General features: G+C 32.7%; 2 protein-coding genes across 3 annotated transcripts; one reads left to right on the top strand and one right to left on the bottom strand.

Moving 5' to 3' along the window:
* Positions 1-26395: 26395 nt before the first annotated feature.
* LOC147065652 (COMM domain-containing protein 4) lies at positions 26396-104329 on the bottom strand. Of its 2 annotated transcripts, XM_085956555.1 has the most exons (8): positions 104196-104329; positions 99203-99234; positions 88118-88169; positions 41277-41319; positions 39770-39907; positions 39226-39265; positions 30649-30852; positions 26396-28801 (listed from the first exon to the last, which is right to left on the bottom strand). In XM_085956555.1, the coding sequence occupies exons 4-8, from the start codon at positions 41277-41279 to the stop codon at positions 28617-28619; spliced, it is 570 nt and encodes a 189-aa protein (XP_085812681.1). In that variant the 5' UTR covers positions 41280-41319; positions 88118-88169; positions 99203-99234; positions 104196-104329; the 3' UTR covers positions 26396-28616. The 2 variants fall into 2 exon arrangements, with proteins under 2 accessions (XP_085812681.1, XP_085812682.1); XM_085956556.1 differs by lacking the exon at positions 88118-88169 and having other exon boundaries at positions 104196-104326.
* Positions 104330-120462: 16133 nt separating this feature from the next.
* Positions 120463-121137, top strand: Teh1 (tipE homolog 1 phospholipid transfer protein). Its single transcript, XM_085957032.1, has one exon. The coding sequence runs from the start codon at positions 120463-120465 to the stop codon at positions 121135-121137; it is 675 nt and encodes a 224-aa protein (XP_085813158.1).
* The last annotated feature ends 23042 nt before the right edge of the window (positions 121138-144179 follow it).

The following is a 144179-nucleotide window of genomic DNA, read 5'->3' as shown; positions in this document are numbered from 1 at the left end:
CTATCCGATTTTCGAAGTTGTATTTTATCATTTACATACCGTAATTAAAAGCATATTAATTTCATTCGGTAAACATAGTATGCCTAATGCTTTTCTTAATCTTCTGTACAAAATTAATTTAACCATGTCAAATTATATTTATTGTTAGATATGGTTTCAATGCCGAGCAAGATTTTTATTTCAAAAAAATCTTTGCCAGTTTTACAAGTTTTTGAGGTATGAACAATATTTTAATATTTTCGTTCTATAATCAAATTGATTGGATTCTTAGGCACATATGAAATTCCTTGAGAATTGTAATAATATTATATAATGTCATATTTTCCTTGCTTCACTCCACACCTTTCGGCACTTTTCATGATAACCCTCCAGCACGTAGATCGCTTTGATACTCGTAGCATTGCTACAGGGAGAAGGAACATCATCCTTCTTACCGGATACTTTTCACATGAAGTGTGAAAAAAATAAAGTGATGCCCCGAAGAGGTAGGCAGATCATACATTGCATAGGGGCGGCGGATGAAGGAACGGATACAAATATTACAACTTTTAAGAGCAGTGGTGGTCTTCAATGAAGCAGACAATTCAGTCGCTTCATTAGAAAGTATTAATATATTAGTTTAAAAATGATGGAACCATTATAAATCCTGACAATGTCACTATTATTGTTGTATTGTAATACCCATTGTAATGGTGGTTTATCCCACAGGGAAAATTTTTACAAGCGTGTCTCCAAACCTGTCTGCGCCACGGACCTCCGCACAACTAAAATCACCACTGTTTAAGAGTAGGTTATATTGAAATCATCTAATTCTTAGTAGATGTTGTGTATGTGAATTTAAAGATTTTTGGTCTAGCATCTATTTAAAATAGCCGAAATTAAATAAGTAATAAAATAAGTAAGTTGGGACAACTCTAATTAGTCTAATTAAGGGTGGCACTTTACTTAGGGTCGTCACTGAACACATATCGTGTGTATTATATTATAGTATTATCAACAGGTTTTACTAGGTTAAGTTAACGCTTAAAAAGTATTTTTATTACATAAAATAGTATTCTTTTAAACCTCTCGCTCTAATGTTTTAGAATTTAGTCATATTTCGGTACATGCATGTGCAGTGGTGTTAATATTTTTTAGATTTATTAATTTTTAAAGGCATTTACAAAACCATTAGTAAAATTAATGTTAACATTATAGTGACATATTTACGATAAAAAATTATTATAAATTATATAAAAGTATAAAAATAAAAGTAAAAAAGTATAAAAAAAATATAAAAATATCATAAAAGATTATCTAAAACGTTTAAGGAATGTCCAGGGTTATGCTCTGAATATACCATAAAAGCTCCATTTTGACCTACGCTGAGCACGTGGGCCGTTAAAGGATGATCCTTAATTTTATTTTTAAATTTGATTTTAATTGTTCAAAATTAAATATTTAACAAGATACTAGTATACAATAATAATAGTGTTTTTTATTTAACCATTATCGCTTTCCACAAAGATTAATAATGTAGAAAATTAATCATATTAATATTACATTGCTTTTAGATGATGAAGTTATGGATTACCTTAATTCTCATGACAATATCGATGGTGTTCTCTCAGAAGCTTAGAAGTCTCAGCAAAGAACCTCTGACGTGTGCAAATTGTTATGTTGAGTCCAATTACCCGTGCCAACTGTATTACGAGAGAAACAATATAGCACCAAGCTTACGTGGCACAAAGAACTATCTTTTGTATAAAGAGAAATGTAAGGCGTGTCGGTGGGCATGCTGGATTGGTAACAGGCCCACTGTACGCACTACAACAACGCCTAAGCCATATATGTGTGAATTGTAACAGTTTAATTGAGTCGTCGAGTCACAAAACCCAGAAAATGGTTTTCACTCATACTCACTACGTCAATATATCCAGGGGTCAAAATGGACCAGAGTGGACCGGAGCGCCGTTCCTGTTCGTGAAATCGGTAAAGTTATCGCTCCATCTCGTGGAAAAAAAAATTGTGCCTGTCGTGTGGTTTAAGATATATAATAGTCAGTATAGATATATAAAAGTCAAATACGAATATTTTAGAACCATTTTCGTTATTTATTATAATGTCATTTAAGTCACCGGGAACCGACATGTGCTCGGAATGTAGGTAGGTATATCATCAAAAGAACGCGTGAAGGAACCGTCATCGACATGAATTATTTTAAGATTCTAATAATTCTATATTATTTACTCATAGTGATGATGATAATGTTGTGATTTAAGGTATATTTCATTTATAATATATACGTAATTATTTTGTAATAAAATTATAGTACCTTGAAGTTGATTTTTCATTTTGCTTCCAAAAATAGTTATTTGTTACATTACAGTTCCAAAAGTCGCTATATGACCAATACTGTTCCAAAGTCCGTCTCTTCATTCATTTATTGCTTAAAGTATTTAGAGTACATATGAATTTTGTTTTTAATTAAGTAGGTTCTATATTGTTTTATACAATGAAGTCTTTAACTAACTATTTCAGCGATAAAAAAACAGTCAAAATCGTTTTTCGCGGTTTTCTCAAAAAGAGCAAAATGCAACAAGACGGATTTTGAAACTGGACACCTCAAATATATCTCTCTTTCATTTTCAGCAATGACCAAAATGAAGCCTAATGGTGCGATAAAATAATATGAAGAAAAAAAGGCTTTGAGCTTCCTCTCCGTCTCATACAGCGTTGGCATGTCTACTGAAATTTCAGTAGATCTACTGATATTTTTGGCAATATACTGAATCTACTGATATTTTCTGAAATCTACTGATATTTCTTCATTTCACAAAATTCCCACCTATGAAAATTTGGGAACCTGCGGCCCGCGGCGAAATATTTTTTCTAAAAAAAACAAGCCGACTATGAAAAATTGGGAATCTGTGGCCCGCGGCGAAATATTTTTCCTAAAAAAAACAAGCCGACTATGAAAAATTAGGAACCTGCGGCCCGCGGCGAAATTTTTTTCCTAAAACAGAAATCTACTGATATTTTGTCGAATCTACTGAATTTTTTTTACACATTCTACTGAAATTAAAAATTTTGACTTGGCAACACTGGTCTCATATATGAAAAATGAGAGAGAAAAAAATATTTTATATTTCCGTCAAATTCTAAATTGACCCAAGCGTGTTGAGACGAGAAGTTGGACGTTGAGTGTGAGACTTGTGTGTATTGTAACTACATATACGTACATAATATACATTAGCGTGCATCTAACGTTGACGCTTTAGCCTAGCCGATAGGTAATAATAATTACTAGCTGATCTTCGCCAGTCTGTCTCGCTAGTAATAATTATAATTGACATTGCATAGATATTTTTGGAGGGTCAATGACCATTTGACCAAAAGGGCCAGCCGCTATTGATTTTATTACATTTTTTTACAATAATTGTAAGTTTATCCTTGATTTAAAAAAAAAGTTCATTTTAATGTTTTCAGATACATATTTATTAATTAATACAGTTGAAATTGTAAATTATCAAAAAATGTCTCAAATTGCAAGCTCCGTATTTTTCCGCTTGGTGCCTCTGCTGGCATGCCTCTCCCACTTAACAGCCTACCTCCACCCTTCGCCGCTGGTATCTAAATAGGTTTATAATATACATACAACTTGGTTCACAATGAAATGCTCCATGAATAACTCGTCATTTGATCTCGATGCTATATGGCTATCTGTTTCTGGTACAACAGCTCACGGCATATACGATTTTCCAGACACGATTGAAAATTACTTCCATTCGATAAACATAGCATGACTAATGCTTTTCTTAATCCTCTATACATAATTAAATTATCCATATCAAATTATATTTATTGCTACTGTTTCAATACTAGACAAGATTTTCATTTAAAAAAAATCTTTGCAGGTTTCACAAGATTTTCGAGGTATGCACAATATTTTCCTATTATACTTAGACAAATTAATTGTATCCTTATGTACTGAAAGAATTCCATATGAATTATAATATATTATTATATTTTCACACCATAATGCTCCAAACTTCAGATTGCAAGACCATGACATTTCTCTTGCTTTAGTCCACATCGTGCTCCTCTTTCCATGATAGTCCACCAGCACGTCGATTGCTCTGATGGCATTGCCGTACAGATAGAAAGGGAACGTCTTCCCTCTTACTGAATATAACAGTAGATTCTATAGAGTTCAGCCATAAACACGTGAAGTGTGAAACACATTATGTGTATTATTAATATAGTATTACAGAGAGAATGTTTATTTTACTAGGTTAGGTTAGATAGGTACTTACTTAGAAATAGATTTATGCCAACTAAATTAAACTAATTATTAAGGGGGGACATGCTCGTCGAAGGTCAAAATTGAGTTTTTATTGTATTTTCAAACCATGATCCTCGTCACTCCTTAAACGTTGTAGATAATCTATTTATATAATTTTGAAGCCTTATTATCCTTTATAGTTATTTTAAACATTTGATGACTGCATAAAGTATTTTTGTTACATAAAATAGTATTCTTTTAAACCTCTCGCTCTAATGTTTTAGAATATAGTCATATTTCGGTACATAACTGTGCAGTGGTTTTAAGATTTTTTACATTTATTATTTTTTAAACGCATTTATAAAACTATTAGCATAATTTATTAAGAGATAATTTTTGTAAAATATTCACGATAAAAAATTATTTTGATAATCTCTGTGAACCCAAATTTGACAAGAATTAGGCATTTTATTATTCAAAAAATCGGCAAGATTAACACATTTGAAGATGATTCTAAAGATATTTATTATAAGCTATGTCTTTGAGCATTCAAGTGTGATAAACATCTTATGAATAATGATTGCTTTATAATAATTATTGACCTAAGAATAAGGTAGTGTTTTTTTGAAATACGCCATTCCTTTTGTCATTCCCCAGTGGTTAAGCTACAACATACGGCCGTAGCCATAAATTGACAAACTATAATTAAAGTAGGGAGTAAAATGATATTGACGCGCGTGTTTGAACATGTACCGTTTAAAAAAAAAATTAAAAAAATTCGGTTAGGTATATGTTCAAACACGCGCGTTAACATAATTTTACTCCCTACTTTAATTATAATTTGTCAATTTCACTAGGGAATGACAAAAGAAATGGCGTATTTCAATAAAACACTACCTTATTCTTAGGTCAATAATTATTATAAAGCAATCATTATTCATAAGATGTTTATCACACTAGAATGGTCAAAGACATAGCTTATAATAAGTATCTTTAGAATCATCTTCAAATGTGTTAATCTTGCCGATTTTTTGTATAATAAAATGCCTAATTCTTGTCAAATTTGGGATCACAGAGATTATCAAAATAATTTTTTATCGTGAATATTTTACAAAAATTATCTCGTAATAAATTATACTAATGGTTTTATAAATGCGTTTAAAAATTAATAAAAGTAAAAAATCTTAACACCACTGCACAGTTATGTACCGAAATATGACTATATTCTAAAACATTAGAGCGAGAGGTTTAAAAGAATACTATTTTATGTAACAAAAATTCCATATGCAGTCATCAAATGTTTAAAATAACTATAAAGGATAATAAGGCTTCAAAATTATATAAATAGATTATCTACAACGTTTAAGGAGTGTCCAGGATCATGGTTTGAAAATACAATAAAAACTCAATTTTGACCTACGACGAGCATGTCCCCCCTTAAGACTTCATTTGCCAAAATTTATTTTTAACTTTTTTATTTTAAATCAGTTGAAAACGTACAAAAATGGTTACCTAATAATATTTCACGTAAAAGTATAAAATAATAATTGTTTTAAACTATTTCTTTTTTTCAATGAATAATTCACAAGATTTGAGAATGTAACTTTCTTTATATTGCATATACATAATTTGAAACACCACAGATACCTACCTACTAGAAAAATCTTTTTTGAAAAAATACAACGTTCCACAGGACTTGAACCTGTAACCACTGGATTCGTGCTAATGTGATTTATCAACTAAGCTAAGGGCGTTCTACTTAATTACCGCGAATTTAACTAGTAGTTCTTACATGAAATGCTGATCAAATTTTGTTAGTAATAAAGGAATTAATTGATACCATGATTAATTTAATATACAAAAACTGGTAGTCAACGTTGTAACAGTCAATAATTCTATAAATTATTCAACGTATCTTGCACTCGCTAATAATTTAAAAAACTAAATATTTCTTTTATCCAATGAATAATTCACAAGATTTGAGAATGTTACATTTTTTATATTGAATATAAGTACATAATTTAAAAACACTTTATCCTGATTTAAAACACAAGAACCAATTAAAATTTTATAAGCATTTCATGTAAAACTACTATATAGTTAAATTCGTCGAACGTCATATTTTTTCAAAAATGATTTTATCTGGTGGGTACGAGGGTTGTCCAAGAATTAAAGATCTTTGTTATTTTAAAAATCAGGAAAATTTTATTTTTAAAAAAAAAAGTGTATGAAATTTTAGGTACATATCCCCACTATTTTTCGACATCGTCGACATTTCGTCCCCGTTACGATCGATGCAGTTTGTGAGCCGTGGCAGTAGGTCCTTGATTCCCTTGTCGTAGAACTCTGGCGCCGCTGTCCTAAAAAATGTTCTCACTTCTGGCTCCACGTCCTCGTCGGTGTCGGCGTTTTCCGGCCAAATGTGGCTTCAGGTGAAGAAAAAGATGGAAATAACTCGGCGCCAGGTCGGGGCTATGAGCAGGATGACAGAGGACATCCCATTTGAAGGAGTCCAGCGCTTTTCACACGATTTTGTTTGTGAACTTCCATCAGCATTTTGGACACCCAACGAGCACACCTTTGCATACCCCAATTTTCCCCTCAAAATCGTATGTATGGTAGACTTACTGACGTCTGGGATTAAAATTGCGAACTCTCGGACTGTCAGACGGTGATCTTCACAAACTTTATCATTGATTTTCTTCAACAAAACGTCACCAATTGAGGACCTCCTTCCTCTCCCCTCCTCATCTTGAGCACTCGTTCTACCATTTGAAAACTCAGCACCACTTCCTGACACTTCGCTGGTTCATAACATTACCATAGTTGGATGTGAGACGACGATGGATTTCAACAGGGTGGACTCCCTATTGGTTGAGAAACCGAATGAATGAATGCACCTCGCAGATGGCGGGATTCGACAGCGGAGCGTCCATCTCAAACGGACTCAAAGGTCATACTGGAGCAGCTACCGAGCCAGCTCACCGTTCGTTCTGGAGAGGGAAGTCTACGCTACACGCCAGTACTGCCATCTTTTGAGAAATAACATCCGCGTCGCCAAAAATGAATAAAGGTCTTTATTTCTCGGACAACCCTCGTATATATCTGAGGTGTTTTCAAATTATGTATATTCAATAATTATTTTGTTCATTGAACCATTAAGGCTTTCCATCAATTAATAGGAGTATAGAAAAATAATAATATTAATATTATATTGCTTTTAGATGATGAAATTATGGATTGCCTTAATTCTTATGACAATATCGGTGGTGTTCTCTCAGAAAAGATTCACAAATTTCAGCGATGAACCACTGACGTGTGCAAACTGTTTCGTTGAGTCCAAATACCCGTGTCGAGTGTATTATGAGAGAAATTATATACCGCAATACTTACGTGGCACAAAGAGCCACATTATTTATAGAGGAAAATGTAAATTGTGTCGCGATCACACCGAAGTTTATACCGGGTATGCATGCTGGATCGGTAACAGGCCCACCGACCACACTAGCACAACTCCTAAACCTTATATGTGTGAATTGTAACAATGTCAATAAATTATGAACACCCAGTTGCTCTATTATATAATCTATATTATACTTGAATAAAATATACTATATATTAAAATTGATTAGACAGTATTTTTTATAAATCATAATTAAACTAGGGGACAAGTGCTATATAAGCAATGGCGGCTCGTGGATAAGATATTTGGGGGTACTGCGGTTGATTAAAAATAACAATAAATGTTTATTTGGATTATATTTTACTATTAACATGAAAATATAAATAATTAAATATGTTAATAATTAAAATAAAGAACTTTGCATAAATTGCTTGCAGAAATAAATTTGAACAATGTTAATAAATTATCATAGCTATATTTCTTTCCTCGCTGTGGCAGAAACGGAGAATACTGAAATTGGACTGTCTGCCCGGCAGTACGAAGCTGCGAACACCACTGCCCGCGCCCCTCCGTCGCCCAATCGAGAATATTATATTGAAATCGGTACTGTGCAAAATCAAGTACCTACCGCTGTGTATGATAATATTATTATTGGACATTGGATGTGTCCATGTGCGGGTGAGCTGATTACACGCTTAATAATATTGATATTTTCATATAATATCAAGGCCTGAACAAAAACGATGCATAAGAGCGAGTGAGAAAGTATTCGGCACCCTTATAATCTCTGCGACACGCGCTAGAGTAAGATATAAGGTTTACAGATGTGTAAAAGATTTTGCTGTGCGCGTAGCCGCCAAATCTTCGTTTTTTGCTGAACTAAGCATCGATGACCTGCGAGCGCGTGTTGCTGTGATTAGGTTAGCTACAGGTCAATCGCACAATTTTTCCAGCAAGGCAGAACTCAGACATAAATACTTACGACTTTTCAATCTGAATCTTTTATAATAACATTTTTGTTTGAAAACTTTAGTAAGTAGGTACCTACATCAAACTTTTTTTTTCAATAAAAAGTTATAAAGAATATTATTCATTATGGGAAAATCGATGATGGATATACTTTTACCTTTATTAGTATAAAAAGGTTATTTTTTAGAAATGGAATTCCACCAAATAAATGTCAACTCAAATATTTTTTTTTTTTTTTAGATGGTGAAATTATGGTTTTTGTCTATTCTACTGATGATATGCGTGGCGCTATCTATGGCCAAGATAACAACTAATGAAGCCAGAACCACACATCAATGTACAAACTGCTACGTTAGGTCCAATTACCCGTGCAATGAGTACTACATAAGAAATAAAATACCAGATAGGGAACGCGCCCAAGGTGGCCATATTATAGTCAATAAGAATCAGTGGCGATGTTGGATTGGTGTCAGACGCTCTACCAATAAAGTCAAACCCACTGTCACTACAGTCCGACCTTCCGGACCGCCAAAGCCTTATATTATATGTGAATTGTAATTGGTCAATTGTGCTATAAATGCCAAGTCGTTCAATAAATATATTATCATCTATTAAAAAATAGTCAATGGTACTATATCTTATTTTTTACTGTTATTTCTTTGTGGAAAGACAAAATATTGACAGAAGATTAGCAATATGAGAATGTCTTAACACAATATTATAAAACTATTTTTTATTCAAATGAATAATACCTACACAAGATTTAACCATTTAAGGTGAATCCTTTACCCGAGACATTTTTTTGATAATTTACAATTTAAACTGTATTAATTAATAAATATGCATCTGAAAACATTAAAAAGAAAAATATTTTTCAAATAAAAAGGATTTCAAGTTATACACATTAAAAATTTATGTTTTTTAAAATGGATATAAAAATATTAAAACTGACTTAATAAACTGGCTGATTAAATATGACTATAAAATAGCATGTAATAATAATGTGGGACCCTGCACCAAATTCACATTTTATAACATTTTTTAAAATTGTAGGTTTATCTTTGACTTAAAATAAAAAAATATTTTTCTTTATAATGTTTTCAAATGCATATGTATTAATTAAATACAGTTTAAATTGTAAATTATCAAAAAAATGTCACAAATTGCAAGCTTCGTATTTTTCCGCTAGGTGCCTCTTTTAGAAAGGCTGAATAAAAGGTTCACCTTAACTATCGTAAATACGTTTACGCGCCTTAAGTGTATGTTATTTACACCAATTAACAAAATGCGGCACAGAAAGGATTAAGAATGTACAATTCTCAACAGTATATTTATATTACATTATATCACCATGTTCAATTCTAAGAGGATCTATAATAATTATAATGTTTGAGGCTTTCACTGTTGTTTTTTATCATAGTAGATTTTTGGGTTTTCACTGTGTGTCCTTCTTCCTTCTTTCCTCGACGTTTAGGGCTCGTTGTAGAGGCCATTATCATGGCCATCATCTCTTGATAATGGCCTCTGCAATGAGCCCGAAACGTTGAGGAAAGAAGGAAGAAGGACACACGTGGAAACCCAAAAATCTACTACGATCTAAGAGGATCATTTGGGCTTCGACAGGGTGAAGGTTGTATTAACAAATTTCTGTTTTTACCCATGACATTATAAGCCGATACGTTACCGCTCAGCCATCGTGATAAATCCAGGCTGATCATGATAATGATGAAATGAATAGATCTCAAATTTGGTTAAAACTAGTATTTCGTAGGACCGAGATGAATGAAATTAGCTTGGAGAGCCCTTCATCTGGTAGTAAATTAACTCAAGCTAATGATGACATAAATAGGTATATTATAACATCACCCATTTTAAATATTTTAAAGTAATATTAGATTATTTCTAAAAAGGTTATTTAATTTTGTAAGAGGTGAACAGTAAATTAGCAAAACGCATAAAGTGTGTAAGGAAGTATCGATTTTAAGCAAGGCATATTATCTCTAAAATTATCAAATAGTTTTCAAATGTATCAAATTCAAATAGAACACATTTAAACTATCAAAAAATCAACAAACTAGGCGTTTAGATAAAAAATATTATATTATCCAAGAGATTTATGAATAATAATATTATGTAATGTAATTATTTAGAAAATAATTGCTACCTATCTAAAAGATTTCGGATTTAATTTCAATTTAACCTTAGGTATTTAATTCTTTAAATTTTACAAAAAAAAAAACACATTTGACATAATAATATTATCATATGTTTCGAGTGCAATTTAAAAAAAAAATGATTTTTTTTAAATATCAGAAACGTTGATTTTGACTCATTTATTTGATTGGAATTGAAAATTCACACAAAGAAAGATATTATCGTACTGACAATGCATAGGATCTAAAATTAAGGTATTAAGTTCAATATTTATAAATTCATGCCTTTATAAAAGATGCACAATATTTCGCTATATCGCTGTACTATTATCAAATCTAATCCAGTAATGCTGTATAAGATTTGATTCTGTGTCCAACATAATTTAACTGTTTGTATTTTAAAACCTAGCCAACACCATCTGCAATTTATGTTCGAAGTTCAATGAAAACAAATAAGTAACAAATAATGACTAACCAAGTGTACACTATTTATGTCCGACTCAGACCCCACAACTGTCTATGTATAAAAACTGAAAATCAGTCAAATCAAAGGTAATTATAAAAATTGTGATTCTGGCCTGCCTAAACCAAACTTTAATAGATAAAAAATATTATTCTATGTATAAAATATTCAAAGTCATGTATAATTTAATTGCATAATTTTATAGACGAGTATTTTTTGAGTATTATCTAGTATTAGCTCAGTTTCGCAGGGTTTAATTGAATTTTAAAAACTCCATCTGTAAATTGTAGTCTTATTTTAATAAAAACAAATATTTATGACTGACAAAGTTTAATGTGTACTATTTACGGCGGACCTTAACAGCCTATCTCCATCTTTCGCCACTGGTATCTAAATACGTTAATAATATACGTACAACTTGCTTCACAATGAAATGCTCAACGAACAACTCATTTGATCTCGATGCGATATGGCCTTCTGTTTATGGTAAAACAGCTCACGGTATATGCAATTTTCCAGACACAATTGAAAATAAACTCCATTCGATTAACATAGCATGACTAATGCTTTTCTTAATCCTCTATACATAATTAAATTAACCATATCAAATTATATTTATTGCTACTGTTTCAATACTAGGCAAGATTTTCATTTAAAAAAAATCTTTGCAGGTGTCACAAGATTTTCGAGGTATGCACAATATTTTCCTATTATACTTAGACAAATTAATTGTATCCTTATGTACTGAAAGAATTCCATATGAATTATAATATATTATATTTTCACACCATGATGCTCCAAACTTCAGATTGCAAGACCATGACATTTCTCTTGCTTTTGTCCACATCGTGCTCCTCTTTCCATGACAGTCCACCACCACGTCGATTGCTCTGATGGCATTGCCGTACAGATAGAAAGGAAACGTCTTCCCTCTTACTGAATGGTCACTGGTCAACTGGTCAGTAGATTCTATAGAGTTCGGCCATAAACACGTGAAGTGTGAAACATATTATGTGTATTATTAATATAATATTACGAAGAGAATGTTTATTTTACTAGGTTAGGTAGTTATTTAGAGACAGATTTTTACTATTAAGGCTTCATTTGCCGAAATTTATTTTTAACCTTTTTATTTTAAATCAGTTGAAAACGTACAAAAATGATACCCTAATAATTGTTCACTATAAGTGAGGGGCTCATTATCAAACATGGCCAAGTCATGTTCACTTTTTTTTTCAGGAGAGGCGAAAGTTTGTTTAACTACCTTTTCATGACATTTTATGTTTTTATGCAATTTATACAGCTTCCTATACTCCCAATAAGACAATGGAAAAGATAAAATTTTATTATTATCTTAGTTTTGTCAGAAAATCAACTTGAATACTAATACCGGGAAGAAGGACTCACATGTGTGGGCTGGTAGAAGCCTTCATCAGCATTACTTCGGTTAGAGGTTATGTATGACATCATGACAGACAGGATAAATTACAACACAATTTTTTTTTTAATTTGACAGTTCCACGCGGAACTATTTTCTTTTATTTACACTAGATCATACAGGTTTGGAATACATGGGTTCAGCATGACTGAAATAAAGTGACGTTATCATAGAACGCGTGTTTGATACTAGAAAGCGTTCAAATTGGCGTGGGCGATATGGACTTATTATTTAACAACATGCAACTATCGATTGGTAACGTGGCTGCATTCGCACATTGTTTATTAAGTTTCACGGGCACTTTGTTATTTATTACAATATTTATTGATAATTAAAAATTGATTTAATAATTGGCTAGGAGCACGATTGATTATGCGATTACACGGCTCACGCCGCACGCCGGCGTGACACTTATTTTATGTTATCCCTTCATTGTGGGTAGGTTTTAACTGTCCTTATTTCAAAGGGCATGTTTCTATTTGGCGGGACCTATTCTGCTGAGGAGAGGGACAAGGGGTGCAGGTTACTCGAGAGATTTTTAATTCTCCCTGAGCACCGGTCGGTGTTCAAGGTTGCCTGAAATTTCCTGGAAGGCGTTCAGGTACTTGGCCCTGTTTGCGGCTGCCGAAATGCGTGTTGCAATAATATTATTTCGTAAATCAGGGGAGGTAAACCATAAGTTAGAGTGTTGCCTTGATATGGAGTTTTGATGCGTGATTTGGGGCATATTTTGGGGGGGGGAGGATGTATTTGATGACAATACATGACTAGGCCGTGTTTGATACTAAGGTGTTGACTTGGCCGCTTTTGAAACTAAAATGAGTTGAAATGTCAATGGGAGAATGTAACATGTTTTATATTGAATACAAGTACATAATTTAAAAACACCTTATCCTGATTTAAAACACAAAAACCGATTGCCAACATTAATGCAATTTTATGAATATTTTATGTAAAACTAGTAGTTAACACATTCGCAGACACATATTAGCTAATACATGTTAGTGATATGACACATTGAAATTATTGTATTAAGAATGTTTTACTTACTTTTTTTTTATCTTTTCAATTTAGATACATTATGATCGAATGAAGATACGACATTATTTACTGGTAATATGTTCATACTGTGATACTAGTAGACAGGGAACATATTGTTTTAATCCAAAATACGACTTCTATAAACGTCATGTCGTATTCCGTTCCACAGTAGAGGACGTCAATAGACGTCTTGTCATATTATCACATCTCACAGAATACGACATTTATAGACGTCGTGTCCGCGAATGTGTTAAATTTGTCGGACATCATATTTCTTCAAAAATGATTTTATGGTGTTTTCAAATTATGTATATACAATAATTATTTAACCATTAAGGCTTTCCATCAATAAATAACAGTATAGAAAACTAATCATATTAATATTACATTGGTTTTAGATGATGAAATTATGGATTGCCTTAATTCTTATAAAAATATCGGTGGTGTTCTCTCAGAAAAGATTCACAAATTTCAGCGATGAACCACTGACGTGTGCAAACTGTTTCGTCGAGTCCAAATACCCGTGTCGAGTGTATTATGAGAGAAATTATATACCGCAATACTTACGTGGCACAAAGAACTACATTATGTATAGAGGAAAATGTAAATCGTGTCGCGATCGCACCAAACATTATACCGGGTATGCATGCTGGATCGGTAATAGGCCCACCGTCCGCACTCGCCCTCGCAAAACTCCTAAACCTTATATGTGTGAATTGTAACAATGTTGTTGAACAGTTGCTAATTATATGATCTATATGAATAAATATATTTTATATTAAAATTGAGTGGAAGTATTTTTTATAAGTAAATCATAATTAAACCAGGGGACAAATGCTATATAAGTAAAAAAAATGTTAAGAACAGACTCAAAGGCGGATCCAAGGGGTTTCCATGCCAACTTTTTGGATGAAGGGCTACATTAGGAATTGAAAATGAACAGCGGGCCGCAAGTAAAATACTATTTTTAGTCATAGGTATATTACTTATTATCATGAAAAGGAATTTCAACCTAATAGCCAACAATTTAATGAGAAGAATGAGACATTTTTTTAATTTCCGTTGTTAATTTTATAGTTGAGATTCTTAAAACTGCTTTTAAACGTTTATTGGCGATGCTTGATCGTAAAGAGTTTTTATTGATATTCATAATTGAAAATGTTTGTTCACATGTGAGGTTGATCCAAAAATAACTAACATTTTTCGAGCAGAATCTTTAAGTTGATCGAATTTGTTCGAATAAAGAGTGTTGTAAAAATTTCAGATTCCTTCTCGACGGTGAATATTATTTTTAAAAAGGCGTTCAAATGTAAACATTTTTCAGAAATACAATTAAAGCTTACGGGCCCCACAGAAATATTTGGCGAGCCTTAGTCTGCCCAGGGCTGCCTTAGATGAAAGTATTATTGACAAATAAAAGATTGTTATCAGAAAAATATCTATTACATCTCTGTCTTTTATTGATTTTGGGAAATTGACATTAACACAGTCAGTGCTCAAAACACACCTGGTGTGTGGCTATTAGATACATTATACATTCACTGCTGACCAGTTAATTACCCCATTTAATTATTGTGCTAATTGCTACACGCCAGGCGTGTCTTCAGCACTGACCGAATTGTGATAATTAACTAATCTAAACTTCATTAAAATTTTGTCGATATTTTGAACTGATGATTTGGTAAACGTTTCCTTACATTATTAACAATTTTCTGGTAACGGTTATGCCTTGAATCTAGTAATTAGTAATAGTTTTGGCCACTTTTATTATAATCATAACTTTCTATAATAAAAATGTCGCTAGCAGGGAACTGGCTTATCCTACTGGGTGTGGTATAAGAGGCTACGGATGTTGAGTGTGGAAAAATATGATATAAACTTAGACACATCGTCGCTATAGGATTTGTTTCCCGAATATCCATTTTTGTCGAAATCGACATTTTAATGCAGTTCAATTTCTTTTATCGAACTCTACCGAAATCATTTATAAAAACAATATATTTTTATCTAGGAACAGAGATATTTTTTTAAAAAACCCGAATACGCCATGTTAAGTTACAATTACTCCGTAGTGTTCTCCCGAATGTCCAACTATTCGTACCTGAATATCCAAGTTAATTTCGGTCGAAATAAATCTCTGGCTGAGTTTTTATTTCCCGAATATGACTTTTAGCCAATAAAACCGCGCTGACGCCGTGCATCTCGCTCCCACATTCACGCTGTTTAGCACTAAAACAATCACGCCCACTTTCATATTTTTTGGCCGTCCGGAGTCCTCTTTCAAATTTTGTCTTATTGATATTGTTTTTAAAGTTTCTATTGTTTTAATAGTGAAGTCATCAAATTTGAAGAGATCATTTATAGCTGATACATCACCAGTTCGCCCTGAACTTATAGTAAAGTTATGGAAGTGAGTATTTTAACCTAAATGACTGCATTTTGTTTTGATAAATGACACAAAATCCCAACGGTTATATGAATTCTACAGTATGACCCGGCAACTACTATGACGTAAAAAATAATTATTATTTCAGATTATTATTAATCAAACATTGTTTGTCTTTATTTTACTTTTAATCTAGGTATTTCTATGAAAATAAAGGCGATGCTATTATTTATTTTTGAATGCGCTGATAGCTAATTTAATTTAATATGTATGTTAGTAACTATTTATTTAGTGAATATTATATACTTAGGATATTGGTACTTACCTAATATTAGCAGCCAATGGTAATTAATTTATAGATGCTACTCGTATTATTTTGTGTTGTCATTCCAATAGTAAATATATAATATTTATTTGGTGGTTTGTAATAAGTTTAATTATATCTATAGATATAATAATATACATAATTTTTTTTTTTTTGGAAAAAGTATTAATATAAAATTGTTAGCAAGTATGAGTAAGTACCATCATAGAATATTGGAGAAAACCGTGACGTCTTTTAGTAATTGAAGTAGTAGATACCTACTTTTATTTAATAAACAAAAACCGATCGCCGATAGTCGCTTGATTTTGAAGAATACTGACGAGCAGATATTAAAAGGCCAATAGTTAAAGTTTGTCGTCATAAGTATGTCACCTCGTAGCATAGTGGATAATTCGTGGACTAGGTCGTAAACCCAGGAGATGCAGGGACGATTCCTGCCGGGTGTCTTACTTTTTTCAAAAAGATTTTTTCTATTAATTATAATATATTTTCTCAGAAGTGATTTTAAAAATTATGTATGTTCAATTATTAGAATGGTACATTCTTAAATCTTCTGAATTATTCGTTCAATAAAAAAATAGTTAATTACTTAAAAACTATTTTATTAGGTACTTAATCCGAAAAAAACCGAAAAAGCGATTGCCGCATGTTATTATTACATACGAACTTCGGTGATTACGATCATTAAGTTTTTGAATAACAGAAGTAATTATTAACAATTATCGTGTAAATAAATATAACATTTGAGGCGCGTACTTTTTGACCACTCAGTAATCCGTGGGCCGTGCAGCAATACGCTCCGGTCTTAAATCCCGAACGTCCTTGTTTTTTCCCGAATATCCATTATTCTGAGAGAACGCTAAAAATTTCCTGAATATCCACAGTGAGTACTTGTAAATAAAACGTATTTTCTGTGCATTTAATGATTTATACCAGTATATTATTCTTGGAATCTATTCTTAGATAATGTTGCAATCATACAGTGTAGAAAGGATGATTGATACATCTACTGATATTTAAATATACGACAATGAAATTTGTTTTTCGTCTCCTGTAAAATTGACATTTGGTCTATTCGGGAAACAAATCCTATAGCGACGACATGTTAAAGAATGTTATTTTCAATAGTTACGTCTGTATGATAATATTGTGCATTAAAATTTGTTTTATGACCTGACTGTAATAAAATACCTTGCTTCAAAAACAAGAACCAGGGCGATGGCTTTTACATTTCTATTTTATTAATCTGTTCTGTGGTCATTAGTTTTTTTAGTAAAGATGGACGTTAATATTAATGGGATTTGAAATAATACCTCAGGTGCTATTGTTAGGAACTTTTAAAGTGATTAGTGATTGCATCGATAACTTTCTTGATAAAGCACAATGATTTTGAGTTGAAATCTCAGTCAATACATATTTTTTTGTAATTAGTGTATTCCTAAAAATTTCCAAATTATGTATCATTTAAGAACCAGATCTCATTAACAGAATGTTGACACCGTTGTATAGAATGTATAATCGCATAATATTTAACTTTGAAGTCGATCTACTCAACTCAGTTACCTACCTATGCACTTGTATCCCTTATAATATTCTATAGTAATGTACATATTATATCCCGTCATAGTGAATGTACATACCCATATACACACTACCAAGTTTTAAAATAAAAAAATATTTGAGTTTGGAGATATTGTCGTCATTGAAATCAAAAATGCATTATTATTACCATCGATACTATAGTCCAGTGTGGGTCTTGGCTGTCTCTATAGAACTTCTCTACTCCCTGCCTGACACAAGCTGCCTCCGATGTGCCTTAACCTAAGAAATAATGTGGCTCTTCTACACAGTCTAACCACGTCTTCCGCCCTTCCCTTTCCCTTTTAGAGTATTGAAGAAGAGCATCTTAGGTGGTTGGGTGTCTTCAATTTTTTGCCCAATGCAGTTGCTAATAAATCAAGTTAAATAAAGTCAAAATAAAGGTAATAAATCATATATACATAATAATATGGTCCATTAAAAATAATATCATAACAAAGGAAAGAATTTTTTAATTAACTGATATCCAAAAAATGTTATGAATGACAGCGAACGGCTACTAATAATGTTCTTATCTATAAGTATGAGTACAAAAGTAAATGCAAAGCCTTAAACAATATTTTCTTTTTAAGACAATAATTACCTTTTAACGAAAGCTCCTGTATGTATATACATATATATATATATTATGATTTCAGTCTGAATATAATAATAAAATATGAATTATTGAAGTGAGCGACATTAATAATTGGTAATTTACGATTTTTATTTATGTATAGACCATGAATTGAATAACGAACTTCTTACGTTGGCGTTAGTTAAACTTCAAACATTTTACTGTGACTGAAGTTGCAAAGACAGTCTGCACTTCTGGACCATGTTTATGAATATCTTCAATTAGCGATTTGCTACAGCGTTCCATGCCATCTCGGATAGCGGATTTTTAAATATATTTTAGATATTTTTAAATAACAGAAACGATGATTTTAACTCATTTGATTGGAATTGAAAATTCACACAAAGATATTATCGTACTGAAAATGCATAGGATCTAAAATTAAGGCATTAAGTTTGATATCTACAAATGAAATTTTTAGCAATGTCGCTGGACTATTATCAAATCTATTCCAGTAATGCTGTATTAGATTTGCTTCCGTGTCTAACATAATTTAAAGTCGAACTGATCAATTTTTGTATGGAAAATATTAATTTATTTATTGCTGTGAATTTAAGAGTACATAAATAATATAAATTGCAAACAATATAGGTATACAAACAAAGAAGCAATAGGTAGGTACATAACTGCAGCAAAATCTATGTAATTTTTGAGGTATGGTAATTTTTTTATCATAATAATATTCAGTGTTTTTGAGGCCACAAGATATTCAAGTTTTGATTAAATATTCAGTCATGGTTACCAATTCAAACGCACTAAAATGTTGTATAATAATTTCCATCAACTCGTATACTCGCCTGCAGACAATGTTTTTGGTTTTAGTCAAATGAGAACCCAAGTTTTAAACTACCTTTTCTCTTACATTATGTAAAATTATTGCATTATTTTGACATAATATTGGAGAAAAGGTAGTTTAAAACTTGGGTTCTCATGTCACCAAAGCTAAAAACACTGTCTTTTTACTTAGGAGAGCAGTAAAACATACAGTAAAGCCACGATCTTACGTTTTTAAAATGACTGACAAAAAGACAACGTAATTTTTCAATTCTTCCCATATTGAAAAATTACAAGAATGTTTTTAGAAGAAGGTTTTCGAAGTTTTTAAAAATAGATAGCGTAAATTAAGTGTTTTGTTTAATCCTTAATTTTCAAGATGGAGATGTTATGGATTGTTCTTTTTGAAGTGATGATGTATGGAACATTAGCGCTGGCTACCCTATATGATAATATTTATCCAAATCAGACGGATGATTTAATGGCTTCATACGACGATGGATGGAAATATGGTTATACCTGGAGAGATAGGCGGACATGCAAACATTGCTATATTAAAACTTATCACCCGTGCCCTGTCTATTTTGATCATATGGAAAAGCTGAAGACAGATCCGAACCACAAACTACCGGCATTTAAGACCGTTTGTAACAGTTGCTGGATTAAATGCTGGATTTACACTGAACCTAAGCCACCACCGAGGAAGCAGTGGCCCCAAAATACCACACCCAAGACGACCACTCCGAGACCGACAGTTCCACCAGAACCATATGTTTGTCATCTTTAAAAGTGTATTAAATTATGGCTCGGCTTACGAAATAGATTACTGACTCCGCATAACACATTCATATTCTGAGATAGAAACCTTATTTTACGTCGCATTTTTCTTACTCCATACGATTTTATTAATTACAACTATAGTTATAACGCTCTTTTACGGAAAAATTGACATTGCGCAATATTTAACTCGAAATAGTACAGCGTGTCTATAAAATCTTAACAAGGGATATAGGGACATATTGATATATATATATTTTTATACGGAGTTTTTATAATTTAAATGTATTTAAGTATGACTTTTTATGTTTTTTTGCAAATTATTATTGATATTTTTATAAATAATCAGAATATGTACATTACAAAATAATAAACATTCAAGAAAAATGTTTATAATGGAATAATAAAGAAGTTATGAGGAAATTAGTACATAACACTACTTACTACACCATCAATAAAATATCTATTTTTTATACCTACTTCGTAACAAATTTTTCATTAAAAATATAGAATAGATAGAAAAAAACAATGTAATGTTAATGGTCATGTATATCGCTAGAACAATTTTAATTTAATTAATATTCAGTACAATTATCGAAACCAGAGAGATAATATATTTCATTAAATAAATCATTATAAGTTCGTTAATGGTTTACATAAAGGATATACTGAGTGAATTAAATTAGTAATTATCACTTTAGAACACACATAATTATTATTGTTCAATACAAAAATATTAAATAACTAGTGGAATATAATATTATACATAACAATTTGGCACAAATGTACCTACCAAAACATCGAAATGTTGGAAAAAATATATTTAAGTAGGTTTATTAGTTTCAAAAATTTTAATACTAATAAACCTAAAGAAAGTGTTATTTATAACCTAATAATTATTATTTAAAGACAGCTGAATTCACTTTCGTTATCAAATGAGATAGCATTATTAAAATGTTCATCAGCAGAAGTTAAATTCATATAAAATTTATACTAGGCTTGTATTACATACACATTCTATAATCACGATTAGGTAATTACCTATCTAAAATAACATTGATACAACATTATGTAGTTCTGCTGTAGCAAGAGTGATAACCTTTTCAGTACCTACCTTCTATTCACTTTTTTCAATTCAATTTTTGCAACATAATATCTTTCTGTAATTGATCTTGTAAAATTGTAATTAAAAGCTTATAAATACTGATACAGTGATCATATTAACTTTCGTTTTGTTTTTATAATGTTTATTGTTGATATGAGTTTAATTATCGATTATTAAACATAGTTGAATTTTATTTAATTGTCAACATAAATCATGAAACATCAGTATAAGTACGTCTTAATTGAACTCAGTTATGTTAATTAATACGAGGTGTCATGATTGCAATAATTTATTTGGAAAGATAAAATAAATATGTACCTCCCCAACATTGTAATATTTAGTTTAAAATTTAAATAATCGTGGTACGAATCTGCATTTTTCTAAACGGTTGGCTTTTAACTAGTATTTTCTTTAAATGATACATTATATTGTTATCTAATCTAATAAATTACGTAGAGTTTTATTAAATACTTTCTCAAAAAAACATAGTTTAATATCAATTATCATTCATAGCACTTTATTTAACTTACTATTTTGATCGATCTATATAACTCCGACCGATTTAACTTAGATAAAAAATAGTAATTACTATTTATGCTAGTTTTAATATTTTAAAACAATCATATTCAATAAATTAATACGAGGTATGTATATATGAGAGTAGGTACTAGATTTTTCAAAACCAATTGATATTTTGTTTGATATTATACCTACCGGGGATACCACAATAAGTTAATCCCATCTCATACATATTATTTACCTAGATTCTAGACAACAATAAATGATTCATAAACTGACTATTATACACGTTTTTCGGTAAAATTCTATTGAAAATAATAGATAAAATAAGTTTTCAAAAAACCCGGCTAATCTTTTCTTTTAGGTGACCGACATGTAATAATAATTTATAATCCACAGAGCTCGTTTTCGAGAAACATTCAATGTACAAAGTAATAATAATATATACCCTTTTATATTATTGCAAACATAAAATTAACACGTCGGACGTATTTAAGTTTTACAATGAGCTTAAGTTGGTCCCAATGTGTACAAATCAATTAGTAAGCCTTTAGGAAATTCTCACCATTTGAAAGAGTAATAAAAATGATTTTTTTCACTTTCTTAAGTCATAAATATTATTCCGTAATTAGTAAGAATTTTACTAAGAGAATAATAAAATAAACTCTCTTGTATTTGCTAGCTAGATAAGTCCTTCCTTTTAAATAATAAAATATTTTGTAATTTAAGCATGAAAATACTGCCTAGTTGTTATTATCGATGTACAAGACTAATTTAATCAAAATGTGTCATACTGTACCGAAAATAAAATAATGTTTTGAAGTTAAAACATAATATTATAGGTATAAGCATCGGCCTATAACATCGTGGGTTCCGAGTTTGAATCATGGGTCTGAAAAATAGATACAAATTGTTTTTCAATTTGTGGTCGGAGTCAGAGTACGTACCTAATAGGTTGAGCAAGTGGCTGACATCCATTTCTCGTAAAAACAAAACCTGTTCTCCAATCTGTGGGGGGCCTCATTATGATCGGACATGATCGGATATTTTAGGTGGGTACATTTTTAATTGCAAAACAATTTGTTTTCTAGTGATAGGTAATAATATTTAATTAAAATATGTCGTTTTCTGCTGGGTATTTATTTAAATTAAGTTTATTTATAATTACATACTTTTTTTACTCATCTAAATAATTGAAACAGTGAATTATTATAATGATATATCCATATCGTTTTCTATTGGATATTTGTTTAATATCAAATAATATAACAATTTCAAACTTAAACATTACCTACAACATTGTTTTTTGGGTATCTAAGTAGAAGAGTAATTAACCGAAAATAGTCGAAGAAAGCTTGTGGAGGTCTTTATTTTGCGGTGGATTGAAATTGGCTGATGAATCAATATAATGAATAATCAATATTTAAACATTATTACTGTGTCCTAGTATAGTAAAAGTACCTACCTATATTAGTACAAAATAATTCTTTTCTATTTTGTTTGTTTTATATTCAATAATATAATATTTTGATAATAAAACACTAGTACTAGTGACTAGTGAGTAGCTTTTTAACTAAAACTGCATTTACTTACTGCAAATTCCAATATTTTCCGAAGATAAACCAATATATTTTTCAAAACTAATGTGATACGTCAATATAAACCATGCTGTATATTAGGATCTCCGTTAAAGACTGTTATTGCAAGTATAACAACCTTCTTACTCGTAAAATAAAACGCAGTACACTTTTTTTATTGATATATGACTATACTCCTCGGATATTTATGTGAACACAAATTTGGTCGATGCGATATGTAGATATAGAGCACCATTGTCGAAAACCTAACTTTGTCAATTTTTATGCTAGAGACCTGAAATTTTTACAGGACATGCACAAAAAATATGATATTATAAAAAGCTAATAAAACTTAAAACGCTATTTTCAGACTTATCATGGTTTTTCTAGGGCACGTCGATAGGATGATTTATTTTCAAAATTTCATTTAATAAATTAAATTTTCTTATTCAAAATTTGTGTTTCTTTATTTTTTAATATTTTGATCTTTATTTTGTTATACACACCACATTCTTATATACAGATTTTATTAAAGGGCAAGTAAATTTATTAATAGTTAGATAAACACGTTTAAAATAGTATGTAATGTACTTTTATATTTCATTCTTTTTTTAATAAAAATACTTCGATCACCAATCACTGACTGGTGATGAAAAGCGCGAACTCATATATCCTTGTAATCAAGTTTTTTTTAATCTACCAATTGAGCTAACCAAATCTTTCTTATCTAAACAAAAAATGTTTACTTAATTTATGTACTACACCTTTGTTTCAATATATCTTCTTGCAATTTTAACCATGTAGCAGATTGTAGATTGATACATTAGAATATCTCTCATAAACTTTATCTTTTACACTTTAAACTCTTATTACCTATTCAATCTCTTTTACTTTAACTTTCGCTAATTTTATGTTTTTATTATTTCCATTTTAAAAAATTACACGGCATTGTATAGATATTAAGCCCTATTGACATATTTATTGATTTTGTGATGAAAAATGAATGGGATATTCTAGCTTCAATTGAAAAAAAAATATTGTAAAAGATTATTGTCAGAATTATCTTCAAAATATTTGCTTGGCAATAAATACAAAAAAAGATTGAATCAATCTTTCATAGATGAAAATATAATATATCATAATATACTTAATATGAAGAAATATTTCTATCACCGAAAGAAATAATATTTATAATAAAGCTTACCACTGACACTTAACGGAAAAATACGAAGCTTGCAATTTGAAACAATTTATTGATAATTTTGTTTTAATTAATCAATACCAGTAGAGAAGAGTACAGAGAGGTTGGCTGTGGAGATGCGACATATCCTCAATTGTTAAGTATGGCACGCATATAGATTTTTTCTAATAGGTATATATCTGAGGTGTAATAAGTGAAGTGAATAAACTACACAAAATCAAAGTAATAAATGAGGCTACCAGTGCATACACAGAAGAAGCTACAAATTTTATAACAGTCTAGCAGAAATCATAAAAAAATGAGGATTACCTGCCACAACAAATTTTTAATGTGGACGAAACTGGGCTTATTGGAAAAAAATGCCAGATCGGTCTAATATTATATATCCTAACTAGAAAGCCAGGTTTTAAAGTTTTTAAAGATAGGCTAACCCTTTTACTTGGTGGAAATGCTGCTAGGGATTGCAAAATCATACCACTTCATCAATCAATAATGTTTTCTTAAATGTACATAATATGTATGTAGGTCCATTTTATTTTCACTTATCCTTTAAAACTAACACATATTATTTAAAAAATTGCATGATTTATTCGACTTACATGAAAATCTTCGGAACGAATTAATCACGTAAGTCGAGGACTTACTGTATATTACAATTTGATTTAGGCATGGTTTAATTATAATTAAAAAACTAACCAAAATAAATAAGTAACAAATGACTAACAAAGTGTGCATTATTTATGTTGGACTCGGACCCCACAGCTGTCAACGTATCTAAACTGAAAATCAGTCAAATCAGAAATAATTATAGAAAATTGATATTTTGGCCACCATCTTTGCCAATTGTATAATGTCAAGTTTAACTTCTGGTAAGTAATTAGCACCATAAAATATAATTATGCCTAAGACGTTGATTATAAAAAACTTATTATTTCTCTGCAATTTAGGGACTTCTGGGTAAATTTTGAAGGGGCTCGATATCTTAAAAAAATACCATTATAATTATTCATCATGCCAAAGTATACAAAAGTGGACAAACTTTTTAGCTATGCCGATGGTATATTACCAAATCTAATCTAAAAACACCGTATTAGATTTGCTTCCGTGTCTAACGAAATTTAAAGTTGTACTAACTAATTGTTGTATGGAAAATATTAATTTATTTACGCCTGTTAATTTAATAGTACATAAATAATTTTAAATGACTAACAATGGAGGAATACAAACATATTAGCAATATGTACATACCTGCACCAAAATCTTATAATATTTTAAATATATATATTAAATATTTTTTAGTTATGGCAGTTTTTTTTACTAAAATGATATTCTAAAGAAAGTTTTTTTTTGTAGTAAATTACATTGAGTTTAAATATTATTCTGTCATGACAATCAAATCAACCACATTGTGTAATCGTCTTCAAGTAAGTTCTGGAACATAGTCCAAACTCATCAATTTGCCTTTTATCTCAACGTTGCTTGATCTCTATAGGAAGCTATAAGGATATTAGTTTCAAAATAGGTTACCTCCACTTTTTTGGTTACATGTAAATTTTACAGAAAACATTTCACCGTGGCACAGTTCGCCGTAAGTAGAGTTGGGTATTTCCCGAGAAAATCTCAATCTCGAGATTCGGGATTTCACGAAATGATGAAATTTTGAATTCTCGAGATTCGGGATTTCCAGAAAAGATTTCTCGAGAATTCTCGAGATATCGGGATATTTAAAAAAACCTGTAAAGAATCCTAAAATCAGTGTGAAATCAGACAAGTTCCAAAAAAATATGATTTTTTTTTATTTATGTAAGAAGACAAATAGAAGTAGGAAAACAAAAATAATTCAAAACATTACTTATTAAAATAGGATTTCAAAAAACACACACTGTCAATCACTGCGGCTGATAATCGCGTACACTTTTGAGACTCAAAATTCTTTGATGTTGAAAAATTGCGATCATTTTGAGTCGAATTGTGTTAAATTCCCCGATCAGTCTTTGAACGTTTTATGTTTTCTGCCCACTTCTTTCATATAGAAAAAACGTTTTTTCAATTAATATTCGATAATAAAGAAATCCCGAATATCGAGAAAAGATTCTCGAGATCCGGTATTTCCTGAAATGTTAAAAATTTCAATTCTCGAGATTCGGGATGGAAAATCTCGAAAATTTCTCGAGAATTCCCGAACCCTAACTCTGGCCGTGAGCTTTCTTATCGGAAACAGATGACCGTATACTATACGGTCTCTAATCTTATTAGATTCAATATGAACATTAATTCAATTTTCAAAACTGATTTTGGTAAAAATTCATGAATTCAAGAATTAAAACTTAACCTAACCTAACCTAACCTAACAAATAATCCAGTATATCGGCTATTTTCAAAATTTGTTTGCTGCTGGCTTCCTGTAAAGTGTAAACCGACAAGAACCGTGTTTTATTTAGACATGAATTTTATGTCAGTAGGTACTATACGACCCAAAGAAGTTGGACGGTCTTTAATATACAGCCATTTATTTCCGATACAATATTTCACTGTGAAGTGTGATACGGCAAACTGCATACGTACAAGTTTCCGGACACGCACTTTTTTATGCGTACCTACAAGACAATTTATAAATTCTACCAGAGACACTCTGAGCGACCATGCAAGGCACAGAATAGGCAACATTTTAATCGTACGTTGTAATAACACATATCTTTCCGTACTAAAAAATGTACGCTGCCAGCAGACAAGTATCTCGTATGGGTTGAAAGAATTTATTTGCTTACAATTATTTTGTGTGGTGCGGCCGGTTATGCGTGTTTTGGTCGGCACACCACTGGTATGCATGTGTGTTTTATAAAGTTTTTGAAAATAGATAATAATCAAATGATTTGTTTATTTAATGTTTAGTTTTCAAGATGGAGATGCTATGGATTGTTCTTTTTGAAGTGATGTTATGTGGAACATTAGTGGCGCCTATGCCATATAATAAAATTTATTCAAATCTGTCGACTGATGTATTACCGTCATACTATGGCGATGGATGGAAATACGGTTACACTTGGAGAGATAGACAGACATGCAAACATTGCTATGTTAAAACTTATCACCCGTGCCCTGTCTATTTTGATCATATGGAGAAGCTGAAGACAGATCCGAACCACAAACTACCGGCATTTAAGACGGTTTGCAACAGTTGCTGGATTAAATGCTGGATTTATACTGAACCCAAACCGCTGCCGAGGAAACAGCGGCCTCAAAATACTACACCCACAACGACTACTCCAAGACCAAGAGTTACACCGAAACCATACATTTGTGAACTTTGACAGTGTATTAAATTATGGCATGGCTTACAATAAAAACTCAATGTTAGGGTACATACCTATTTTATATCTTTGTCTGTTTTTCAGTATGTTTATTAATACATATTATATAGAAATTGTCAAAGTACTTATTGATACCTTTTGTACATATTTACACAATAATTAATGCACCAATATTATACTTTTTATTTTATAGATATCATTTCTTCTTTTGAATAGATTACTGTACAATAAAGTTAATAACATAAAAAAGAGAAGCCATGATGTAGAATACTAATCATGCATGTTTAAAGTGGTTTTATAATATTATGGTTAGATCCATTGAGTAGATTATCTGTTTAAAGGCAGTATGTAATGCAGCAGTTGCGAAGGGAGGAGGTAGGCTGTTAAAATCCGACATAGATAGTTCATACTAAACTCTATCTGTCATACTTATTTGTTTTTATTGAACTAAGACTGCAATTTGAAGATAGTGTTGGTTAGTTTTTAAAATTCAATTAAACCTGCCTATACCAAGCCATAATGGTTTTGGTCATCAGTATGTGCCTTTTGGTAATATTATTAAAGTAGGCGTCAATTCAAATAGTCAAAGAATACTATGAATCCACGTAAAAATTGCAATTTGGTGTTCTGGCAGGCCTTGAATATACATGTAAAATAAATTAGAAGAAGAATCTCTTAAATGTTTTTAATAAATCTCATTGCATTGCATTCTTGGCTTTCTTTAATTCAATTATTAATTCTTTTAAATCTTCCTGTTGAAGGAGTATTTTGTGATCCATGGTAGATTTTCTGCACGAGTCTTCGATGCACATGTTTAATTCCACGCAGTCGATAGATCCTTCTGGAGCCGGTTGAAGGCTGACGGAATTTAATTTGGATACTGAAATAAGAAAAAAATGGATGTATTCACAAAAATATCTACTTAGATATATCGTGGGTTTGCTGCCAAAGGTTGGTAAGTCGATGATTTAGGTATTTAGAGTGAATAACGGATTATATAAACATGTATGCTAGAAAAAAAATTCAAGGACATCCAACGTATAGAACATAAGCACAAAGAAATTAGCATTATGCCTGATTTTAGAGGGCATGTCAAACTTCAAATTGCAATTACTCCATAACATAATTTCGAGATTTACCAACTTTTGGCAGTTTGGTCTATAAAAAATGAGTGCATGTAACGAGCACAAACAAACTTTCTGTTTTGATCCATTTTCACGATCTGCAATACTGTAATCATAGACATATGGCAGCTGTACATGGAATTCCCAACTTAACTTCCACTAAAGCAGCGGTCCCCAACCAGTGGTCCGTGAGAGAATTTTGGTGGTCCACAGAGTAATTTGAATTTATTTCCAATTTTCATATTTATTAAAAAGTTTCAGTATATTCTTATAACATTTTTTTTGAATTTTTGGTCATTGGAACCAAGAATCCAACAGCTTATTTCAAACAAGCAGCAACAAAGGTCATCCTGATTATCTTTCGGTTACCTGTAATTAATCTTTTATGCACCTCTATGTCGACGTAGAAGTCATATTAATTTAATAATTGTATTGATTTTTTTTTAATAAAATGAAATTTAAAATGTTTTTTTTGCATTTTTCGTATTGAATATCTGTGTTAATAAGTTTATTTATTATAATTCTTTTATCGTTATATCGACATATCGAATTTCTAACAAATGTGGAAAAAATACGTGGTAGTGGTCCGCGGGATTCGATATTTTGAGTTTAGTGGTCCGCGAGGTCTAAAAGGTTGGGGTCCGCTGCACTAAAGCTCTCTGCATTCTCAGAAAGCTACTCATCAGTTATATTGTGTCCGGAAACTTGTACGTATGCAGTTCGCCGTATCACACTTCACCGTGAAATGTTGTATCGGAAATATATGGCCGTATATTAAAGACTGTCCAACCACTTTGGGTTGTATAGTACTGAGATAAAATTCATGTCTAAATAAAACACGGTTCTTTTCCGTTTACAGGAAGCCAACAGCAAACAAATTTTGAAAATAACCGATGTACTGGATTATTTGTTAGGTTGGGTTAGGTTTTCATTCTTGAATTCACGAATTTTGCCAAAATCAGTATGAAAATTGATTTAATGTTCATATTGAATCTAATAAAATTGGAGATACATATAATGTACTAAGTGTTCGTAAATATGTAAATGAATCCCAGCTGACAGGTGATGGAACAATATGATGTATGACATTTCAGAGTGGTAAGTCTCGATACATTCTAACAAAATAAACGTCATATTTTAATATATTGCAAAATTACCTACATAGGAAATGTGATTACATAGTACTTCATTGATTATTTCTGAGTATGCACTGCATCTACAGCATCTATGGACCACACGTGACTGGTATTATCATAATACTATTATATCTTGTCTTTGTAATACAAAATGAATTTAAGTGTCAAGAGGTGATATCTGTTTTATTATTGTCGAAATTTCATTACTCACGCGAACGGTTGAGCAATCTACGTGGCTGGTCAGCCAACTCAAGATCAAAGGAATTTCTAAAATTTTCAGATTTGCTAGGCCTCAATGGTGCAATTAGTAGCGCACTCAACTGTCAACTGAAAAGTTAGTAGTTCGAGCCAACTGTGGGCGCATTTATTGTTTTTCAAGTTTGAAATTGACTGTGACGGTCGTTCGTTATATATGAATCAGATACACTCTACCGGTGAAATTACTGTACATCAAATTAATAGCATACATCTTAATGATTTTTTCCGAAGAACTGCTTCAATCTCTGCACCATGCTGATCGAAAGCTACCCTCAAAGCCCTGGTCACCTCCCATGCGACTCCAGCGCTTCTGAGGCCATTGTCCAGTTGTAAACCATCGGCTCCCCATCGAGCTGTGCTGGTCAGTGTGAACATCAGGCACGATATCACCATTTTTAAATCGTCTGGAGAATCTGAAATAGTAGATTATCAAAAATAAATGATACATCATAACCAATGGCGTACGATAACTTTTGCTTGTAGGGATGCTATTTAAAAAAGTGCTTATATAAGTACCTACTAATTATCTACTTGAGGTTTTGTAAACAATTGAATGTTGGCAGGCGGCGAATGAAGAAGAATGGTGTGTGATATTACTGAGTAGTAGCTCTATGATATTCTTTAAACATTTTAGATAAGAAAAATTGGTACTGTTCGGTTATACCGGAGGCAGCGGAAAACGCATTTTGAAAATAGCCGATAAACTGGATTATTTGTTAGGTTAACTTAACCAAACCTAACCTAATGTCACCACCTACCTGTAGGTAGGTGCCTTCGCACAATAAATTGATTAGTAATAAGCCGACATGTAAACCTGATCTCTAACTATACGGCTTAGTAAAACGCCTAAAAACGCTTCCTTGTCGAATCACATATAAATTGTTTATCTGTTCACAGGTTTTTACGCTACCCGTTCGGTATGTAAACGTATCGAACGGGGCATCGATTGCTACGAGCAGGGTAATGCAGTGTGAAAGAATGATGGATGTAAAATTGCCTTGTTCTGTACAATAAAAAAACCTGTGACGATGTTATTATAAAGTGTTAGATATAAATGTATTATGTAACTGTATATTAGTATAAAAGGGGAAGAATGATTGTTAAATATAAAGAGACGAATGCAGTAGCGAGAGATTATTATAAGAGTGTAACATATTTAATATATTTTGTAATAGTATGAAAGAAGAAGAATAACTGTTAACATAAAGAAGAAGAACGCGGTAGCGAGTGATTAGTATTAAAAGTGTATATAATTAATTAATATGTCATGTGGAACACACTAATCGAATAGTATTTCGATTCGTAAACTCATTAATAGCAAACTAATAATTATAGAATCAATTATCCGCGAGTGGCAACACTTAAAATTATAACGCAGCAACACCTACCAACGCGTTGGTATGGGTGTGCCTCTGTGCGTGTATACGAAAATGTTACCGGCTAAAAAGTATCCGGCGCACAGATTAACTCAGAAAATAACGCCTTAAAGTCTCTAGAATTCAACTTTTCGGAAATATTATTTCATTATTGTGTTCCTAATTAGGGTATTTATCGTCTGTAATATAAAGCATGAGGAAATTCGCATATTTAAGAAAGAGTAAATTCTTGATAGCAACAGACGGGAGCTTCGCCGATTTCTAATAAAATAAATTAAAATCACGACCTTTATGCAGCTGTGCGGTGTAAAGACAGCGGCTAAAAATAAGGCAATGCGGGGGAAATATCGCCGATCGATATACTCTTCGACATTGAATTGCGAATTACCTCTGTGAAGAAGTAGTATTTTGCTATCTTTCGGAAATAGTAAAATATTATTTCGTATTACTATATAAGACGTAGTTTTAAGATTAAACTGTTATTATTATAAATGTAACATTGTAAAAGGTAAAGGCAACAGACAGGTTTTACGTCGTAAAATCACAAATGTTTATGTGAAGGTCGATGGATAATGATTACAGGGCCTATTATTATGTCAATAGGTACCTAGTAAGTAGTTGTAAATGCATGTAGTTTAAACGCTAATCAAATCGTGTGTTTACTCCTGGCATAAGACTAACACCGCGAGTTTATGCCGGAGATAGCTATTTAAATGCTCTAAATAAATTCATATAAAATCCATAGAATTAGATAGACGATATTTTATAACGTCAATATATCCATCCACGTGCACAGAATATATTATCTCTTGATACTTGGTCCTTCTGACAATCCAGTAAATTCTTATTAAATAAACAAGAGATATTACGCAGTACGAAATTAACGGACATAGTAGAATCTTTGGTCACCCCTTCTCAAACTCTTTGGACCAATTAGAATAAGGGAGGCTGCTATAAAAGAGGGCGCATCCGAGAGATTTTTATCAGTCTACCGGATCCTCCCTCGGGAACAAGTCTCATCTCTACTAGCAGCCTCTCTTCAAACACTCTGGACCAGTTTCACCAGTTTTCGCCGCGCATCTCTTCGCTTCTTGAACGCCGAAGTACTCCCCGGGGAGAGTTTCACATCCCGTTTACCTACGGGTGGGAAACATCTCTCGCGTTCGCAGTCATCGGTCGTCACGTATTCCTGTCTGCCGCCTTCACCTACATTTGGCCTGTAAAATTATTTACTAGACGCTACATACAAGGAAATAAAACCAAGTCATTACCGACTTTTTCAAAAGGAAACATCGTTATTATTAATAACCCCTCCACCGACTGAGCTAGGAAAATACATCAACGAAGTGCGCAGTGGCGTATCGTTGAGGGGGTGTTGTTAATTTGGCGCCAAACGTTTACGGGCTCAGAAAAAGCTTCTTTTTCTCGAATCCACGACCGGACGACAGACACGAGGAATATATATATATATATTTCATATATATATTATATGTATGAGAACTAAATCGCAGACAAAGGACACACACACACCTAGCGAAGAGATGGCGGACCCTCCACTGGTGGAGCCGATCCAGAGGAATGAGGAGATGGAAGAAGGTATGCAAATACCTGAGCGCAGTATACCAGCATCCGAAAACATGGATCCATGTACCAGACAAGGACAGATTCCACACGTGACGATGCTGAACACCACAGGAGGCGGTCGGCTGGTAATCTTCCAATACCAGGCGCACGCACCGTGCACGTGCCAGGAGCATGGTCACGGACGCCCTGAGCCAAGAGAGAGCGGTGAGGAGACGAGACTGGACGAGGACTATGAAGAGGCCACCTGCCTGCATTGGCGAGGAGTCACCATCAGGAGGTGCTGAGGATGAAAAGGGGACGATGCCGAGATCCTGCAGTACTGCCTCGGAGGACCTCGGCTGATGAAGAAGAGGGCTGATCCAGTGGGTGATGTGTTGGAACGATCTTCTGTCGTCCATAAATAAATAGTGTGTAACTCTCTTCAAGAACCACAACAGTTTTATGTATTAATCGTTATTAATTATAAATGCATCCACCGTAAAGCAAGGTTGATCCGCTTGTAATGCACCGGCGAACAGAAAAAGCGAGGAGGTAAATATAACGGTTACGCAAAACGAGACGTTACGTAAATTGCATAACGGCCAGTGGCGTAGATAAATTTATAGCGCGCGACAGCGGCTAATTAATAAATTATCTTGCCGGGCATATTAAGTGAAAGCGATCAACTTTGCTCAACGGTGTGATTAGAATTTAGAATAAATGGTTGTATAACAGATGATGAATGTGTGAAAAATGGTTCAGCGGCAGAGAACTCCGTAGATGCTGGAAAAACTGTAAGTACCTATTTAACCGACTCTGGTAAATAATTATTTAACCAAAAAAAAAATTAGCCTTTTAAAATAAGGAAGAATTTTAAATATTGTAAATAATAACATTCCTTAAGAAGGTTAAGATTTTTTAATATTTTTAAAGGTTTGATATTTAATTAAATCTTTTAGATATTGAAATAGATAAATAAATAGTATGTATTTAATAATAGGAAAAGAAGGCGATGCTGCCAACGTCCGCGATTAAATTAACTACTTCTTAAATATAAATAATGATAATAATAAAAAGGGCTCGTGGACATGCACGCCCCTGCAAATAAGAATGCAAAACATCAGTGTTGCCGTGTCTACATAAAATTCAGGAAGTCTACTGAATTTCCGTGTCGGAAGCTACCTACTGAGATTTTAAATTTTGACTTGGCAACGCTGCATAACATAACTGACCTGCTCGATGGTGAAGGTTATTCAAAACGTAAACAATGTAAATGCTAGCCGTCCGAAGATTATGCGGTCTGGAATAATAAGTTTTAAAATAATCGGGTAGTTTAATAACTTATAATATAAATTGACCGGATGGAGTGACCATATTGCGACGTATAAAAATATACTATCTCGTCACTTATCATGGTCAATTATAATAATAAATAAATAGTAATATAAAACTGTGTCAATTATATAGTTAAATATTAGTGTATATATAGATAAAATAAAAGAAGTGAATAATAGCGTAATAAAAGTGTGATATATTGAATTATAATAGGTACCAAGTGTGACTAATAATGAGATATGTGGAATTATAATAGTTACCAAGTGTGATTAATAGCGATAAATATATCAATGTAACAATAAAACAAATTCGGTAAATAACACATTGCGGGTTAGAATCGTGTATTAAAATATTTTTTATAAGCTAAATAAACACAAAATAATCCGGGGAAAAGACTCAAACAGAATCTCTTGGGACGTGATGGCCGGGTGGGCGGACCACTTCCTGTACGAGAAGCCCACTTCTTGGACCACAAGACCGTAGGAAGGCAACATTTGACCTTCTGCCGATCGCTCTTAAACCCTGAGGGGGTTGACTCGGAAGGGTTGAGGTTATGCCCTCGCTTGAACTACCCCAGGAGAGGAAGACGAGTACTAGCGCGAAAAGCACATAGTAAACATAATTATGATAGTGATGCAACAGCGCAAATGGAGACTTTACTCGAGAACCTGATACTCTGAGTGACAACCTGGACGGCTCGCGATGCCTGAAGATGTGGAATTGGTATGTGCAACGCCAAACCACGTTAACACGTCGTGAGTAATCCAGGGACAGCACATCTTGAATCATCGGGGAAAACGAGGAAGGGTGCTCCGGAAACATAACCGCAAGGAAGGAAGAAATAGCAAAAATGGAACAAAAGGATATACACTCTAAGAGTGATATCTAGTATTTGTGAAGAGGCGATGCCGTTGACTAGCTAGAGCCGAGCTCAGATCATCAGCATACGACCTACTCACCAACAGGGGAACGGATGTGGCCACACCTATCCCTATGGACATCCCTGGATAACAAACATGCGGCCCCGCGATGGTCGATCGAAAGTTATACCAGTGGAAAGTCAAGCTATAGAAGAGTAATCGTCAGAACAAAGAGGATCGGACGTCTTTGGGCGTACCACCTCACGAAACTGGCTAGCGAAGAAGTCGGCGATTCAAGCAACGCGACATTCTATCGACTAGCACAGTAAAATAAAAGGACGAAGGCGGAATAAATAAAAAAAAGGAAGAAAAATCATAAACATGTGCTTAGTAGCTGGGGTAAAGATTTGTCAAAACGAAAATGTATACGGACCCGGATAGGACGACAAAACAATTGCCGTCTATCTGGAAGACATGGAACGAAAACCACCCATAAAATTAAGTTAATTACGTAGTTATAAATATTAAAAAAAATACCATAAATAGTAGTGTTATAGCGTAAACGTTTCTGAAATGTAGCATGATGTGTACGAAGCTAGCCGCTCGATACGGCGAATAACGCTTCCATATCAAACGCCCAGAAACGGATATAAGCAATCCGAGGCTGGAAAATTAAACTAAAAAAAACAAATATTATATGTGTATGATGGTTAAACAAGGAAGGTATAGGCGGCCGATGAGGTCAGGCTGTACATGTCAGCTTTCATCGGAGGGGGCGAATTGTCACCACCTACCTGTAGGTAGGTGCCTTCGCACAATAAATTGATTAGTAATAAGCCGACATGTAAACCTGATCTCTAACTATACGGCTTAGTAAAACGCCTAAAAACGCTTCCTTGTCGAATCACATATAAATTGTTTATCTGTTCACAGGTTTTTACGCTACCCGTTCGGTATGTAAACGTATCGAACGGGGCATCGATTGCTACGAGCAGGGTAATGCAGTGTGAAAGAATGATGGATGTAAAATTGCCTTGTTCTGTACAATAAAAAAACCTGTGACGATGTTATTATAAAGTGTTAGATATAAATGTATTATGTAACTGTATATTAGTATAAAAGGGGAAGAATGATTGTTAAATATAAAGAGACGAATGCAGTAGCGAGAGATTATTATAAGAGTGTAACATATTTAATATATTTTGTAATAGTATGAAAGAAGAAGAATAACTGTTAACATAAAGAAGAAGAACGCGGTAGCGAGTGATTAGTATTAAAAGTGTATATAATTAATTAATATGTCATGTGGAACACACTAATCGAATAGTATTTCGATTCGTAAACTCATTAATAGCAAACTAATAATTATAGAATCAATTATCCGCGAGTGGCAACACTTAAAATTATAACGCAGCAACACCTACCAACGCGTTGGTATGGGTGTGCCTCTGTGCGTGTATACGAAAATGTTACCGGCTAAAAAGTATCCGGCGCACAGATTAACTCAGAAAATAACGCCTTAAAGTCTCTAGAATTCAACTTTTCGGAAATATTATTTCATTATTGTGTTCCTAATTAGGGTATTTATCGTCTGTAATATAAAGCATGAGGAAATTCGCATATTTAAGAAAGAGTAAATTCTTGATAGCAACAGACGGGAGCTTCGCCGATTTCTAATAAAATAAATTAAAATCACGACCTTTATGCAGCTGTGCGGTGTAAAGACAGCGGCTAAAAATAAGGCAATGCGGGGGAAATATCGCCGATCGATATACTCTTCGACATTGAATTGCGAATTACCTCTGTGAAGAAGTAGTATTTTGCTATCTTTCGGAAATAGTAAAATATTATTTCGTATTACTATATAAGACGTAGTTTTAAGATTAAACTGTTATTATTATAAATGTAACATTGTAAAAGGTAAAGGCAACAGACAGGTTTTACGTCGTAAAATCACAAATGTTTATGTGAAGGTCGATGGATAATGATTACAGGGCCTATTATTATGTCAATAGGTACCTAGTAAGTAGTTGTAAATGCATGTAGTTTAAACGCTAATCAAATCGTGTGTTTACTCCTGGCATAAGACTAACACCGCGAGTTTATGCCGGAGATAGCTATTTAAATGCTCTAAATAAATTCATATAAAATCCATAGAATTAGATAGACGATATTTTATAACGTCAATATATCCATCCACGTGCACAGAATATATTATCTCTTGATACTTGGTCCTTCTGACAATCCAGTAAATTCTTATTAAATAAACAAGAGATATTACGCAGTACGAAATTAACGGACATAGTAGAATCTTTGGTCACCCCTTCTCAAACTCTTTGGACCAATTAGAATAAGGGAGGCTGCTATAAAAGAGGGCGCATCCGAGAGATTTTTATCAGTCTACCGGATCCTCCCTCGGGAACAAGTCTCATCTCTACTAGCAGCCTCTCTTCAAACACTCTGGACCAGTTTCACCAGTTTTCGCCGCGCATCTCTTCGCTTCTTGAACGCCGAAGTACTCCCCGGGGAGAGTTTCACATCCCGTTTACCTACGGGTGGGAAACATCTCTCGCGTTCGCAGTCATCGGTCGTCACGTATTCCTGTCTGCCGCCTTCACCTACATTTGGCCTGTAAAATTATTTACTAGACGCTACATACAAGGAAATAAAACCAAGTCATTACCGACTTTTTCAAAAGGAAACATCGTTATTATTAATAACCCCTCCACCGACTGAGCTAGGAAAATACATCAACGAAGTGCGCAGTGGCGTATCGTTGAGGGGGTGTTGTTACTAACCTAACCTAACCTAACCCAACCTAACCGAACCTAAACTAACCCAAACTAACAAATAATCCAGTTTATCGACTATTTTCAAAATGCGTTTTCCGCTGCCTCCGGTATAACCGAACAGTACCGAAAAATTTACCATACGTTTGAACAAAGAATACATAACATTATTATTATAGTACCATATCGATTATTTTTGGGATGTTTCACATTTACAGCATCTATGGTCCACACACCATTGTACATAACGTAAAATTATTACAAATAGGTGGGCAGTAACGTCCCGTGGGGGTAGACAGATTGAGCGTCGCTTGGAGGCGGCAGTTACTCGAAGGGCGACAAATCGAGGAGAATAATTTGGAATATATAGAAATAGCTATCTAAACTTAGTAATAATGAAAATATCTTTCCATTAAAAAAATCAGCTCACTGGTGTTATCTAGTTTACTTCCGTTGCCCTTCGACGTCCTTGGTGACCAGAAACGAGACGTGCAGATTTGCGAATAATTAGTCTGATATGTTGTTCGTTATCCATACAACACATTTCTTAGACATAGGACTCATGAAAGGATAATAAAAATACTGTATAAAAAAATGAGGCGGCATTTTGGCACTGGCTAGGGGCGGCATTTTATCTAGGGACGTCATTGTAGGTGGGTTTTCACGGCAGGTGAGTCAAAGTCAGACCCTTTTCATATCACTTATTATGAGTCCAAATCTTGACGAAAGCAAACGGAACTCGGATACGGATACTAAAGGTGTCTCTAATAGATTATTATGTAGGTTTGCCAATTTCTGATAAGAAAAAAGATGATTTATATAAGAAATAGATAATTTATGTAAATATATGATTTTTAACTCACCTAGTTTGACATCCGATAAAATACTTTTAATTTTCTGCTCCTGAAAATTGATAAAACAATTCAACGTGTAATACAAACATACCTATTATAATGTTATAAGAAAGTTTTTTATACAACTTTCAAAAATTTCCAAAAAAATGTAAATTTAAAATTTCTTACTTTTTTACATTCCACTATCTACAAAGTAATTTTTAAATACACCATTTTTTTCTAAATATGACCTCTGAACCTGATTGTAAAATAAATTTAAAAATTCTGAAGCACAACATGGTATGGAATGGTGAAAGTTGGGCATAACGAGAAAAAACCCAAAAAGACAAAAGTAAAAGTACGAGGTGTGATAGAGTTCACACTTAGCTGAGGAGATAGCAATGGGCTGGACATTGCTTAACGAATGTACAACTGCTGAACAAATGCCGTCATATAGTGGTATCCAAGGGGTATTAAATGATCACAAGGACGGCTGAAAACCTGCTTGATAGATGAACTCATTAAGTTCGAAGATGTAGACGGCAACGAAGAACCTGATTAATGTTGATATAACCTGCAACGGTTCCCCGGTAAGGTGTTCAGCTATCGCAAGACAGAGGGCTCTGGCTTTCGGTGCATTCAGTTGACCAATCGCGTGAAGACCGCTTAGGACCCACTCCGGACACTCTCCATCTCCAAAGCATTTCAGCTTCTGTAATCATTATAAGATATATTATTCCTTCGCACATATTGTTTAGCAATTATTTATCTATATCACCGAAAGAAATAATATTTATAACAAACCAAAAAGGTCGACGTACTGTGTAAAGGTCAAAAATTAAATATTTTGGATATCTTTGAACTGAACAATCTGTCGAGTTTGTAGGAAAGATGTCTTAGCCAAGTGATGGCGAACCGATGGCGCACATGCCACTAGTGGCACGTGAGATGATTTTGCATGGTAGGCGAAGAGAAAAAAATACGTACCTAATATTAATTTAAAATATATTTTTTATTACAAAAAAGATCACTCATTGAGAAAAAAGAGGTCGAACAAAAATAATTTATTGATCGGCCAATTAAAAATAAAAATATTCAATCAACAAACCTAAGAAAATTCATCTGCAGTGATTCAAATATTATAATACCTGCTTGTTATTTTGCCTCAAACATAATTGCTAAAAATGAAAAATCGTTCAGTGATAGGGAATATATTAAATGAAAGAAGTGTGGTTAAAATGCTCCCACGATCTCTTAGATTTTTTTTTTAAATATGGAAAAAAATATTCCAAAAATAAAAAATATGACTTTGGCTAGAAACACAATGAAAGATTGAATTTCAAGAACTCAATTGTCATTTTTAAACTTTTTTAATAGAATATTTCTTAAAAACTATTATATCCCCATGAAAAACTGCTCGCCACGTCAGGCAGACGAAATTGGGAAATTTTGGCATTCGTACGACAAAAGGTGCGTCATTCCTGTCTTAGTCGATAGATTGTTCCAACTATGCTCTCAAGATAGATATCCAAAATTATTAATTTCCGACTTTTACGCGGCGCGTCGGTCCTTAAAATGATTGATTCGATTAAATCTGTTATCATTATTTTGGTTTGTGAGAATAACACTGTTAATAAACTATATTTTTATTCAACGAATAATTAACGAGATTTGAGAGTTTAACATTATTTTATTGAACATACATAATATCAAAGGTATTTTCAAATAATGTGCGTTCAATAAAAGAATGTTACATTCTTAAATTTTATTAAAAAAAATATTCGTTAAATAATTTTTTTTAATTGTTAGCAAGTGCATACGTTAAATAGGTATAACGAAAAATTTGAGAAATTTTGACGTTGTTTAGTCATAATTATTGTATTGATTCAGCCACACAATTCGATTGCCAAAAATTAAAGCAATGTAAAAACCACTAGTTAATTTCGTTGTAACATATTGTGTCAATCATGATCCTCTTCCCACAACAATTGTCTTCAAATTGGGAAACGCTGATTTACATTAGGGTACCTATAATAATTAAAATTAGTTTTAGTATGTATGTAAAGTATATTCATTATTACCATAATGGTAACCAGTAGTAGCTGTACCAAAGTTGATGCTGATCTGAAAATAAAGAGAAACGTGAGATTAGACAAGAACGAATTTAAGACAATTCTACTTCTTTCTACACAATGATTTAATACCTGAAAAATAGTGTTTTAAGGCCAAATGCATAGCCATACTACAAGTGTTCGGCAAATTAGTGGAATGGAGTAAAACAAGCAACGCGTCATTATTTTCACTAGAACGTCTTAGTTCAGTCTGCAATTGGCAATTAAAATAGTATTAGTAAACCAATTCACACTATTTAAATATACGAATATATTATATTATATGTATTATGAATAGGGAATCTAATCCCGAGCCAAAATTCTGATCCCGGGATTTCGGGATTACAATTTGACAATCCCGGGACTGGTCCCGGGATTGGCATTTTTTTCCATTGTTAATATATTTTTTTTATATTTACACATAACATTGATAAAACCGGTCAAAAATAAATCTAGTATAATTTATACTATTTAAGATATTTATTGTTAATATTGTATATCTACGTTCAATCTTGGAAATACATAAGTTTAATGGAGTAAATAATATTAAATATATATATATATATATATATATATAAATAATAATGTGAATTTGATATGAGATTGCTGTTTCTGATAGTAAAGACTTATGAATGGATTAGCGAGATTTAAAATAGTAAAGCAAATAATCATGGCGTACTTATGGCCTTTCCGCTTTATAAATCTAATTAGTCAGCCAAATATGAAACTGCCGTAAAACGTATGAGGTCATGGTGGAATTACTTTGTTAAAAGTGCGAAGCATTGTTTTTTTCCAATCTTTCTCATTTTTAATAATTTATGTGGAAAAATAAAATGAATCGGCAACTTACACATGGGTATAAATCAAATTTCGTTAATTTTTTTAAATTTCTTTCATTCAAACTCAGTTTATTTCTAATGTAGTTATTATGTTTCATAAAAATTGATAAAAAAAATCAATCCCGAAATCCAGGGATTATGTTTATCAATCCCGGGATTCATAGGTATAGAAAATAGCTTGGGATCCCGGGATTAGAATCCCTAATTATGAACAATAATAAATCGAAGGGGGAGATTGTCTGTTAAACGAAAGAAATAAACAACAATACGTAAAAAAATGCACACGCTTGGGCCATATGGCAACATATTTTGTGAATCTTTTTTTATTTTTTTTGTAGTATGGCGTTAGGTGTTTTTATATATTTATGAATTCCTGGAAAATAATTTCATGCAATCAACTTATTACCGATGCAAAACTATGTATATATATATATTGTGTGCTAGTTTGTTGAGTTGGTTCATTTGTCGCAATGCTATTATGTTTAACGAATTTTCATTATGTTTATATGTGGCAAGACAAACATTAATTAATCGCTTGGTACCGATTCTTTGCCACAAACTGCAACATAGATAGAAAGGCTGGGATAGCCTCTTCAACCTGCAGTAGATTGTATATTTATGTATATACCTACTTATGAATTATTTTATGAAATGTACAAGAATAATTAATTCTTCCAAAGCCAACTTCACTTCATACCACGAGATTCGCGATACATACATTATTACTATGATTGCAGACTGCAAATCTTATTACAGTGAAAATGTGCACTTGAAACTTAAATCGCAGCTTTCATAAAAGCTCCCACTACAAGAAGTATTAAAACTAATAGCACAACTTTCGAAAGTCTTCATCATGGGATGTTGTATTATTTTTAAACAAATACGGCAATTACGTTGCATTAACAAAAACCGCTATTATATTATATTATATTTTACACTAATGAAATCGCGTGATTTCAATTTGAATTTATACATATCACTGAGCTTGTTTGTGATTTCTTAATTTTTTTCGATACTCGAGATGGGTATATTGAAAGTATGGTATTATGTGAATATATTTTCTCTTCCAAAGTAGGTATATTTTAGATATATTTGTAATTTAATCATGCAGGAATTTTATAAATTCCATTCAGACTTAAAGTAAATAAATATCCACGAATTAAACAATTTCCGCCCAGAATCGAGACTTCTTTTATTTGTATTATTTTAGAATCTCATTTTTTCTATGTTCCTATTATTGATGATTTTTCGAGAAATGAAAATGTCGAAATTTCTGAAAAAATCTCGAGAAATGAGAATCAACTTATCTCATTAATCTTTGAGAATTCTCAATTACATTCCCTGATGATAGGCAGACATTTAGCCCAGTTAGTTCGAGAAATCAACAACATGCTTTAGATTTTTTAATGAACATAATATTATTATAAGGTAAATAATGCATACACTAAACACAATAACAAATACGGCAAGACAAATGAGGACCATATCGAGTCAGGTAAACATTGTTTTTGACCATGTCTGATCCTAAGATCATAATATGACTCTCTAGCTACAGAGTTACGGTTTGTATTAACAGATTTTTTATTTTTACGCAAAATACTCTAAGCTGATTACATTCATGTTGGTCCTATGAATCAGGTCCCTACTACTTTTAACCAAATTTGATATATCATATACCTACTTATTCACTTTATAATTATCATCATCAGCCTGGATCAATTACGAAGGCTGAGCGGTAACGTCCCAGCTTATAATGTCGTGGGTAAAAACAGAAATCTGTTAATACAACTTCCACCCCGTGGAGGCCCATTTGATCTAGGATCGAACGTGGTGATGTAATATAATATATATTCAATTAAGAATGAATTCATTCTTAAATCGTGTGTATTATTCGTTTGAATAAATAATTATGTTAAATATATAGTCATGCATTTGGCATCCACAGGGGGTTGTAATAAAAAAATTCCATACTCCATACTCTGGTTCCAAACACACATTGAAAACCAATATGTGTATTCGCCAAATCCAGGATTCACCTGGAACCCATGACATTATAAGCCGATGCGTTAGTCGCTCGGTCATCGTGGGCGGAATACCACTTGAATAAAAATTGAAAAATGACTTGAATAATGGATAGGTAAATCATATCTGTAAATAAGAAACAGGACTAGTCGGATCAATTGGTCTAAATTAGTATGTTTCGTACAGAAAAATAGAAGTTCATTCATCAATATTCAATCTTCTTTTAGACCTAAACTAGTGATTTTAGATGCATCTCCCTTTTTTGTACTTACATAAAAAAACAGTGTCTTAAAACTCCCTATACAATGTGTGGAATACATCGATATCCAAAGCAATTTGGTTGAACATGGCACACACATGTGTGTGTGGTCAGTGATGTGGAGTATTATCTATCTATATGACATTATTACTTAAATAATTCTAGTAGGTACACGTACACAATGTTGACAGAAACACTTAAGGGGGGACTCGTCGTAGGTCAAAATTGAGTTTTTATTGTATTTTAAAACCATGACCCTAGACACTCCTTAAACGTTGTAGATAATCTATTTATATAATTTTGAAGCCTTATTATCCTTTATATTTATTTTAAACATTTGATGACTGCATAAAGTATTTTTGTTACATAAAATAGTATTCTTTTAAACCTCTCGCTCCAATGTTTTAGAATATAGTCATATTTCGGTACATGAATGTGCAGTGGTGTTAAGATTTTGTAAGAATTGTCGGAGAAAAAATATGTACCTATAGTCGCTTAGGAAAAAAAACATTTTTTTAACTAAACACAAAAAAAATAAGTTAAAAGGTATCAATTTTCAATTTTTTGAGACGGTTTTTGTTTGCCCCTGAAAATTTTAATTAATTGACTTCCGCGGTGTTGTTTCTTAAGCGACGCTATGTACTTAATTTTTGGGGATGAAATTTAAAAAAATGTACTTATTGAGATCTAATGAATATTTGAAATATTTGTAATTGTGATGTAAATATCACAATTACAAAATAAAAGAAAGAAACTTGTGCGGTGTTGATGCTAGCACGCGACACTCGAGGCGGTATAGACGGGGATGGACAAACGGGCGTGGGTTTCGTGCCTTCTATTTTGGTGAAACCCAGCCCTAAAGAGCTGGATTCCCGAGACACAAGGTCTCGGAAGGTCACTGCAATATATAACATCATATAATATAATTAAATGGGGCGCCATCAAAGTTTGCTTATTAAAGAAACCCTGAAAAAGAAATATGCCAATTGTGCCGCAGATGCCGTCATGAGCTTGTATATTTTTTTTTTACGAAAACAGTTTATTCTGCGTAGACAATAATTATAATAAATACCTTTCTCTGTCGGCGCATCGGCTTTTCGATCGAATAATTGTTAATTTAAAATTTGAAATTTTCATACACTGTAATGCATCATTATCACAAACTAAGATTATATTAGGTAATATTAGGGTTTTTTTATCCTAGATGCATTTATAGATACCTCGCATTTACTATCGAGGTTTCTTAAGGACTTTGGCACGCAAACTACTCTACTTGATGCTAGTCAAATGAAAATTGTGCCGGCTGAGAGAATATGCCTTATTGAAAACTATTCTTCTACCCGCATCGGGTATTGCTGATTTGAATTCGGCCAGGGCCTATGAAACCGCCTTGCAAAATCCCTAGAAAATTCTTTGTAGCATAAGGCGGTGATGATTCTGACGAATATTTTGTCGTATTCATTGGGAACTGAGGACTGCGATTTGTAGTCGAGTTTTTTCCCGTGGTAAAAGAAATGTCGCATAGAACTGATATTCTGAGCATATACCTACTTATCCTATCTTATATGATTGCAGTCACTGGATCTGAAGGTAATATTAGGTTGGGGTAGGTTAGGTTAGGTTATGTTAGGTTTGGTTTGGTCTAAAAAGAAAGTTATAAAATCTCATGACGGCATCTGCGGCACATTTACCAGAAACATAATAAAATGGTAGCAGTCAAGAAAATAAAAAAACTCATACTTCTTGGAACTCACTGTATATTCAACAAATCAAACAAAAGATATTTTATAAACAGTGAGTAGACTTAGACTAATAACTAATAACAATAATAGTAATTCTATAATGAACTTACGTTCGTCTGTGTACAGTTAATCGGAAGTTATATACGACAGCTACCCCGCCATTACGGATAGGCTATGGCTCCACGGCGGAATGATCCCTCCTGGGATCATCTTCAAAAGACGTCCAACTGATTCGAAGGTCTTTACTCTGTAGATAAGAGACCGACTCCACAGAAAATATTCAGGAAGTCACAAATATGACGCTAGCGCGCGATTGGTCGACCCCCCCTACTCCCGAATTAATTCAAATAAACACAGCTCATAACTTCAGGTTGCATACAGCAAACCTGCTATCTATTCTATACACAAGACTGCTTTCGGCCGATATCTAGGGTAGGAAAGTATCCAAGTATTAGCACTTATTGTAACAATTACAATAATTTAGTTGTAATTGTTACAATGAGTACTATGTTTTAACAGCACCTCTCTTGGCTGTGCTAAATTTAGTGAAATTAGTAAAATAGAGTGTGATAGACAGTTTTGACAGTTCAGACGGCTAACTTATTGAAATTGTTACAATAAGTGTTAATATTTCGATACTTTCCTACGCTAGTGAGCTGCCGTAAAGGCTGAAAGCAGTCTTGTGTATAGAATAGATATAGTATAGCTGTACCAGAATAGCCAACTAAATAATAAACTATTGCCAGTGCAATAATTTCAAAACTAATTTATTATGAACTTCAAACCTCCATGGAACTGGAGCGCTCGATAATTTTATGAAAATATTAACGTTGTTATCTAACTGAACATTTATTTTATAAAAATAAGTCTGTTAGATTTTTTTATTATATGACATATCTAGCTCAGGCGGTCAAATTAATATTTCCACGAGACGGAGCGATAATTTTAGAGATTTTATGAACCGGAAGCGCGCTCCGGTGCGTTCCGGTCCATTTCGAGCCCTGAACAGTATATACATTTTATAATATATAATAGTACTTAATATTAAATCAACGACATATTTAATTATTTAAATATACGTATTTATTATTTATTTTGATTTACATGGTACCAGACGACTCAGAGTTATCATTCCGAAACTGTAAAAGTTTGGCGAAAGCTTCTCACGTGTCTCACAAAAAAGCTCTTTAAATATAGTAGTATGATAATGGCATTATTCTATTTGACCCGCCTTCGCTCGCGTGGACAATGGCCAAAGCTTGCGCTGCCCGTGAATATTTATACTAATCAGCCCCTTCCAATGCCAATTGGATCAAGGAGTACCAATTTGACTCGGTTGAGGTCTTTCTCTGTGGCAAATTTCGTCTGATACGTCTCGCATTCGACAGTTGAATAATGTTTCTCAAACAGTGTTTTATTTTGACGGAATAATGTACGACTGTGACACTTTCCATGATAATGTTTTGTAAGGGAATGAAACACGTGTCTGATTAGACCAGGCATCCCCAACCCGCGGCCCAAGTGAAGATGTTTTGCAGCGCACGGCCCAATTGAAGTTTTCAGCTTTTTATATTTTGCATTTTGGTTTTCATACAATACAAAAAAAATCTCGTAAATTTACCACATTTATATTATATTTTGTGAAATTATAACTTTCTTGTTGTGCTACGTGCTAGTGCCTGTTTTTATGCTTATGTTGGCTCCACACACTCCGTACTTAATAGTAAAGACCGTAAAGATTTTTTTTTAATATTCTAATGAAGTCACAAAATCAATTAAAGAATTCGATACAAGATTTGTATTTATGCAAAAGTATGAGGAAATGTTCAAAATATTCTGAACTCCATTTAACGTCGAGGTGGGATCAGCGCCTCCAAATTTACAAATGGAGCTAATAGCTAATAGAACTGCAATCAAGCATAGAGTTAAAGTCCATGTTCGAAGAGAATAAGCTTGAAATTTATCAGAAATATATCCTCGAAGATAAATTTCCACAATTAAAACGACTGGCAAGTGCATTACAACAGCATTTGGGACTACATATCGCTGCGAATCTTTCTTTTCAAAATTAAATGTACCTAGCAAAAACGAAGTATTGCAGCAGGTTGCTCGATGGAAACACGAACAATCAACTGTAATGGCTAAAATTACCAGTCGATATGAAAAAGATATCAAACAATATACAAAAACAAATGTCACATTAATTAAGGTAATAAAATATTTTGAATAATACGAGGGTGGGTCAATAATTCCTTAGAAAAAAGCATTAAAACAGTTTTTATTTTTGTATTTTTTTTTATTTCTCAACATAATCTCCTTGGAGCTCAATACACTTGGTTAGACGTTTCTCAATTTTTTTTAAACCGTCAGAAAAATAAGTTTTCGGAAGGTCCTCAAAATAAGCATTTGTCCGATCGATGACTTCTTCATTTGAAAAAAAACGTTGTCCACTTAGCCATTTTTTTAAGTTTGGGAAAAGGAAAAAGTCACTGGGGGCTAAATCTGGCGAATACGGTGGGTGGTCGACCAATTCGAACTTCAATTCTTCAATTTTAGCCATTGATCGTAAACATGTGTGACCACGGGCATTGTCCTGATGAAAGAGGATTTTTTTCCTGTTTAAATGAGGCCGGATTTCTTCAATTTTGTTTTTTAGCTGGTCCAATAAAGATGCATAATAATCCCCTGTTATTGTTTTTCCTTTTTCCAAATAGTCAACGAAAATAATTTCACGTGCATCCCAAAATACAGTAGCCATAACTTTACCAGCTGATTTTACGGTTTTCGCCTTCTTTGGACATGGTTTGCCTTCGCAATCCACTGCTTTGACTGTTCTTTCGTCTCGGGAGTATAGTGGTGTATCCATGTTTCATCTACAGTCACAAAGCGACGAAAAAATTCATCCGGATTGCGTTGCATGAGTGACAACAGGGCTTTAGAGGCCACCACCCTATTGCGTTTATTGTCGACTGTAAGCAAACGCGGCACCCATCTTGCAGAAATATTTTTCATGCCCAATTTGTCATGTAAAATAGAAATGACGCTACCTTTTGAGATCCCTGTAACCTCAATTATCTCACTCAACTTTAATCTTCGGTCACTTAACACCATATCGTGGATTTTATTGATCATTTCTGGTGTAGTCACCTCTACAGGACGTCCTGAGCGTGGTTCATCCTTTGTTGATGTACGACCACGTTTAAATTCATTTAACCAGTTATAAATAGTTGCAAGTGAAGGAGCAGATATGCCGTGAACTAAATCCAACTCATTTTTTATTTCCTTTGCTGTTAACCCTTTTATATTAAAATGTTGAATAACAGCTCTAAACTCAATTTTCTCCATTTTCCATTTTTCCATTTTCCACAAGCAAATTTTTTTTTTAAATGTACGAGAAACACACAACAACCCGACCAATCTGATTGAAACTTCGCAGCATACTAAATCGGTAGTGCCGCTGCATGAAAACAAACCGCTTACAGTACTAGTCGCGCCACCTGTCGGCTTTTCTAAGGACTTATTGACCCACCCTCGTATGTTCTTTTTTATTTTTTTATATATGTAGCCCACCTAAGCTCAGTAATATTTTTTTTTGGCACACCAAACGATTTGGGTTGGGTACCCCTGGATTAGACAGTGGTGATAAGAAAGTCGTAAAAAACTGTTGATTCAAAATGAAGAAATTATTAATGTACAAAGCGTTATAATATATTAATTATTCTAGTTAGTCATAGGTTACGTGTTAATATTATATCTGTACCTCAGAGCCAATGTGTCTTAAGTCTGTCGAAAATGAGTTAAGTAAGTACAGATTTTATTCCCAAAATATTAAATATATAATTTTCATCAACTTACTATGTATTCATAATACACCTTCTCCTGATATTTCTAAATCCACAAAGCCGTACGTCCATTCATTAACGGCCCACATGCACAGGTTTAAAAGTTTAATACTTTATGCAGTCGTCAAATGTTTAAAATAAATATAAAGGATAATAAGGCTTCAAAAATATGTAAATAGATTATCTACAACGTTTAAGGAATGTCCAGAATCATGCTTTGAAAATAGCATAAAAGCTCAATGTTGACGTACGCTGAGCATGTACCCCCTTAAGCGCAAGATGAATCTTAAATTGCGTCTTGCCGAAAGTGTCATTTTTGAACTTAAGATACACTGACTTTCAGGAAAAGATGAACTACATTATTCTCAATGCTATTTAAAGCAAATCATATCGAAAAAAATTATTATCTGTTTAGGTACATCCATAAAAAATCTTAATATGCTGGAGTGCAACAAAGGTGAATGACAGATCGCTGAAAGAGAAAGATCCAGCGCAAACAATAGATGATTCAACCCAAGTGGACCAATTGTCGTGTATTACATAGTGCAACTATGGATTGTATACTTTGTACAAGAATAAGACGATTGGACGACTTCGGTAGGCAGGACACGCGCAACTGATGGATAACAACTATATAGACAAGTGTACGCGAATCTAAATCGATACGATATTGCATCGGGTTCTCTTAATATTGTGGTGATCTCCGTTCCGAAAAGTAAAATCCCTACCAGACGTTTCGGTACCTTCTGGCTAAAAAGTATCATTATACGTACTTATTGTATCAGAAGTAAAGTTTCGATATATATATACACTTGTATCTACATATTATTATGACAGTAGAATTGTAGTACCTATTGTCCGACAACAAGAAATCGGCGATTACAGGAAGTCGCTGTAATCGCATGTCAAAGACCGAATGCTAGAGGCGAGCATAATGTATCGGCTATCCTATTAGATGCTACTCTTTAGTGTACGTCCTGAGTGGCAGCGTTCGGCGCAGCGTTGAGCGTTTTGCGAAACTCAAACGTATAACCGTGTGTGAAAATGTTCGTAGACAATGTCTTTTTTTGGTTATACATTTATACGGTTATACGTTTGAGTTGCGCAAAACGCTCAACGCTGCGCCGAACGCTGGCACTGAGGCCTCACACTTATCTTCTTCGCAATAAACCAAAAGTTTACTAATAATAATTCTAACGTAACTCCTGCTCGTTTTAAACATAGTTTTATTATAAAAAGATTCAAGTTACGTAAATTGACAGATTCGTACACCCCGGGAGCGTAAATTAAAATGATAAATTTGGGAGCGTTCCTCATTTGAAAACGGAAGTGTGATTAGCTGCACTAGAGGGGATTGTTAGGTCACAGTTTTAACACGTTAACAAGAAGTTCTTGTTCGACAGTAATAATACCATTTAATGATTTTTTAGTGCAAAAGAAAAAGCCTAGCTCAAACTCACAAACACTGCCCGCAAACAAATAAACAATATATAAAAAATATAATTTATATTTACGACGTATGATTTTTAAAAAAAGCACCTATATAAAAGTCCGAGTTTTTTTATGTTCAAATGGACTGACAAACACGCAAGTGTGGACATGTTTGCGTATCAAACAAATGTTTGTGCATATGAATTTATGTAGGGACAATAGTTTACAAACACCTGTATAATTCGTTTGCGAGAAGTGTATGCAGGTATGTAAGTACTGATTAATAATAATTCTAATTATTCAAATGAAATAATAACAGTAGGTAAATATTTAATTTACATAAAAACATTCAATTACACATAGGTACCTTATAGTATGGTGATTTAAAAGTTTGAGAATAATGTGCATGCGAAAGTGTAAAAAATGAGATTGTTTTCCCTTTGAAGATGGTAAGCAAGTAATAGAACCATAGTGCCAATGTTATTAGATAAATACACATTTCTTGCAAAACAGAGCTGTATTTAGATATTAAAATGTTTAGATAATATGGGATATTTATGGTTTATTAAATGGTGTGATGTTATATTATTATGATTCTTTATATAAAATTTAGCACCACATTAGGAAAATCGCGACACACTGGTTGAAAATGCTCGCTTACTGATTGCCCTGTATTTACAAAGACTATAATTGTGTAAATCTTATTTTAAAAATATAATTATTATGTCAGCTGTTATTAAATATATTTTCTTTCAATTGTGCATGCGCCGTTTATAAATAAATACATTATTCAGAGGGGAATATTACGAAGAAGCTGTAAGAGTATTATTATTGATGCGATATTTACGGAGGTAGCCTACATAATACAAGAACCGCCCAGTAAGCATGTCCGGCGTTCGTAACAATATATGGACATACCCGTATGATTATAATTAAGTTTTTTTTATATATTTTTGATTATTTTATAAATAATATAAATACCAAATAATTTTCGTGGAAACCTTATTTAGACTTAATATCTTTTACCTACTGCAATATTGCCAATATCGTACGGTTGATAACTTAAGGTGACATCACCGGAACTGGCAGAATTTATTAGCACCATAAAGGGAGGGTTAAAAGTGATTTACTCACATACATTGGAATTGTGTAATAGTAAAAGACAATATACCTAACAATTACTGTTTACAACTGTTTACTTGCAAAGCAACAACAAAGGCATTTTAGTAGCGTAAAATTTGTAAAGATATAGCTTTTTCAACACTAAAAATTAATAAATCAAAAATCGTGTTACATTTTACAATAGTCAGGTACTTTTTTTTAGAATTATTAATAACTATGTCCTTGCTTTTTCGTGCAATGTGGTTGTTGGTAATTTTTGAACAATCACAAACATCCAGGCTTTGAGAAAAACACATAAATATTATGTCCTCACCGGGAATCGAACCCAGAACTCTCGGGTGGAAGGCCAGCGCTTTACGCACTGCACTACAAGAGCCGCCCAATAGTTAGGTACTTATAGCCTGAACAAAATTAGACATGATTTCATTTATGGGATCCTGGGATCCAGATCGAGAATTGTAATCATGAAATTCCGGGGATGAATAATATGTCCGAGATTGAAATCCATATCCGTAGTCACGACTACAAAACGATCAATACGAATGTGTATTGATTGATTATAAATAAAAAATTCTTAAATATACTTAAATAAAATGCCTTAGTTCTGGTCTGATTTCCTGGTAAGTTCTTTAGTAACGCTAACACTACCCCCGCAATACGAATGTCTAAAAGAAAGTCCATTTGCCAGCAGTGAGTGGATACGGAGTCAAATATGATAAAGGGATTTGGCCTTTGTCAGCCACCCTTTCGGTGAAACAGGATTGTTAGAATCCTCTCAATCGAAATCGTGAATGAGTAATTATAACAGAATCGGCAGATTTCAAATTTATTATATAAATACAAAATAACTTCAAGTTATTATTTTTGGAGTAGCAAATCCAAAAGTAATTATTTTCGTATATTTATATATATCACAAAGGATAAGCTTTAATAAAATGTCAATATATCAATATTGTAGAGGAAGGACGACGAAATTACTTTGGAACGGTGTAATTGTCATTTAAAAGTAAGGATACCAACAACAAATGAGTTGCCTGCACTGCCAGAAAAATCTGACACCATTCTACTTCATATCTTTTAAGTACCTACCACCAATAGGAAAGACTGGCGGACGAGAGGGATTTTTGGAGGCATCGCGTGCTGTCCATATGCCTCACCTAAGGCGTTGTTCATGGATTAGGAATAACTATACATTTTTAGTGAAAAGTCATAACGTAGGTATATCAAATTAAATGAGACACTATCGTTGGCATTCGTAAAGTTCAGTAAGTATCGATAGAAACATAGTTTTGAGATAACAACAAGGTACTTTTTGAAAGTTTAAAGTCGTACGAAATAATATGAGCTTTTTTACATGTTTGCTCTCTGATTCATTCGATTTAGCATTTTATCATATTTTGTGACAGAGTAGGTACATGCGATCTACCTACTATAGGTAAAATGCAGAGATATCATGTTAAGTTAGCCTAATTAGAGAGTACTTATTATAAACACATCGATCGTTTTCCTCAGTCACAAAGTGAAGATTTCGACAGCGGATTAACGGCCTTCAGTGGTTTACAAACTTTATCATTTTACGTTGCCTTTAGTTAGATGTCGAGAGCTTTTTTCCCATTTTTTCTGGCGCTATCAGCTTTCCTCTCCGAAATGAAAATTTAATAGTTTTAGTAGTAATAGTCCAGAGCCGTTGAAAAGGTTGCGACATTTTTGAAAAAACAGCTTCGCTTATGACCAATTAAGCATTTAAGTAAGTACATAATTAAAATATGACTAAGCACTTGGCCATAAAAACGTGATGCAGAACCATATTTAGGCGCGTAAGTCCCTAAGATACGCGCGTAACTTTAATATACCTACACATTTCGAGGACCTAGTTCAGTGAGAAAAAATATTACTATCTATTATTATTAAAACGTCTAAGTAGAAGAGAAGAAGAACAGTTGCTTAATGTCGACAACTTTGCATTATGCTCTATGAGTCAAAGAGCATAATCAATTTTTCCGTAGACCAATTATATTAAAATTGCCGAACTATCTGATTCGTTTTATATAAATTAAGAAATCAAGAAACATAAGAAAATCAAGTTATAACATGCTATTACGATTAAAGAGTTGTTTAGTATTACAATACCTACTTAATCCCATATAAAGATTATTTCCCGAATATAAAAAAAAAACACTAAATATTTGAATATTTGGCCTCTCTATTAACTCGGCCACAGTGAATGTTTAATAACATACGTATAGAATAATGCATAATATTTTTCCTCAATTCGTGGCATGATAATTATGTTTAACACAATGTCGCGATTATTTTAGTTTTTACACAACAATGTAATTAATATCACATAATCATACTCTACGTCACTGCTACCTGTCTATTAACGACATTCAAGCTATAAATAATTATTGAAAACAATACACAACCCACGTAAAGAACAAAAAGTATGTATGAAAAATGTTCAAGTTCATAAATAATTAACGTGTCTGACGTCGCCATCATAATATTATTGCAATGGATTTTCGATTAAAAATGTATCATAATTCTTCGACCGGAAGAGCGAAATGCTCGCATCTGAATTAAATTTACCGATTTGACGAACTCAATTGAACGACACACGTGCTATAAATGCCCTGATTATTTTTTTTATTATAACATGTCCAGAATGTTTCAGAAATGCACTGTAATATTGATATTTTCATTTTACTTTTTATTTTACCTAGTCATATCACGCTATAACAGGGATTCCCAATCCTGTGCCCGCGAACGAAGTTGGAGCTCTTTTGCGTGCGCACACTAATGACATTAATATGGACGAAGCATCTAGAAAATAAAATGACACTCACTTTGTGTCGGGTCTGCCGGATGGCGAAATTCATATTTTAATATCGGTATCCTACGCTCAAATGAACATTCTGCATGCAAGCGGTCTGGCGACACCGCTGGGTCTGCCCATACAAAATTTCTGACTGTCAGGTTTCGACTCCACCGTCATTATTGTGTTACAAAATGCCAATGTGCCTAGTTAAAAATTGTAAAAAAAATCTACTAAACACTCCAATAAAGATGGGATATCACTTTTCATGTGTTAGTATTATTTATTATTTATAAAATCCCATTTTAAGATAATGTTTATTCAATGCAATTGAATGACAGAAACCATTGGACAGTCGCCTGTGATGCGCCCGGCTCACTTGCGTCTAATCTCCGAGAAGTCGTAAGTAACCGAGAATCTGTTTCTAACGCAATGCGTCATGACACTAATACGCCATTACAATAAAGGTTATATTACTATAAATTCTCGAAGCTTGTATCGCATAATAGAAATGGATACGTCATAATATGGTCACGTGACATCTACCTGTACATCTGTGAATGATTTCATGCACAATTTCTCGTGCGCGCCGGTATGAAGTGAGTTGTCCATTTAATATGTCATTGGCGCACACAGAATCAAATAGGTACGCGTTATTTTCAACAATGAGCATAATACAATTGAAATACAGATCGCGACTCACAGATGCAAATTTAAATTACCGTTTAAGAATAGGAATTCACATAAAATCATTCCTAACTACATATTCCACATCGATTTAAAAAATATTGACAAATTATTGATTGTCAAAGATCCCACTAATTAAAATGGCATTCTTGTTTTACATTTTTTTTGCATTAGACGGTCATATAAATAACAATGTTTTAAATATAACTAATATAATATATTTATTTGTCAAAAATATTCGTTGTATTCTATTTCTGGCCATAAATATGTGCTCCTGATGAAAATAAGGTTTTGAACCTCTGCGCTACAGCATTGGAGAACATGAGGAGCACAAGACCGCATCAGGTCCACCGCCTTTCCGTATCAAATACATGTATCAACCATCGGTTATTAGAAGAACCCATTTATGATCACATCAATTTTTATTACCATACCACACTCATACATACATGTACTATACGGATATTGTTTTAAACTAATTCCCATTGAGTTTTAAAATCTTTGTAAAAAAATATTGATGATTTATCGGGTGTTGTGGTTTTGATATACCTAGTATTTATGAATATTTAATTAGCTCTAAAATTCTACTTACAATAATTTTTGTGAAAAATAATAAATGTACCTATACAAGCAATAGAATAATTATACATTTGTTTAAATAAGTGATTTTTCGATTGAATCAAACTTTTGGAGCGTTCTGTATTCACACGCCAACAATGCGTCAAATGCTGTTGAATGGCTTGAAAGAAATTAAGTAGGTACCTCAGCAACATACGAGGTGCAATTAATGCAAACAAACATGTCTGACTATAAAAAAATGGCATAAGTCTGTTTACTGGAAACGGGCGGGTACAGCGGCAATTTTAATCTAACCTAACCTAACCTAACAAATAATCCAGTACGATATCGGCTATTTTCAAAATTTGTTTGCCGCTGACTTCCCCTAAACAGACAAGAATCAAGAAAAAATAATGATTACTATGGATTCTTTCCACTGTAATAATTATCAGTTGCTTATATTGAAAATACATATGTTGCAAATACTTCAGATATATGTATACCTACTAGAAAACGGGACACGAAACTGTATTCACTGGATTCGCGTCAATGTGTTTTACCAAGAAGCTACGGGCGTCCTATCTAATTACTACGAAATTAACTTGTAGTTTTTGAATGAAATGCAAATATCAAATTGCGTTAATTTTTCGCATCGCATTTAAAAAAAGATTTTTTAGTAGGTATGTACATCTGAAATGTTAGTAAGTCAAATTATGTACTTTATGTTCAATATAAATAATTTTACATTCTCAAATCTTCGTAAATCAATTATGAAACAATATTATTTTAGTATTACTGTATTGCATCGATTATAAAATGCACCCTTATTTCGAAATACCAATAACAATAAAACATAATACAATAAATCATCATTAAAACTTAATAACGTAGTTGAAAATCAAACAATGGCAATAAAATGGTACCTATATTAATTATGTATTTCCTTATGAAATTTCTTCAAATTCAGTTTTCGTCGTTATTGTACAAAAAAACTTTTATTTTTTTATTCAAACTTAATTTGACATCATATTCATACCCATTGAGTCATCGAGTATAAAACATATTTTTACTTTACTTAAAACTTAACTCTAAAATATTTTTGACCAAATCCAAAAACTGTTATGGCTATTGACCGTCGTTTTTAAAAAGATACTTGAGTTATAAATAATAAAAATAAGCATACAAAAGTATAATTTATCAAGTATTTTGAAAATCCAGTAGCTAAAAGCAACAGACAGAAAATTATAAGATACATGAATACGCCAAGACAGTGAACACAACGAGAGTAATGCTTTTAAGGTCAGTTAAAGTCAGTCAATAAAAATTGTTTGATTTAAAATATTTTCAAATCTTTTCGTGGGTTTGATGTTTCAATGTTTGAGTAAAAATCTAAGAACAATAAATAATACGTCTATGATCACTTCTTGTAATTTCATTTTAAAATTAGCACCCCCTGACACTAAATGTATTCGATGTCAAAAAATAGTTAAGGCTGTATTATTTTTAATTTAATTTCAAGTGTTGGTCTTACCAAAAGCTTCATAATTTTGTAGACCTTATTGATAAGTAAGATGAAGTAATATTACTTCTCAAGTAGTCAGATTTAGGGTGTTCAAAAAAAGAATCCCGGTCGAGTTCTTGGTCCCCAAAACCCGGGATTAAAAATGTTACTTTTATCGTATGATTATTTTTTTCATTTAAATATATTCTTTTGGCAAATAAGGAAATTTAATTTGAAAAAAAACTATGGGTTTTAATCTTAGAAATGCCGTCTATAAAACTTATAAAAAATCATTATAAAACTTTGTATACACTATAAAAGATTTATAGTCGCACCCGGGGAATAATAGTGGCACAAAACGAAACACTTGTTTTGTTTTTGCAGGAGAGCAGTTTGAATATTTTATGTTGGTATGTTAAATCAGTATTTTTTTTAATTTACTTTATAATAGCGTGAAGTTGGCACACTTGAGTCATCTCATTTTGAATGTTATCCGCAATAACAATGGCACAATGATCAATGTGCCACTATTTCTGCTTGAATTCAAGTAAAATTTTATAATATGATAATGAAAAAAATGTTGTTAAGGCCACCATTATATTTTTAAGAATTAGATAGAAAGATAGATAGAATTAGATAGAAGCGGATAGAAATGATTCTTCTTCTTATTGTGCCATCCCCTAGCGGGGGTCGGCCACCATTAAGGCTTTGTCGTCTGCTACCCGGAACAGTTCGGTGGAGTTGCACTCGTACCAATCACGAAATGCGGCGCCGTCCTCTGCTACGCTTCCCATTGATCTTTCATTGAATGACGAGTTGGGGAATGCTGTATTTTTGTTCTCTCATAATGTGGCCGAGGTATTGTAGTTTCCTGGTTTTGATACTACGTAGAACTTCTCAGTCCTTCCCCATTCGATTGAGAACTTCAACATTTGTCACCCGGTCAGTCCAAGGAATTTTGAGGATGCGTCTATACAGCCACATATCGAAAGCTTCAAGTCTCCGTGACATCTCTTGGTTTAGCGTCCATGCTTCCATACCATAGAAAAGAATTGAGAGCACATAACAACGTACCATACGCAGTCTCAGACCTAGGTTAAGATCTCAATTGCTAAGGAGGCGCTCTTTGCGATCTTAATTCTAGTTTTTATTTCCTGAGACTGGTCCCATTTCTCATTGACCCATGTACCTAAATATTTATAATGGGTCACACGTTCGATTGGTTCGCTGTTAATGACAAAATTTCTGTTGGTGTCTGGTGTCGCTGTTTTTGATACAAGTAATAGTTTTGTTTTCTTGAGGTTCATTTGTGATAATGATATCTTGGAACATTTCTGCATACTTAACTCAACAATGACAGATTTGGACTTGTGCCACTACTATTCCCCGGGTGCGTAGTATGCTTTTTCACACATACACATTACATTCATTTCATATTATTTGTCAACATTGGCCCTTCGTCTAATCTTCGGATTTAAAAAAAATACTATTGCCCTAACCCGGGTTTGAATATTCTCTCCAGCATTGCAATACCTTGTCAGATATTACCATATTTCCGATCTCCGATCTTTTATTCATCTATTTGATCCACGCGATAAAAATGTGTTTGTTTATTATTTATTAATTGGACTGTGTTACGCATTTACAGATCAAACAACAAAAATATTAAAATGTTTTGAAATAAATAATATTTGGTTCAAAAATAGCCTACTTTTGTGCCTGCCAAACTTTTTTAACTGGCGACACGCTGGTGAAAGAGAATTTGTTTCGTGGCACACCACATAAAAATTCCCCCAAAAGTAAAATGTACTTTATTAATATAAATAGAAAAATCATTGTAGATATAGGTAGATAATAATAAAATAATATTTTTTATCAACATACTATAAATACATATTACTTATGTAGATAATCGATAAAATAATTTTATTATGTAGTGGGAAGGATGCCATTCATTTTGAGAAAGAATGATCAACGCGATACTGAAGTAGATTAACAAAACACGTAACTCTTCATAAATACTACCTGTGATCGCTCCTGTTTTTCTTTATTTAATCCCCATGAGATACGACGATTCAAACGGCAACACAGCTTCAATAGCTCAAATATCTAATCGAGGATATTGACTCCAAATCGACATTCAAAATGCTGACAACTCTAGCTCAGAAAATGAGGCTTTGTGCATAAAATCGTTTTTCAAGTATATTAAATTTTCTTCCACTATTGATGTCAGGTGGTTTACAGTCGTAAAGGAGTGATGATACACTCGTACACATGACAATCAAGTCATGGAAAATACTTAAATATCATTAATATTAATACTATCGATCGAGGGTACTGTTGGAATTTTGAATTTGAATTATCATGGATTTAAGTTTTGTACTATTCCAATTGAGTCATTTTTTGCGACTCGGGTTTCGCCTTTCGGCATTTTCAGGCACTATGTACACTCACTAAAAGGTGACTTACTTACATTAAAATACACTGACAACGAATACAGTTAATTCTAACTTATAATAAATTAATACAATAAAGTAAGCAAAGGATCACATTAAAAATTATAACAAACAAATTATGAATGGTTGAAGTACTTGATAAGGTAGGGTTTTTTTTTACAAACACGTGCACATATTGCCTGAAAATGCCGTAAGGCGAAACCCGGGTCGCAAAAAAACGACTCAAAACTTAAATCCATTAGAATTTAAATATCAGTGATAAAATTCTCGCGGCACACAGTTTAGCAGACACTATAATTAACATATTTGAAAATGGAACTTATCAAAACATTAGTGTTCTATATTTTTGTACGATGTTAACTCGAGAACCCTGGGGCAAAAAGCGCATGGCAATTAGCGCCTTTGAAAATGTGGTATTGGCGACGAATAGTACGAATTCCTTACATTAAGCACAGAAGGAATTGTCAACCACAAACTTAAAATAAAGGAACAGCGAGAGACGATATGTTGTGAACTGGACTTCGGAGAATATGGAAAAGCTGATTGATTTATGAAGAATTCGATTACGGCGAAGCAGAGAGATAATACTCGAATGTGACACATTGGCGAAAACCAGTAGGTCCTAAATACACGATTGCATTTAATAACATCTGTCATTATACGAGGGTGGGTCAATAATTCCTTAGAAAAAAGCATTAAAACAGTTTTTATTTTTGTATTTTTTTTTTATTTCTCAACATAATCTCCTTGGAGCTCAATACACTTGGTTAGACGTTTCTCAATTTTTTTTAAACCGTCAGAAAAATAAGTTTTCGGAAGGTCCTCAAAATAAGCATTTGTCCGATCGATGACTTCTTCATTTGAAAAAAAACGTTGTCCACTTAGCCATTTTTTTAAGTTTGGGAAAAGGAAAAAGTCACTGGGGGCTAAATCTGGCGAATACGGTGGGTGGTCGACCAATTCGAACTTCAATTCTTCAATTTTAGCCATTGATCGTAAACATGTGTGAACACGGGCATTGTCTTAATGAAAGAGGATTTTTTTCCTGTTTAAATGAGGCCGTTTTTCTTCAATTTTGTTTTTTAGCTGGTCCAATAAAGATGCATAATAATCCCCTGTTATTGTTTTTCCTTTTTCCAAATAGTCAACGAAAATAATTCCACGTGCATCCCAAAATACAGTATCCATAACCTTACCAGCTGATTTTACGGTTTTCGCCTTCTTTTGACATGGTTCGCCTTTTGCAATCCACTGGTTTGACTGTTCTTTCGTCTCGGGAGTATAGTGGTGTATCCATGTTTCATCTACAGTCACAAAGCGACGAAAAAATTCATCCGGATTGCGTTGCATGAGCGACAACAGGGCTTTAGAGGCCACCACCCTATTGCGTTTATTGTCGACTGTGAGCAAACGCGGCACCCATCTTGCAGAAATTTTTTTCATGCCCAATTTGTCATGTAAAATAAAAATGACGCTACCTTTTGAGATCCCTGTAACCTCAATTATCTCACTCAACTTTAATCTTCGGTCACTTAATACCATATCGTGGATTTTATTGATCATTTCTGGTGTAGTCACCTCTACAGGACGTCCTGAGCGTGGTTCATCCTTTGTTGATGTACGACCACGTTTAAATTCATTTAACCAGTTATAAACAGTTGCAAGTGAAGGAGCAGATATGCCGTGAACTAAAACCAACTCATTTTTTATTTCCTTTGCTGTTAACCCTTTTATATTAAAATGTTTAATAACAGCTCTAAACTCAATTTTCTCCATTTTCCATTTTTCCATTTTCCACAAGCAATTTTTTTTTTTAAATGTACGAGAAACACACAACAACCCGACCAATCTGATTGAAACTTCGCAGCATACTGAATCGGTAGTGCCGCTGCATGAAAACAAACCGCTTACAGTACTAGTCGCGCCACCTGTCGGCTTTTCTAAGGACTTATTGACCCACCCTCGTATCTATGTATCTAGTAAGAATACTCTAATAACTAAAATATTGTTTAGTTATATTCATTTCTTCAAATGTGATTAAGTAAGTGTTGGGCATTGTTATTGTAATAATAAAAGAGAAGAATGAAGGAAATCATTTTGAGTGTACATCATTATTTTCATTTAACAATTAAATAGTTGTATTATATTTAAAACATGCAAAAAATATTTCATTATTTTAAATCATCCAATAAAAGTTATCTGCGGTCTTCAGCTACTCCATCGCAGGCTGTATGTGATATTTTATGATGCCGTGTATCGTGCGATTAACCTTGTTAAATAAGTTAAATTTATAATTATTTTTTATTAATATGATTACCTCCTATTAATATTTATAAGAACTTACGTTGAGTGTGTTACTATATTATTATTGTTTTGTATTATTTTGTGGTCATCGGTAATTCAGTATTTATCAAGGGTTCGAAACGAAAACCGGAACCGAACCGGAAAAAATATCGGTTTTTTCGGTTCGGTACATGTTCAAACATACGCGTTGTCAACACTTTAGTTGTCATTCAGTTTAAGCGTAACTCGGAAATGAACCAAAAACCGGAAAAAAATAACGATTCGAAGCCCTGGTTTTTTTTATAAATATTTTGTATTTATTTTTTATAATACTGTATACATAATTTGTAGTATGATGCATTTGCTAATAACGGTAAGGCCATAGTACTGTTTTTTATATCTAGTATCATAGTTTATAAACTTGAAACTCTTAGTACGTAGAATGATAGATATATTGAGCATATTACCGGGGCACGTATTTAGAATTATAATATATACTAAAATATGTATGTAAAACTACCAATAAATATGAAGGTATGTACTATTATAAAAACCATGTAACAGCAAAATATTTTTCGTAGACTTTTGCGTATAATTTCGAAAGCTCACCACAGAGAGTTTGATAGCTTTTGTGTGAAAACCAACAATAGGGTGGAGGGACGCGTTTTTCTCTGGGTATAAAAGAGGCTGTTAGCCTTGCTCATTCAAACATCCTCCGCGGCGAGCAACAGGTGAGAGGGTCGACACTGCTTCGACCGGTGAAGTCCCCCGAAAAGCTATCTCGAAAATTTTCCGGATTTTTTTTTTAAAAGAATTGTTTTTTTTTAATTAAAGTGACTGCGTTTTGGATTTTTTATACAACACGACGAAACACCACGAAATAAGGTTAGTAATATTCTTATATTATACTTTTATTTTACAACGTTTTTCTTAGCTCGTATTCTTATTTGTCCGGTGGTTCTTTGTCCGGTACAAATCTTGCAATCGATTTTTAACTAACTTCCCGAGTAGCTAGACATTTGAAACTTTTAGAATATATCAGAACACGATGCCAATGCATTCTTTTAATACTTTTAGCCATCTTTAAGTATAATTGAATTCATTTTCAGTTAATTCTGTTTTGTATGAAAAGTTATTTCGACACCATTATTGGTAGCTAGTCTGGGGTCCTAGCAACTAAATTATTAATATATACGTGCGTTACTATGGAAACAATATGACATTTCAGTATTATTTATATCAAGTACAAATTTTTTTGATCGTTTAAGCTAGTCAAGTCAAGTTTATATGATTCAAAAAGACAATTTAAAAACGTTGTAAGTATATAAAAAGTTCGTTTTATCTTGTAATTATTTACATTTATTGTATTAAAATTTGTTCTCCATAAGGAATAATGCGAAAGCCTTATTTCGATATATAATACATGTGTGAAAAGGCAAGACAATGTAAAAAAAACACTTCGATATACATAATATTAGTATGTGAGTTTAAGTCATATGTTTTTGTATTTTTCTACGATTGATTTATAATTATTTTAACACAATGCCGTTTGATCAACTGCTCCAATTGAAAATGTATATTCGAAACATTTTTTGTGTTGCAATTTTTGTGTTAAAATTAAGAATTAACTGTGGAAATAATCAGTAAATAATATATAACTTAGATAGGTACATAATATTATCGAAGTGTCAATTTTTTTTATTACCATGTCTTCCATCAACACAAAAATGAAAAAATAAGGAGGTATACGAATAAATAATAACATTGTATGAGATGTTACTTTATCACACTTGTAAACTGCCGTAAAACTACATATCATGTACCATTTGGTATGGAAGATATTACTACCCCATACATAATTGAAATTACATGGCATTATCTGCAGTAAATGCAAATACCCATTTTGAAAAATGTAAATTACCACTTAAGACCTTTATAAACAGAATTGATTTTTGGACCCGTTTTTAAACAGTTCATTTCATCAACAATGCACATTTATAAACGAACGCGTGAAATTTGTCAGACGCGGGGTTCGAAATCGCTACCCACGGCTTCAAAGACTACCGGTGCCCCACTTATAAAAATATGTACTAGGCTAAAATTTACAAATATTACGAAATAAAAAAATGTAGTAGCAGCAAAGGGTTGTTTATGCATGGGAAAATTCGATAAATAGTAACTACTAGTGTATTATCAAAACTGTTTTTTATTCATATTATGTCCTCAGTGCGATTTATATTAAAATTTATCTTACACGAGTAAATTACGATGAAAATACTTACCAGTAAGTAAATACATAATAATATTTTACGTCTTATTCTTTGAAGTTTAGATACGCGGTGCTTTTTTTGTTTAATAATATACTTACAACATATATATATATATATTAATTATTGTTATTAGGCCCCTTAACCTTATTAGTTGTCTACATACTAAATCTATTATATATCTTCTTCTATTAATACTATTAATGTATATTTTTTTGTTCGTTATCATTAAAAGTATCGATAATACTAGATGTTTACAGAATGACTACAATTTCACACAAGATCATATTATAATAGCCCTTGATAAATTATTCAGTTTTGAGGTTTTCAGAAAACTATCCTTAGGTATATACCTAGAGTAACACATCAGAAATTTATAAAAGAATTATTGTATTATTGAATTTATATGTATGGTTATGATTTTAGAATAAGTTAAATGAATATTAAGATGATATATTTCAATAAATTACAACAAGGATAAGCCCATCGTAAATACGTCACAGTAAATCGTAATATATGACAATATATCAGTGTTGAATAAATATTATTAGGCTTTGGCACTTTGGCAAGCATAATATAGCATAATATATAATTTTTAATTTATTAAAAAAAAATAAGAAAACATATTATAACCTATAATAATATGTAGTCGCCATGAAGTATATGTATATATATATTCATTTAACTATTTCTAAAGAGATAGAACAATATTATAATGATATAAATTAAACATATAAATATAATTGTTACGATAAATTTAGAATTGGCATAAAACGTTCTAATGATTTGTTACCGACTAATACCTACTGTATTTATGGCCTTATATTGATTATTTAATCCCAACTTATTTATAATATTTGTGGCATAATAAAATGTGCTAACAAAATTAATATGTACACAACATAACATACACCATATTAATTACCAACACAAATATATAAATAATTATAATATGTCGATTGCCCCGTCTTATTCGTGCAATTGGTGCAAGATAACTAAATATATTACGGCTTAATTTAATTAGACCTGAATACCCACGATGGCCGCGCGGCTTAAGCGTCGGCCTATAGCGTCGTGGGTCCAAGGTTTAATCCTGTTCTGGCATGTACCAACACATATTGTTTTTTCAATTTGTGTATGAGTCAGAGTATGGACCTAATAGGTTGAGCAAATGGCTGACATCCATTTCTCGTAAACACAAAATCTGTTGATACAAACCTCCACTCTGTGGAGGCCCATATGATCCTATGCTATAATACAATGGCTGGTAGTAAAGGCAAAGATACGTACATGGATATATACTGCGTAAATTTGCATTTTGTACAATCAAATTAGGGATTGTAATATCCGTATTCTGAAAACCGAGAATCCGGTATTTTACCACGTTTTTCTTATCTCGTATTCTTGCTTGTCCGGTGGTTGTTTATCCAGTACAAATCTTGCAATCGATTTTTAACTAACTTCCCGACTAGCTAGACATTTGAAACTTTTAGAATAGATCATAACACGATGCCAATGCATTCTTTTAATACTTTTAGACATCTTTAAGTAGAATTGAATTCATTTTCAGTTAATTCTGTTTTGTATGAAAAGTTATTTCGGAAGAAATCCGCAATCCAACCCACTATTATTGGTTGCTAAGGGGGTGGTCCTAGCAACTAAATTATTAATATATACGTGCGTTACCATGGAAATCAAAATGACATTTCAGTATTCTATATTTGTTTGTTTGTTGCAAAATAGCAAAAAAATGATTTGTTGACAATTGCCTTATTTGTCCTAAATTATTAACACATAGAATTGTCACGTTTATATGATTCAACAGAAAATTTAAAAACGTGGTCTATAAAAAGTTCTTTTTATCTTGTAATTATTCGGTATTAAGAAAGCAGAAACGTAATGTATTTAAATTACCATAAAACGTTTAACAAGGAAGTGTTTGTATTGATTTCTTACCCGTTAAGATTTAAAATAAAGAAATTACCAAGTGTAAAAAGTGTAATAAAATATACAACATAATATAGAAGAGCTTTTCTGCAGCCAGATAAAACATTTAGTGGTCATATGAATACCATTTTTGAAAAAAGGGGTTCAAAATTTTGGCTGTGTCTTGCGTACTTCCCGGGTCTTTTCGGATGTTACGGTACTTCAAAATCTCTACAACTCCTTAGAAGCAGACTTGAGAGTGGGTCTATTGTTTGGGCTCATCAGTTGAAGTACAGCCTTATGGAGAATGTCTAGAAGACATTTTTGAGAATCCTTCACTTTCGGCTGTATGGATATTATCCATGGCTCTATCCGACTGACTTTTTCTTAGGTATGCTTACATACTGTAGCTTAAAGTTTAGAAGGGATCTTTATTTAGCTACATATTTTTTCCGACTTATACGCGGCGTAAATGGAAACTCTGCCATTCTTGGTGGTATTGGCTTGTGTGTCTCTGATAATTATCTTAGGAATCGAGGGCATCCGTTGTTTGTTCTCCCAAGGTGCAGAACTAACCTGCCATTGGTAATGCCAATTCGGAGGGCAATAATTCTGTTCAACCAAATCACTTCGGATATTGACATATTCCACCTGCGTGAGAATAAGTATAGGTGGGCATTGTTTTAAAAATTCTTAAAATAGGGTCTGCTTAGCTCATTTGGTGTTTCTAATTTATATTTTTTTTGTATTTATCTACACTTTTCTACTGTTTAATGCTCATCAATTTCTTTCTTCATATAAGTATAATACTGTTTTATTAATATTTATTTTCTTCTAAATGTCATGTTGTGAACGTCTTAAAGTAATAATTTGTAGTGTTCACTTTATGTAAAAATAAATAAAATCTTAAATAAAAAAAAAATAATTTCCACTATTGATTAACGGGGAGACGCATGACAACAGAGAACCTAGCGGAAAAATACGAAGCTTGCAATTTGAGATTTTTTTTTGATAATTTACAATTTCAACTGTATTAATTAATAAATATTTATCTGAAAACATTAAAAAGATTTTTCATTTTCTTTTAAATTTAGAGATAAACTAACTTACAATTGTAAAAAAATGTGAATTAGTTGCAGGGTCACATCTTATTATTACATTATATTTTATGTACATATTTATTATTAAAATTTCCTTTAAGTTTTCAATTTTTTGTCGTTTAGATTTTTGACTAATTCATCGTTTTAATATTTTTTATATTTATTTTAAAAAACATCGATTTTTATAAAAATATAAATGTGTATAACTTGAAATCCTTTTTATTTATATCAAATTTTATTTTAGGTATGGTCCCTTTAATATCTTTATATTAAAAAAAATCTTTTAAATGTTTTCACATACATATTTATTAATTTATACAGTTGAAATTGTAAATTATCAAAAAAAATCTCAAATTGCAAGCTTCGAATTTTTCCGCTACGTTCTCTGCTGGCGTGCCTCTCCCCCTTAACTGGGCTTACAATACAGTTAATTACTGTTTATATAGTAATTTAATACAATAAAATACGGTGAAAACCTTATTACATAAGCAAAGGACCAGGTATAAACAAGATTCATTTAATATTTTAAATGTTTAAAGTGTTTGTAAGAAACCCGTAGAAAATGATTACGCTATGCGCACTGCATATAGCTACGAACAAAGTAATTGAAAAAATCGTCTGGGTCTTCTTCTTCTTTCTCTAAAAAGCTTCTCTCAAGTATTGTTTTATAAACAAATTTCTTAATAATTCGTATTCCAGGAGTGTAGCGTTAGTTGCATTCATGTATCCCTGAGTTAGGATTAGTGGAGAAATAATTGCACATATTCGTAACTAGTAGACTCATTACAAATTTATAAGACGGTTTTGTGTAGCTTTTGTGCTCAAAAATAATAGTTTAAACTAAAAGATTATATACAAAAAAAAATTATTAAAATAACTGATAATACTGAATATTTATATCGGCCAATGGGTGGCCATATAAAGCAAATTCTATCGGATAACAAATCGTCACTGTTCTGGCAGAAGACACTAATTCTAAAAAATGACATATTGAGTTAGTTATACCAAAATGTTCCTTATTTCAAACTTTACCGTCTGGAAACCTTCTTAATAAATAAACAGTCTTTATTTAAAAGTCATCCTTTTTACGATTACTTAATAAACTCACATGATAAACCATTTCAAACATTTTAACAATTAGTCAAATTACTCAAAACTAGTATTCTCCAGTTAGTGTGTTCTGCCAGAACAGAGACGAAATATTGTGTTAGTGTTATTGACCGTCTTAAACATTAAATTCACCTCTACTCAAAGAAATCTCCAATTTTCATATATATTTGTAATTTCAGTATAATAACTACGGATAAGAATGAAACTCTCGAATTAGAAATCATATTGACCATAAACTAACTTTTAAATTGCTCGTTAATCTTAGGCCATCCTCCCACGGCGCAACTTATGTCCGTCGGAACTGAAACTAAAATTCCAGCCAGTATCTAGCTAATGTATTTCAATGGCGGCTCGCTGACGGCGAGACCGGAATCTCTCAGCTTCAAAACGGTCGCGAAGAGATGCGACATGCTAGTCGCGCGGTCTCTGAAGTTTCCAGTCACCGTAAAACAGTGGTACCAACATCATTAGATTTCGGTGAAAAATCATATTTTCTTACCAAAATTGGTAGCACTTCGTAAAGCCGCTAGCGTCATATCGTGAAAACCGAAACAATCAGAGACGTGAGACGTCAAAACTCAAAAGTACAAGATGAGCGAAGCGAGCATGTTTGTATTTTCTTTTTGAATAGCAGGAGTGATGATCCTAACAAGCTCGAGGTAGCTTTTCTTGGACATTCTATAGAAAGCCAGAAATTTGGAATCGGTTTCTTGCAGTTCCTTTGCAGCAACAAATAGTCTGCAGTTTATGTTCCTTTCTATATAAGGATGAATCCAATATTTTCTTTTATTTTGACTCCTGTATCTGTTGTATTGATACAAAACCAAAGTCTCCTCGTCGCTTGACCCGCTCGAAGACATTGTTTGTTAAATATTAACTTAAATTAAAATAACCTAATAAGCGCGCGTGTTTTGTACAACACAGCTGATAGTCCAGTTTGGCAGTTTGAGGTTATGTGATTATTATTTCAACTGAGTTTCAGTAGCGCCGTGTGCGAAGCATCACATTGGCCAGTTTATGAGATCCTTCACAAACCAATTCTGTCAGATTTCAGTTGCGCCGTGGGAGGAGGGCCTTATACTCCCTCCAAAGCTAATAAAGCGCTTGCTTTTATCATGCCGTGCTCTAATGAGTTTAAGACATTGTAACAATAATCAAAAACTCATATTATCTGAACTATTGAGAGATGTGAAGATACTCGTACCTTACCTATCGAAGTATTTTTATCATAATAAATTTCTACTTTATATTATATTAAATTCAAATTTGAAAGAATGAGATGGGGGAGCCACTGTCGAAAACTACCCAATCATGTCTCGTAACTGGCCAAATCTGACATTCGGATGACGTTTTTTAAAATGGTGTCCTATGGTAGTTCGTAGTTCCATTTTTGGCCATTCTCCAGATAAGTTTGTAGGTCTGTATGTTCAATAACCATAGAGGTTTAAAATATAAAGTATAGATCATCCTCGCTAAAATTAACGCGCCAAACAACTGATTCTTGTACTGTTAATTCAATTCGACTGTTCCAAGCTCTAGTCTAGAGTATGTCCCAGTTTCGTGTTCTTATTCGTCATACGTACGAAAAATGTGACTGATTCAATTTAATTTTTGTAACTTTACATTATCTTCTATTAACAAGTTCATCTATCAACATGTTCAATACCTCCGCTCAGACACTCAGGCATTCAAATATATATTTGTACCTACCCACCTAACTCTTTTATCTTTTTATAATTTTAAATGTTCATTTTACTTTACTTTTTGTGAAACGATTAATTTCTATTATCATGTGTTATTTATTTTATTATTATTATTATGCCATAGAACGTAGGTTCAAACCCGCAGCTGATCTGACAGTCTATGTTGGTTTTTTAATGTGTATTTGATCGAGTGCAAGGCTCAATAGGTTGGTCAAAACAACCTGCACTTAATTTTCACTACCTATATTATGTGGCAATTATATTATAATTATGTATATAAATAAAAAATAAAATTTGTTTATATACTCGTATTACAATTTTGAATAACTTCACTTATAGTTAGAGTTTGAATATTTTTGATTCGAGTTTAATTTGATGATCTTTTGTTTGACTTTTTCTGCTGAGAGAATTATTTTAAAGTTGACATTTATTGTATGCATAGATACAGTTATTTTGATATAGAAAATGTAATTATCATTATTTTGTTAAGCAATATAAATAAATATCGATCAGTGAAGCTTGTGCGAAGCCGGGTACTTCGGCTAGGAATATATAAAACAAGATCTCAAAATTAAATTATATTTTATAAGTCAAGATAATAATGTTAAATAATCAGTGACGTCCCTAGACAAAATGCCGCCCCTAGGCAGCGTCAAAATGCCACCCTATTATACAGTATTTTTTATTATCCTTTAATGACTTTAATATCTAAGAAATACACTATTTATAACAAAATATATAAGTACCACAAAATTTAATTTAAATGTCATCTCCACTTCAATAGACAATATTGCGAGTCCACGGTTTCAGATACATTTAAAAATACACCTGACAACTTTCAAAACTCGCCAATGACTGGCAAAAATATTTGGATAAATTAATTAGGTACCTAAGTATGTACCTACCTATGTACCTAACACGCCGCGTTTTTCTGGATAATCTCAAGAAACGAAAAAAAAATCTATAATTCTCGAGAATAAAACATTCCTGAACTCTCGAACATTTAGAATCGAAAAAATCGAGAATCACAACATCTAAGCGCTAGCTAAAACTCAACCCTAGTTTAACATAAACAATTTAGTATTATGCCTGCTAACGTTTAATAGGTTGAAAAAAAAATCCGCTCCGAAATTATATATAGAAGTATTAAAATTTGCGCACTTTAATCAAAACAACATTCGCAACTTACGACGAAGCAGTAAAAAAATTCTTACAAATATGGTCACCTGCTTTTTCGGTACATTTTGCATTTGTTTTATTCTGCATTCAAAAACATGAACAGTTTTTATACAATTTTACAATATTAATTATTAATTGTTCACGGAGTGTATGACGTTGTAAATTAATGGACCTATATTGATTGGTCTGGACTTGAATTGGCGTTTACTTGGTAAAATTTCATTTTATTGATTTTGAAACAAAGTTATTTTTTGTTAATTCTACTTTGACAGATGTTTCAGGCAATAAAACCATCTTTGGACAAGTCGAATTTAGCTGATACAGATATATATACCTTCTCGCTCTATCACGGCCGTTCAGAATATGTGTTCATCACCCGAAACAGCTGTCAACGTAAATGACTCGGATAAAGTAGAATTATCAAAAACCACTGTTTCAAATTCTTTACCAATAAATTTTACACGATACGTTTCCACTTAATCACAACTTATATTATATAAGAAATATACATATACCTACTTAATTGTTTTGACGAAATTGTAAACACGCGTAGATGCACAAGAGAAAACAATTCTCCCCTCGCCTGGAAACCACTGAACAACAAAGAGACGCGACGTCCATTATGAATTATATAAATAAATATTATGTAGGTATGAAGAAACAATTAAAAAAAATCTCAATTAAATCAACAAAGGGAAACAATTTATACCTAAAAATAGCAACTGTAACAACAGTGACTCTTTCTAATTAACGTTATATGGGGCAAATTTGTTTCGCTAAGGTCATTGGAAACATTTGTGTTTGTGAGAAAAAAAATAATACTGTAGGTACCTAACAAAAATAATCTTTCAAAGGATTCAAAATGACATCTTATTTATTATTACATAACTTGTCAAGTTGTGGTTATATTAAAGAAAATTTCACACCTAATGCATCATGAATATTCATACTAAATACCAATTGCGACGTTTTGACGCTTGAATTACCACAGTTAATATAGGCAAAAAATACTTATGCCTATGTCTTCAAATTATACCTATATTATAATTCCAGATTTTTTTTTAAATAATTACATTCTTATCTAGTATGATTCTTAAGCAGCGCTCGGAATGGACCGGAACACTCGGAAATACCCGAGATTATCGCTCCGTCTCGTGAAAAAATTAATTATTGCATTCCGATTGGTGAATTATTAGAAAGTACTTTATATGATTTTTTAAGTTTATACGAAACTTGTTGGAATCATAGTAACAAAAATACTATATTTATGATGTGACAACATTACACTCTAATCTTGCATGCCACAAGTTTAAAGACTTACTCCATTAGGCTGTCTGAGTCTATATTTCCATATAATACATACATACTTACAATTATTACATAAATGTGTAAATATTTTCGGAATATTATCGAGCGCTCCGGTTCGTAAAATCTTCCATTTCAAACGCTGTTCCTAAGATAACAATATCATATATTTTTAAGTTTTCTACCCAATTTGACATTAGATATTTCGGCTTTCGGAATTTTCGTTTTCGGGACCCCTAATAAACCCCTAATAAGCCCCTAATAAAACATAACATCAACTTTTGAAAGACAAAAGCGCGCAAGTGACATTTAACGATTTTCCGATTTTATAACAGCGCTTATATGGCTTGCTCTTGCGGACTGTCAAATCATCACATCGAAATAATGCATAATTCTATGTTTTTAACGTTTTACACAACGAATCACATAATTTCAAATTCAGATTACACTGGGAATTTATTGATGTTGACCTTCAGAAATCGATATACATAACACGTAAATACGCATACCCATTAGTCATACACGGGAAACAGGTAGATATCAATACAGTGTCTAATTTAGGATTTCATCTTAATTACGGGACGTTTTCAAATTTTGTCTAGAAGTTTTGCAGTTGTATCTACATAATTTACAGAGTTAATCGTTTTAAAACAAACACGGAAAAATAGGGACTAAATGTGCATCATTTTATAAATGGTACCTAGGTACCTACTTAATTTATTGCCATGATTTTTCAACAATTTCCATGATACAAAACATTAAAAAAAATTCGACCCGTAAGAAATTTGCAAATTTGCAATATTATATTCTTCCAAACAATCAATTTTACAAATTATCGATTTACGTATTAATATTAGGTAAAGAAATCAGTTTTATGAATATATCACCTCATATTAAAATATCTTCATTTTTAATTCAGTAGTTTTTAAAAATATGTTATAGGTACACTGAAAATATAGTAGATACATGCTTACCAAATATCTACAACAAAATAAGTGGTGAACAATTCATATCTCTTATAGTAAGCGGCCCAGGGAAAACCGTAACATCGCCGCTTTATTAAATTATAAGAATATTAGGGAGGCCCTCTAACTAGCGGATGCCACAGTGTTATAAACCTCTAAACCCCATGCCTTCCTTAATGGTCTGAATCTCAGTGTTTTTAAATGCAGTGTGGGACGCTTTGTGAGACAGAAAGCGCGTTTTAGTTAATTAATAAATTTAACAGTGAACGGCCCGTGATAGTTATTTATTATTTTTATTAATACCGTACTACTCCTTTGCCGGACCCTGTATTACATTTCAGTATAATGGAAACGATAAATCAACAACCGCACACTAAAACAACTAATATAAATTTGATATTGCGTGGCGTAAAAAAAACATTTTCCAATTTTATATTATCACGCGTTAATGTTATAACATACCTATAACGGTGTTTTATAAGTTATAACAAAACAATGTTAAAAATAGCCACAGTAGCCTTAGCGAAAGGCTAAAGACAAAAGAGAGGAAAAAGAGAATGGTGGACGTAGCAGGCTCAGTAAACAAACATCTTCGAGATGTAGCAATATTTCAAACCCGCCATGGGTTAAAATAGCTCCGTGTATTACCTCAGATTTCTGAGTCCGCGACGAGATAATCCCGGAAATATTAAACAATATATCAAACGACGGTCGGTGCTTATACTAACATTTTGCTTTTCCGTCAATTCGACAAAAAATCAAGTGGAACCATATTAATATCAACCGGCGTTGTAGATAGGTCATAATATAAAGATTTTTTTTTCGTATTATCAAAGTCTGTCCTTCTGGAAACCGCGAAATATTTTGTAACTGCGACATTTTATTACGATTTAAAATGATTTAATTAAAAATTTTATTATTTACGAAATGGTGATTCAGCAATGGAAAATATTCATTTCGTCCTAATAATAATTCTAAATATTTTATAACAATAATTCTTTGTGAAACTGTAGATAGGTACCATTGGCGAAGGGTGGAGGTAAGCTGTTACGATCCGACATAAATAGTGCACACTAAAGTTAGTCAGTCAAACGTATTTGTTTTCATTCAACCAAGACTACGATGTGTAAATACCTAGTGTTTATTAGTTTTTAAAATTCAATTCAACCATCCTTAATCAAGCCATAGTGGATAGTCAAAAAATATTCATTCATCTATAAAATCACTAAAATGATGCCATTAAACCATAGATAATTTTAGATATTTTATAGATAAAAGAATATTGTTTATCGATATTGGTTTGGTTGGGCAAGGATTAAAGAATTTTAAATAACTATCCGATACTATCTGTAATATACATTCTTAAGGAGGAGAGGCATGCCAGCAGAGAACCTAGCGGAAAAATACGAAGCTTGCAATTTAAGTTTTTTTTTTGATAATTTACAATTTCAACTGTATTAATTAATAAAAATGTATCAGAAAACATTAAAAATACATTTTTTTTTAATTCAAAGATAAGCTTACAATTGTAAAAAATGTAATACAATGTGAATTCGTTGTAGGGTCACATCTTATTATTATATTATATTTTATGGTCATATTTATCATTAAAATTTAGTTTATTAAGTTTTCAATTGTAGGTACGTCGTGTAGATTTTTGACTAATTCATCGTTTTAATATTTTTTATATTCATTTTAAAAATCACCGACTTTTATAAAAATATAAATGTGTATAACTTGAAATCCTTTTTATTTATATCAAATCGAGCTTCAATATTGGGACCATACCTAAAATCAAATTTTAGCAACTATTATGGTTTGGTTTAGGCAGGGTTTATTTGAATTTTAAAAACTAACCAGCACCATCTGCAAATTGTATTATTAGTTTAATGAAAACAAATAAGTATGCCTAGTTTAGTGTGCACTATTTATGTTGAATCTTAACAGCCTACCTCCACCCCTCGCCACTGGTAGGTACTATATTCCTCCCAACTCATCATAAAATGTTTGCACTTGTTCAATAGGCAAGTATGTTATGCAAACCTATATTCAGATATATTTAATTTAACAGTACCCAGGTATATTTTAATTTAGAAAATAATAGAGATTTTTACATTAAGGTGAAATGTGCCTAATAGTTCTTGAGCTTATGTTTTTACTATTTTTTTCTCGAGATTCGAGATTGGTTTATTACTATTTTTATTTATTAGCTTTCCTTCGAGCTGAAAGATTTTGGTTTCCCGTTCAGTTTTTTTTTCAATTTATGTATTTAGGTGTCCTCAGATTTGAATACCTATTCAATGTACACACATGGAGAAAATTTCCGGAGTATTTAGAAAACTCATTTACAATTTCTCCAAAAATGAGAATCTCGTTATTGTGGAAAATCATTTTTCAGACAGAAACCAGTCTTATTATCCTTGATCTCAACCTGTAATAATTCCTTCTCACTAGTGACATCTAGTGGTAGAATTGCAAGACATATTGGCAATAAAATTTTAATATGTAGTATTGCATAATATTGTTTATTAATTTTTAAAATTTTAGGAAATAATATAAATTAGGTTTTAAAAATAATGACCTTTGATCATTACTGCAGATGATTTTCATAAAATTTGAATTTTATACTTAAAACTGACCGATATTTTTGAAATATGTCAAAAGCAACTAAAAACATGTTATTGTAAAGATGCAGAGATGTTTTATTTTTTTAAAAAATACATTAAAAATAAAAAAGTTATTCAAAATTCTTCTAGTATAAAAATAAGTGATAATATCCAAACATTTCAATGAATGCTCATTATATAACAGGTATATAAATAATATTATAACCACCTATTTTTAATTAAAGAATATTTATTATTGTTTTAAGAAACATTATTGAATAATTAACCCTACAGCAGACCCTGAGAGTACCAATTGCAATAGTGAAACAATCACAGAAACACCTCACCGGGAATCAAACTCAGAACCCCACGTATAAGAAGCAGTGCCTTACAAGTGTGTAAGGCAAGGCTTTATGGAGTCCACTATATTTATTTGCATTCATTATATATAATTCAGTCACTAGATGTTAGACATTTGTTATGGATTTAATATAATTAAACACTAATAATTTATTTTATGTTTATTTATTCAATTCACAACACAAATCACACGTACAGTTATAATAATTTTCACTTACATTACTTACAAGTCAGAATACGGAGAAGTCTGGATAGACCTGGACAGTCGGAACTTAGGATTATTACTGGCCTCTGAGGTGTCGATACTTGTGAGTATCTAGCAATTTATAATGGAATGAGACAAAGGAAAGTTTTGGACGTTGCACTTATTATGCAGGGATGTATGTTTATGATAGTAAGTAATTTAGCTAGAAATTTAGTATTGTTTGTTTACATTACAATGGAAAGCACTTAGTTAGTTTAAATAATGTCGCGACGAGTAAATACGATAAGTATTGATAATTATACATCAGGGCTTCTCAATATTATACAGGGGTAACAAAGAATAATATAACAAGGAATAAAATATAGTATAAAAGGGCGTATACATAACAACTCCCTCCTAAAAGAATAAACTTATGGTTGACAATTTTGCCATGAGTTTATGTTAGATAATATTAATTAATTTTATTTATTAATCTTGCGCTTCTCCTAACAGTTGATGTGGATGGGTGAACATTTACTTCATTTGGTTGAGTTAGGTTTAAATTTGTTATTTCACTTAGTTCAACATCATCTGGAGGATTTTGATTATTGAAGCAGACATTGAATATATTATTGACAGGTCTATTGGTGTCATCGGCACCTTCTATAGATAGTATTTTAGAGCATTTCTTATTACATAAATTATACAGTTTATACAAGAGGTAAATAACAATACATATAGAGATAATATACATGAAATATTGGTATGTATTCATTTGTTGTTTGAATTTAGGTTGATCTAACAGATTGTCTATATTATCTGAGATAGAGTTTATTTTGTGTGAGATTAAGTGCAGATTTTCTAATCCTGCGTTAGCATAGTGTAATGGCTGTAAGGGAGGAAAAGGGATTGTTTTATTTATTTCTTCTTTACAACAATCATCATCTAGTATATTTATATTAGGAATAAAAGCATTATAATTAGAATATGTTTGTACAATTTCAGTGGTTAACATGACATTTTTTGTATAACCTTTACATCCAGGTTTCAACGATAGTATTCCTACATTATATAAAGTTACATCGGTTATTTTAGAGTTACAACTTAAAGTAATTGTAGATGGTTCTGAGAAGACATATACCCATTGGTTATTTGTTGATAGTTTATACCAAATGTCTAATTTTCAAAAGTTTGTTGAACTATGCAAGATTTAGGTATTATATTGGAATTTATTAACTCTGTTTCGCAAATAGGTCTGGAATTGCTAGTATGTATTACATTCATTTGTTTACAAATAAAATTTTGATTAGATAATTCATAACAATTTTCTAGTGTTTGTAATAGAGTATATTGAATTTTTGTTGTGGAGTAAGCTAGGTATTTTTGAGATGGATGAACAGATATGAAACCATTTGGAGTGTAAACAGGTAAAGAAATTAAATGATATAAGTCATAGACATTGTTATTAGTGTATGGTATAGAAATTTTGTAGATTATGTTTTTATTGATATAATATAATTTTATATTAATAATGGTTAATAGATAGTGAATGTTTTCGATATCTAATGACACGGGGTAGCTAAAACCTTCTGGTAAAAGCGATTGAGTTTTACGTAGTTCTTCTAGTAATTGGTTTGGGGAGATAATAGATGGATGGATTTGATTTGATCTAGCAAAAAGGATAGATGATATAATGGTATTCAATTCGATTTCCAATTCGTTAATAAAAAATGTTAATGAGGTATAGTGTGATAAAACTAATTCTATTGTTTTTATTTCATCTTGAGTTGATTGAATAGTATGTATGTGTTTGTTAAAATTTTGTATGTTAGCATTGAATATTTTTTCATTATCATTAAGATTAGAAATGGTTTGATTAAAATTATTGATAGTGGTTGTTATAACTTGAGTTTGATCTTTAAGCAAATGCAAGATTTCGATATCTTCTTTAGATATTTTTTTTATAGCTTCATCATAGTAACTGGCATCTTGAGAATCTAACGTTCCAAAGAGAGTTTTACTAATGCTACCAATGACGTTTATGAGTCCGCGTTTTGATCGCGTGTGGTTCTGAGAATGTCCTACCAATTGAGATATAGTATTTTCCAGTTTGATTAGAACAGGAATTTTATTTTTTAAGTATTCTAGTTTAGAAGAGCAAATATTATTTTCGGTTTTTCTAGATATGAAATGACAAATGTGAGACGTTTTGATATAGATCTGTTCAGCTAGGTTGATTTTATTATTTAAAAAGGTTATGTTGTAATGTGTGATGAGCTTCCAGCTGGAGTCGTAGAATGTAAGTTTTCCCAAATTATCGTAGAGAAGACCAGGAGATTTGTTGATATTTTGGTTGTCGTAATCTAATGCGTATGTGTTTACTGTGATGGATCTGAAACAGCATGTTTCACTCGGTTAGTATGTACCTTAATTAATTTATTTTTTATCTTAATAGTAACATTTAGAGGACCATTGACCTTTATGATTTCGTAAGGTCCTTGGAAATTAGGGGACAGTTTTTTAGATTTATTTAATTTAGAGGCATTATTCGTAAGATATATTTTATCGCCAATTTCGAATGTTCGTAGGGTTTTGTCTTTATTATGCCTAATTTGTGTTTTTTCTTTTTCTCTTATTAAATTTTTTCTTGCTATTTCATGTGATTTTGTAAGTTTGAGTTTAAGATTGTCTAAAAATGAATCGTATGTGTACTTAAATTCGGATGTTTTAATAGCTGTTGGTAACTTAGGTTGATTTCCATAAACAAGTTCAAATGGTGTAAATTTTGTAGCAGTATGTGGAGTAGTGTTGTAACTGAACATAGCAAAGGGTAACCATTCATCCCAATCAGTCTGGCTAGGAGAGATATAGTGTTTTAGATAATCAGCTAAAGTAGCATGACTGCGTTCTAAAGAACCGTTGCTTTGAGGAGTATATGCGCTTGTTTGTATTTGTTCTATTTTAGAAAGTTTGGCTACTTCCTTAAGAATATTAGAGGTAAAATCCTTTCCTTGATCTGTAAGTATTTTTTCTGGAATTCCAAATTGACAAATAAACTTTGAAGTCAATTGAGTTGCAATAGTAACGGCTTCATGATTAGGAATAGGATAACATTGAGAATATTTGGTTAAGTCATCTTGAAGAGTTAATATGTACTTATTACCATTTTCTGTTAAAGGAAGGGGACCTACTATATCTAAAGCAATACGTTCGAAAGGTTTTTGGCTAGTTGTAGTTATTTCTATCGGTTGTTTAAGATTTTGACGAGATATTTTATTTTTCTGGCAAGATTCGCATTGTTTAATGTATGTTTTAATATCTTTTTGCATATTGGTCCATTTATATTTTAGTTTTACACGATTTAAAGTTCTATGATATCCTGAATGTCCGCTAAGAGGAGAGTCATGATATTCCTTTAATATTGAGGGTATTTCATCATGCTTAGGGTTAATTATTTTGTTATTACATATCGTGATATCTATATTTACATTATGGAAAATATACTGAATAATTTTTTTTATTTTTTCCCAATTAAGATTATCTAAACCGCACCCAAGTTGTGGAAAAGAGATACATGGTTCGTTATTATTTATTAGGATAGTTTTAAGATTAGAGATTGCTTGAAAAATAGAAATATAACTTGGTTTTTCCCAAAAATTTTGTTTCGTAATCAAATGGTAAATGTTGTTTTTAGATACTATTGATTTGAGTACATCACCTATTTGAGAGTGTGTATCTAACAATTCATCGTAATTATTGATCATGGTACTAATTTCGAGAGCAAGACCTTTGGACATAGACTTATCATTAGAGATACAGTGTGCGATGGATTGCTTTTGATTAAGAATTGATTCATCTATTTCAATTAAATTAGTATTAAAAGATTCATTTTGTTTTTCAAGAAAGTCATTGTATGATTGAATACTAGTGGAGGTAGAAGGGTTATTTATTAAGATTACACCTTGATTTTCGATTCGTGATAGAGCATCAGCATTAGAGTTCAGTTTACCTGGTTTATAAATAATTTCATAGTCATACTCTTCTAATTTTAATCTCCATCTTACGAGTCTAGAACCTGGGTCTTTTACGTTAAAAAGCCAAGAAAGGGGGCGATGATCAGTAAATATTTTAAATTTTCTACCGTATAGATAAGGTCTAAAGTGTTTACATGCCCATACGATCGCTAATAGTTCTCGTTCTGTCGTGGAGTAATTAGATTCAGCTCTATTCAATGTACGAGATGCATATGCAATTGGTAAATCTTTTGCTAATGATCCTTGAGATAATACAGCACCTATAGCAAAGTTAGAAGCATCCGTTGTGAGGTTAAACGGTTGCGTGAAATCGGGATATTGAAGTATAGGTTCCGTTGTTAATTTGGTTTTTAATGATTGGAAAGCATCTTCCTGCAGCTTAGTCCAATTGAAAACTACATCTTTTTTCAACAAACATGTGAGATTTTGAGAGATTTTAGAAAAATTAGGAATGAACTTCCTATAATATCCTACCATTCCGAGGAAAGATTTGATATCTTTAGGATTCTTAGGTCTAGGGAAATTGGTAACAGAATTGATTTTTGAGGGATTTGGTTTAACTCCTTCTTCGGAAATAATATGACCTAAGTATGCGACTTCGTGACGCATAAATTCGCATTTGTCTGGCTGTAGCTTTAGGTTGTGTTGATCGAGACGCTGAAATATCTCGCGCAGTTTTCGAGAATGAGATTCGATTGAATCTGCATATATAACTATATCGTCTAAATACACAAAGCATTTAATTCCTTGTAAACCGGATAAAACATTGTTCATTAGCCTTTGGAAACAAGATGGTGCATTTTTTAAACCAAAACTCATTTTTGAAAATTGATAATGTCCTTGATTTGTGGAGAAAGCGGTTTTATCTGCGTCTTCAGGTGACATAGGGATTTGATGAAAACCGGAGGCTAAGTCAAGCGTTGTAAAATATTTTGAATGACCTAATTGATCTAAGATGTCTGAAATATTAGGTATTGGATAGCTATCATTGATAGTGACGTCATTGAGTTTTCTATAATCTATTACTACCCTCCATTTCTTTTTACCAGAGGCATCGTCCTTTTTAGGCACGACCCAAAGTGGTGAGGACCATGGTGAAGTAGAATGCTCTATTATATTTTGAGAAAGCATTTTATCTATTTGGTCTTGGACTTCAATTTTATGTACTTCTGGATACCTATATGATTTAGTGTATATTGGAACTTGAGATGTAACAGGTATCTTATGATGAGTTGAGTTGGTATGGGTTAATAGATCACCATCTAAATGAAATATATTATTATACTCGTGGCATAATGATATAATTGAATCAGCTTCCTCATTGTTCAGATGAGATAGCCGTAATTCTTTCTCAACCCGTTGATTGCGAGAGGAATCTTTACTAGATGTGTTTGTAAAAAATAGAAAACTTTCACGCTCGTCAAATGGTTCAAGAGTTATTTCGTTCGATAAAATATTAACTGACTTTTCACTATTATTAAGAATAGTTGCATAGACTTTATTTCCTGGACGTACTGTAGTAAGAGCTCGTGATAGATATACGTCTGGAAGGATTTGGACATCTGGTATTATACCATGTTTGATTTCTGGATTTTGGACAATTAATTCTATAAGGGTTTCGGATCTAGGATTAAGAGAAAAGATAGGATTAGTATTATTATTAAAAATAGGAATGATTTCGTTGTGGATGATCAACGTATTCGTTTCATAATCGATTTTCGCGTGGTTATTTAGGAAAAAATCATGACCTAATTGTCCGTCTAATGGAACATTGGTGACATCATTTGGAATCATATGGAAAGTATGCTCTAATTGCTTATATTTCAATGGAAATAACAAATTAACTATGCCAAGAGTTTTCACAGGATTTGGAGAGTTATCGATACCTTTAAGTGTGATTATTTCGGTTTCATTGACCAATTCTTCCTCATTAAGGGAATTCATCTTTACTAATGAAATATCTGCACCAGTATCAAGCAATAGCCTAAGGGATTTCCTTATTATACTATCATATGGTAATTCCACATATGCCGTAATAGGTTCTAGTGAGAATATTCTGCCTGAATGTTTCGCACGTTCCTGGAATTGGCAGGATTCCGGGAGTGCTGGGAGTTTAAATTATTTTGAGGATTATTCTGTGTATTGTGTGGAGATTGACGATTTTGAAACTGACTTCGCGGGGTTTGAGATGTTTGACCGTTATGACTGTTCTGAACGTTCGGAGAAAAGTTTCGCGAATTTTGATTTTTATTATTGAATTGGCGTTTTCTACACTCTTCTGATATGTGACCTGATTTTTTACAATATCTACAGAATTTTACATTATTTGCGTAATTACGAGGTGTGCTGTTGTCAGCTATAAATTGATTAATGTTATGTTCCCGTTTTATTTGAGAATTTCTAAAAGGATTTACGTTGGGCTGTCTAGAATGATAGTTATTGTTTCTAGAATTATTAATGTTCATTTCCTTAATGGCACTTAATACTTTTTCCTCTTCTATCGCTATATTTGTAGCTTCAACTAAAGTCTTTGGCTTAGAAAGTCTGACCGCCATTGATATTTGTGTATTTGCACCTAGAATAAATGTATTTAATGCGCTATCTTCTATTTGTTTAATTCGACCTTTCAACTCATTATCATCACTAGTTGAGAATCGCGTTGCGCCTATCAAGTTATTAGTACATGCTTCTACTCGTTGAATGAAATTAATTATAGGTTCATTATAATTTTGTTTACAATTTCTTAATTCTAATTCTAATTGTGAGGTATGTTTGTTGTCACCGTATGTAGATATTAAAAATGATTTGAATTCTGAGTATGTTTCGAATGCAAAGTTAGCAATAGTATATTTGGCTTTACCTTCTATTCTATGAATCATGTATTTTAATAATGTATTTTTTAATGGTTCGGAACATAATTCAAATGCAGAGTCGCAATCTTTTAAAAATGGATAAAGATTTTTCCTTTCTCCGTCAAAAGTTGAAATGAATTTCATGAGAGTGTCAATGGTAAGTGTAGACATTTTATGTGTGTGTTTTCACTGTGTAACGAGAGTAAGATTATGACAAAAATAATACTTATAATAATAACAGATATTATTACTTACAAACAGATTATAAGGAAAAGATTCATTGTAGATCTTGTTGAGTAGGTGATTCCGGACTTGGAGGTTTGAGCTTTCTTGGAGATTAGGAGACACAAGAGCTAGAGACACAGACACTTGGAGATTTGGAGACACGAGAGATTGAGACACAGACACTTGGAGATTTGGAGACACGAGAGATTGAGACACAGACACTTGGAGATTTGGAGACACGAGAGATTGAGACACAGACACTTGTAGATTTGGAGACTTGGAGACCTCTTGGAGATTTGCAGAGACTTGGAGACTTGAAGATGTAGAGATTTGGAGACTTGGAAGCTTCTTGGAGACTTGCAGTTTTATTTATAAATGAAGAAGACTTGAAAACTTGAGTAATGTGTAAGATTAATTTCCGTTCGATTCTAAATCGATGTACTTTTAAAATTTATTATTATGTATAGTTACGTGTTTTATTTTTATTTTTAATGGATTCTTGCTTGGTTTTAAAGAATAAAATTCACCGTTTAGTAATATTAATTAATACACTTCACGTTATTTAAGCTAAATCCCACGACTGACACCAAATTTTATGTTATGGATTTAATATAATTAAACACTAATAATTTATTTTATGTTTATTTATTCAATTCACAACACAAATCACACGTACAGTTATAATAATTTTCACTTACATTACTTACAAGTCAGAATACGGAGAAGTCTGGATAGACCTGGACAGTCGGAACTTAGGATTATTACTGGCCTCTGAGGTGTCGATACTTGTGAGTATCTAGCAATTTATAATGGAATGAGACAAAGGAAAGTTTTGGACGTTGCACTTATTATGCAGGGATGTATGTTTATGATAGTAAGTAATTTAGCTAGAAATTTAGTATTGTTTGTTTACATTACAATGGAAAGCACTTAGTTAGTTTAAATAATGTCGCGACGAGTAAATACGATAAGTATTGATAATTATACATCAGGGCTTCTCAATATTATACAGGGGTAACAAAGAATAATATAACAAGGAATAAAATATAGTATAAAAGGGCGTATACATAACACATTTCCTAATTATTATGGTTTTGAAACAAAGTTATATTTGTTAATTCTATTTTAATTGAGTCATTTAAGTTTACAACTGTTTCAGCACCACTAAACACCAGTTTAATTAATTAATAATTATCAATTATTAATATTATGAAAATTATTTGTTTCATTATAAATGATGAACATTTAAATGTGTTCTGTGGGTTTCTAATGCTGTAGAAATAGTGGCTCCCAGCACAACTGAACTGTCCCTTAAGGCGAAGTCTTCACTGAGCCTTTTTTAAAGAGGCACCTAGCGGAAAAATACGAAGCTTGCAATTTAAGATATTTTTTTGATAATTTACAATTTCAACTGTATTAATGAATAAATATGTATCTGAAAACATTAAAAAGAAACATATTAAGACCATACATAAATAAAATTTGATATAAATAAAAAGGATTTCAAGTTATACACATTTATATTTTTTATAAAAATCGATGTTTTTTAAAATAGATATAAAAAATATTAAAACTATGAATTAGTCAAAAATCTCTTAGGTGATGCTTAGAAAACTTAGTAAACTAAATTTTAATAATAAATATGACTATAAAATATATGTAATAATAGGGTGCGGTCTGATTCAACAAATTCACATTTTATTACATTTTTTACAATTGTAAGTTTATCTTTGACTTAAAATAAAAAATATTTTTCTTTTTAATGTTTTCAGATACATATTTATTCATTAATACAGTTGAAATTGTAAATCATCAAAAAAATGTCTCAAATTACAAGCTTCGTATTTTTCCGCTAGGTGCCTCTTTAAAAAAGCCTCAGTGAAGACTTCGCCTTAACATTGACTAATGGGGCTAGGTGATGACAATATCGTAAGCTTTTTATCTAATCACAACGTCACCATACAAGTGAAAAGAATTTATTGATGTCCATAAACTTGACTGATTATTTAAAATTTTCCTAATTCTTGTTCTATAATAATATTATGTAACTAAATGATTTTTTTTCCATTGGTTTCAGGATGCCCCGTCTTTGGGTTCTTCTTCTGGTGGTGTGGTACAGAGCAGTTGCCATGGGGTCAACGCAACACGTCGACCACGGACAACTAGCAAATCACCACGGACATTCGCACACAAATAAACCGGCGAGCAACTCTGCATGGCACTACAATCACCATAAAGAAGCGAGACAAAAAAGATCCACTCCAACAGAAAATGAAAACGATAAAAATAGTGAGTCAGATGGAAAATTAGAGCATAACTATAACCCTTCCCGGATTGAAGAAAATTATATACCGGGAGACGACAAACAACTGTCTGATAAAAATAAGGATTCGTTGTCTTTAGAATCGAATGAAGCTTATAATGGAGATAATACTGATGAGCTTTTAAGTCTTATGTCATACTATAAAGATAATATGTATGGAAATGACATTTTGCAAGACAAAGAAATGCTCGATTCTATACTAGATAAATGTCTCTCACATATTAAAGTAAAGAAAAGTTTTAATGCCTGGGGGGGTAAAAGATCATTCTTGGATGATAATGCCGTCATTACAACCAGCTGCTGGAACCTTGTAGAGCAACTTCGTCATGAAAATGACATTAATACATTGAGTGATAGCTTGGAGAAGAACAAAAGACATAAGTTCAGTTCTTGGGGAGGTAAACGCAACACTGATGACGATGGAGGTCCTAAACGTTTACCGTTCCGAGCATGGGGAGGCAAAAGATCAAAAAGCGATCAACCCAAGAGGATACCATTCGGACTGTGGAAAGGAAAGAGATCAGATGAATTGAATTACATGATGGTTCCATTTAAAGATGAGGAGTCTAAGAGAACAACTTTTAACAGTTGGGGAGGCAAGCGGAGTTTCAACCACAACAGTTTTATACCGTCACAAAGATTTCATAACTCCATGACTAGTTCATTTGATGATGATGCTAACAATGATGGACTAGTTTTGTACAGAAATACACCGTTTCCGTGGCAAATATACAAAGAATTATCAGTGGGACCCAACGCTGGCTTTGCAGATCCTAACGAGCAGCGAAGAATCAAGTTTAACTCTTGGGGTGGCAAAAGAACCGAAGACGATGACTCCGATGACATATCCGAGGACAAGAGGACAACATTTACCGCGTGGGGTGGAAAGCGCGGCTTGATGACCAGGACATTCAACGCTTGGGGCGGCAAAAGGAAGCTGGTGGACACAGGGTATCCGATGTACGAGGGGTCAAAGAGGACTTTCAACGCCTGGGGAGGATGAATACAACGCACTCTAATGTCAATTCAAACAACATCTGTAACCGACTACTTAAATAATTAAAGTTAACAGTTATAATCTTTAACCGATGATAAATTTATTAATGTGTACTTACATGAACAATTCAGTAATTTTTAATACGTTCCGCGAGAAAATGGCTGGTTCTCCTGAAACATATTGAAAAAATATTATTCCATTATAATTTATCAATATTATTATTAAATGTGAAAACGTTAATTATTTAAAAGATTTAATATGTACACTCTTTCTATTGATTGTTATAATTTTTATAATAATAATAATTACTAAAATGTTACTGAAAAACATGACAGCAAATTTAAAGATTTAAACATGTGCCATTAAATTTATTAATGCAATCAAATTATATATTTTTATGTAAATAATGTATAATTGCTATATAAAATATTTATTAACCAATAAAAAAAATTGTCACTACATTTATAAATGTAAATAGTACTGGATTTATGATAGATTATTATACCCACAAAAAAACCCATATAAGACTACCAAACGGAGGTATAAGTAAGATACTGGTATCTAAATAGGTTTATAATATACATACAACTTGCTTCACAATGAAATGCTCAACAAACAACTCGTCATTTGATCTCGATGCTATGTGGCCATCTGTTTATGGTACAACAGCTCACGGTATACACAATTTTCCAGACACAATTGAAAATTAACTCCATTCGATAAACATAGCATGACTAATGCTTTTCTTAATCTTCTATGCATAATTAAATTAACCATAACAAATTATATTTATTACTAGAAATGGCCTTGAGAATTGAAAATATGATTTTTTAACATGTGGTCCATAATATCTGGTCTACTAGTTAATATAAAAAGGTCGTGTCAAAGTTGTTTGTGTTAATAAATTTGCTCTGTGACTGATCCGACTCATATTTCACATTTATTTCATCAGGGCTGTCGAAGACATAAATCATAATATACCTATATTTATAATTTTAAATTTTTATTTATAATATATATTATTTAAGTTTTGTGCATCTAATGCCGGGTCCACACTGGCAACAAGTTAATTTGCTGGCAACCTCGTTAGATTTTAAGATAATTATTGTAAAATTTCTTAAGCAATTATGGTAAGTATCGTAAAATTTAATGAGGTTGCCAGCAACTTGTTGCCAGTGTGGAAATGGCTTAATATCCACTGTGGTTCACGTAGTGGCATGGACCTGGGGTTAGCTAATTCAGGAAGTCAACACCCATGATAGAATTTTTTCCAGTTTTGGTTGCATTATATTCCAAAACTCTTCTGTAAAAATCGTTTCCGAGTTTATAAATGGAAATTTCTCGGTGTACATAGTAAACAAACCTACGAATAAAAAAAGACAAAAAGGAACATACTGATTCATCGCAGTAAAATCTGGTAATCAAATTCGCCATTTTGAAAAGCGACGATTTTGCGTAAACAAATATCACGTGGTCTGTACGTGTGCGGCAAACTTCGAATGTGTTTGTAATTTTGTGCAAAGTGCGAATGTAATGTTTTCAAATAATTGATATGGATTAATTATACCATCGTATTATTTTCTCGAAATCATAAACATACTATAATAGTATTTGAGTATCAACCTATGTTCAATTTGAATTGGGTTATAATAATAATATACCCGTATATATATCAATAGTATGTTTGCTACAAAATCCACCCAAGTTATCAGTACGTACTTGCACAGGTTTGATTAAAAACCATGATGAAATTAACATTTAAAAAATATGAATGCTTAATATTATTTTGACAGCCCTGTTTTCTGATCGGCTTCATGTCGCAGGTGTTCATAAAATAATAATAATTCTCCGCGCGGCAGAAATTATCAGTAATAATAATAATATTTCTTGAAATAAAATCTCCGATGATTAGTGATTTTTGTGAAAAGATCGATTTAAATTGACGTAGTTACGACGCCGAGGTCCTTTTTATACTAAATTATATTTGAACGGCGGGCTCTTCAGCGGGCCCTGAAGCGTCGGCCTATAGCGTCAGGTGTTCCAGGTTCGAATCCTGGGTCTGGCAAATACACAAACATATTGTTTTTCAATTTCAATGTCAGGTGTGAGTCAGAGTATGGACCCAATAGGTTGAGCAAGCGGCTGACATCCATTTCTCATAAAAACAAAATCTGTTAATAGAAACCTCCACTCTGCGGAGGCCCAAATGATCCTATTAGGATCGGGCATGGTCGGAAAAAAAATCTATAAGTATGAGTACAAAAGTAAATGCGAAGCCTTAAACAATATTTTCTTTTTAAGACAATAATTATCTTTTAACGAATGCTCCTGTATGTATTAATACCGAGAACAGGGACTCACACGTATGTAGGCTAGTAGGATCCTTCATCAGCATTACTTCGATTGGAGGTGTAGACATCATGGGATATAATTTTGGTAAAACACATTTTTGATTTATGATTCTGCGCAGAATGGTAATTTATTGAGACTAACACATGGGCAAACAATGATAATTTTACAATAGAGGTTACATCGAAAATCTTTATATTAGACGTGTTATTATTACGGGTCTACTGCCGCGGCACTATTAATTTCTACTACGCCGGCATTTCAAGGGTGGGTTAGTTTTTGTCACATTTCACAGTATTCACTTGTTGTTTCACTGGAGAACTTTTATTTATTACGATTTTGCGTGGTAGGGGTTATACGAATATTTATTAACACGGGAATAATGGACCGAATAAGACTTGGGCGTCCGCCCCGTCACGGACGGACACGAGGGTTGTTTTTGTCGACTTCACTGCCGAATCGATACTAACTTCTTATCTTATTTTTGAGAAAAATCTCCCTTCTAATAGATGACGAACCCTTGCGGTCACCGAGAGAGGAGAAGGTTGCTAAAAGAAAAAAATGCCGGCGACTTCGACCTTCACCGGATCTCGGTAGGTAGGAATTTTTACCTAGGGTTTGCCCTTTGCAAAGGACCTTTTACGAAATGTTATTTGTAATATTTTTGTGTAAGTCAGAGGTTCTAAACATTCTTCAGGGGAACTGGATATTTTTGTTGTTAGATTGTTGATATGGTAATTAACGATTTTTATTTAAGTATAGACCATGAATTAAATAACGGAATTAATAGGTTGGCATTAGTTACACTTCAAATATTTTACTGTGACTGAAGTTGCAAAGACAGTCTGCACTTCTGGACCGTATTTATAAATATCTTCAATTAGCGATTAGCTACAGTGCTCCATGCCATCTCGGTATATTCAGATATCCCAGAGAAACCGGATTTAAAGGGATTTAATATCACATGTGTAGCGGATTAATGAATGAAGTTTTTTATTAGTAGACTATTTTCAAAGATGTTGAAAATAATAGATATGCAGTCTAAGACCTGCTTCACACGAGACACTTATGTGGCGCCACCGGCGTGGTGAGATTCCGCATTTACACATAACTGAATGGGCGCGTTCAGACGGGGACACACGAGTGTCGCGTTCATTTATATGTAAATGCGGAATCTCGTCACGCCCGTGGCGCCACACAGGTGTCCCATGTCTAACGGGTCTAACAGTATGAAACGGATGGCAAAAAAAGACCAATGATTAGGTTAGCTACAGGTCAATCTCACAATTTTTCCAGCAAGGTAGAACTCAGACATAAAATACATATGACTTTTCAATCTGAATCTTTTTTTAATAACATTTTGTTTCAAAAGTTTAGTACATAAGTACATTGAACTTTTTTTTCTCAATAATGGGAAAACCGAGGTTGGATATACTTTTACATTTATTAATAGTATAAAAAGGTTATTTCTAGAGTAAAAATTACTTTACTAGAGAATTACCTACTCCGATTTAGAAATGGAATTCTACCAAGTAAATGTCAACTCATATAATATTTTTTTTTAGATGGTGAAATTATGGTTTTTGTCTATTCTACTGATGCGTGGCGGTATCCATGGCCAAGATAAAAATTAATGGAACCACAAAGCGATGTACAAACTGCTACGTTAGGTCTGATTACCCATGCAATGAGTACTACATAAGATATAAAATATCAGATAGGGAACATAATAATAAAGGTGGCCATATTATAGTCAATAAGAATCATGGCGATGTTGGATTGGTGCCAGACGCTCTAACAATACAGTCAAACCCACTGTCACTACCAGAGAACTCGGAAATAATGGGAACTGAAATACACAACGGGTAAGGTGATAGCAGGTAACCGACTCGAGTAAGGATGAATCCGGGTTAAACTTACACACGTGTCTAGAATACGTTTAACGTCGACTACTTAAAACTGCTCTCGGTTTATGCATTTACGCTCCTTTAATGTTTGTGTATTACACACACTATTGCACGTGCATAATGCGTGCTTCATTTTCGTAGGACACTCACACATTCAAAAACATACTTCACCACGCGGCGTATTGAATATAGCCTATTGGTATTCTATTTATTATCTGTTCTGTGGTCACTACAGTCCGACCTTCCGGACCACCAAAGCCTTATCAAATAAAATGTGAATTGTAATAGGTCAATAATTGAGCTATGAATGCCGAGTCGTTCAATAAATATATTATCTATTAAAAAATAGTCAACGGTATTATATCTTATTTATTTTTTTACTGTTAATTCTTTGTGGAAAGACAAAATATTGAGAGAAGATTAGCAATATGAGAATGTCAGATAAAACCGATCTTGCGTTAATAATACAGTACTCTCTCAGTAATCCGCCACCCCAAAAACTAGACAAGTGTCCAATTAGTGAAAGCGGCAGATTATAGTGCATACATACAAAATATGGTAAAAATCAAAACAGGTATTCCGTAAAAACAGTGTTTTTGAGAAATTTGTACTAGAAATTACGGTTTTATTTATAATCAAATCAAGTATTTATTAAATTATACATATTTATAAGCTAAGTTTATTAACTAAATATTAAACAATAAATCACTCGACACAACCAGTCGTTCAGTGAGGCAGATATTCTTGAATGGCTTAGAATTCCTGGCTTTCACTATGACCAAAAGCTTCATTTTGTGTGTCCCGGTTGCATTGGAGCACGGCATAATTGTGATGCAGTCCTTGGGCACTTTCCTCCCTGGTACATTAGTTTCTTTACGATGAACGTGCGTTTTACGAAGGTGAAGTTCAGAATAAACCCGTCTTATCTGCGTTGTATACTTGTACGCAGCGGACTACTGAATTTGAATACCGGCGAATTACAGAGCTTGATTTTGTGCTTTCAACTAGTAAAAATAATGGCAGATTATAGTAGTTGTCGGATAATCGAACGGCGGATTACTGAGAATGTACTGTATAGAGTTTAAACTTTAAAAAGATTTGTAGGTACATATATTATAAAACTATTTTTTTATTTAAATGAATAATACCTAGACAAGATTGAACCGTTTAACTGTCGTAAACGCGTTTATGCTCCCTAATTGTATGTTAATAACACTAATTAACTAATTGCAGCACAGAAAGGATTAAGATTGTACAATTCTCAACCGTATTTTTATATTGCATTTCATCACCATGTTCAATTCTAAGAGGGTCATTATAAGCCGACACGTTACCGCTCAGCCACCGTGATTGATCCAGGCTGACGATGATAATGATGAAATGAATAGATCTCAAATTTGGTTAAAACTAGTATTTCGTAGGACCGAGATGAATGAAATCAGCTTGGAGAGCCCTTCATCCGGAAGTGAATTAATTCAAGCTGATGATGATATAAATAGGTATATTATAATATCACCCATTGTTAAATGGTGTCTTACGTGTAGCCTTTAAATATTTTAAAGTAAAATTAGATTATTTCTAAAATGGTCATTTAATTTTGTAAGAGGTGAACAGTAATATAGCGAAATGTATAAAGTGTGCAAGGAAATGTCGATTTACATGGCACATTATCTCTAAAATTATCAAATAGTTTTCAAATGTGTCAAATTCAAATGGAAGACATTTCAAGAGTTTATAAATCAAAGTGAAAATGTCAAAAAATCAACAAACTAGCCGTTTAGATAAAAAAAAATTGTGTTATCCAAGAGATTTATGAATAATAATATTATGTAATATATTTGGAAAATAATTGCTAACCATCTAAAATATTTCGAATTTAGTTTCAATTTCAACATATTATTTAATTCTTGCGATGCTTTAGTCGAAATTTTACAAAAAAATGCATATGATCTAAAATTAAGGCAATAAGTTTGATATCTATAATTTCATGCCTTTATAAAAACAGCACAATTTTTAGCTATGTCGCTGGACTCTTATCAAATCTAATCCAGTAATGCTGTTTTAGATTTGCTTCCGTGTCCAATATTATTTAAAATGGAACAGATTAATTATTGTATGGAAAATATTAGTTTAATTACTGCTGTTAATTTAACAGTATATAAATAATTTAAATTGCAAACAATGTAGGTATAGAAACGAAGAAGCAATCAATACCTGTAGCAAAATACATGTTATTTTTGAGGTGAGCTAAATTTTTATTTCGAATAATATTCTGTGTTTTTGAGGCTGTAAGTTATTTTTGTTATATTCAATTTTGATTTAATATTCAGTTAAGGTTAACAATTCAAACGCACTAAAACATTGTATAATAATTTCCATTAAGTCCTATACTAGCCTGCTAAATAAATAGACAGTGTTTATGGTTTTAATCAAATGAGAACCCAAGTTTTAAGCTAAATTTAAATTTAAAAATAAGTTTAAATTATCTAAAATTATTGGATTGCTTTAACATAATAATATAGAAGAGATATAGGAAAATGTAGTTTATAACATTCTCATTTCACCAAAACTAAAAACACTGTCTTTTTAGTTAGCAGAGCAGCAGAACATACAGTGAAGCCCCGATCTTATGGTTTTGAAAAAACAACTTAAATAATGGGAAAACGTAATTTTTATCGAATCTTAACTGCCTACCTCCACCCGTCGCCACTGGTAGGTACTATATTCCTCCCAACTCATCATAAAATGTTTGTATTTGTTCAACACGCAAGTATGATATGCAAACCTATATTCAGATATATTTAATTTAACAGTACCTAGTGTCACCACCTACCTGTAGGTAGGCGTATCTGCATTATAAATTAGGTAGTAATAAGCCGACATGTAAACCTGATCTCTAACTATACGGCTTAGTAAAACGCCTAAAACGCTTCCTTGTCTAATCATATATAATTGTTTGTCTGTTCACAGGTTTTGTATTACCCGTTCGGTATGTAAACATATTGAACGGGGCGTCGATAGCTACGAACAAGGTAATATAGTATGCAAGAATGATGAATGTAAATTTGCCTTGTTCCATAAGATAAAACCTGTGATTATGTAATATAAAATGTTAGATATAAGTTTATTATGTAATGGTATATTAGTATAAATGGGGAAGAATGATTGTCAAAATATAAAGAGACGAATGCAGTAGCGAGAGATTATTATAAGAGCATAAAATATAATTAATATATTATGTAATAGTAGGAAAGAAGAAGAATAACTGCTAACATAAAGAAGAAGAACGCGGTAGCGAGTGATTATTACTAAAAGTGTATGTAAATAATTAATATTTCTTGTGGAACACACTAATCGAATAATATTTCAATCCATAAACTCGTTAATAGTAAACTAATAATTATAGAATCAATGTATAACATGGCAACACCAGCCAACGCGCGGGTATGTGTGCGCGTTGGTGTAAGTATGTGAGAATGCTGCGAATGGCCATACTTAAAATTATAACATGGCAACACCAGCCAACGCGTGGGTATGTGTGCGCGTCGGTGTAAGTAAAAAAACTAATAACTTCATTAGAGCCTTTTGAATTTAATTTTTATGAAATATTGTTCGATTTTTGTGTTCAGAATTAGTATATTTATCGTCTGTAATATAAAGCATGAGGAAATTCGCATATTTAAAATGAAAATAAATTCTGGTAACAACCGGCGCGGGCTTCGCCAATTTCTGATCAAATGGATTAAAAACACGACCTTTATGCAGCTGTGCGGTGTAAAAACAGCGGCTAAAAATAAGGCAATGCGGGGAAAATATCGCCGATCGATATACTCTTGCACATTGGCACCGAATTTCCTTTGCAAGAGGTAGTATCTTGCTATTTTTTGGAAATAGTAAAATATTATTTCATATTACTATATAAGACGTAGTTTTAAGACCAAATTGTTATTATTATAAATGTAAAATTGTTAAAGGTAAAGGCAACAGACAGGTTTACGTCGTAAAATCACAGATATTTATGTGAAGGTCGGTGGAGGACAATTACCGGGCCTATTATTATGTCAATAGGTACCTAGTAAGTAGTTGTAAATGCTTGTAATTTAAACGCTAATAGAATCGTGTGTTTACTCCAGTACTCTGACAATCCAGTAAATTCTTATTAAATAAACAAGAGGTAACATGTAGTACGAGCTAACGATAATAGTAGAATCTTTGGTCACCCCTTCTCATTATCTCTTTGGACCAATTAGAATAAGGGATGCTGCTATAAAAGAGGACGCATCCGAGAGATTTTTATCAGTCTACCGGATCATCCCTCGGGAACAACATCTTCTCTACTAGCAGCCTCTCTTCAAACACTCTGGACCAGTCTCATCAGTCTCGCCGCGCATCTCTTCGCATTCTTGAACGCTGAAGTACTACCCGGTGAGATTTTCGCATCCCGTTTACTTACGGGTGGGAAATATCCCTCACGGTCGAACTCTTGAACGCTGAAGTACTACCCGGTGGAATAGTTTCATCCCGTTAACTTACCGGTGAGATTAATTTCTCGCGTATTCACCCGCAGTAAACGTGTCTGTCGCCTCACCTGCATCATACGAATATTGTACCAGAAATATAAACGGAACGTGTACATTGGAAAAAGAAAATAAACAGAGTTATAAGCACACTCTCAAGAGAAAAGAAATATCGTCTTTATTTTTATTAATAACCCCTCACCGACTGAGCTAAAATACATCAACGAATTGCGCAGTGGCGTATCGTTGAGGGGGTGTTGTTACTTCTTCGACCATGTCCGATCCTGATAGGATCATATGGGCCTCCACAGAGTGGAGGTTTGTATTGACAGATTTTGTTTTTTACGAGAAATGGATGTCAGCCACTTGCTCAACCTATTAGGTCCATACCCTGACACAGACAAATTGAAAAACAATATGTGTACTTGCCAGACCCAGGATTCGAACCTGGGACCCACGGCTTTATAGTCCAACGCTTATGCCGCGCGACCACCGTGGGTAACTTATGCCGCGCGACCACCGTGGGTTGTTACTAGGTATATTTTAATTTAAAAAATAATAGAGATTTTTACATTAAGGTGAAATGTGCCTAATAGTTCTTGAGCTAATGTTTTTACTATTTTTTTCTTGAGATTCGAGATTGGTTTATTATTATTTTTATTTATTAGCGTTCCTTCAAGCTGAAAGATTTTGGCTTCCTGTTCAGTTTTGTTTTAGGTGTCACCAGATTAAATATCTATTCAATGTACTCATCTGGATAAAATTACCGGAGTATTGAGAAAACTCATTTACAATTTTCAAGAAATGAGAATCTCGTAATTTTAGAAAAACATTTTTTACACAGAAACAAGTCTTATTATCCTCGATCTCAACCTGTAATAATTCCTTCTCACTAGTGACATCTAGTGACGGAATTGCAAAATATTTTCTGCAATAAAATTTACTGAATAATAAATTGCCTTTGATAATAATATAACGTAATAAAAAAATAATTATTATAATCTACCTATAATCATTACTCATTTTTATAAAATTTGAATAACATATTTAAAGCTGAACCATATTTTTGTACTATGTCAAAAGTAACTAAAAACATATTATTGTAAAGATGTAGAGAAGAATTAATAATAATTCATGTTTTATTTTTTTTAAAAATACATTAAAACTATAAGTTATTCAAACTTTTCTAATAATATCCAAACAATTCAATGAATGCTCATTATATAACAGGTATATAAATAATATTATAAGCAACTTTTTCTTATTAATAAAATAATTCTTATTGTTTTAAGATACATACCTACATACATACATACATATAAAATAATTAACCCTACAACAGACCCTGGAGTATCCATTGCAATAGTGAAACATTCACATAAACACCTCATTGGGAATCAAACCCAGAACCCCTGGTATGAGAAGCCAGTGCCTTACAAACTGCTTTATGAAGACCACCATATTTATTTGCATTTTTTATAATTCAGTCACTAGATGTTAGTGCTAGAACGTAGTGATCGGGCGGGCGACGGGGCGGCAGCGGCGTGTGCAACTCAAACATATAACCGTGTGTGAAATGTTTGTAGACAATGTCTTTTTTTTGGTCATATCACACACGGTTATACATTTGTTATACACGCCGCTGCCGTCCCGCTGCCCGCCCGACCACTGTGACCAAGCGCTTAGACATTTCCTAATTATTATGATTTTGAAACAAAGTTATTTTTGTTAATTCTACTTCAATTGAGTCATTTATGTTGACAACTGTTTTAGGACCAGTTTAATTAATTAATTAACAATCATTAATTATTAATGTTATAAAAATTATTTGTTTCATTAGAAACGATGGACATTTAAATGTATTCTGTGGGTTTCTATTGCTGTAGAAATAATGGCTCCCAGCACAACTGAACTGTCCCTTAACAGCGACTAATGTGGCTAGGTGACGACAATATTATAAGCTTTTTATCTAATCAAAACATCAATCAAGTGAAAGGAATTTATTGTTCTCCATAAATTTGACTGATTATTTAAAATTTTCCTAATTCTTGTTCTATGATAATATTATAACTAAATGAAATTTTTTCCATTTGTTTCAGGATGCCACGTCTTTGGGTTCTACTTCTGGTGGTGTGGGTTGCCATGACGTCAACACAACATGTCGACCATGGACGAGACGACAAGCAAATGTCTGATAAAAATGGCTTTGCAGATCACAATGAGCAGCAAAGAATCAAGTCTAACTCTTGGGGCAGCAAACGAAAGCTGCTGGCCGCAGAGGATCCGATAACGGTGACTTCCAACCCCTGGGGAGGATGAATTCAACGCACTCTAATGTCAATTCAAACAACATCTGTAACCCACTACTTAAATTAAAGTTAACAGTTATACTCTTTAACCGATGATAAATTTATTAATACGTGTACTTACATGAACAATTGGTGAGAAATTGGCCGGTTCTCCTGAAACATATTGAAAAAATATTATTCCATTATTATTTATCAATATAATACTATTATTTAAAATGTGAAAACGTAAATTATTTAAAAGATTTAATACACTCTTTCTATTGATTGTTATAATTTTTATAATAATAATAATTACTAAAATGTTATTGAAATAAAAAAATATATGCAATGAAAAAAATTAAAACCTATTAATTTGGAATATTATGCGACGTTATATTGCCAATATACGTCTTATGTTTCGTGTTACATAACATAATATAAAAAAATAAGAAAGAAATGCATCAGTAGCCTGATGCTGAATACCTCCGCTACACGGAAGTACATTGAAACATGTATATGTCAGAGAGCGATTGAAGACACATATCCACATTCCAATGTACTTCCATGTAGCGGAGGTACTCAGCATTTACATAATAAATATGACCATAAAATATAATGTAATAACAACGTAACTGGGGAATTAAATGTGTAACAAATTCACATTTTTTTTACAAATGTAAGCTTATCTTTAACTTAAAAAAAAAACTTTTTAATGTTTTCAGATACATTTTTATTAATTAGGTAATCTAGTTGAAATTGTAGATTATCAAAAAAATGTCTCAAATTGCAAGCTTCGTATTTTAAACAGGTGTCCGCGAATGTGTTAAATTCTACAGGTGGTTTAGTCTTACCATTATTAATTATTAGTTAATAATTATATGACAAACGAAATAGCTATTGATCTTTTATTATTATAGATATTTTATGATTTTGTAAAACAGAATTCTAGCTAACCGCCGTATGTATATAACGTCAAATTACCTTCAAGCTAAATACTGCCATTTTGCATGCATGAACGCAAATCAAATCCATTGTTTAGTGACGTCACATTTGTGAGACGGAGACCGTTTGTGCGAAATGTCACGTGACACGAGAGCGCTGCCATCTGTCAAATTGTAACTTCAAAAAGAGTAATTAATAATGAATGTCACTATACAATAACAGCGTTAACGTAATTGTATCGACGATTTATGCTCCAAATTATCGATGACATATTTACTGCCGATAATAATCACTCGATTAGGTACCTAAGCGTTTGTTCAATGAATCAATGAATGAACCACCTAGGTCAATGTAAGCACCGTAGGTTTGTATCGAAGTGCCTATTGGCACTTATTGCCATGCGCTGATGTGTATTTCTTCATGAATTCTACCACCTACCCAATTAATGATAAGGTTTACCGCCTACTCTAAAAGTACCTAATCTCAAATCGACCACGAAATGGGGCCTCATTCAATTGTCCTTTTTACTGACTATATAATATTATACAGGTACAACAAACGGAATAATAAATTAATATGTATAACTTATAATTATTATGGGTAGGTACCTACTTCAATGCAACAAACACTAGGATAATGTGTAGGTACCTACCTACCTACCTATTTATTCTCAATAAAAACCCTGATGTGACAAATTTATCCACTAACGTACCTACCTATCAACATGTTGACATACATACTACGGCGGCATTAACTTATTATTATACTTCAATGCAACAAACACTTGCATAATTAGTGTACATTTTACTTATTCTCAAAAACAACAAGCTTTCTGTGAATTTATCAACACACTTTACTTACACGCTACCCACCGACATGACATAGTATCGGCGAGAGCGAGGACTGCGGAGAAATATAAAATCAGATATCTCCGGCGAGCGGCTTACTTCGCTCATGAAGAAATTTGCAACATTGCCTACGTCATAAATCAGTTGATTAAGCTAATAAGCCGATAATCTATTGATTAGCTTCAACGGGGTTTGAAATTATATGCATACCGCGGTAAGTAAATAACACTAAATAATTTGATTTTTAAAAATATAACTAAAAGAATAAGACTAGTTTCTCAATACATAATAGCACCTGTACACCTGCATGGATTTACTGGCACCAATAGTGTGTAAAATAAACTCTCGCGATAATAACTGTTTACATGCAAAAGTACGATCTCATTCTTCAAGCATAAGTAAGACGCGTTGTCGTCATTGTATCTTGCTATTTGACAAAATTGTGAAAATTGAAAATGGTCTGCGCGGTGTAGTTTGTATTTTTTCTGGCAGGTTCACCACTATCGTTCTACTGCACATGCCAATACGTCCTGCCGCCAGTAAAACAATATATAAAAAAAAAATATATATACCTTCAAAGTCATTGTTTTTTCTGTTTAAAATATTATAAACATTTATTTATAATAATAATAGGGATAACTTAAGGATTGTTATAAAAAGGCATATTGATAATAAATCTTCACACAGGTAATAATAAAAACATGTCACTAAACGATTTTGTTATTAGTAGGGATTTTTCACCAGCAAAACTATTTACAACTTCTTATAGATTAACCTATACAACCAAAGAAGAAAATATCAGCATAGAAAATTTTATAAGAGACTGTATTCCTAATACAGTGTGACTCCTATATCAAGTCTTCTACGTCAACATGGTTGTTTCTGGAAAGAAAACCCTCCCCCCGCATTTAATTTTCCCGCACCCATAATTCAGTGTGTGATCGATATCACGTGTAGTTTTATTAATTTTAAAATGCCTAAGTCTATACGAAAGCAGACGAAAAGCATTACATATTTCGAATGTAGAAGTATTGTGAGGAGGAGAAACAGAAAAGAAAGCTTTAAATTCCTCTCAATAGCGGCAGAGATAGAGTATCTGCTACAAAGTCAACACCATGGCCCCCGCAAGGGGAGGGGGGCTAACAGGACTCTAGCCTGGGGGCCCGGCTCAGGAGGGGCCCGGCGAGGCGAGTTGACGAGATAAGTGAGATAAACACGCATCACAAATTTTCTTTAATATTAAAAAAAATCGCCTGCAGGGCTATTTTCCATCATTTATATTTTTATTTTAAATTATGTGGTTGTAAATTTTCTTTAAAATTATATATCAGTGTATCAATAATCGATAACATCATAATTCAAATGGATGTATTTGAATATACAAAAAAATTAAATATACACATTAATTTTACCGCGTACATTATTTGGAAAACGCTACTGTAGAGCGTCACACTGCCTTTATCCTTAGCGATAGGTAGGGGGCCCCGCCAAAGATCCTAGCCTCGGGGCCCGCTTCAGGATGTGGGGGCCATGGTCAACACACGAGAACATGTGACATAATAGTATCAGCTCGCCACAACCACGTAAGATAACAGTGTCACGCATGCAGCCCTATGACGTAGAAGACTTGATACAGAAGTTGGTCTATAGATAGATTACTACAAGAACAAAAAATATATTTATATATATATCGGAATTAAGTAGGAAATACTTAAGGATATGAACATATCCAATTAAGATAGAGCATATGGACACCACAAAATGCGGAATGTATGTGAACAAGCTTTACTCGAATAGGTAAAAGATTTGCATTGCCCCTATTCAAGAGTGGAAAAGAAAACCTTTTGAACCTGAAAACCAATGAGGCCTGATGACAATAGTGTAGTAGTACTTAAAAAGTGAAACAATCATAAAAACATTTAGACTTAAAATCAAATAGATGTAATGTGACTTTACCGACTGGCAATCAAACCCGGAGCCCATGGATGAGACACAGTGCTTACGCATTGGACTACGAGGGCTTGATTGAAGATTGAATAAACAATGCTATATTTATTTCACCCAGCCAATAAGGCTCAAACTGCACTGGTGCAATGTGCCACTCCATTTGTAAAGACTCAATGATCAAAAAGTAAAACCAGTTGAACTTCATTCACTTTTGATTCCGGAAGGATCAATTTGTATTTTTAAAACAGCGATTTTACCTAAGAGATAAAGTAAATAGGTACGTGAACTCAATTTCATTCAAACATTACAATCCAGTCCGTTTTTCATTGACTTGACTGATTAAAGCTATTATTAGATATATATTATTCAAATGATGTATTTATATCCCTTAATGACTTTAAATTTTTAAATCTGATAAAATTTTATGCTATCTAGCACAAATGGGCAATTATCTGAAATAAATTAAATGATATTTTAATCTAATCTAAAACTGTATGAATATCACTATCACGTAACTGAATACATCAAAATATTAAATCGTGAAGATCTACTTATCCAGAATTACAAACAATGGTATCATGTTCAATGTAGCTATAAAATTTCCTTTTGTCTGGATTCACAAGCCTCACAAATTAAAGACGTTATTCTTGCAATCAAATTGTAATCCATATCAAACCTTATGAATTAATATATTCCGTAGAATTCAAGAAATATTTTAAGCAGGTACCTAGTCCAGCCTTAAAAAGAAAAATATTCATTTACAGTTTAGTTTATCCAGTAACAAAACATACACGTGTAAATATGCGTTTACATGGGTCACTGGGGATAATTCCTCCATGGTGATCGTCAAAAGTGAATCATGTAAACGGGGCTTTACCTAATGTTTATAACATCCAAAGTATGTAGGAAGACACAAAATTACTTACTTAAGAAGTAAAACTTCAGATAAAGTGGGGGGTGGGGAGGTGGATATAAGGATGTTTAAAAACTGCGACCTGGCACTATTTTATTTAGTACTACACTATTGCTTATTAAGTCGGTGGGTTATAAGCCCAATAGAAACTACAAATATAACCTAACCTCTCAATAAAGTTAGATACGTCACATAGATTGTGACAGCAGTTAAAATAAATTACCCTAGGTATTATTTTATTTGCATTATCATCAGTTAAATGAGGGTTTTGTAGATGACTTATCATTGTTATAAGTATATTCAAGTAATAGAAAAAGAAACAATATTGATAATAACATTCCCAAATAAAAAATAAATGACAGATGAAGTAAACTAAAACCAACACCAACTTAACCTTATCTGTGTTAAGATAAGAGTGTGACTACATAGTAAATAAATAAAATATAAGTACCGCAAAGTATCAATGGCATAATAATATTACTTACAGATTCAATTTTCTATTAGATATTTGTAAATTAAATACTCATAAAAAATATAAAAAACAATAAACTATAAAGTTTGGCTCGACGTTTATTTCGTATTTGAAGTTTGTTTGACGTTTGACGTTTACATCAGTATTGCTATTATTTGAGAACTAAACAAAATGCTCATCGCGTAATGTTACTCAATTAACTTACTCAAAATATCCTAAGCTACAATACAAAATATTCGATTGTGCTTTAATGTAAGCCTTTGTAGTAGAATATTCTTATTTTTATTACGTACCTATTATAATGTGTAAGCTTTTTGGTGGGACTTTTAAAGTAACGTTTATGTATGGGTGATGTTTACAATTATCATTGATGGCATGTACCATAATTAATTACGGTTTGACCGGGTTTGATCTTTTTTAGACATTAAAGAATAACATTTTTTGTATTGTTATCTTTAAGTTTTTTTCTTATGAGATAAAAAAATTAAATGACAACACTAAAGTTTTTAAATTGAATGAAAGCAGTTCTCTATATCAACTTATTTTTGTTATGAAAAGATGTCGTTGTTTTACAATTATTATAAAGGTGAGATTCATTTTTTAAACATTAATAAAATAATTAATAAAAGTAGATTACCTAGAGATAAATAATAAAATACTGAATTATAAAATCGATGTTCAGTGGCTGTGGCTTTTTACCGTGTAAGTTGTATCAATTAAATTAATAATAGAACCTCAACAAAATTTGGCTACCACAATAAAATAAATACTATACCTACTATTATTGAAATCAATCAAAGACTTCCACTGATTGACATGTTTACTATGCACACATATTTTTTATATAATGAGCATTCAGACGGCACGCCAAACATCCGTGGTCGTAAGACGTGTAAAAAAGCGTGTCTGGAAAATTGTAGATACCTACGCATGCAGTTCACCCTATAGCATTGAGATCAAATCCATGTCAAAATAAAACACTTAAAAATACGTAGGTAATAAAACCACCGGAATTTAAGAAAAAGACAGAACATATTTAGGTAGGTACATAACTAAGTAAATTATAAATACAATCATACATCTGCATGATTCAAAAGTAGGTTATAATTAGCAAATGTGTACGTAGGTGGCCGAAAGAATCTACCTATCATTATGACATTGTTATTATCAGATATTTGATAAAAATCAATATCAAATTAATATTCTTATTGAATCGAATAAAATTGGAACATTACTGTCTGCAATGCTCCACGAGCAACGCGTCATTATTTTGATCTCAATGCTATACAGTCATATATTTCTTTTATAACAACTGACGGTGAAATGTGAAACGGCGAAATTTAATAAGTACGTACAATTTGCATGTAAGTAACCATAAAAAACCATGACTAATAACATATTTTGTAAAATGCCGTTTTAATACTTTTTCTAGGCCTCCCAATTTGGCATATTAGCACAAGGCCTTTGCATGCGTAAATCTGGCCCTCATATACCTACTTAGTTCTATTTTATTAGTAGATAGTTATTATTTTAATTGTATGGTCAAACTAGGTAACTGCTATTTTCTAAAAATATGTAGGTACTGTTACACCCCCGTATGGTCCCCATTTGGGGATGTCTCTGTGTATCTGGAGAGGCCCGAGTCGGTATCAAATCCAACAAATAGTAAAGCGCTGATTACGAAAATAAATAATAGATAATAGAGCCGGCAATGCCGTAGCTTATGACGGTTGAAAAATATTTGCAACGTCGCCCTTTTGACAATGCTTCTGGTTGAAAGCGAAACACAAGATGGCGGGCAGAACGCTGCAACAGCCAAATCGCAAACACGTACATTTCGTCCTCCGTAAAATAAATTATTAAAAATGTAACTATTATATAATATTAACTTAAATATACCTTGCCGTTTCCAAAACAATTCCGGTGTGTTATTTGTTCACCTCCAAGTCCTAAAATCCAGACGAAAAACCAGACAACAAAATAAAAGTGGTTGTTTGTTTTTCACTTACCAAAATGGAGGTAAGTGATAGTACATCATCCAGTTACTGTTCTTCTTCTTATTGTGCCATCCCCTAGCGGAGGTCGGCCACCATCAAGGCGATCTTATCTTTTTCGTCTGCTACTCGGAACATTTCAGTGGAGCTGCACTCGTACCAATCACGGAGGTTCTTAAGTCACGAAATGCGGCGCCGTTCTCTGCTACGCTTACCGTTGATCTTTCCTTGAATGACAAGTTGGGGAACGCTCTACTTTTGACCTCTCATAATGTGACCGAGGTACTGTAGTTTCCTGGTTTTGATACTACGTAGAACTTCTCGGTCCTTCCCTATTCGATTGAGAACTTCAACATTTGTCACCCGGTCAGTCCAAGGAATTTTGAGGATGCGTCTATACAGCCACATCGTCGCTGTAGGATTGGTTTCCCGAATAGACCAAATGTTCAGGAGACGAAAAATAAATTTCATAATCCTATATTTAAATACATGGAGATATTTAAATAGTTATTTTTACAGTATATTAATGATGTATTCATTACCATTACAAAGTGATTTAAAGAAAAGGATGGTTCTAGTCCGTTTAGATACAAAAAAATATTCTGCATTAAAAGGTCGATTTTGACAAAAACGGATATTCGGGAAACCAATCCTATAACGACGACATCTCGAGCTTCAAGTCTCCGTGACATCTCTTGGCAGTTACTGTTACACACATCAATAGAAATGGTTGAAGGAGGCCAAGACCCACCAAGAGTTGTTGTGCCATAAATGATTATTATATTATGTTCATGTAAAATATGCATTCAGGCCTCGAAATGACCGGAGCGCACCGGAGCGCCGTTCCGGTTCATGAAATCCCCAAAACTATCGCTTCGGCTAGTGGAAACAACAATTTTACTATCTGTAGATAGGCCATATAACAAAAAATCTATCATACTTATTTTTATTATTATTTAAAATTATTGAGCGCTCCGGTACGTAAAATTTTCCATTTCAAGCACTGCTTGTATCTGGGTATGGACTAGGAATCGGGGAAAGTTTAAAAAGCTATTGGGTATTACTACATTTTGAAAATATTTTTTTATGTTTTGGCACCTTAGTATAAAAAGATTCACAATACATGGCCTAGAACTTTATAGGAAAATTTGATTAACAGTTGCCCTCCACTGCGGTGCTGCGGTTCTGTTTGACACTACTTATTTTGTGAATCGCATGAGTAAAATTGTCATAAGTGTGCCTCCAAACCTATCAGAGCTTCGACCAATTTTGTTGCATTTACAAAATTTGCATTTAGATTGTTCGGCGCAGTTATATTATTTATTACCATTTTTAAGTGAAGATAACTTCTCTCTCCCAAGTGCATTCTTAACTTAAAGTCATATAAATTTAGTTAAAGCACAATTGAGTGCATAGCGACCTCAGTCTTGGGTAACTGCTCCTGAGACATTTTCAGTCACAAAAAAATACTGGTACTTCACATCAAACGTAGGGTTCCGTGATGTATAGTGCGGAACGGGTGTGGTTTGGAGGATCCATTAACTTCAATGACTCGAAGACACGTTCAAAATTAAGTGACTCATTTCCCCTGTCTAAAGATCTGTGTAGGTTCGAAAGATTAATAATTTGGGAGATACCCATATAATTTTATAGCGATCGTTATAATAAATGTATGCACCTACATACTTCATATTACATATTATTTAAGCCAAGCTAAAATGGTTACGCACCTATTTTATAATAAGGCTAATCATACGAAAATCATACAAAAACACAATGTAACTTTGTTGCCCAATCGTATTAAGATTTATGGCTTGGAATCTTACAAAACTTTCTTTACCTTTTTTCCATTGTGTAAATAATAATATTTCACTAGTCTCGTATTGGGATATACATAACATATGTGTGTATATATACATTACTGTGGCACTGAATATATAATATGTGGGCTAATAAATTCAATTCAATTTATTAAAAAAAAAAAAAAACAACTTACATTTAAATTCACCCTCATATAAGTCGAATATATAGATAACAGAACAAATAATGTGGATGAACATATAGCTATCGTCATCCTGTTTAATTAGTTTCAGTTTGTAAACCATACTTGCCCTATTCTGCTAACGTATCTAAAAGTGGAAAAGAGTGGAGGTAGGCGGTGGAGATCCGACCACACTACTCACACCACAGTGGAAACTAAGCTTTGTCATTCACAATTATTAAGTATTTTTTTTCATTGAACTAAGAATACAAATTGCAGGTGGTGCTGGTTAGTTTTAAAAATTTAATTAAACCCTGCCTAAACCAAACCATAATATATATTTATTACTTAAAAAGTATTCTTCTGTCTATAAAATATCTAAAATATTCCTTTAAATATATATAATTTTAGTTTCGTTATAGATAGATGAACATTTTATAAATATATTTGATTTGATTACACGTTGGTATGTGCGCAGACAGAATAATAGTTTAGGGGTTTGATTTTGAAAAAATATTCTTTTTTCTCTCGATCATGTCCGATCCTAATAATGGGCCTCCACAGAGTACTGACTTCCATATTTACCCTTAGATTCTAAATGCGTTAACTGCGAAATGCCGCACTTTTCCAGATGCTTTCCCAATACCCAGACACTCCGCACTTAGATTCAAGCAATAAACACCTGGCCTGCAGATAGGGTGTTTGCCTACGAATAATTGCGAGCCGTCGCATCCACAAGTTGTTATCGATTGTGCGTAGCTTAACGGTCATATATAGTAGGATCGTTAGCGTCTGTTTGTGTTGTCCGTGCTGCCATGCCGTATATATATATATTAAAACAAACATAAAGGCTCAGATAGTTGCGCACCGATTTATGATTGCATTTCAGTGTCTAACGGGTCACGACGATCCTTAGTCACGAGGTCTAGAGGAAGAAGAAGAAAAAGTATTATTCCAATTACCTAACCCCCCTGCCTGTTGGATATGTATATTTTAACACACTTAACAACTGGGAATGAAGATCTGTTTTGTCTCAGATATAAGATGCATTTGAACCATCCAGGGCTGGAAATGGACCGAAGCGCACCGAAGCTCCATTCCGGTTCATAAAATCCCTAAAACTATCGCTTCGTCTCTTGGAAATATTAATTTGATCGTATGAGCTAGAATTTTTATTATCTGCATATATAATAAAAAATTTAACACCCTTATTTTTATAAAATACACATTTAATTAGATAATTGATTAGATTGGCGGCTCTCATGGTGCAGTGCGCAAGGCGCTGGCCTTCCATCACGGAGTTCTGGGTTCGATTCCCAGTGAGGTCAAAATCTAATATGTAAATTCCTCAAGCCTGGGAGTTTTACCACTATTATTGGGCTCCATGGCATGTGGTGTTTAATAAAGAAACGAATAAAAAATTTAAAAAAATAACTAGGTATATTAATATGATTTTCGTGAAATTATCGAGCGCTCCGTTTCTTAAAAATGTCCATTTCGAGCACTGGAACCATCTACATATTATTTTGACAAGATTAGACAATGTTCCTACATATAATTTACTTTTTTATAATCAATAATTACATAACATTACTCATTTAGTAAAAATATGGATGCAAGTATCACGGATGGTCGATGTGCCCACATCAATCGAACTAAAACACTTCACTACACATGAAAAATAAATACTTGGTATTTTCATTCACAGATTGTATTAATTTAAGCATTTATTGTTAATTTATTATTTTGACAAATGCATCTCTATTTCTAATGATAGCCGTATGCAACTATCTAAACCGTGCGTAGACAATTTCATGGCGTAGGCAAAGATTGACTCTACGGCATACGGCGTAGCTTTTACGCCTTTGAGACGGAGAATAACGTTTTTAAGGAATCCTATAGTTTAATAAATCCTACTGATAACTTTTATTTTAATTAATTAATTCGCATATAAGAACATTAGATATATAAATAGATTATCATTTTTTTAGTTAAGTATACGATTAACTTACAAATTAAGAAAATATATTTAAAAAAAAAAATTGAAAACAGTTTTTTATTACTCGTAGTATACTGTATTTCATGAATATTATTAAATTGAGGTGTTCTTTGACAAGTTTTTTTAATTTAAAAAATATTGATTTTTATAAACAATGTAAATGTGAAGAAAAGCACCAAAACTTGAATCGATGTAAATAAAAAAGATTTCAAGCTACATTAATTTACATTTTTTTGATGTGTCAAATTTGTTTTAATTTAAAAACAACATACGTTAAATCTTACAAGTATTGATTGTTTGTTGGCGAATTTAAAAGCGGGCGATTCAGCTACTGCGATTGTGATGATGACACACAAAACTTTCCATTCGCTGAGAAGCCACAAGCCAGCGACTATTTTGACAGAACGTAGTTCGTTTTTTTACCGGGAGGTTGCTACTGCGCTCTACTGCGCAGACGCAGTAGGCTCACATGCCGGCGTGTAGCGTGTAAAGTTGACCGGCTTTCAACTTTTCTCGGTAGATTGTTTACAATCTGCTTGTTAGCTTGTTCAATGGTGACACTGGGCGACTTTACAGGCAGATTGTAAATTCGCCAAAAGCAGCTAGTAAAGTAGCTCAATGTAATTGACGCATACTATACGTATTGATTATTTTAATTGAAAAATATCCATATAATGTACTGATTTGAAGTTTTGAATTTCCCGCGCAGAGGCATTATGATCACCCTTAAATTAGTCTCTGAAGTGATGTACCTACGCATAAAATCTACAAAAAACATCACCGACAACGGTATCATTATGCAACTGTCTACGTCAGTGGTTTCCAAAACTAGGTGCGTAAATAAAAATGAAAAATATGCTTTTTCATACAAAGCCAACATCAACCAAGAATTGTTTTACACACATCGATACTTTGACATACTCACAATGGCTGGGAATTACATATTATGTATATTTAAATTAACACAGCCTCCTTGAGAGATCATATTATTGTGTTTAATGCCAAAGTCTTTCATTATGGGAATTGAATGGAGGGATGCTTGATGTGTACTATTTTTCAGTAAAAATAAAATCCACGAAGAGTAGGCTGGGCATATTATTTCGGTATTTTATACAAAACATTGAGTCATCATCATCAGCCGGGGTCAATCCACCGCTGGGTGAAGACCTCCCCAAGCTTCTTCCAACTCTCTCGGTCCTGTGTCGTTCGCTGCCACGTATTTCCGCAGAACTTTACCAGGTGCGTAAATAAAAATGAAAAATATGCTTTTTCATACAAAGCCAACATCAACCAAGAATTGTTTTACACACATCGATACTTTGACATACTCACAATGGCTGGGAATTACATATTATGTATATTTAAATTAACACAGCCTCCTTGAGAGATCATATTATTGTGTTTAATGCCAAAGTCTTTCATTATGGGAATTGAATGGAGGGATGCTTGATGTGTACTATTTTTCAGTAAAAATAAAATCCACGAAGAGTAGGCTGGGCATATTATTTCGGTATTTTATACAAAACATTGAGTCATCATCATCAGCCGGGGTCAATCCACCGCTGGGTGAAGACCTCCCCAAGCTTCTTCCAACTCTCTCGGTCCTGTGTCGTTCGCTGCCACGTATTTCCGCAGAACTTTACCAGTTCGTCAATCCAGTGGCTTTTAGGGCGACCCTGTGGCCGTTTCGTGCCCCTTGGGTACCACTGGATGACGGCATTTGTCCAGCGGCCGTCCTTTCGGCAAGCAATGTGCCCCGCCCATCTCCATTTCAGCTGCTTGGCAACGTCTATTACATCGCGTACTCCTGTCTGCTTCCTAACCCATTCGTTTCTCGTACGGTCCTTTTTACGGAACATTGAGTACAATAATATAAAAAGCTTTCAATTAATTAATATTATGCTACATAGGTACGTGGTACCTACACACCGTAGGCATGATGGATTATTACAAGGGTTGTGAATCAATCGAGCATTAAGATTTCGATTTGTTCACACGTTAGTTATTTTTACTAATTATTGTAATAATTGTTACTTCACAGCATTATAGCGCCTGTATACTTGCATGGATTTACTTGCACCAATATAGTGTGTATTTTAAAATATCGCTATAATAACTGTTTACACGTCAAAATGCTGACTGTCTTGCCAATCTCATTCTTCAAAAGTAAACGAGACGTGATATTGATACTATTTGACAAGACGTCAAAATCGGTTAACCTTAAAATGAGTCTCTGCGCGGTGTAGTTCGTTTTTTTACGGCAGGTTTACTACTATAGTTTTACTGGGCATATATGTATTGCACTGTCCAATTGTCGTGCGAAAATACAGAGGCTTCTGACTTTTTTTGATTCATGAATGCAATCTTGCAGTTTGCACGATAATACGTGTTTACACGTGCATTTTTTTATTATGGCCGCGATAATACGTACTGTCAGCAATAAATCCGTATACGTGAATGGGGTATTACACTTGATATTATATGATGTTTCATCATCATCATCATCAGCCTGAATCTATCCACTGCTGGATGAAGGCCTCTTCAACTCACTCACTCCTCTCGGTCCTGTGCATTGCATTGCCACGTACTTCCGCAGAACTTTATCATTTCATCGATCCAGCCGCCTCTAAGTTTACCTTGCGGACGTTCTGTACTTCTTGGATACCACTGGATGACTATATTTGTCCAACGATTGTCTTTTCGTCGAGCTATGTGCCCAGCCCATCTCCATTTAAGACTTTTAATAAACTCTATTACATCGCAAACCCTTGTCTGCTTCCTTATCCACTCATTCCTCTTTTTGTCCTTTCGCGTTAAGCCCAGCATGCACCTCTCCATACCACGTTGTGCTACTCTAAGTTTCTGGATCTCTCTTTTACTTAGGGTCCATGTTTCACACGCATATGTGATGACGGGAAGCACACACTGGTTGAACACTTTGCGCTTTAGGCACAGTGGAAGGTCACCTTTGAAGACATTATTCAGGCGGCCAAAAGCACTCCAGCCTAGCTTGACTCTGCGAACAATTTCATCAAATATACATCCATCTATATAGACACGTCTTGTTGTCCCAGATAGATGTAGCTTTTCACCTGTTCGAGCTGAGTGCCATGAGGATCTCTTTTTGGACCGCAAAGCAGCTGAACATGACTTTCGTCTTTGTTACATTTATTTTCAAACCTACTTTGTTGCTTACTTTAGCGAGTTCCTGCATTCTGCTTTGGAGGTCTTCTGAGTCTTTCGAAAAAATTACTATGTCATCGGCAAAGCGTTTATGTAATATAATGTTTATTCATTATTATTAATAATACGTTATACCAAATAAGATTTTGGCGCGTTTTGAGCTTTTTTTGCGCCCGCCTTTGTCGTACTGTGCACTTTTCCGTACTATTATTTAAAAAAAAAAAATATTTTTAAGTGTCACGTAAAATATCTTAGCTTTTTCTTGAAATGTTCTTTTATTTTACAACGTTTTTATTAACTCGTATTCTAGTTTGTCCGGTGGTTGTTTGTCCAGTACAAAACTTGCAATCGATTTTTAACTAGCTTCCCGACTAGATAGACATTTGAAACTTTTAGAATATATCAGAACACGATGCCAATGCATTATTTTATTGAATTCATCTTCAGTTAATTCTGTTTTGTATGGAAAGTTATTTCAGAAAAATCCGTAAAAAGTAAAAGACTATTATTGGTTGCTAAGTGGGTGGTCCTAGCAACTAAATTATTAATATATACGTGCGTTACTATGTAAATCAAAATGAAATGTCAATATTCTATATTTGTTTGTTTGTTTGTTTTTTTTTTACTCCATACCAAGTACAAGTTTGAGCATATTGAGCATAAAAATTCAACAGAAAATTTAAAAACGTTGTATATAAAAAGTTCTTTTTATCTTGTAATTATTTTCGGTTGGTTTATTATGTGCATTTTTACTGAGGGGCGCGGGTTTATTTTTGCTTCGTCGTTTAATATCAGTTAAGTATCTCTCAATTATTATTTTGTAAAGGCGTGTTGTTGAAGTGACTTTTTCGTAGATACGGGGGTGTAGCATTTAAGTACTTTATAGGCGGTGTGCATTTTTGTGGAGTCAGAATAAATTACGATTTGTTTAGTCATACATATTAAATTTTGTCTTCATGAACTTAGAATACAAATTGTGGATGGTGATTATTTTTTTTTAAATTGGAGTATTTTTTTAAGTTCAATGATAATAAATATGTATGACCAACAATGGCAGCTGGCCCTTTAGGTCAAATGGTCATTGACCCTCCACAAATAAATATCTTACAATCTATAGAATGTCAATTATAATTATTACTAGTGAGGCAGATTCGCAAGAGCTAGCGGGATCAGCTAGTAATTCTTATTACCTATCGGCTAAAAAGCGTCAACGTGAGATGCAAGCTAATGTATAATATGTACGTGTGTGTAGTAATAATACACACAAGTCTCACGCAACATCATCGTCTCAACACGCTCGGTCAATTTCAAATCTGCCGGAAATAAAAAATATTTCTTTCTCGCTCATTTTTCATATGTGAGACAGAGAGAAAGCACAAAGCCTTTTTTTCTTCATATTATTTTGTCGCACCATTAGGCTTCATTTTGGTCATTGCCGAGAATGAAAGATAGATTTATTTTCAATGTGTCAAATGAAACAGATATATAACGTCGTACAGTACTCGACGACTAAGCTCGTACTCAACAGTTTTTTCTGACAGTTGAAAAAGCTAGTAGGTAGGAAGTTTTTATTAAATATGTTTGATTGTTTTGATCTTATGTAAATAGTTTTAGTTATTATATAAATAGACACACAAAGTTTGGTTTTTAGTGATTTATAACATTTTTGTGAAGTTTTGTGGCATTAGCGACGTGGCAAGTGGACCTAATTTACAAAAAATTATAACGTGTTGTGGGCAATTTCTCTTTTAAGTATACAACGAAAAGGCAAATTAAAATAATATATTCAAAATTGACCTACTATTTTTTCGGGCCTAAGGTCGCCAATGATGACCAACAAACGGTACACTATTCATATAGGATCTCAACAAACTATCTCTACTCCGCCACTGAGACCTTTCTCACTTTTCTTTTTACTTCTTCGTTGGTTCATTTACAATCCGTCTATACTGGCAAATATTCATTTTCATGTTCCTACTAATATAACTCATAATTCTGCGGTCTTCATGATACTCCGTTACAGGACGAATGTTATGTTTCTTGATGCTATATATTAACCTGTTCGATGGCACCATAAAGGTTGGTTAATTTTTTATTACCTATATAATGTTTGTGGACGTGTTAAATAGGTTAAATTTATAATTGGGTGGTTCACAATAGTTATGGGTCAAATCCATCAAAATGAATCCTGAGATATTTGGACCTAAAGTTAAAACTCTTTTTGTAAAATTCATTAATGTTTTCACTATATATATTTACCAAATTATGATTTTACATGGATCAATTTAAATAAACAGTCGAAACATAAAGTATATTATACAGGCTTTATTAATATTATCAAATTAATGTTAGCAAATACCTCTTTATACTACTGAAGGAATTGTCAAAATGGACATGATTCACATTCAATTTGATGTCTTATCAATACTAGTATTGCCATTGATATGGAATATTGTAGAGCTACGATTGTGATATTAGCACACAATATAGAAATTTGGTTTATCTAGCCACTGAAATAAAAAACGAATTTTATGAATAATGATCCATAATTATTGTGAACCACCCAATTGTAGGTATTTATTAAACTTTATTATCTATATAAGCACATACTTTCTTTTATACTTTCTTGTTATATTGGTTGTTATTTGTAATTGAGTAATTTATATAATTTGTATTTATTATATATTATGACGCATTGGCCAATCATTGTAATGCCATAATACTCTTTTCTAAATAAATATGTTTACAATGAACGTCTGAAATTTATAATGTGTAATAATAAATATGTAAATAACATACACCGAAATAACAGCTATGTACATAAACCTGTTACGTATGTACATAAACGACTAAAATACATGGCATTATAGCTTACGACAAAATGACATACATTTATAATGACAACCGTGTGTAACTATCTAACGTAGACAATTGCGTGGTGTGGGCATGGCTCTACGGGCTACGCGGCTACGGCGTAGGCCCTACGCTATAAAAGCTGTCTCTAAAGTGGCGTACCTACGCGGGACAATCTGTGATACACACACATACACACAAGAGGTACAAAAAAGCCATCCTTTCCAGCTTAGAAACGTTTGTACAAAACATTTAAATAGAAATGATTAACTATTAATATATAGGATGGTTTTATTTATATATAACTTAGAAACACTTTGGGCCCACGTTGGTCGCCAGTTATACTACGTTTTAATTATAAAATAGAAACACTTGTTACAGTATTTACACGGTTTAAGTATTTATTCATAGTTCACAGAGATCAATCAATTATGACAGAGAATACTTCAAACGGTACACGGAAACGGATTAACAAGATAAGATGACTCGCTCGACCAAAATACCAGATGAACTTGCAAAAGGATTAGTTCACTTCAGGTAGGTATTACATTTGAAAACTAGATACCACATTTATCACTAGAAACAAATCTCGATAGTGTAAGGTGCTTAGTCTCAAAATAAAGGACCTGTATGATCAAAAGGGTCAGAGCTAATCAGACTAAATTGACTGGCTGTAAGATTGCGAGAGATCTACGAGAGATCTGTGAGAGAAATCAATTACTGAGTCAACATAGAGTTAAATACTCATCCGTCTACGTAGTGCTTGCGGCGTCCAGTCAATGGGTAGCGTCATCTATGGGTCTGTTTTTGAAGTCATGCCGCTATAAATATCAATTAATAAAATGAAACCATTTAATGTAATAAGTCTTTTAATTAGCGAATCATAACTAAATTAAATATTTTTTTATCAAACTTGTTTGAGACACAAGTTAAGTGTATTTTACCATTCTGGTAGCGTTGACCCGAGTGTTCCTGATAACTATCTAAAATATCAGTAAAATTGGTTGTTTGTTATTGCAACGTGCAGGACTAACCTGCCATTGGTAAGATCAATTGGGGATGCAATAACTATGTTCAACGTTGCTTTATAAATTCTTAAAGCAGGGTCTACTTATACTTAGTATATGCGCTGCAATTCAATGTATTTTTGTATTTACTCTCCTAATTACGCCGTTTTTTTGTTTAAGTGTTGCTAATAATATGAAATAATACTTATTTCTTTATTTTCTACATGTCATGCTGTGAACGTATTTAATTTTTAATTAATACAGTTCAGTAAATCAATAATTTGAATTTCAAATGAATTAGTACATTACTTTACTTAAACTTTTATAGAAAAAAATGAAATTTACAATACAATAAACATAACACATCACTGAATGATCCACCTGATGAATTGACCAGAATATGCAATGTCATAAACTCGATGTTGTTTTAAAATCGCTTATATTATATTAATATAAGAATGAGCACAACCTTTGCATGTCTCACCGCATTAACTGGTTTCATGAGTCTCATAAATAAAATGCAAGTGAAGCAATTCTATTTGTTGTTGCTCTATGGTGATTTTAATAAAAAAATAATATGAACAGCTGTCTACGCCAGTGGTGTCCAAACTCTGGCACGCTTGACATTCCGTAAGGGTGCGCGAAGAAAATGTTCCAATGACAACTACGCTGTCTACGATCGAGATCCTCATACATCGATACATCGACTCGCTCGCTGTAGACTCGTCGATATTCCGAAGAGTGAAGATAAGGGTGGCTTCGGGGGTCGCGCGTGCGCACATCTCGGGGGCGGGGCGGCCGTGGGCGGCGGACAAACCGCCCACGCGCCGTCAGTCGCTCGCCGGACACGCACGCGGCAGTTCACTGAAGGGGGCTCCCAAACAAAAACAAAAGCCAACCCAATCGTGGATCGCGCTCGATCGGACGCGCCGATTATCCAACCGGACTGTTTGATTTTTTTTTGTTTTCTGTGCGCGACCAACCGAACCCGTCTAGTTGTGAAATAAGTACAAAAAAATGTTTTCGAATCATTGTTAATAATTAAATTTAAACGGCTTTCACGCTCTTTAACTTCAGAGTAAATCATGTCAACATTAATTAATTAAAATTTTATGTGACAGGATTGAATTAACGCTTCAAGCTACTTTTTAATTAAATTTGTATAAATACAGCACGGTATACTTTTTAATATTTAGAAAATTAGATAATATATTAAAAAATAACCTAATATTGCATCACTCACTATAATATTTTTTTCTCTAACGAAAATAATAATCATATTTAGAAAGTTGTCTGCATTTTCATAATAATCCATATAACAAGTTAAACGTCACATTATTTTTACTCTATTAAACACAAAAGTCCACGTATTGAATTTGATTAAAAGTTTCATTCATAATATCATGTATATTGAAGACAGTAGTACATACTACTATTATTATAATAGTATTTATAGTAATATAAAATATTAATTTGAGCTTACATGCTTTTGATTTTGAAACAATATTAATTGTCTTTATTGAATAATATTTTATTAATTATTAAAATGATTACGTCATTAGATGCTTTAAATGCCTTTACAGTATCGTGTATGTTCGAATAATCTAGTTTATTTTAATGAAATATCTCAACTAATAATAATGATAATAAAATCACCTTTCCTTTTTTTACAAAAAAAAAAATACTTTTTTACAAAAGAGCTATCATACGTACTTTAAATAAATTAATAATCTATTAATAAATTAATAGATAAAGCACTCACCCGAAGTGCAATAAATGTGGTTTCCAATCCTTCTGAGTCCAAGAATCTTTCAAATAGGTATGTTCCTGAGATTTTTCAAAGTAAGCTAGTTTTATTAGTTGGCATTATCTTTTAATAACAAGTTAGAGTAAGTATTGAAAACTTTGACAAAAATGAGTTTGCTGTTAACAGACCAATCATTAATAATAATGGAGTTCATTTTATATTCCCACATTACATTTTTTTCAAAAGTTCATTTTAATGACATGAGAAAATCATTCTCAAGCTTTTTACTTACCTACATATTTTAAAATACAAAACAGATGTCAAGATATTAATTACAGTATAAAAAATTAATTAAATTACCTTCTCTTAAGCTGAGCATAATATGGGACAGGGGATTGTAAAAAGACATTTTTTCGAGGAATTGTTATTAGCCATTTTCTCAATCTTTACAAAACGTGCATTTTGTAGAATGTGCCTATTATAAATATGACGAGTTTATTTATTTAAATAAACTATTTTTTATTTGTTTGCGAATCAACCACGTTTGCCATTTTAATTTATTTTAATTGAATCTAAATTTTATACCGTTTAATTAGATAGGCACATATTTTTGGGATCAGGTGTTTTGCAAAATTTTACGTAAAAAGTATTTATTATGATTTACTTCCACTGTTTCCACTTTCTACTGTATATTTTCCCTTTGAGACTCATTGTTTATGAAGGCGGAGTGTTTACATATTTTTTATTATTATTGGATGATTTAAAATAAAAAAAATGAAAGATTTTTTTCAACGAGAGAATATTTTTTATCAACGGTAATAATAATAATACAAATAAAATATCGTCCCCTCACAGAAAAAACCCCTTACATAATTTGAATTTACCATTTAAAGCTTTGGGTCTTTAGTATAAAATTATTTTTGTGTACACATAGGACATTGAGAAAACCCTATTTTTTTTACCAAAATTGCATTTAGTGAGTTTTTCTAGATGAGAACGATGTTTATATTCTATAAAAATATGAAAAAAACACTTACTCAGTAATTTACGAGTACCGACCACCTCTCTGGGCAAATTCGTATTTCTATACATTGTTATATCGATCACACCCGGTAAAAATCAATATTCAACAATGATTATATAATATTATATATGTATCAATACTTACATGAAAATAAACATTTAAAATAAATTATTCCCTCTTTCGTAATTGCGTGAAAGTCAATTTAAAATTGGTTAATAATAATACCATCAAATAAAAATAGTCATTCGAAATTAACTTCGATATAATTTATTTATTCAGGATTTTTTGGGAGTCAGGATGTTTACAAATTAATCGTAATCAAACTAAAATAACAACTCTATTATATATAAAAAAAAATCGTTAAGTGTAAAAGTGATGTTCGTGAATGCATGTAATTAGTGAGTTTTCCTCGAGCAGTGGTGGATTGTGATTCCCGTGCGGTGCAGGTGGAATGGAGACGCGGGGTCGGTGAGCGCCATGCTCCGGTAGAAGATGCGCAGCGGCAGCTCGGAGCTGCTCCTGCGGGGCGGGGCGGGGGTGCGAGCGCCTCCGCCCTCCCGCGGGGCGAGGCTCAGGGCGCAGGCGGCGAGGTGCGGAACGGCTTTCCTCGCGGCGCTAGCGGCCGGCGGCGGGGGCGCTCTGCTCTTTCTGGTGCCCCTCTGGGTGGACCCGGCTCTCTCGGCCTTAGCCGCGGACTTCCCCGCGATACCTGTCACTTGCACGACCATTAGAAAGGAGGAGCGAAACGGATTGATGGAGTGCATGGCTGCGTCCTGCAGAGAGGGCTGCACGGCGGACTTGTACAGATGCACCAGAGTCCACGTGAGATATGAGGCTGAAGGGCGGGCGCATACAGCAATGCTTCTGATAAACATCAAAGGCTGTGGGTACCCGCCCACCGTTGACTGTAAGAATTTCACGGACACATACGGCAGCGAAGGGACCGAGTTTCCGTGTTTCTGGTCGAGAGCGGACACGAACGTGGTGCTGCCGCACTTCGACCGCGAGGAGCAAGTTGCGGTGATCGCGCGCTATCTTGCTGCGCCGCTCGTGCTCACGCTGGCCACTTCAGCCGCCCTTTGCGCGCTGCACTGCGACTGCAGCTCCAGGGGCGCTCCGCCAAGAGTCAGGCCTAGGCCGAGGCCTAGACGCGAAGACCTAAGGTAAGATTATATTATATTCAATCCGTTATATTCAATCTTTTCCAGATCTGCGAGACGTTGGGGATCAATAGTGGAAATATATTTTATCTTTCATTATGCAAACCTGATCGTCTTATTTATTTATATGCTTGCGTGTATTATCTAAAAAATAACATACTACTTAATGATTGGTGAATACAATGATAGCTTTATCTAAGCTCTATTCGAAGCTTCGAAAAGCTTTATCCAAAAACAAGTATGTAGTTAAATACTTATATTAAATTATGTGATTCGTAATTGAATAATTCACACAAAGGGAATCATCTAAATCTTCTTACATAAATTAATTGAAATTATATCAAAACATTTCACAGAATATTACATGAAGGTTTTAACGTTAACATAATTATACGATATATTATTACACAATGCTGGTAGGTCGAGACAAAACGACCAATATGTTACTTGAAAATGTCAACAGCGTAGTTCCACATAAATATAACTCATGATGACAATATACATGACAAAAGAGAGAAAAAGGATTTATGAAATATTTTATGAGGCTCTCGAGAGAAAAGCTTTGCTATATAAACGATACGAGAACAAAGCTTTATTTGAATCGCCCAAGTTTTTGTAATTTCGTCGTTGCGAAGCCAAGTCCTACTTGACCGCTAGTTGTATTTTCTCTTAAGTCCGATAACTTGTACCAACTATTGAATTGCGACTCAACATTGGCAAAGTTAATTATTATTACCACTACAATAAAAACATATTAACTTAATATATCCACCTTATTTATATAATATATAAAACATATTTAATGGGGTAAGTTCCTAACTTGGAAGGGGTGATAGACCTCTTTTTCTAAGGGGAGGCAACGAGTTTGTTTTCTTTTTCAAATATATTATAGTCGTGTATGGCGATAACAATTTTTCTTTTAGAACAATGTATCTATCAGCCAGTGGCAAAAGGTGGAGGTAGGCTGTTTAGATCCGGTATAAACACTAAACTTTGTCAGTCATACGTATTTATTTTCTCATTTTAATCTGTTTCAAGACTACATTTTGTAGATAGTTAGTTTTTAAAATTTAATTTAACCCTGCGTAAACTAATCCATACTAAATAATAGTCAAAAAATATTCATGTATCTATAAAATATCTAAAATTATTCCATTAAATCAATGATGAATATTTTGTATATATTATAATTTGGTTTAGGCAGGGCTTAGTGAGTTAAAAAAAACTAACCAACACCACCTGTAGTATGTATTAATAATTCAAAGACAATTAATAATTAGTAGGTATGACTGAAAAAGTATGCAATATTTTTGTCGATCGCCCATAGCATACCAAAACTATTATGCTTTGGTTTAGGGAGGGTTTAATTGACTTTTAAAAACTAACCAGTACCATCTGCAAATTGTATTCTTAGTACAATGAAAACACATAATGATGGCTGACAAAGTTTAGTGTGCATTATTTATGTCGAATCTCAACAGTCTACCTCCACTCCTCACCACTGCCTCTCACCTGCTCATCACCTCTTAATACTTTGGACGCGGAAGACGCACCCGGCGCGTAATGGCCAGGCGGCCGATCGATGTAATTAACGTGCATTTTAAAGGTGCTAATTAAAAAATCATTATCTACTCAGCAGCGAATGAGTTAACCAATCGTAGTGGTTTTTCTCACAAAGTCTGTCAATTTGATCTAATAGCATCTGCTATTTATAATTAATTATTGCAGAATGCTGATCATGTATTCTGTTGATGTCCACATATCCCGGTTAAAAAAATTCTAGGAGCTTAAGTCGTCCGGTTGACTAATACGATATTGTTTCTAAGAATGAAAATTTCTTTAGTTAAACTAAGTTAAGCCACGATATACGATTGCATAATAAGTATGGAGATGTGACGGATAATAGTACTAAAAACCTAGTAAAAATATTATTATTTATTAAAATAATAATTTAGTAATACGGATTTTGTATTAAAAACCGATAAGTAATTGTTACAAATACAATAAGAGTTACATAAATATCTAGGGCTAGAAAAGACATCTAGACTAGAATAGACACGTTTAGCCACGTAGCCATGTGGTAATTCTATTGGAACCCAAAAATTGTAGAATCTCAATCGGGACTACGCAAAACATCCTAGAATTTTAAAGGACACCGACGATACACATCAACTGGCAAAAGTGAGATATCGACTCGTATTCTAGACACAAATTATATTTGTTGTTAAAAACCCTGATATTTTTAGAAATAAAATTTAAAAAAACTCTTGGTTGTGGACGGATTTTTTTTGCGGGGAAAATCTTTCGGGTGTAAAAATAGGTTTACACCTCCTTTACACGTGCATAGATTTACTGCTGACAGTAAGTATTATCGCAGCCATAACAAGACAATATACGTGTAAACATGTATTATCCAGCAGTTGCATGTTTGCATGCACGAATCAAAAGAGTTCGGAAGCTTCTGAATTTGCATGCGACAGTTGGGATTTTTTGATCTGCGCCTGCGCAATAGTTAAAACGAACTACACCGCAAAGAGAGTCGTTTTTAGATCAACCGTTTTATCAAATAGTACCATAAAATGACAACATCGCGTCTCGCTCATTCTTGAAGAATGATATTGGAGAGACAGTCAACACTTTTACGTGTAAACAGTTATTGTCACGATTGTTTAAAATACACACTATTTCTACCAGTAAATCAGTGTACATGTACAAGCGCTATTAGGGAAACAAAGCCGAAGAAACATTATATATTATGCGAAAATACCCTCTTCACTTAAAAAACCACATGACTCTTGAAAAACGCTTGGTTGAAGCTAAAAAGTCTGTTTTTAATTTTAAAACAATTCCTTGGGACGCCACCCATAATTCCAAATGTGTTTTATTGCTTATCCTACCCATAAAAAGGTTCGCCATCCTTGGTCTATGTCCTAAGATATCTAGTCACAGCTGGGGCAGAACTTATAGAGATAGGACGAAACATAAGAATTATAAAATACATATTTTTAATAGTTTTGAAAACAAACATGCTGTGAATTCAGTAATACATTTTTTATTGTTATTACACTCCTTTCGTTATCAAATGTGATTTTCGTCGAATAAATAGTTCGCAAAAGTAGATAGAAATATTATGTCATTTCTTAGTCGTTAACCTGCCAAATGCTCAAAAATTCTAATAAGTATGTAAGTCTCTCGCGGGTTTCACCAGGTATTCTTCACAATTTTTGCCCAGTAATCTATAAATAACACGATGCCAATGCATTATTTTAATACTTTTAGCCATATTTAAGTAGAATTGAATTCATTTTCAGTTAATTTTGTTTTGTATGAAAAGTTATTTCGGAAGAAATCCGTAATTTAATCCACTATTATTGGTTGCTAAGTGGGTGGTCCTAGCAACTAAATTATTAATATATACGTGCGTTACTATGGAAATCAAAATGACATTTCAGTATTCTATATTTGTTTGTTTTTTATATTCTTCGTATCAAGTACAAGTTTGACCATATTGAGCATAATAATTCAACACAAAATTTAAAAACGTTGTATATAAAAATTTATTTTTATCTTGTAATTATTTATAAGTTAATCCAGCATATAAATAGTAAATAACTTTTAATCTGTATCAGTTGGTAGATATATTATGTAATTTTACATAGTGCCCGAAGATGTCAAATGGCAAAATTTGTGTAATTAGAAACGAATAGTATTAACTTACATAAATTACATATATTAAATTTAAATATAAATTCGTCGAGTTTCGTCATTCAGTATGGTCACTGTATAAATATAATTTTTATTTGTCGAAGTGGCTGGAATTAAGGTCGTGCTTAGGGTCTCAATTTTTTTAATACGACCCTGGTTAAATCCGTTATCCTAAACCCATTCGCATTGATTCATTCGATCGAGAAAAGGGACAAAATATTTTCCTTTTGTCATATAAATACTTACGATTAGTTTCCAATAATAAAGCAGTAGGTATACGGTGTAAAAATTGTATCCTATCGTAAGTAAAGAATAAATTTTATATGACATCATATTCACAATGTACCTGCTCACTACTAAATCATTCGCGTATGGGTGAGTTTATGAGACTTTCGCGTGTTTTAACAGTCGCATAATCGAGTTATTTTAATTATGAAATTGTTTTTTATAACTCGCACGAAATATTTTTTCTTTTCAAAACACGGAATATTGTTATAAGTAATATTATTTCGATGCCATATCGAACAGAAAACGGTAAAGAATATCATAATTTTTTCAAAGAAAAATAACAGCTGTTGGCATATCTATATAAGTTCACTTAAAATCGCATTTTCGTTTAATACGTTTTTGTTTTAAGTGGATCATAAGTCGGGTTGCACACCTAAACTCATCTCGACTGCAACGTGTCGAATATGTCAATATAATTTTGTAAGAATTCGCAAAACTCATGTATGTAATTAAATATGCCTACGCACACAGCTCGTACGCGACATTTTAGTTTAAAGCACCCGGTATCACAAGCAACAAAATATCGCATCCGCATATGTGCAGGAGCTGCTTTTTCATTCGTTTCGGCTAGCCGCGTGACGTCACTATCCTGGCATAGCCTGTCTTATACGAATGGAAGGAAGTTACAACACTGCGCCCAGTTTTGATTGATGACCATATCTCGGTCGAAATGATTTTCAATGTGCGACCGGGCTAAAGTCGCGCCTTTAGTAATATCATATTTTCTGCATAAAAACGAAGTGAGGCGATATCAAAAAAATACTGCATATTTTACAAGGCGGTCAAATAAATAATTTAATGTTATCTTAACATATAAAATAAAAATAAATAAAATAATTATACTTTTAATATAATATGCAGAAACCAGTACTTACCTACAACAGCTGCACATTGGATGGAGATAATAAGGTTATAACAACCGAAAAAATTAACAATACATACTTGATCAATGACAGTGATGAATGTGTTAAGTATAATATTCATTCAGTATAATTTATAGTAACGCTGGGTAACAGCAGCAATTGGTTATACTATAATATTCGGAATTATATTAAATTCCAAAATTAACCGAATATGTTTGGGATATTTTTAATATTATATCTGTACCTATATAAACTGATATTTTTTTTATTTTATTATATTATATTTGTATTGTTTTATATATATTATCTATTATATTAATATACTTAATTATAATTACAAATTAATAATATATTTTTTAAATAGGTAGCTACCTTTAGCTACGTTATGATTCCATTAAACTAGCAATATACTGAATAGTATTGACAGGAAAGGGTAAACATATTGCCTATATAGTAGTCAATTACGACCATCCTTTTCCTGGATACACAGAACATTATTATGAATTGATTATAATAAAGATTCTCAAAATGTTAAATCGCTGATCCAAAATACCAGACACTTCGACTCACGCCAATAGTACAAAGAATGAATACTACACGAAAAATAGATAACTCAATATTGTCAATGAAAAAAAAAACTTTTTTTTTTCTATCGGCAATATAATAAATTTGCCATATAAATAATTTGTTCGCCCTCAAGTCCGGCTGTACGAACGGATGAAGCGAAATTGCCCGAAAAATGTAAAAAGTTTCGAAACTCATTATAACGAAACGACCTCGGCGACGAATTTTATTTTTCCGACGTAAAAACTTGCTAAGTCATATGGATGAAATTATTATGAGCGACCACTGCCTTGATTGCCCCCCTTATAATATGATTTATAAAACGTGAGTTAAGCTCTGCTACTTTCGTACATATTTCTTGCTAATCATAGCGCAGAGGTTAGGGGACCTTTTTGCGTTTCGGTGCAGCTGGGCGAAATTTACACATCGTTACTACAACTATAGCTCGTTATTCTGGTTGAATTCAATTTGAAGATTGTATCGTAATACATATTATATAAAATATTGGTATATATAAAGTAGAATTCTGGATTTAAGGCTGTCACTAACCGCAAAATGATTCATATTATGCCACCTACGCAAATGCACGATTAATATAAGAATGTATGCAAATGTTACGATGTTTCAAATAATCATTTTTGGCGTACTAAATATTAACTAATTGAAAACTAATAGACAATTATTAAACATACATAATTTAAAACATACCACCCGGGATTCACACTCATGTGCCCTGATCACTAAGCTAACTAATTGCGATGAAGTTAACTAATTCTACAATACTCTCTGAAGCGCTATCTAAATTGCGTTATTAATTAGAATTATTAAAAGACAAGTTTTTTAGGCAATTATTAATTATAATGATGAATGAGTGCAACCATGAAGCTTTTATTAAATTTTACCAGAGTCTTCGATCAAACAAACGAAAAAATGGCCTAAAAAGCCTTGGTGATTGGCAGCCTTGCTTTCACTGCATATTTACGGAATCATTTGACTAAGAAGAAAATATTGCTGTCATATTTAAATTTATCCGCTTTCTAAGTTAGAAATAAAAAAATAATTGAACTATTATTACGACAAACTTAGTATATTGGATAAGTTATCAATTTTATTTATTCAATATTTTGTATAACATGACTTTTAAAAACTATTTGAACATATTTTGAAAACCAAATGATAATTCAAAAAAAAATTTTGCTGTTATCCACAGAAATATACCCATATATTTAATTTGTTTTATTTATTAAGCATTGTCTAAGCGATAAGTCTCTCAAAAACCGGCGATATTTTCTTTTTCATCAAAGAAATACCTAAACTACACACATTGATTTGTAATAATTGATTTCACTTTAAAAATTTTACATCAAGTAACAATGACATTGTCATTGTTAGTTTGTTTTCTCACCCTTGTTGTCAATAGTTATTATTTTATCCATTAATAATTATTGATATGAATTTAATCATATGAAGATGACTTTTTAATACTATCGTTCTCTTCGGTGCATATATAATATATAGTATATATTATATACAAATACCTTCAATTACAGATGTCATAATACACTAAATTCAACTAACTTCAAGTATCTTAAACTATCGACAGAGGGTACTTGATGGAAATTAAATTTAAATTCTAATGGATTTAAGTTTTTTACAATTTCATTTGAATTGTTTTTTGCGACCCAATGGCACCAATGGCACCAATGGCAATTACACACAGACTGTCAGTGTGTATTTACCCATTATAATTATTTAACTTCAAGTATGTTTTAGTGGCTATATTTCTCTTATCATTAGCGACCTGTATACACAGATTTTTCTTTCACAAATATTCAGGGCTTGTTCATTTCGCAGAGTTAATATTGTCCAAATTTATGAGGCGCCAATGAGCACAGGCTTTGTCAGTATCTATTCATATGAATCCTGGTGAATATTCATTAAAAAACGTGTTTTTATTTTTATTACTATTAGAACCCCACCATGAATTAAGCAAATAACATAACTAATAATACTTGGTAAAAATCCTACATTATATGATTTCAAATGCTAAATTGGGATCCTTAGTCAGCTTATTCTCTCTCCTGTCTTTGTAACCTATTTTATTTTCAACGAGTATTTAGATCGAAATCATGAGTACATGACAATATATTATTTTTTGCTACTTTAAAACGTTCTTCTATATTAAATATTATAGGTTATTTTCTTTAATAAAACTGCTTTTAATCATGTATTCGGTTGACACTATATTATTATATTAAACCGTTAAACTTAAATAAATATTCTAAATAATTAATATAGTGTACCCATATTTTTATTAACAAATATAATACACTCACCTTTAGTAAATCACCGCGTTTTTTTAAGTTTTCCAGTTATAAATTGAGGTAAGGTAAATACACTAAGTTTATTTCGACAGTCATGCATTTCATTATAGGCGGTATAAAATTATTTTTATTTTTTCATGTGCCCATAGAAAGAACTTAAGTACCTTTACCGAAACAAATATGCGAGTCAGTTATTATGTATTTATACTAAATTTGAAACAGCATACAAGCATAGTCTTACTATAAATAATCGAAATAATCGTAGGTGCAAGGTGCAATTTATATACCAGTAGCGTGCGATGAATTTTAAAATGAGAAATGCTGTTCAAAATTAGTCGTATATTACTTGAATTAACTACATACATACTATATAACTAATACGGGATTAATGAGGAATGTAGACATTAAAAATGTATGTACATTTAACAATATACTGGCAATGCAGCAATCGTAACAGTATACGGGTAATATTTATGTAGGTACCTAAATATAGTAAATATGTATTTATATAATATTGTGCTATACTTAACAATATTAGCATATTTCCTGTGATTTTAAACAAAATTATTTTATTTATTAATTTAGGTCTTAGAAATATTATCGCATCTTTATCTGCACTCGAAAATTAAGCTTTGTTACAGCCTCGCCCAGAAGGCAACCCACTTTCCATTATTATTACATTCCTGGTAGTTGCATTAAATGACTCACGAATCAGAAATAAACTTGGTAACCTCTGTTCTAAAGTACAATTCAGTAGTAATAATTTATTGTAAGCGACAATTTCTACTGATGCGGGGCCCAAACAATCGACCCACTCTCAAGCCGGCTTCTAACTAAGGAATTATAAAGAATTTTTAATACAGTAACATCTGAAAAGACCCGGGAAGTACGCAAGACAAAGCCCAACATTTGTAGCACCTTTTTACAAATGATAGCAATATGACCACTAAATGACAGCCTACTGTCAAACGTAATTCCAAGATCCCTTACAGATGGTATTCGCGAAAGAACTCTGCCATGCATCGAATATTGGAAAAATAATACTCGGGAGGCTCTGGTAAACGATAAAATATTGCATTTTTCAATATTGAAGTCCAGTTTGTTACGCCTGCCCCAATCTAATATATTATCTATATCAAGTTGAAGTTGGCGTGCAGCGATGCAGCGCATCCCTAAATTATTCCAAGATAATTGAAATATTTAATATGTTAATTAAAATAAAACACAATAAGTATACGGTACAAATTACATTTTTTTATATTCTTCACCGATTTCATCCGTTTCCAAGGCTAGTTGACATTGTCAAGAATCTCTGAAGTGAACGAAACCGGTCGAAAATATTTAAAAAAAAAAGTTTAGTTAATTTAGTTTAATGAAAACCTTATTATTTTTAAGTATATATTCTGTCATTAAAATAATGATATTGTAAGTAAAGAAACAAAGCCCGACATTTTATAACATGGACAATAAAATATTATTTTAATTAAATCAATTTACTAGCACCTTTTCACGCGTCAATATACTAAAAACAATACTTCGTGAAACCAATAATTGAACTTATTATTACCACGTTTTTCTTAGCTCGTACTCTTGTTTGTCCGATGGTTGTTTATCCAGTACAAATCTTGCAATCGATTTTTAACTAACTTCCCGACTAGCTAGACATTATACTGTGCTATACTGTTGATAAAATTGCATGATTTCTTAATCAGTAGATCAAGTATGCTTTTTACAACGTTTTTCTTAGTTCGTATTCTTATTTGTCTGGTACAAATCTTGCAATTGATTTTTAACTATCTTCCCGACTAGCTAGACATTTGAAACTTTTAGAATATATCAGAACACGATGCCAATGCATATTTTTATACTTTTATCCATCTTTAAGTGGAATTGAATTCATTTTCAGTTAATTCTGTTTTATATGAAAAGTTATTTCGGAAGAAATCCGTAATCCAATCCACTATTATTGGTTGCTAAGAGGGTGGTCCTAGCAACTAAATTATTATTATATACGTGCGTTACTATGGAAATCAAAATGACATTTCAGTATTCTACATTTGTTTGTTTCTTGCAAAATAGCAAAAAAAATGAATTGTTGACAATTGCCTTATTTGTCCTAAATTATTAGTACTTACATAGAATTGTAAAGTTTATATGATTCAACAGAAAATTTATAAACGTGGTATATAAAAAGTTCTTTTTATCTTGTAATTTTATTTTGTAATAATACCTACCTAATTTAAGTTAGCTACCTTTCCAAAACTATTTTCAATTACAAAAAAATAAACAATTATCTTAAACAGCTTTAACAAATATACAAATATAGATACTACCTAACCATAAGCTATATTATCTGAGTAGTACAAGCAGATCAGGTATTATTCATTACTGTAGACGTCTTTGTAAGAATTCAATTAAGCACGCATTTTAAACCCACTAGATATATCTAGATATCTCAAATACTTACCTATAACACTCCACCTTGTCCCGGTCTTTTCTTTTAATACCGTATTCTTTTGAGCAATAAAGGCATCGATCGGTTTTTTCGTAGCGACAAAATAATACATTATTGCAGAAGCTATCAAAAGGTGGTGAAAATAATGTTTCAAAAAAAAGAACAACAGAAATCACGTGTACCAACCATACGAACATAAATGTCGCACAAATACTAGTAGCATAGACACACATCGTGTCACTAGAAATTATCGATCCCATAAAATGTTGTTGAAAATATTTCAATTATTTTATTGAATTAAAATTTAAAAAAAAATAAAAAAATGGATACATTTTTTACTTAAAGCATTATTTATTCAATAAATAATATCTACACGATATTTAAGAAAATCGATAAATAATATTTAAACTGCGATTACAATCATATATTACTTCAAAAATAACGTGATTTTTCTGTGAATTGCTCAATATTATAATAATGTGAAGAATACTAAAGTGTTTTTATTTATTTTTAGTTAATATGACAACACCAGTCGATCTTCTATTATTTTATGGGTTAGCGACACTGATATCACTTCATATCTTTATCTTTCACTCACTCTTTCATAATTATTTCATATTATAGTAAGTTTATGGGTAATCTTTATGATTCTTAGTGTATAATATATAGGTATATTATATTAACATAGTCAGTTTTTTCGTCAATAGCCATTTCTATTATAGATTTTTATTCTTGGTAATAATGTTATTACCGAAATAGCTATTGACTATTGTACGCGTACGCTGAGTAGCGTTTCGTATTGATGAGTATAATGCCACATTTCGTTTCATAAACGTGATTCATATTATTATTATTCGGCAACATGCATTATACATTTAACTAATTGTTAATTTACCATCATATATTGCAGGGGTGGTCAACTTGTTTGTAAGTGTGATCGTCTTTTTGCAATAAAAATATAGTCATAATAATTAAGTTAGGTACGAGGGTGGGTCAATAATTCCTTAGAAAAAAGCATTAAAACAGTTTTGATTTTTGTATTTTTTTTTTATTTCTCAACATAATCTCCTTGGAGCTCAATACACTTCGTTAGACGTTTCTCAATTTTTTTTAAACCGTCAGAAAAATAAGTTTTCGGAAGGTCCTCAAAATAAGCATTTGTCCGATCGATGACTTCTTCATTTGAAAAAAAACGTTGTCCACTTAGCCATTTTTTTAAGTTTGGGTAACGGAAAAAGTCACTGGGGGCTAAATCTGGCGAATACGGTGGGTGGTCCACCAATTCGAACTTCAATTCTTCAATTTTAGCCATTGATCGTAAACATGTGTAAACACGGGCATTGTCCTGATGAAAGAGGATTTTTTTCTTGTTTAAATGAGGCCGTTTTTCTTCAATTTTGTTTTTTAGCTGGTCCAATAAAGATGCATAATAATTCCCTGTTATTGTTTTTCCTTTTTCCAAATAGTCAACGAAAATAATTTCACGTGCATCCCAAAATACAGTAGCCATAACCTTACCAGCTGATTTTACGGTTTTCGCCTTCTTTGGACATGGTTTGCCTTCGCAATCCACTGCTTTGACTGTTCTTTCGTCTCGGGAGTATAGTGGTGTATCCATGTTTCATCTACAGTCACAAAGCGACGAAAAAATTCATCCGGATTGCGTTGCATGAGCGACAACAAGGCTTTAGAGGCCACCACCCTATTGCGTTTATTGTCGACTGTGAGCAAACGCGGCACCCATCTTGCAGAAATATTTTTCATGCCCAATTTGTCATGTAAAATAGAAATGACGCTACCTTTTGAGATCCCTGTAACCTCAATTATCTCACTCAACTTTAATCTTCGGTCACTTAACACCATATCTTGGATTTTATTGATCATTTCTGGTGTAGTCACCTCTACAGGACGTCCTGAGCGTGGTTCATCCTTTGTTGATGTACGACCACGTTTAAATTCATTTAACCAGTTATAAATAGTTGCAAGTGAAGGAGCAGATATGCCGTGAACTAAATCCAACTCATTTTTTATTTCCTTTGCTGTTAACCCTTTTATATTAAAATGTTTGATAACAGCTCTAAACTCAATTTTCTCCATTTTCCATTTTTCCATTTTCCACAAGCAAAATTTTTTTTTAAATGTACGAGAAACACACAACAACCCGACCAATCTGATTGAAACTTCGCAGCATACTGAATCGGTAGTGCCGCTGCATGAAAACAAACCGCTTACAGTACTAGTCGCGCCACCTGTCGGCTTTTCTAAGGACTTATTGACCCACCCTCGTACCTTCCAAAGTTTCATAATAAATGAGCGAACGACGCTTTCATAATATAATTTATTAATTTGTTTTAGATCTTTGACTAACATAAAATATTGTTTTTTATAAGCATTAAAGTTCCCAATCATGCTATATATTTGTATTTCTTCGTTGCAGATTCAGAACGACCAGTGCATTTAAAATTGAACGCTCTGTGATACATACAAAAATCGATATTGTATATAATTAATTACAAATATCTACCGCGATCGACCAAAAATTGCTTTGTGATCAACCTGTTGCCTATATCTGATTTGATAAAACTTTATATTGATTTAATTAATTGATTTAGTATTTACTTAGCAGAATTACAATAAAAAAATGATAAAATAATATACTTATATTAAATTCTACAGGTCGGTTTACTCTAGTCAATAGTTATTTTGGTTGACTACTTTTCTATTGAAGTTTTCTATTGGCTCATAATGTTTTATAGATTGTAATATTTTTTGATTTTCTGTCCCTCTTGTTTAATACATTATTTTCTCAATATTTATTCTCTTCCATTATAGTTAATGTTAAATAAAGAAATAGTTTACATAATTGGAAAACATCTTAAAAACGAATCTATTTTTTTATACGGTGCCGGGCAGGGCTTGAATCCATATCCACCGAATTCCGAGCAACGTGCTCTACCAAATTAGTTACCTGCACTCTACCTAATTATGAGGAAATTAATTAATAGTCATTCGTTTCTCATTTTTTTTTAATATTGGCAAACGGCTTTTGTAGTTTGAATTGATTTACCAATAGTACATAAGTATTTACCTTGATTTCTTGCTGATGTCAGTATCTCTTAAATTTTTAATCGTAACGTACTTGCACTTGCAAATAAAAACTGTAAAGAAATAATTAATCACCTATAAATAGTGTTCGTTATATTTTATACTTTATTCTATAGTCTTCCATAGTTACATGTTCCGAATAAATTTAATATGGTTCAGAGAGAACCGCCTTTGTGAAACAGATGTCGCCCGTGTCGCTAAAAACAGACATAGGGGTTTTCTTGAATCGCGGCATTATATGACACACTTCCCTCTGAGATTAACAAAACAGGGTTCTCTGTATTATAACAGGATTCTCTTGGCGGCTGTCAAAGTGGCTTTATTCTCGCAAAAGCAGATTTTATAGAACCTACACACTTATAATAATATATATTTTCATGCAATAGTATTAATATATCCGATATTTTTCTTTATTTTGTTAGGTTATAATAATTCTAAACAGTTTTCAGATTTTTGTATCGTATGACTAAAACAAACACTACCAGAAAAACGCAATTAAAGCTTTTTTTTTTTAAATCGCTTGATGTCTATGGACTTTCGTTTTTAGGAATGTCAACTAATCGAAATTAGCTTTGAGGTTCAACATTTTCTTTCTTTCTGCAAAAATGTACCTACACACGAAATACTGGCTCTGATGCCCAGTTGTGAAATTTGAATTTGAAACAATCTATTACATACCATTTCGTGAAGTCGTGCATTCAATTTTTTCAGTAGGTACACATTTAATATCAGAATGATTCTACAGCAAAGAGCTTGTGTCAATACCCAGAGAGATTCGCAGTAGATTGAAAATATTGTCCACTTTGTCTGCACTATGTAAAAGACCTTAAAGAAAATTCTTTCTACTAGATAGAGCCTAAATATATGAAAATGAGATAGTAGAAAAAGAACTGTCACTTAAATTATAAGCAAGTCATTTTGTATCGCGAATCCGTTTATATGAAACTTCACAATTGTCACCAGTGAAGCTTATTTAAAAAAAATTCTAAGTACTTATATTAAATTACCTACCTACTCATTTGATCACATTTAATATGTAAACGAAGCATGGTTAAATAAAACCAAAAGAATGCTAATTCAAAATCTTATTCAGTGGTGTCACCAGCTTTCGTTATTCTCTATGGATCCGGAGGGTCTCCGTTCAAATTCTTTCAACTGAGTAATTCACATTTTTTTCATACTTATACAAACACAAGCTCGAAGAAAACACAATCGTTGGACAACTTTAGTCATCCAGTGGTATCCAAGAGGTACAAAACGTCCGCATGGTAGACCTAGATGCTGCTGGATCGATGAAATGATAAAGTTATGCGGAAGTACGTGGCAATGCAACGCACAGGGCCGAGAGAAGTAGAAGCAGCTTGAAGAGGCCATCATCCAGCAGTGGATAGATTCAGACTGATGATGATGACTTATAAAAATTACGCCTAACCATAAACGCCCACAGGGATGCGCTAAAACCAGCTAAATAGACGAACTTTACTTATAAAGTTTAGTCGATGTACGTGGCAGCGAAGAATTAGGGACCGATGAGAGTAGAGGGAGCTAAGGAACGCCTTTATTGACCAGTATATAAACCCCCGGGTGATAATGATGATGATGGTACAAATTTTTATATGTTAAATAATTTCATTTCTTTCCTATATATTCTAAATCTTAAAAAATACATTGATACTACAAAACAGATTACCGAATCAGTTAAAAAAAGGATATCAAACAGTTTTATTCATTTTGAAAAATACAGTAATGACCTTGTGAATATTATTATGTATGTACATATTATATTATATTTGAGTTTGTTTTTGAGCAACTCAATTGTCACTAACGAAGTAGGTACTCGTATGTAGAAATATAGAGCAAAACAAAACAAAATTCAACCCCTAGTTGTAAAAAGGTCAACAATGACTAATTTATAATTTTCGTCTATCGATCCAACCCCGCATGCCTACGCATTTCACTAATTTCACATGCATAATGGCGTGTCTATACATGCTAGAAATTGTCGTTAATGAATCCCTCAAAATAAATAAGCGGCAACTCGTGTGGGCGGTCCATTATAACGAAATTAGCAAGCATACCAGTAACTCGGTTAGCCGGAAACCTATGTCTTTTGGGAATCGTCAAACCGAAGCGGTTTCAAGCTTAACTCCTTGTTTTATGGCAGGTATACATGTACTAGTATATAATTATTATATTAATATTACACACCATCATCTAGTGCCCACAATGTATGCGTGGTAATGTGTCCGCTTATGATTTCGTGGGTCTCAGAAACGTATCCCGGGGCTGTCAAATGCATATGATGTTTTTTCAAGTCTCAACTCACTTAAAGGAAAGGTTGAGTAAGTAACTTATTGATGATCCTTATAAATAACTATAGAGCTATTTAAAAATAAAGTTACCATCATCTTCCTCTACCACCCATTATCCACTGTGTAGGTATTGACAGAGCGTCCTCTTCTGAATCTGTGGGTTGATTTGAAACCAGTTTTGGTTTATAACCTAATGACGGTTAGACCACAAAACACAATAAATACATAACCTACTTGTGTGACCTATAATATTACTAATATTGAATGCACGTTTTGTGTACGTAACACACTTTAATGCATAGATACAGAAGTAACTAGTATTGTAAAAAGCATATTCTTTAACACGTATTTAAGATTATCCCATATTATTCTATACACTTATACACAACACTATACACAACAACACCCAGAAGGTAACCCACTTTGTGGTGGCATAGTTTCCGAAAAAATATGGTTCACCCCTTCTAAAACCTTATATAATGTTAACTTTATGCGTCAAGATTAATTAAATACAATATTATTGTTTTTACTTTTTTGTAAATTAATGTCGATTTTGGCTGTTAATCCATTTTTAACTTGTCACAAATATTTACTCTGTGATTTAAATAGCGTTAAAGATCATCCAGGCCTATGGCTGATTTCGTAATCATCCTCCCGATGTATTTCCTGATCCTTCTCCCTCCGGTATGTCACATTGACCCTTTCTACACCCTTGGGCACCCCGTCTGCCCATCTTTTGCCTGAGTGACCCGAGATCCAATACCTACCGAAGTTCTCTTGTTGACCGTGTGGAGAGCTCTTCTAGGTTTTTCGCAATTTTCCTACCCATCGCACCCTTATAGCGTGCGACAAAATTGTGAAGCTCAACATAGGAACGAATGCACCATGCTTAATTTTATTTCAATCAACTAGATATTTGTCTCCAAGAAACACTATAAAATAATATATAATATATATTTAATCATTGCTTCCTTAATCTGATCTAGATCTTGAACACATACCAAAAAATGCTTATTAACAAATTTATACGAGAAATGCTTGTTTACAGTATATTATGTGGGTCTCACAATAACAAAAATAAACAATTTTAGACGCAGAATTCAAACTCATCGCGCAGTGCTTCAAGATTCAACTGTTTAATTCAAATTCAAATTCAAATTTTATTTATTTTTACATTAATAGTGAACATTCCAAATTATTAATTTAAGACTTCACAATAAGACATTTAGAAACAAATAAATAATATTAAAACAGTATTATATAAAAAAGATAACAGTAGAAAAGTGTAAATACAATTAAATATAAATTAGATAAGTACAAGGAAGTATACCGAATGAGCTAAGCAGACCCTATTTTAAGAATTTATAAAACACCGTCTATCTATACTCATACTCACGTAGATGGAATATATCAAAATCCGTAGCGATTTGGTTGAACAGACTTATTGCTCTCCGAATTGCCATTACCAATGGCAGGTTAGTTCTGCTCCTTGGGAGAACAAACAACTGATGCTCCCGATTTCTAAGATAGTTATCAGGGACACACAAGTCAATACTACCAAGAATGGCAGAGTTCTCATTTACACCACGCATAAGTCGAAAAAAATACGTGGCCAAATATTGGCACTACTTGCTTTTGATAATTTAATCACAATAAGTTTATTTATCGTGGTTTTATAAAAAATCACTCGCTTTTTGTGCTATAAAATATGCTGTTTAAATTAATTAACCTGCCTATCAAATTTTCCTACGACGTAACTACGTAGTTATGGTAAGTAACTTACCATAGATTTTTATTACAAAAACATTATCTACTTCCGACAACAACAAATCGTCAATAATAGGAAGTCGCTGTGATCGCATATAGAAGACTTCTCACTGTCATGGCGGCAACGCTGCTAGAGGTGTGTTGATATAATATTATAATGTTTGAGGCTTTCACGGTTGTTTTTTCTATCGTAGTATACTATGATATAATATTGTATGGGTTCTTATTTAGATGCGACTTCTTTTCTTCTTTGAAAAGAACCTAAAGTTTACTAATAATAATTCTAGCACCACTTCTGATCGTTTTAGAAAATTTTTTATTATAAAAAGCTTAAAAATACGCAAATTGATAGATCCGTACACCACGAAGCGTAAAATGAAATGAGAAATTGAAATGAAAATTAAGTGCTTATAGCTGCACTGGAAGGGATAATTAGTTCACAGTTTTAACACGTAGGCAAGAAGTTCTTATTTGATAATAGGTATATATTTTTAATGATAATAATTGTATCATTATTCATAATATTTTTCATCTAGGTATGTTGTTAGAATATTTATATTTTATTACTTTTAAGTACGTTGTTTCATTGGCGTAAAACCATCAGTATATAAATAAAAATATATTAATTTTATTCACCGTGTACTTACCTACTATGATATATTTGAAAAAACAACAAATTGGGCTTTTCCTAATTTCCGTTCCGTAATTATAAATGATTCCATCTGTCGGCGAAGGCTCGATTTATTTTAATAAAATAAATTAAGTAAGTTGAACTTTGATACTTAATTTTAATAACACGATAATTATTTAAAAATAACGATACTGACATGAAGTTGTTTCGCCGAGTAGCAAGTTGACTGTAGTACTTGACCTGTATAGAAGTTTATTTTAGTCCCTCAAATTACGTTTTCTTACCCCTCGCCTAAATCACTACATAAGTACCCACACTGGCCACGCAGTTCAGTACATAGGTATGTATATACAAGCAGTTATTTATAATGTCGCAAGTTTTTTTTAAGATTACATCGTTTTCAGTTGATATGGTCTTTTTTAAGCGTGGCCTTATTTTGATAAATACACTATGAATTCCACTCACTATATTTTGGTTTCGTTGTAATTTTATAAAAAACAACTTCACTTTTTCAATCAATATCGGCAGAGGGCGGCTCTCGTGGTGCAGTGGGTAAGGCGCTGGCATTCCGCCCGAGAGATCTGGGTTCGATTCCCAGTGAGGACACAATATTTATGTGTTTTTCTCAAAGCCTGGGTGTTTGTGATTGTCCAAAATTACTAACAACCATCTTGTACGAAAAAGCAAGGACATGGTTATTAATAATTCTAAAAAAAAAAATCGACAGAGGGGATAGTAAAAATTATAAATTAATATTCTTCTTCCCAGGTTTATTTTTAAATAATATTCGATTGCTGGAAAACGTTAAAGTTATTTTATACAAGCCCTATTAATACAAATATTAAAACAGAGAAGACGTCAAAGAACGAGTTATCTTTGAAAATTCTGATTTATGTTAGGTATATCTAGACCAGTGGTCACCAAAGTGGGTACACCCATTATGGCAATTTTATATTGACAACACAGATACAGACTCCTCCAAACCAACCTACCTCGCACCACACTCGGTGTCAATCGAGCGTATCACGAGGCCCTACCATCAGTAGTTTAGCACCCACGGTTGTCGCGCGGCTTGAGCGTTGGACTATCACGCTGTGGGTCTCAGGTTCGAATCCTGGGTCTGGCAAGTACACATATTGTTTTTCAATGTGTGTGTGAGTCAGGGTATGGACCTAATAGGTTGAGCAAGTGGCTGACATCCATTTCTCGTAAAATAAACAAAATCTGTTAATACAAACCTCTACTCTGTGGAGGCCCATATGATCCTATTAGGATCGAACATGGTCGGAAAATGTCTTAGGAGCAGATACCGAAGTCTTGGTTTCAAGTGAGCTTTGATTGGTTATAATGGTTTTACTGTAATTCAAAATGCCGTGGTAGAGAAAGATCCTGCAACCTACTAATACGATATTATCAGCAAAACGGAGGTGACTGAGGTATCCGCCGTTAACATGGATTCATGACTTCTCCAGGTTATGTCACAGGAATACATCTTCCAGAGTACTTTGGGTGAAATCGTCTTGTCGGACTCCTTTGCCAATCGTTATTTATACTATTCAGGATATTCCTTGGTTGCGTGAGGTGTCTTTAATTTATTATTTTTGATGATTTTTAATATTATAAAATGCTTTTATGTTATCAATTAAATTGGCAATATGAAATTGGACGGGATCCTAAGACACCATAATGACGCCTACTACTTATACATTGATATATCATTTTAATGGATGTATATAATCATTCTAACGAGAACGATCAGTAAAACAGTATTTTAATTAGTGTAATTCCACTATTTGACTCAATCAAGTTTAAGCAAATGAACGATAATTTACTGTAAGATTAAATAACTCTCCATTTTAACAATTTATAATGTAGTTAGACAAAATAAACGTCAAATCATTCATTACAAAGCCTGAAAATTCAAGTCTTTAAAACTCTCATGCATAAATCACAAAGACTCTTGTCGTTGATGAAACACAACTGTTATCGTCTACTACAGTGTTTCCCAAACTGTACGTGTCCGCGCGGCTCGGTATTTGTGAGAACCCATTTTCATATGTTTTATTATGCCTTTGTTTGTATGTGAATGTATATTTTCCCATCTGTCCTGAAAAATGGTTTGGATTCACAGTTGCATCATCGAAATACGTCATCTTCTAATGATTTTTTTACTTTCAAATGTTACTTGCATGAGTTCAAGCTTCATACGATTCACTTGTGAACCAAGTATCTAAGCATATTGTATTAATTTTATACTGAAATGTGAAATTTACTGTAGAGCAGAGAGTTAAGTACTACATATTAATAGTTTTTATTGAATTTTATAAAAAAAAATTTCTTGTATACATGTTTTACCTCAATAATAGCTTAGCTGTAATAGTATTAGGTCTACAAACACATTATTAGAACCTTCAATACATATATACATATCAGTGACGTGCGGTCTATATATGTGTCGCTACATTTCAAAATCAGCCAAGTCCTTTAGGTATTTTTGACCTTTTTGTGAATTGTTGAAGAACTACTGCTTTCTAACATTTCTGGATTATCAAAATGTGGAATTTATTAATTTTAAATATTCTATACTCGAAATAATATAAACATTCACCCTTGTGACTGTGTATTTGAGAAAATAAAAAGCTGTTTTTCTCATATTCATCTATTATGGATTTGGTTGAATTTGAAATCTAGCTACATAATTATGCTGTGGATGCGTTAATTATCCCAAAATTGTTTAAGTATCTATAAGACTAATAAATTAATTTAACGACAGAGTACTTGCCGAGTGCTGCTGATGAAAATGTGCTGTGATCTGTGACTTACTATTTGGTAATATATTTTTCATGCTTTGCAAACAGTTCCCCATTATTTCTTTTAAGATAGCGTTGTCAATGAATAATAGTATTAAAAACAATAATAACAGCACAGTTACGTCAATTTGTTTTGAACATCCGTCATTGAGTAGGTATTCAGTGTAAATAATATATTTTAAAACAGGAATATCTGATGACATAAAAATGATATAGGTAGGTGTCTTAAGATACTCCTTATAGTTACAATATAAGCACATGCTTTTAAAGAGCATAATATCTGATCTCAAAAAACACCGTACAGTATTGATACATAATTTATATAAATATCCATGCATATAACACAGAATAAAAAAGGTCAGATTTGCGTGTAGTGATATATATGACTAATTAAGATACAAATTACTACAACTACCAAAGATGTTGAAAAAAACCTTATTCTATGTTAATATTGCCTACATATTGTATGAGATTGAAGCAAAAAGGACATCTGTTCTACGTATTAAGTTAGTCGCAAATGACTTTGCATTTCAATTTCATTTGAAGATAACATCACTCGTTTACTTTGACGTTTAGTTATCATTTATATCTACTAGAATACTATATATTTTAATAATATCATATCATATATTTATTTATTTATTTGAAAAAGACACGTTGACTACATAACAAATTATTAATTCAGGACGTTCACAACATGACATTTAGAATAAAAATTACAAGTAATCAGTTCGGAAAATCAGAAAAAACAAAGTGGAGGAAAAAAAGAAAGCAAAAATAGTTTTATACAAAAGAAATAAAATTTAAAAAAAAACAACAATGATTCAAAAAGTACAAATTAAACAATAAAATAGAATTTAAAAAACAGAATATATAATGGATCGCCAAAAATATCTACATCTCTAGGGAGTGCATTGACCAACCGCACAGTCCTCGCTATTGGTGCCTGGTGAGCCTGACATGAGGAAACAGCTTTCACCCAATATAGGTCATGGCTGCGACCACGCATGTAATTGACGGGTGCGTAAAAATTTAAATTTTCTAGAATATCGGGATTGAAAATGATACCACGTGAGAGCAGGGAAAAATGCTTTAAGAGCAGAAGTGACCTACGAGCTTCAAGAGAATGAAAGGCGAGCATGCCTTGAAGAAAGTTAGTCGGAAAATACTCGTTTGAGAAGGTGTCAAAAGGAAAATAATTATAAACTTTAAAATAGAGATGACGAAGAATTTTTTTCTGAACACGCTCTAAAACAAGCTTATAGGAAACTTCATAAGGACTCCAGATGATGGAGCCATACTCAAGAATACTCCGTACTAACGACACATAGAGTGTACGTAAAACAGTTGGATTCTTGAATGACTTGGCTTGTCTCATGACGAATCCTAGAAGCTTGCTCGCACGCAATGCCGTAGAAGTGATGTGCGAGCGAAATGATAAACGTGAGTCAAACAATATGCCAAGGTCTTTAATTTCTGATTGACGCTTCAGTAATCTATTTGACATATTGTGGTTGAAAATAATTGGAGATCTTGATTTCGAAAAGCTAATACACACACATTTATCAGTATTAAATTCGAGTTTATTTTTTTTCGCCCAAATTTCAATTGAGTTGAGATTATTTTGTAATATGTGACAATCTAATTCACTGTGGACTGACGCATATAATTTTAAATCGTCTGCAAAGAGTAAAAACTGGATTCCATTTATAACATTGACAATGTCATTAATGAATATAAGAAACATAATTGGACCAAGATTTGATCCTTGGGGAACACCTAAATAAGTTTGAAAGACGTCGGATCTACACCTTGCATACTCCACATATTGACAGCGATGCGAAAAGTAAGATTTGAAAAAGTTGACAAAATTTATAGATCCACCTACTGCACTTAATTTGTTAATGAGAATATCATGATCTACTCGATCAAAAGCCTTTGACATATGAATACGTGTATTAATTAAGGCTCTAAGTACCAAAAAGTAGTATTGCCTGTAGTTACAAAATACTGAGTCATTGCAGTAAAATTTCATGAAGCAGACATTTTGAAAAATGTGGTTTTACAGTGTGAAGCAATCACGGCAGTTTCTATAATTTTAGGTATTAAGAACTTGCAAGTGTCAACACACCATCGACAGCCATTTTATATTGAATGAGGTTGACCACTGTAGTGCTATTTACACCATTATAAATAAAACAGGCCAACGGACTTACAACGTCAAC

Source organism: Rhyacophila brunnea, unplaced genomic scaffold, assembly GCF_057557595.1.
Source record: "Rhyacophila brunnea isolate RB1 unplaced genomic scaffold, BYU_Rbru_1.0 scaffold_6, whole genome shotgun sequence".
Taxonomy (NCBI): domain Eukaryota; kingdom Metazoa; phylum Arthropoda; class Insecta; order Trichoptera; family Rhyacophilidae; genus Rhyacophila; species Rhyacophila brunnea.
The sequence above is the reverse complement of the archived record's forward strand: the minus strand, read 5'-3'. Positions and strand labels throughout refer to the sequence as shown.

What these genes read in the sequence shown, in the direction of transcription:
- LOC147065652 (XM_085956555.1), bottom strand. An exon ending in TTACCGGGGAACCGTTGCAG is followed by an intron (nt 39,266 to 39,769) that starts GTTATATCAACA and finishes ATCAATTTTCAG; the next exon opens with GAGCAGAAAATTAAAAGTAT. An exon ending in TCGGAAAAAATCATTAAGAT is followed by an intron (nt 28,802 to 30,648) that starts GTATGCTATTAA and finishes TTCTTATTTCAG; the next exon opens with TATCCAAATTAAATTCCGTC.
- Teh1 (XM_085957032.1), top strand. Translation starts at nt 120,463, where the DNA reads ATGCGCAGCGGCAGCTCGGAGCTGCTCCTGCGGGGCGGGGCGGGGGTG.